Source organism: Sapajus apella, unplaced genomic scaffold (genome assembly GCF_009761245.1).
Source record: "Sapajus apella isolate SASKATOON/1434 unplaced genomic scaffold, GSC_monkey_1.0 scaffold115, whole genome shotgun sequence".
NCBI lineage: Eukaryota > Metazoa > Chordata > Mammalia > Primates > Cebidae > Sapajus > Sapajus apella.
Genome location: NW_022437055.1, coordinates 1,661,282 through 1,805,460, shown reverse-complemented (window position 1 = coordinate 1,805,460; position 144,179 = coordinate 1,661,282). Strand labels below are relative to the sequence as shown.

General features: G+C 39.8%; 1 protein-coding gene and 1 long non-coding RNA gene across 6 annotated transcripts; one reads left to right on the top strand and one right to left on the bottom strand.

Annotated features, from left to right (window-relative positions):
• Positions 1-64,517: 64,517 nt before the first annotated feature.
• On the bottom strand, positions 64,518-95,432 carry ARHGAP36 (Rho GTPase activating protein 36). Of its 5 annotated transcripts, none has more exons than XM_032260204.1 (12): positions 95,260-95,432; positions 72,028-72,186; positions 70,719-70,784; positions 69,996-70,231; positions 69,562-69,754; positions 69,290-69,345; positions 68,911-69,061; positions 68,250-68,398; positions 67,902-68,078; positions 67,564-67,661; positions 67,325-67,431; positions 64,518-65,813 (listed from the first exon to the last, which is right to left on the bottom strand). In XM_032260204.1, the coding sequence occupies exons 1-12, from the start codon at positions 95,315-95,317 to the stop codon at positions 65,656-65,658; spliced, it is 1,608 nt and encodes a 535-aa protein (XP_032116095.1). In that variant the 5' UTR covers positions 95,318-95,432; the 3' UTR covers positions 64,518-65,655. The 5 variants fall into 5 exon arrangements, with proteins under 5 accessions (XP_032116095.1, XP_032116097.1, XP_032116096.1 ...); XM_032260206.1 differs by lacking the exon at positions 95,260-95,432 and adding an exon at positions 80,843-80,972; XM_032260205.1 differs by lacking the exon at positions 95,260-95,432 and adding an exon at positions 74,853-74,983.
• Positions 95,433-95,475: 43 nt separating this feature from the next.
• Positions 95,476-137,086, top strand: LOC116537970. Its single transcript, XR_004263441.1, has 3 exons — positions 95,476-95,658; positions 113,870-114,005; positions 137,034-137,086. It is a non-coding gene; the product is annotated as an uncharacterized LOC116537970 (long non-coding RNA).
• The last annotated feature ends 7,093 nt before the right edge of the window (positions 137,087-144,179 follow it).

Genomic DNA, 144,179 nt, shown 5'->3' with positions numbered 1-144,179 from the left:
ACTGCTTTCCACAGTGGCTTGATCTTACTTTCACTGAGAATAAACTTTCATACAAAAACCTAAAATGTCCTACATGACTGGCCCATCATATATTAACTCTGTGATCTCATCTCCTCCTAACTTTCCCCTTAATCACTCTGCTTTAGCCATGCTGGCCTTCTTTGCTGCTCCTAAAACTCACCAGGCACACTCCCACCTCAGGGCCTTTGTACTTGCTGTCTCCTCTGCCTCAGACACACTTCCCCAGATAGCTCTGTGTGATGCTCCTTCATTTCCTCCAGGTTTTTTGCTCATATGTCACCTTACCTTTCTAGGCAAAACTGCAACCCTAGTCCCACTCCAGCACTCTCTATCCCTTGATCACGATATGTTAGTTTGCTAAGACTGCCATAACAAAGTGTTACAAACTATGCAGCTAAGACTATGAAAATTTATTTTCTCACAATTCCAGAGGATAAAAGTTTGGTATCAAACAGGTTGGTTTCTTCTGAGACCTCTCTCAGTGGATTGTAGATGACTGTCCTCTCCCTGTGTTTTCACATGGTCTTCTTGTATACATGTTAATGTTCAAATTCCCTTCACTTATAAAGACACCAGTCATATTAGATTAGGCCTGTCCCCAGTGACCTCCCTTTAGATTAATTTTTGAAACATTTACCTCCAAACATAGTCACAATCTGAAGTACAGGAAATCGGGACTTCGACATATGAATTTTTGAGAGACACAATTCAATTCGTAACACATGCTTTATATTTTTCCTTAGCATTTATCTTTATCGAACACACTCTATGTTTTACTTACATATGGCATTTACTGTTTATTGTCTTTCTCCTTCACTAAAATGTAAGCTCAATTAAACCTGCTACCTATGTCTATTTAGCTCATCAACATATCCCAATTGCTTAGAACAATGCCTGGAGCACGGTGGGGCCCTTAGTAGATATAACTTGGATGAATAGTTATTTCCTTCTCCAGACTCGGAGTTGCTGAAGACTGAGACTCCTTAGAGTACAAAAACTATCTCTCTTTTTTTCAACCAGGCTTTACATCATGGTTGGAAACCACATCTCCTCCAGACTAGGCTGTGATTCTTGTCTCATTAATTACCAAGAGTAGTGTGTTTTGCTAAATATGAAATTACTCATTGTAAGTCCAATGCTAAAAGAAAAAAATCAATGCCTAGTGAATAAATTCTGTTTAATGTGAGTCATGTTAACAAAACTGTAGATTTATGACCTAAGCATCTACTCTCCCTGCTTTGATACTGAGTTTCTGATGTTAATTTGATTCATTTATCTCTTACCAGTGTACAAAGACTGCTGAGCTGAGGAACATTTTGGTGCAGTGTAAAACATGTTGGACAAAAACTAAACAAGAATGAACTCTGAGTCCCAGCCCTGCCCAGCTTGTGTCAAATTTTTTGTGCAAACTTGGGCATACTGCTTCTCCTCTGAGAGACTCAGTTTTCTTATGGGCAAAATGAGAGAGTAGGAAAAAATTTCTTCTTTTTTTCCAGTTATCTCAGAGGGTAGATTTTTGCTTTTTCTGCAACATTTCAATTTTCTTTATTTTTTATTTTTTATTATTATACTTTAAGTTCCGGGGAACATGTGCAGATCGTGCAGGTTTGTTACGTAGGTACACACGTGCCATGGTGGTTTGCTGCATCCATTGCCCTGTTATCTACATTAGGTATTTCTCCTAATGCTATTTTCCCCAATCCACCCATCCCCTACTATCCATCCCCTAGCCCCCCACCCCTGACAGGCCCCAGTGTGTGATGTTCCCCTCCCTGTGTCCATGTGTTCTCATTGTTCAACTCCCACTTATGAGTGAGAACATGCGGTGTTTGGTTTTCTGTTTTGTGTCAGTTTGCTGAGAATGATGGTTTCCAGCTTTATCCATGTCCCTGCAAAGGACATGAATCCATCCTTTTTGATGGCGGCATAATATTCCATGGTGTATATGTGCCACATTTTCTTTATCCAGTCTATCATTGATGGGCATTTGGGTTGGTTTCAAGTCTTTGGTATTGTGAACAGTGCCCCAATAAACATATGTGTGCATGTGTGGTTTTTTTTTTCTTTTTTTTTCCCCCATTTATTTATTTTATTGCATTTTAGGTTTGGGGTACATGTGAAGAACATGCAATATTGTTGCATAGGTACACACGTGGCAGTGTGATTTGCTGCCTTCCTCCCCATCACCTACATCTGGCATTTCTCCCCTTGCTATCACTCCCCAGCTCCCCACCCCCCACCATCCCTCCCCTATTTCACCCCAACTGACCCCAGTGTGTAGCGCTCCCCTCCCTGTGTCCATGTGTTCTCATTGTTCAACACCCGCCTATGAGTGAGAACATGCGGTGTTTGATCTTCTGCTCTTCTGTCAGTTTGCTGAGAATGATGGTTTCCAGGTTCTTCCGTGTCCCTACAAAGGACCCAAACTCATCGTTTTTGATGGCTGCATAATATTCCATGGTGTATATGTCTTGTGCATGTGTTTTTATAGTAGAAAGATTTATAATCCTTTGGGTATATACCCAGTAATGGGATTGCTGGGTCTAGTGGTATTTCTATTTCCAGATCCTTGAGGAATTGCCACACTGTCTTCCACAATGGTTGGACTAATTTACACTCCCACCAACAGTGTAAAAGCATTTCTATTTCTTCACATCCTCTCAGCATCTGTTGTCTCCTGATTTTTTAATGATCACCAGAAAAAAATGTCTTCCATATTCCTAGTCTTACTGACTGCCACCATCATTTACCCAGTTCCTTAGGACAAAATTCTTACAGTAACCCTAAATTTTGGTTTTTGCCCTCACCCTTCATCCATCTATGATTCCTATCATATCCTGTCCATTCTGTATCCCCCAAATATATTTTATATCACATATATATCCTCCATCTCCACTACTACTACTCTGGTGTAAGCCAACTTCATCTCTAGCCTCAACTACTGCAAGTATCTCTTATCTGATGTGCCTGCCCTAGTCCTTTTAAAGCAGCACATCCAAATATATCATTGTCCGTTTAAAAATCAGTCAATTCTCCCTATTACTCTCAAGAAAAATGTCCCATAATCTGGAGTCTAAGAACTCTCGTGACCTGGTTCCTGCCAAACTCTCTAGCTTCATTCCTGTCCCTCTTGCTTCAGCCCTAAGGTACCCTGGCACTAAGATCTTACTTGCTCAGGCACTTTAGCCTGGATGTGGACTCCCACCCAAAACTCTTACTAGCCGCACATCCATGCCTCTCTCTTTCACAAGACCATTCATCTGCCAAAACTCACGTCAGGTGACATCTCATGCAGAAATTTTTCCCTTTATTCTTACTTACTTTGAACCATTCGCCTCTGATTTGTGCTTCCACAGAGTCCGACCTCCAACTATAAAAGCATTACCTCTTTGCATTGTAATTATCTATTTGGCCACCATGCTCCGCGATGTCAAAGGCAGGAATAATGTCTTGTTCATGTTGGTATTTCCAGTGCTGAGCCCCAGTTACTTACACAGAGTAGGTACTCAGAAAGTAAATTGGAAAAACTCCAACATTCCCTTCCAGGATAAGTGGATAAATCCATAAACTAATACGTTAGACCAAATCATAAAACTTTGGTTCAAGTCCCTACTCAATCTTTTATTAACTGTGTGACTGAATTGCACCTATGTGAGATAGACACTAATCAGTAATATTTAGTGGGTTTGTACTATGTGCCAGGCACTGTGTTGAGTGCTTTGTCCAAAACAGCTCATTGTATCCTTAAAAACAACCCACTGAGATAGATATTATTCTCATTACTGTTTAAGAGATGAATAAACAGGCTTCGTGCTGATAAGTAAACTGATCAAGGTCACTGAAATTGAGATATGGAGTGCTGAGGAGTCTCTACAAAGATGTAAAGAGGCACAAAGTCATCTTGCCTCCAAGTTGAGAGTATTGGTGGTAAAAGATCAATAACAAGTTGTGACATCTGGAGTGGAGTGGGCAATAGCTACAGTGGGCATGTCAAGCTTTGATATCTGGCAGCCAGTCCTGCTACTGCTAGGGCAAACCTGCTAAAAACCTGAGGAAAGCGTTAGGGTAGGTGAGGGAAAGCAAGAAGGAGTTTTACATTCCTACTATGGCTTATTTTCTGATTTACAGCTTTAGGTTATTGGGCGATAGAGCTTCAGCTTTTAGTTCTGCTTCCTTTTCCTTTTCCTTTTCTTCCTTAGGAGAGTGTGTGTGTGTGTGTGTGTGTGTGTGTGTGTGTGTGTGTGTGTACTTGGTGGTGAGAGGAAATAGGCGTTGCTAGTTGAGTCTAACTAGATATTAAATGTATTCATCATCCATGGTTGGAATTACTTTTCTTTGCATTAGCTACCAACTGCCTCTCTCCTGCCTCCCTCCTTGGCTCCCCTGAATCACTGAACTTGGGCACCATGTTCTCCAAAGCCACAAGGAGCCTCTGGAAGAGGCTATCTCCAGTTTGTCCTTCCCCAGAATGTCTCAAGGTTTCTAGCATAAAGTAAGGGTCATCAACTCTAGGACCTGGCAAAGGTTCACAAGAAAAATCTGCCACTGGTATTGGATTTGGGGCTGAGAATATCTTGAAGGGATCATTTTCCATAGTATCCTGGGATGAAACTCCAAGACAAAAGAAAAGTAGTGGAGCTCTGATAATAACAGTTTGTGGAATAAGACCCTTTCTCTAGCAAGACACATTTCCTCACCAGAATGACCTGACGTGTCAAGCAGAATGCAATGGTGATCATCTCCTACGTGACCTTTTGGCCAGGCACCCTTATACAGAGAAAAACTTGCGCAACTGTTTGTAACAGATCTGACCCCCACAAAGACTCACTCACCATATCACAGAAATCTGGTCTTTTTCTTATTTTTGTGTCTTTATTCCCTCTGCCCAGAATGACTTTCCCCCTCTCCTCAGCCTAGCAAACTTCTATTCATCAATCAAGCCCTCACTCAAGTGACTTCTCCTTTGTGAATACTTCCTTGACTTTCAGACAGCTGAACAACTTATTCTTCCCTTGGAGTCCCATGGCATTGTGTTTAGACTTCTGTATTATCACCTTTCATACTATTTTTGATCAATGTTCTGTCTGCCCTGCTAGATCTCAATCTATTCAAGGGAAGGTACCCTGGCTAATTCAGCTTTGTAACTTATCCCAGCCCCCAATGCCACTCCCTCAATCCCACCACTACTTGAACTTGGCACAGTGCCTGGAAACTGTGGACACTCAGCAAATAAGAAACTTTGAATAAGTGTAGGATAATGTGAGGGATGCTCAGTGTCAAGTGATAGGGTACAGAAACAAAATTATACCAAATAGATCCTTGGATAGGCCCTCTGATGTAACAAGCTTATCCCATCTCTGGCTGATGGAGTCAAATCCTCACAAGTCCCAGAATTTACCCTTTCAGCCAGCACTGAACAACTCCTTTGATTTAGCTTTTGAATACATGATCCAATTCCAGCTATGGCGTCATCTCCTGACATTCATATCCCTGTTGCCATATTCCCTCTTGGCCTATAGTTAATGAATACATTTTCTTCTTTTCCTGAGAGTGGAACCAATCTACAGGCCTTGTCATGATTGGGAATGCTTCATGCTGATACCTTCTGGAGATGATGTATAGGCCTGGGTCACTTTGGAAATGTCTTCCCTTTTTGCCACATTCTGAGTTCATTCCTGTGGAGATAGAATCAGTCCTGAGGTGCAATATGCCTGGGAGGCTGTACATGGCAGAAAGATGACTGACTTTCCTGTTCTCCAGCCCCTTTTCCCCAGGACCATTGTCCATTCAGTTAAAAATGTATATGGGAGAAACAACCCTATCTGCTCATTATGATAAAGGCCAATTAGCGTTGTCAATATGTTAACTCCTTTCTTTACTTGCTGCTCTAGTGGCACAAGAAACCCCAAATTACCAGGTGGCAGCCATAGCTTTAAGTTTAGCGGGAATCTTATAGTGTCCCCTAGCGGAAGCATCTACTCTCTGGAAACCAGGACATCTAGAACCAGAGAAGTTTTCAAATGAGTCACCGGGAATGATGGTGAATGGGGTCACTGCAATGTCCACTCATTTTCTTCCAGGTTTGTGTATTCTACCTATTGATGGTAGAATGTCATATGATGACTGCTGGTTTAAGACATACATTGCCTCATAAAGAACAAAGCCCTAAAATCACCAGCATGTTCCAAGATACTGCCTTATCTGTGCCTTTAAGAGACCATGTCAGTACTCTACTAGGCTGGCAGGTTCTGGGTAATGTGATATATTGTAGAACCAGTGGATCCCATGGCTATACCACTATTGTTATGCCTGCTTTGATATAAAGTGAATCAATTAATGTGAGATAATATTGTGTAGAACCTCATGTTAATAAGTCAGATTTTCTATAAGAATATAGATAGTAGAGTTGGCTGAAGCACTGCAGGTAGGAAAAGGCAAATCCACACCCAGAATACAAGTAAATCGAAGTTATGATAAATCATTGCCTTTTCTGAAGAAAGATAAAGTCAACTTTTCATCAAGCGCTTGGTTTTCCACTTTGAGAGACAGTACCCTTGTTTAATATTTTTTCTTTTGTGGGTGATTTTTCATGGACATTACTGTGAGATGTAAAGAGTCTCGCATTTGATTCCTACTCCCACAGGTTCAACCATATCCCTCTTCTTTACCTTAATCATTCAATCCTCCTTGTCCCAAGGCTTTGCCCAATCAGACAACCTATTTACCGCTGTCCAGAAGTTCATGTTTGACTATCAAGAGCCACTTATGTCTTTGCCCAATGAGGATGATTGACCAGCTTTGCTTACTTAAAGGACTTCATTTACTACTGTATTTTTAGAGTTGCCTCTGAGTGAGGATGTAATTTAGCTGCCTCTGTCAGCTGGGCATAGAGAATGCCCACATGAAGCCATAGCTGTGAGCTGAGAAAGAGATAGGCCTTATGGCAACAATGGGAACAGGGCTACTGGTTCATGTAACTCACTCATGCCCATTGGACATAGTCAGATCTAATTCCAAATATATCATGAATTGCTCCTCTGATTGATCAACTTATGACTTGGTGGGTCTGACAGAACCTAGTTTATGCAGAAGCTCTGGATGCATAGTCAATTGTCCCATGGACACTCACTCGTTCTCTACCAGGACCTAATAGCACATCTGGAGCTTCTTTTTGAAATATGTCTCTTTCTTTGCTGCAGAAAGTATGATTTCCTTCAAAACTCTAGGGATTTATGCCTCAACTTTTCTCCTGGGATTAACTCAAGACTCCATCTGGCATCTGTATCTACTGCAAATATCCTTAGCTCCATGAAATTTGCCAGGTTGTTTATCTCAATCAGTAGTGCCACTTGTACTATAACCTGGATATTCCTCAATGCCCTTTCTACTTTATAACCTCACTTAAAACTGGAAGATGTCAAAGTAATCTCAAAAATGAGTCAAGCTAGTATTCCCAATTGCAGTGTATGCAGTCTCTAAAATCCAAGCACTGTGCTATGTTCTCCTTAGTAGGAGGGTCAAGGTGTAATCAAGTGCCCTTCTTATGGAAAGGACAAACTGACATGACCCAAATATTATGTTGCTGCAAAAGCAATTGCCATTTTGGCCATTCAAAGTAATGCAAGTGAATCCTTCAAAATTTCACCAATGTGAAAAGTCTCTGCTTCCTTATAAGGTTTATTTTCTACCCTCTGGAGCTCATGAATCCAGAGTACTTGCCACTTCCTCTTTATCAGAGCCAATTTAATTGATATTATCAATACAGTGGACCATCATGACATCCTATAGAATTTTCAGAGTATCATGTCTTCTTTGTACTATATTATGACAAACAGCAGGAGAGTTAAAATAGACCTAAATCAAGAGCATGAAAGTATACTACTGCCTATTTGGTTGAATATTAACAGCTTCTCATCCTCTTTCTAGATGAAGATTTAAACAAATCTTTTAGCTACATCAAATCCATTTGCCAAATACCAGAGGTTGTATTGATAATAATCCATTACAGTAAAAATACCATATCTGGCATACAAGCTTTACTCAGGACTATTACTTGTTCAAGTTTGTGTTAGTTCATCATAATCTACCATGGTATATCTGATTTTTGCAGGGTGAATGAAAACATAATGTGGATTATTAGCCATGCTTCCTTTAAGTCTTTGTGATTGTCACTAATCTCTACTGTTCCACTTAAAATGTGATTTTTTATTTTTATTTACCACCTTGGCCTGGGGAAGGTACCACTTTCATAATGTTCACGTGTGACTTTTCAACCATAATAGTTTTTACTTCATGGGTCCTGGAACCAAAAGTCAGGCTTCTTCCACCAGCTAAGTATGTCATTCTGCTTAAGAAATCAAAAATTCCCACTGAGTTTGTCTGTGTAACCATTGGACCCACTGTAAGATGGATCAGGCAAGAACTGAATTCCACAAGGACTTAGTCTAATGTTGGGAGTGGGTATTTCTTAATATCAGCATTTGCTCAGGTTCCTTAATATCAGCATCTACTCAAACTCTGTATCCAACAGCCCGCAAAAGATATGGACAATCCCCCTTTTCTTAGTGTTCACTTATATTTATAAATGTTAATAAGTCCTTTTTGGGGAAGGGCTGATAGAACTACTACTGTATTATACCTGCTTTTGCATTGCAAGACCTTTCTTCAAGGGTACTCGATTTCTCTTTCAATTGATGACTTCTGAGGCTAACAACTGGCTCAAGTATGGAAACCAGGCAAAATATTTTGACCTTTCATGGGGGTAGTGTAGATCAACCTCTATTCATCCACTTATGATTTTAAATTATATATGTCAAGAAATAATCTCACTGGCCAACTGTGTATCTTGCTTCTAGGAATACCATGATCTATTAGTCATCACCATACATTCCTGCATGACAGGATACCTTGGTTGCCATTTGAACTTTATTGATCATAACAATAATTGTATTCACCTTACTTCTGGTGATTATGAGCTGCCAACTGACCTCTGTTCTTCTGCAATCTTATCATTTCCACTGAAACTAGAAAGCTCAATTCCAATTCCATAACCTAATCTCCTACAGTCAGCTCCAGCCTAGCAGAGCAGAGAACATTTACTTCTGAGCTTCTCAAATATTTTGGAACTGCCCCTTATTACTACACTTCTTTTCACCTTAGTCAAGGAAGTGTACTCTGAGCCTTCCCAAAAATAATCCTCTGGTGGGATCTCAGATTTTATGAAATAGATCCATTATAGCATGCCCATTCCTAAGAGCATTTTTATCCCTCCTTTTTAACACTCTGGCAAAGCAGTTCGAGCATCTCATTTCATTTAATGAGATTCACATTTTCCCCCAAATTTCCAGGAGTTATCTCAGTCATCTCAATTATTAGGCTTGGCTCCATGTACCCTTACAAGATATGTTAAATATTGAGTCACAGTAGAATGCTCACATATCTAAAACAGATTTTAAAAGCATTTTCTTTTATCCAGGTTTATATTTCACTTTTCTTTAATTAAGTTAGCTTCAATATACACATGCAGGCATGTTATTCCAGTTCCTGATAGCACATATTGTTAGTTTCTGTAGCTCCGTTGATTAATAACACATTTCCTCTCTTAGCAAAGCCAGATCTTCCCCAAATTGGTAACGCTAACTTGACTTAGTTATTGGTCCAATGACCAGAAAGAAATGTTGGGATAGATCTTGAGAAGGGTAAGTATTGGCTTGCAAGGCATTTGCTTCAGTTAAAATCTCTGCATATCCTTCAGACAGGAGAGTTCTGTTATCTACTAGCAATAAGGAATGGACGATTTTTCACAGGTCCACGATATTTTGGAGAATACAAAAGGTTCCATATTTTGTCAGTGGGTAAACTTAGATGATCCCTTCCCAAGCCTCAGATTGTGACTCATTCCCTGTCGGAGTCATAATTTTAGCATAGAGGTCTTATGCAGGCTGTGAATTTCACCTTCTCTGACACTCCCTACTCTTAAAAATCAGGTCTTCAGGGTGGCTGGCAAGATGACCAAATATGAACAGCTCCACTCTGCAGCTTCCAGGGAGATCAACGCAGAAGGCAGGTGATTTCTGCATTTCCAACTGATGTACCTGGCTCGTTTCATTGGAACTGGTTAGACAGTGGGTACAGCCCACAGAAGGCGAACCAAAGCAGGGTGGGGTGTCACCTCACCTCAGAAACACAGGAATTAGGGAACTCCCTCTCCTAGCCAAGGGAAGCCATGAGGGACTATGCCTTAAGGAATGGTGCATTATGGCCCAAATACTATGCTTTTCCCACAGTCTTCCCAACCTGCAGAAGAGGAGATTCCCTCAGGCGCCTACACCACCAGGGTTCTGGGTTTCAAGCACAAAACTGGGCTGCCATTTGGACAGACAAGGATCTAGCTGCAGGAGTTATTTTTCATACTCCAGTGGTGCCTGAAACACCAGTGAGACAGAACCATTCACTCCCCTGGAAAAGGGGCTGAAGCCAGGGAGCCAAGTGGTATACCTCAGCAGATCCCACCCCCAAGGAGCCCAGCAAGCTAAGATCCACTGGCTTGAAATTCTTGCTGCCAGCGCAACAGTCTGAAGTCCCCCTGGGGCATCCGCCATTACTGAGGCTTCAGTAGGCGGTTTTCCCCTATCAGTGTAAACATAGCCACCAGTAAGTTTGAATTGGGTAGAGCCCACCACAGCTCAGCAAAGCCACTGTAGCCAGACTGCCTCTCTAGATCCCTCCTCTCTGGGCAGGGCATCCCTGAAAGAAAGGCGGCAGCCCCAGTCAGGGGCTTATAGATAAAACTTCCATCTCCCTGGGACAGAGCACCTGGGGGAAGGGATGGCTGTGGGTGTAGCTTCAGCAGACTTAAATGTCCATGCCTGCTGGTTCTGAAGAGAGCAGCAGATCTCCCAGCACAGTGCTCAAGCTCTGCTAAGAGGCAGACTGCCTCCTCAAGTGGGTGCCTGACCCCGGTGCCTCCTGACTGGGAGACACTTCCCAACAAGGGTTGACAAACACCTCATATAGGAGAGCTCTGGCTGGCATCTGGTGGGTGCCCGTCTGGGATGAAGCTTCCAGAGGAAGGAGCAGGCAATAATCTTTGCTGTTCTGCAGCCTCTGCTGCTGATACCCAAGCAAACAGGGTCTGGAGTGGACCTCCAGCAAACTCCAGCAGACCTGCAGCAGAGGGGCTTGACTGTTAGAAGGAAAACCAACAAACAGAAAGGCATAGCATCAACATCAACAAAAGGAACGTCCACACAAAAACCCCATTCGAAGCTCACCAACATCAAAGAGTAAAGGTAGATAAATCCACAAAAATGAGGTAAAACCATCACAAAAAGCCTGAAAATTTCAAAAACCAGAATGGCTCTTCTCCAAAGGATCACAACTCCTCACCAGCAAGGAAACAAAACTGGATGGAAAATGAGTTTGATGAATTGACAGAAGTAGAATTCAGAAAGTGGGTAATAACAAACTCATCTGAGCTAAAGGATCATGTTCTATTCCAATGCAAGAAAGCTAAGAACCTTGAAAAAAGGCTAGAGGAATTGCTAACAAGAATAACCACTTAAGAGAAGAACATAAATGACCTGATGGAGCTGAAAAGCACAGCACAAGAACTTCATGAAGCATAAACAACTATCAGTAGCCATGTAGATCAAGTGAAAGAAAGGATACCAGAGATTGAAGATCAACTTAATAAAATAAAGCATAAAGACAAGATTAGAGAAAAAGGAATAAAAAGGAATGAACAAAGCCTCCAAGAAATATGGGACTATGTGAAAAATACCAAACCTATGTTTGACTGGTGTACCTGAAAAAACTATACTACATTTTTCTTTCCTGCCCCAACTCAGTGTCTGGCACAAAGTAAGGTCTGAGTAAATAATCTAGCCTTCTTTTTACCACCAAACTTTTGGAGTAAGTGATTTATAAATACTTCTTTTACTTCCTTACTACCTATCTCTCCCTTAGACACTGTCATTCAACCTGTACATTTCCATGCCAATAGAATGCTCTTTTCCAAGATCACCATTTGTGGTGAACAATGTTAGCACTTCAACCAGATCTACTCAGATCTTTCTTTGTGTCTTCTCTGATTTTGGTGAGTATCTGTTCTAGCAGTGAGCACTTGCATCTTTTTTGCAGGTGACTGTCCTTGGCTCTCAGAACCCTTTTGTCCACCTTCATGAAGAGCCATAAGTGCCAGGACATTTATGTCCCTCTTGGACTTTAAACAATGAGTAATGAATGAGGGAATATGAAAGTCCCAACTCTCTTGCCTCACACTAGAACAACTCTGGGACATAATATACTCCACAGTCCCCCTGTGGAGTCAGACTGAAGCTACATTCAAGGGACTTTGTCTATTATCATTCCCTTGCTTGGCTTCTGCTCTATCCTTTTCTTGCTTCCCCAGTCTCCTATCAGTTCTCTTTGGGGGTATAACTGTGCAGCAAACCACCATGGCACACGTTTACCTATAGAACAAACCTGCACATCCTGCACAGATACGCTGGAACTTAAAAGTTGAAGAAGAAAGAAAAATGTGGCATATGTCCACTCAGCCATATAAAGGAATGAAATAATGGCATTTGCAGCAACTCAGATGGAGATGGAGACCATTATTCTACGTGAAATAACTCAGGAATGGAAAATCAAACATTGTATGTTTCTCACTTATAAGTGGGAGCTAAGCTATGAGAATGCAAAGGCGTAAGAATAATATAATGGAGCCCGGGCACGGTGGTTCATGCCTGTAATCCCAGCACTTTGGGACGCCAAGGCAGGTGGATCATTTGAGTTCGGGAGTTCGAGACCAGCCTGGCCAACATGGTAAAACCCTGCCTCTACTAAAAATACAAAACGTAGCTGGGTGTGGTGGCACACACCTGTAGTCCCAGCTACTGGGGAGGCTGAGGCAGGAGAATCACTTGAACCCGGGAGGCAGAGGTTGCAGTGAGCCAATATCAAGCCATTGCACTCCAGCCTGGGTAACAAAGTGAGACCCTGTCTCGGAAAAAAAAACAAAAGGAATGGTATAATGGATTCTGGGGACTCCAGTAGAATGGTGGGAGTAGGAGAAAGGATAAAACACCACATATTGGGTACAGTGTACACTATTCGAGTGATGGTTGCACCAAAATCTCAGAAACACCACTAAAGAGCTTCTCCACATAACCAAACACCACTTGTTCTTCCAAAACTATTGAAATAATAGAAAAACAAAACTTTTAAAAGAAAGTCATGAAGTCCTTAGATTCCACCTTGTTGACATCTTTTGTGACAATGTTATCTTTTTCCTGGAGTGTCCTCTTGTATTTCATCTTACCCCTTTGTCCACTTGGAGAACATCTTTTCCATTTTGTAAGAATGAGTTCAAGTGTCAAGTTCTCTGTCCACCCTCCATAGAATGGAATGGCACAAATCTTTCTTACTATGTAGAATATGGCCTTCTATTACAGAGTGTTTAAAAATTTATTTTACTTACTTTTATGTGTCTGTGACACTGAACCACACCCAGATGCTGAACAATTCAACACAAAATCCTTTTGAAACAGCTAAAAAAGTTATACTGCCCTATGTTAAGGCCTATTATAAGGGTTATAATAATTAATATAGTGTGCCAGGATTGGCAAATATCCCAAGAAAGAGAATAGATTTTCTTTTCTTCTTTTTTTTAAATTTATTTTATTGCATTTCAGGTTTTGGGGTACATGTGAAGAACATGCAAGATTGTTGCATAGGCACACACGTGGCTGTGTGATTTTCTAGAAATAGACTCATACATATAAAGTCATTAGGACGATGGTGACATTGCAGTATAGTGGATAAAGGATCTTTTCAATAAATGTTTTTGTGCCAATTGTCTATCCATCTATTAAAAATGAATATTCACCCATTTCTCATATTATATAAAAGGTCAGACAATATACGTTTCAGAGGAAAACCTTAGAGGATTCTTTATGATCTTGTGGCTGGCAAAGGTATTTTTAAAACAAAACACGAGAAGTGCTAATCATAAGATATAATTGTGCTAAATTAGATTATATTAAAATTAATAACTTCTATTAGTGAGAAGATACTACTAATAAAGTGAAAAATCAATGCATATGTTTTTAAAAGGTGTACAGTGACCCCATTAAATATTTACATTACATACATTCAACAAAAGAATTACATCAAGAACATATGAAGTTCAGATCAATAAGAAAAAGGCAACCATCAAATAGAAAAATGAGCAAAAGACCGAAAGAGATATATCTTTTTTTTTGAAAGAGACATTTCACAACAGAGTATATCCAAGTGTTCAATAAACACGTGAAAAAATGGATAGCTTTATTAGTTCTCAGAAAAATAAAAGTTAAAACCACAATAAGTGAACACCCACCAAATTACCTAAAACTAAAAAGCCTGACAATACTAAGTGTTTTCAAGGATGTGAAGAAACTACTCTTTTACACTAATGGAAGTGTAAGTTCATACAACCATTCTACTCTATAATCTAACAATTCCTTCCTAGATATACACCAAATAGAAATATGTATATATGTGCACCCACAGAAATATACAAGAAAAGTAGTAGTCTTTCCAATAGCTTTAAACCACACAAATATGTAACAAAAGCAGAATTGATCAATAAATTTATATAAAGGGATGCCATATAGCAATGAGAATGAACAAACTAAAACTATATGTAATAATATGGATGAATCTTCAAACATAATATTGAGTGAAAGAAGTAAAAAGAAAGAAATATAGACTGCATAACCCATTTATAATAAGGTTTAAAACACAGAAAAAAATTTATTCCGTTAGATGTCAAGGGGAAATAAATGTGAGGATGCACAGGGGAGTTTCTGGGGTGTCAGTGATCTTTTTATTGATCTCAGATGCTTTTTACATGGGTATATTTATGATATAGAATTTCAAATAGTGTCCACTTATGATTTCTTCTGCATATGTGTGTATGTGATATTTCATTAAATCATATAGCAGGGGGAAATATACAAAAGATGTGAATAAACAACTTACCAAAGAAGATACACAGATGGCAACTAAGCATATAAGATGCTTAACAACATTTGTCATTAGAGCATGGCAAATTCAAACAACAATGAAATATCACTACACATGTGTTAGATTGGCTAGAATCCAAAAAGTTGACAATACCAACTGCTGGCAAGTAAGCAGTACAATAACTCGTTAATTGTGTATGAGAATGAAAAGTGGTACAGCCTCTTTGGAAGACAGTTTGGCAGTTTCTTGCAAAGCTAAACAAAATTTCACTCACATGAAGCAGTCATGCTTCTTGGTATTTACCCAACTAATTTGAAAAGCTATGTGCACACAAAAACATACACATAAATGTTCTTAGCCGCTTTTTTCATAACCACCAAAAATTGGAAGCAATCAAGATGCCTTTCAATGGGTGAATGAATAAACACACTGGTACATCCACACAATAAAATTGTGATTTTAAAAGTAATTTCAAAAGAGCTATAAAGTCACAAAAAGATATGAATAAGTTTTAAATAACTATTGCTAAGTGCAAGAGGTCAGTCTGAAAAGGATACATACTGCATGATTTCACTTATGTGACATTCAGGTAAAGGCAAAACTAGAAATAGTGAAAAGATCAGAGGTTACCACTGTTTTGAAGGAAGGAGGGTTGAACAGGCAAAGTACAGTGGAATTTCTAAGTCGGTAAATTTATTCTTTATGATATTGTAATGGTGAATACAAGATATTAAGCATTATCAAACCCTACAGAACTTTACAACACAAAGAATAAACTTAATGTATGCAAATTAAAAATATTTAGACAGCCAGGGAATCCCAGGATGGAATGTAGAATAACAATAAGATCTAAATGTATTATAAGTGTGTTAAACAACCTAACTGAAGTGGGTGGGGGGAATAAGGTGCTGACCTGAGTACCTTTAGAAATGTGTGGAGTCTGTGAGACTAAAGGCAAAAGTAACTGTTCAGAAGCATTCTGCTCCAGTGTTAAAGGTGGCTTCCATGCGAGTATGCATTAACAATTCTCACACTGCTATACAGTTACACTGGAATTGAAGAATTAAGTAAATGAATAGTGAATGGTAGGAGCCAGGTTTCTCACTTTGGGAATCAGAGTTTACAGATAAGCAAGGGAAGGAGGCCAGAATGATCCATGTGGTGAGGATTAGAATCAGAGACATCACTAACAACTCTCATTTAGCTTAATACTGTTGCAGATGGTTACATACAGAAATATTTACACATATGTCTATACACATAGGTTCAGTATAACACTTAGATCTTCTTGCTGTATGAGCTGAGAGAACCAAGAAGCAATGATACAATCAATGAACACACCTAGCACCCAGATCTTGGTTTCTACTACCGTTCTTCAATAAAAGAAACCGGGACTTTTTAAATAAAATATCTGGCAAGCACTGGAGCATGAAGTACACAAAATGATCTTGGAGTATCTTAAAATACCAGAAATAAGCACTCAAAAAAAAGGTGGGGGGGCTACGTAAAATAAATACCAGAGCCAGCTGAAATCGTTCTCAGTGACCAAAGCTGGAATATTTCAGTAACAAAATAAGTAAAATATTCTATAGTGCCAAATAAAAAATAAATATCCATGAGTTTGTGCTGATATAAATACATTATTGAATATATAAATGGGGAAGAATAGATTCCAGATACAGGAGAATTTCAAATAATTTTATGTAAATATTCCACCCTTAAGGAAGTGAAATATGAACCCCAGTTACTTAAGAGTGACCTTCTTCCAAAGAGTAAAGTATGGAAAGGGAGAAAAAAAAATAATAACTTTATGGTGGGGAAATCTGACAAAGATTATCTCAATCAAAGTGATGAAGACTAACATATATTGCTAGTATACCTTTGATACAAAGTGGTGAGAATGACACTTTACTTCTGAGGTCTTCCTTTTGAAAATACATTACCCCAATCTAATCATAAGAAAAACATCAAAAAAAATTAAAATATATTTTATAGAATCTCTGACCCATAATGCTAAATATGTCAAGATCATCAAAAACAAGGAAAATCTGAAAAACCAAAAGGAGCTGCAAGAGATGTGGCAACTGAATGTAATATGATATCCTGGATAGAATATTGATGAATAAAAAAAGAACATTAAGGGAAAACTGAGGAAATTTGAATATAGGCTTTAGTTAATAATAATGTAACAATATTGTTTCACTAATTGTGAAAAATATGCCATACTAGTGTAAGATGTTAATGAAAGTAAAACTAGCATATATGGGAACTCTCTGTACTATCTTTGTAATAATTCTGTAAATGTAAAATTGTTCTAAAATAGAAATGTTTACTTAAATATATATGTATAGTTGGAGATAAATATTTCTAGTAAATATCACACAATGTCATAAAGTCATAACAGTTATATCCATGGAGACTTGCGTAAGCACAGAAAGAAAAGCAACTGAATTTTCAAAAGGAGAGAAGAGTTAGAGAGGATTCCATAGAGGAAGTGGCTTTTAATTGAATTAATTTATTTCTTCCTTTTCGTATTTTCTAGAGATACAACAATGAGCAACATAGACATGACTGCTTTTCTCTTGGAGCTTATACTCTATTTCGTTTATTATAACTCTAATAAACAAGCACAAGTTAAAAATTACAAATTATTTTTAATGATGAGAGAGGAAGGAGTGGTGAAGGTAAAAAAACATTGCAAAGATACAGAAATATAAAGGCATATCATGTATTTGGGAATACAGGGCCCATTATGTGTGGCTTTAATACAAGCAGGGTCAGGAATAGGATAGCTGAGTAAAGAACTTGGGACACACAAATTTAAGGAGATACTCATTCTTAGAGTCATATCCTAGGTGCTTCACTCTAGTCCCATTCCTGAGCACAGGGTTTGTAATGGGGATTTGGGGGAAATTAGATCAAGAGACCAGACTGCTGCCATAATGTGAAAGGTCCCGTGTGCCTTACTAAGAAGTTGGGTTTGAGCTTGTAGATGGTGGGGAATCATAGGAGGTTTTTAAGCTACAATGAGTACTAATCAAATCTGTGCTTTAGAAAGATCATTTTACAAATTGTGAAAAAAGGACTCAGGCAGTGCAAGGTGAGAGACTCCTGGGCACTTTTTAAAGCTGAAGAGAAGGAGAGGCACTGAAGAGAAGAACATTCAAGATCTGAACTGAGTGAGCTCTGGGAAAGAAGGGAGAGGTATGGTTTCATTCTCAATTGTAAATCCCAGTACCTTGGACAGTGCCTGGAACATAGGAGCAGGGTAATAAAGCCGCTGGGAGAGCTCCGCTGTGAAGACAGATGTGATGCCACTGGTCTTCTAAGGGGTTATAGAGGGCAGTTGTAAGAGAGGATGCTGGAAGATAGTGTGGCAAGATATGCATGACACTGGGTCAGTGATGACTTGTAAGGATTGGTCAGAGACACGTGACCTTTAAGTGTTATCCATGGGCCAGGGATGCTCCCAACCTGAAGTAGTAGTGTGATTTTCACAGAGGCTAAAGATGCTAAATTTACAAACCAATATCTCCCCTCACCTCCCCCCTCCACAAACACACACACACACACACACACACACACACACACCACAACCCTCTGATGAGGTAAGGAATATTTTTCCCTAAGGAATGCCAAGTTGGAGAAAGGCAATTAATAAGTGCAATTCAAAAGTTTTGCATTCTATTCAGGGAAAAATAATCAAACATAACTAATAAACAGCAGTAAGACTAGCAATTTTAAAAGGATTTTATTTTTATGGGATAAAAAAGAAACGGATGGATCACCTAGAATTCCCAAAAATATATTGTGCAAAGTTACTGAGGGTGCTCAGATAACTTTGACTAAAACTTTGTTTTAGTCAGATTACTCTGGACTAAAACAACACTGGACAGATTAAGAAGTTGGTCCTTGGATGCCATAGCCATACCAAGCTATTATTAAGGGGTTGCTGAAGTCATTTGAGAGACATCTTTAACCTTCCCAGATGATGTTGGGACTAACCCAAACCCTCCCGCCCTTTACAACTATCATACATTGCATAGCTGATGTCTGAAGTTGGTCTTCTAAGTCGTTTTATGGGGCTGTGTCCAAAATACATCATTCAGCAGAACATTAACAGATATGCCATGAAAAAGGAGGTTCTCTGGTCAAATAAGTGTGTAAAATGCTGAGCTATGTAGAGTTAAACTGTATGCTTCATTGAAGTATATTTCAAAACCCTTAACATCATAAATGGGTATACAATTATCCAAAGAGATAAAATTTGCAGCTTCCCCAGTTATTTAACCTGGTCAACAAGTGTTCCACAGACCACCATTTGGGAAACATTGTCCTAAAGCACTATCTCCAGAAGGTCTCTGTTAAAATGCAAATATGATAATTGGGAGACATATATTACATTAAATTATATATTAACTATTAGTACCCATTTTTATATTTGAGGGCAACATGTTTCCAGAGGGATTGAGCATCAGAAATATCCATTGCCCTTGGGCAGCTCATAGTCTATTGGTGAGACAGGAGAGAATGAAATCTACAGCACTATGTTAAGGAATTATATAATGGTATCTTGAATGAGGATGGTGGCAGTGAACATAAAATGAAATAGAAAGATTTGGGATATATTTTAGAGTAAGATCAATAGGACTTGGTGATGGATTGGGGGATGTAGGATGACAAAAAGGAGAAAGTTTTTAAATGACCCTGAGGTGTTTGATTTTGCAACTACGCAAATCATAATGCCACTCGCTGTGACAGAGAATGGTAAAGGAGAATGGGTTTTTGGGACACAACGAGTCTAGCCTGTGAGATTTCCAGAGACAGTTATTCTCAGGATCACCCTGTGTGGCTGTTATTAGTCTCTCTGCTCTGCTACATCGTACAGTGAAGAAGCAGTTCTCATGAGGTATGTCACATTAAAGATTCTGTCTAAATCATTTATCCTCTCACTTATTCCTAGAGCAGCTTAATTGATTAACTGAAATACCAGACATAGCCTATAGCACTCAGAAATTCACAGACAGAGCACAGCTATTCACAAAACAAGGTTATTTCTGATCAAATATAGGAGATGATCAGATTAATAAATTAAGATTGTTAACACTGATAAGATTTTTAACATGAAAGAGTGAAAATATAACAAATTGCATGTAGTATTTTATTGCTATTTACTCAGTCAACCAACATTTATTATGTGTCTAGTATCTGCCAAGTTCAATACTGAATTTAAAGATGAAACAGAGTTCTTGATGTTGAATTGTTCAGCGTCTGGGTGTGGGTCAGTGTCACAGACATACAAAAGTAAGTAAAATAAATTTTTAAACACTCTGTAATAGAAGGCCATATTGTATATAGTAAGGGAACAATGGTGGAAGTATTTCATTCTATTGGAGGGTGGACAGAGAACTTGACACTTGAACTCATTCTTACAAAATGGAAAAGATGTTCTCCAAGTGGACAAAGGGATGAGACGAAATACAAGAGGACACTCCAGGAAAAAACTAACATTGTCCCAAAAGTTAGATGTTTCAAATGCATCTTGTAGGTAATAGGAAGCAATTTAAATATGTTAGGCAGAGAAATAATGAGTTAGATTTATAAATTATAGTTTATAAAGATAACCCTGGCAGTTGCATGGAAGGCAAATTAAAGAAAGCAAGATTGAAGGCAGGAAGATCAATTAGAAGTTACTGAAGGGGTTCAAACAGGTAATGACGGAGTAGTATCAGTGAGGATAGAGAACAGATGGATCAGAGAGACGTCAACAAGGTAGAATCTAAGGACTCTGATTTTCTTTTAAAAGTTTTATTTTTCTATTATTTCCATAGTTTTGGAAGAACTACTGGTGTTTGGTTACATGGAGAAGTTCTTTAGTGGTGTTTCTGAGATTTTGGTGCACCCATCACTCAAGCAGTGTACACTGTACCCAATGTGTAGTCTTTTATCTTTTCTCCCACTCCCACCATTCCACCAGAGTCCCCAGAATCCATTATGTAATTCTGTTTGTTTTATTGAGATGGAGTCTTGCTATGTCACCCAAGCTGGTGTGCAATGGCTCCAACTTGGCTTACTACAACTTCTGCCTCCTGGGTTCAAGTGATTCTCCTGCCTCAGCCTCCCCAGTAGCTGGGACTACAGGTGCGTGCCACCACACCCAGCTACATTTTATATTTTTAGTAGAGACGGAGTTTCACCATGTTGGCCAGGCTGGTCTCAAACTCCTGAACTCAAATGATCCACCCGCCTTGGCCTCCCAAAGTTCTGGGATTACAGGCATGAATCACTGTGTCCGGGTTCTATTATATCATTCTTATGCCTTTGCATCCTCATAGTTTAGCTCCCACTTATAAGTGAGAAACATAAGATGTTTGGTTTTCCATTTTTGAGTTATTTCACTTAGAATAATGGTCTCCAACTCCATCCAGTTTGCTGCAAATGCTATTATTTCCTTCCTTTAGAGGGCTGAGTAGTATCCTATGGCATATACATATGCCACATTTTCTTTTTTTCTTCTTCAACTTTTATTTTAAGCTCTGGTGTATATGTGCAGGTTTGTTACATACGTAAAGGTGTGCCATGGTGGTTTGCTGCACAGATAAACCCATCACATAGGAACATTTTCTTTATCCATTCATTGGTTCATGGGAATTTAGGCTGGCTCCATATTTTTGCAATCACAAATTATGCTGCTATAAACATGAATGAGCAAGTGTCTTTTTCACATAAGAACATTTTTTCCTCTGGATAGATGCTCAGTAGTGGGATTGCTGGATCACATGGTAGTTCTACATTCAGTTCTTTAGGGGATCTCCATACTATTTTCCATAGTGTTTGTACTAGTTTACTTTCCCACCAGCAGTGTGAAAGTGTTCCCTTTTCATCACATTCATGCCAACAACTATTATTTTTTTATTTTTAAAAATTATGGCCAGTCTTGCAGGAATAAGGTGGTATCATTGTGGGTATGATTTGCATTTCCCTCATAATTAGTGATTTGAGCATTTTTTTCATGGGTTTGTTGGCCATTTATGTATCTTCTTTTGAGAATTGTCTATTTATGTCCTTAGTCCAGTTTTTGATGAGACTATTTGTTTTATTTTTGCTCATTTGTTTGAGATCCTTTTAGATTCTGGATATTAGTCCTTTGTTGTATGCATGGTTTGCAAATATTTCCTCCCACTCTGTGGATTGCCTGTTTACTTTGCTGATTGTTTCTTTTGCTGTACAAAAGATTTTTAGTTCAATTAAGTCCCGTCTATTTACCTTTGTTTTTATTGCATTTGCTTTTGGGTTCTTTGTCATGAACTCTTTGCCTAACCAATGTCTAGAAGAGTTTTTCTGATGTTATCTTCTAGAATGTTTATGGTTTCAGGTCTTAGATTTAAGTCTTTGATCTATCATGAGTTAATTTTTGTATAAAGTGAGAGATGAGAATCTAATTTCGTTCTTCTACATGCAGCTTGCCAATTATCCCAGAACCATTTGATGAATAGGCTATCCTTTTCCCACTTTATGTTTTTGTTTGCTTTGTTAAAGATCAGTTGGCTGTATTTGGCTTTATTTCTGGGTCCTCTATTTCATTTCATTGGTCTACATGCCTGTTTTTATACCAGTACCATGCTGTTTTGGTAAATATAGCCTTGTAGTATACTTTGAAGTCAGGTAATGTGATGCCTCCAGATTTGTTCTTTTTGCTTAGTCTTACTTTGGTTATGTGGGCTCTTTTCTGGTTCCCTATCAGTTTCAGGATTGCTTTTCTAGTTCTATGAAGAATGATGATGGTATTTTGATGGAAATTACACTGAATTTATAGAGTTCTTTTGGCAGTATGATTATTTTCATAATACTGATTCCACCCATACATGAATATGGATGTGTTTCCACTTGCTTATGCCATCTATGATTTCTTTCAGTAGTGTTTTGTAGTTTTCCTTGTAGAGATCTTTCACCTTCTTAGTTAGGTATATTCCTAAGTATTTTATTTTTTGCAGTGTTTTAAAAGAGGTTGAGTTCTGAATTTGATTCTCAGCTTGGTCACTGTCAGTGTATAGCAGTGCTACTGATTTGTGTACAGTTATTTTTATCCAGAAACTTTACTGATGCAGAAAAAGCATTTGACAAATTCCAACTTCCCTTTATAATTAAAACCATCCACAAAATCAGCATAGAAGGGACAAGAAACCAACAACAAAATAATAAATAGAAAATTCTAAATTTCCTGTGAATTATACAACGTACTATTTTTTAAGGTAATAAAAGCAATCTATAACAAACCCACAGCCACCATTATACTGAACGGGGAAAAGTTGAAAGCATTCTCTCTGACAACTGCAAGACCAGGATGGCCATCTTAACCATTTCTATTCAATGTAGTACTGGAAGTCCTAGTCAGAGCAATCAGACAAGAGAAAGAAACAAAGGGCATCCAGATCGGGAAAGAGGAAGTCAAACTGTTGCTGTTTGCTGATGATGTAATCGTATACCTAGAAAACCCAAAGGACTAATCTGAAAAGCTCCTAGATCTGATAAATGTATGTGGTAAAGGACTTCTTGACTTTCTGGATGAGCTATGTGACATCAATAATGGAATCTAGTAATACTCTCATTTTGTCCTTCATGAGCAACTTAATTGATGATAATTCAATTGGTAAGATAGAAAGATAAGAATAATTTAGGGGGAAGATGATGACTTTACTTTTATCATAAACGTGAAGTGTCTGAGACATATGTAAATATTTAGTGAACGCTTAAATATATGAGTCTATATTTAAATAATATGATAATTTTACTTTTAACATAAACGTGAAGTGTCTGAGACTTATTTAAATATTTAGTGAACGCTTAAATATATGACCCTACATTCCCTCGAATCAAATATCATGTATACATTGTCAACTCCCAATGTGACACTTCAATGTGACAGATCTGGATCTGAGATCTATTTGGGAGCCGACAATGTATATATGGTATTTGATTCAAGGGAATGTAGGGACTTCTGCTTCCTAAGTGAATGGACAAGCACTCAGTCCAAAAACACTAGAGAAAGAAATGAATAAAACACTTACACACACACAAAAAAATGAGTAAGAGCAAGGAATTTTGATGAACATGATGAAACGTGAGCTGATTATAATGCACAGAGCACTACACACAGCAATGACAGGACTCATTTTCTTTTAAAGTACGTGGGGAGCATTTAATAAAATTGGTCATATGCTTGGCAGCCAAGAAAGCTTTGACAAGTTTATAAAGATTGAAATTGTTCAGAGGATTGACTTGACTCTGTGGATGTAATCTAGAAAACAAAAACAAAATAATAAATAGAGAATTCTAAATTTCCTGTGAATTATATAATGTACTTTTTTTTTTTTTTTTTTGGAATGAAGTTCCCCTCTTTTTCCAGGATGGGTTCAGTGGTACGATCTTGGCTCACTGCAACCTCCACCTCCCGGGTTCAAGCGATTCACCTTTCTCAGCTTCCTGAGTAGCTGGGACTACAGGTGTGTGCCGCCACACCCAGCTAATTTTTGTATTTTAGTAGAGATGGGGTTTCACCATGTTGGTCAGGATGGTCTCAATCTCTTGACCTCATGATCTGCTCACCTCAGTCTCCCAAAGTGCTGGAATTACAGGCATGAACCATGGTGCCTGACCACAATGTACTATTAAATAGCCCATGGATCAAGGAAGATACCACAAGTAAAAGTAGAAAATATTTTGAAGTAAAATATAATGAATGTATCTCAATTTCTGAGATGCAGCTTTAGCAGTTATTAGAAGGAATTTTATAAGTATAAAATCTCATCTACGGAACTGAAGAAAGACTAGAACTAAATCAATATAGAAATAAATCAATAATTTGGTCTTACACATTTCAAGAAGTTAGAAAATAACAGTAAAATTTAACCTTAGAATACTCTAAGGAAAGAATAATATATAGAAAATCTGAACGGTCCAATTTTTACACAAGAACAGAAAATCAAACACCGCATGTTCTCACTCATAGGCGGGTGTTGAAAAATGAGAACACATGGACACAGGGAGGAGAGCATCACACACTGAGGTCTGCTGGGGGCAACTAGGGGAAGGACAGCAGGTCAGGGGGTGGGGAGTTGGAGAGGGATAACATGGGGAGAAATACCAGATATAGGTGATGGGGAAGAAGGCAGCAAACCACATTGCCATGTATGTACCTATGCAATAATCCTGCATGTTCTTCACATGTACCTCAAAACCTAAAACGCAATAAAATCTTTAAAAAAAAGAAATTTAATTATTAAAACCTTTTTATAAGGAAAACCCCAGACCCAGCATTTAAGAAAAAAGCAATAAAATACACACAGGATTAAACTGGAAGAAATACACCTTAATTATTTTTAAGAAGTCAGCATAACTTTTATTACAAAATCTGACAAGAACACTGCAAGAAATAAAACAGACAAATCTCTCTCATGAACATGGAAATTAAAAAATTCTTACTAAAAATTTAACATTTCAAATCCAGCAAGAAGCAAAACAACAGACTATGTCACAGTTAGGTGATATTCATTCCAGGTATCCATGGTCATTTATCATTTAAAAAATCATTCAATGTATTTTACCATATTAACACAGTATAAGAGAAAAGAATCATATGTACATTTTAATAGAAGCAGAAATGACATTTGAAAAATATTCCAAATCTGCCCATAATAAAAAATTTTAGCAAACTATGACTAGAAGAGAACTTGTTCATTATAAGTAAATAAATTACCAAAACACTTCAGCAAATATCACATTTAATAATGAAAATAAAATATTTTATCATGACTGGTTAAAAACCAAAGAAAACTTCTATTACCACTTTAATCAAAATTGTACTGCATGTTCAAACCAGTGTAATAAAACAAGAAAAAGAAATTGAAAGCATGAGGATCAGAAATTTTGAAGTAAAATTCTCATTATTTGCAGAGAAGATTGAATACCTAATGAACCTAAGGAATTTATGGCCAAGCTATTGAAATTAACAAATGGATTTAGCAAGTCAAGATGCGAACATTAATTTCATTTATTTCGCCAACAAAATGACATTGTGATGGTAAGTTCTATAGGTCCACTTTACCTAGGCTATGGTCTCCAACTGTTCAATCAAACACAAATCTGGGTATTGATGTGAATGTATTTCACATATGTGATTGACATGTATAATCAGCTGACTTTAAGTAAAAGAGAATAAAGAGAATAATCTAGATACATAGATATATAGGTAGATAGATCTCCCTCTTCCCTCCCCTACCCTTATCTCTTTCTCTCTCTCTACAAACACACACACACAGAAACACACATACATACATACATATATCTATATCCACCTATATATATACACATATACACATACATATACATACAGTGTATATACACATATACACTGTATGTATATGTATGTGTATATGTGTATATACATACATACATATGTACATATATACATATATATACACATACATACATATATATATACACATATACACATACATATACACTGTATATATGTATGTGTATATGTGTATATACATATACACATAAATATATATATACACATATACACATACATATACACTGTATGTATATGTATGTGTATATGTGTATATATATATTTTTATATATATTATATATTCTTTTACTGGTTCCATTTCTCTGGTGGAACCCTGACTGATACAGATGTTATTAACAAATCAAATAAATCAAATGCTTAGAAATGTATCTGATAATAGATGTGAAAAAAATTATACTGAAACTTATCACATTTTGAGAAAAAAATAAAGACATAAATAAATGGAGGGAGAAACTATATTATGGATCAGACAACTATCGATTGCTAAGATGTGAAATCTCAAAATAAAGAGATGTAAAATCTCCCTTAAAATAGATTCAACGCAGTCACAGTGAAAATCCCAGTATGTTTTGGTATAATTTACTAGGTGATTCTACAATTTATAAGAAAATGCAAAGGGCCAAGAATAATGGGTATTTCGTAGAAAAGGAGTAAATAAGAGGAATTTTATTACCAGATAAAATTTCCTGTTATAAAGAAATAGTAATTGAGAGGGTATAATACTGGCAGAAGGATAAGCAAACTAATTAATGGAACAAAATCTAGAGTTCAGAATTAAACCCACACATATACTGTCATCTGATTTATAACAAGAAGGTGCTGCAGTACTTTGGAGAAATAATAGTTTGTTCAATATATTTCTGGGTCAAGTGAATATCTCTATGGAAAAAAAAAATTCAACCCTAGATGAACTTCCAGAATGGAAGCTTAAGAGCACAGTGGACATTCTCCCCAGCAAAACAACCATTTTACTGCTGCAAATTATTTTTTGAAAGAACATTTACAGTATTTGGAAATTGTCCTAAGAGCCTAAAGCAAATAGAGAAATATCTAATCAAGAAAATTATCTAAATCTCGATAAGAGTAATGAAAATTTGTGACATTTGAACCTTGGCATGTTTATATCCCAACCACTACCAGCTTGCTGTGATGGAAATTCTACTCCAGGCATCTGCAATTAAGAAGATGAGTTCCCTCTCTACATAGCTCCCAATCTAGGGTTACAGTTGTACCCTAGGTGAGGCAGGCCACCAGCATCAGTCATCACCCCAAGTTCCATATTGCAGAAGTTCTATTCTGGGCAGTTCCAGCAGGCCAGTCTTCCTCTCCCCACTCAATGCCTTTTATAGGGTGGAAGTTCTGCTTCAGTCAGAGCAGGCATAGTATACTCTGCCCTGAACACACCTGACCACAGGTTCTCTAGAAGCGTAGAGGTTACACACTAAAAGGGTCAAGTAGAAAAGACCAGGGGCTACCTTCAAACCCCCATCTCTGCTCCTAGAGCTGGGGTGTCACTCTAGGAAAAGCATGCTGCTAGTCTTACCCCTGACTCCCTTGCAGTAGCACAGAAATTCTGCCCAGGGGAAAGGGCAAGGCATAAAATTGCATAACTCTACAGCACTAACTAAGGGGACTGCTTTTATTTTTTAAAGTGTGTAGAGAAATTCAAACCTAAGGTATTGCTGAAAACAATTTTGGTGGTGACAAATTAAGAGAAGGCTGGTAGCTCCATGATACTTCTAGGATAGATGAGCTAGAAGTAAATATTTGTAAATTTACCACATTTAATTTGGTTATAGATTTCCAATTTTATTCTGGTTTGGTCATAGATTATATTTTGTACGGCTTCAGTAATTTTAAATTAGAGACATTTTATAGGCTAGCAAGGCTAACATATGGTCTTTGCTGGGGAATGTTTCATGTGCGCCAAAGAAAAATGGGCATTTGCCATTGCTGGGTGGAATGTTGCATAGTTGTGTCTTAGGTCTAATTGTTCTGTCCGTTATTGAAAGTGAGATATTGAAGTCTCCCACTATTATTGGTGAATTGTCTATTTGTCTCTTCATCTGTTTTTGTTTCGTCTATTTTTGGACTGTTTATTTAGATATATAAACATTTATAATTGTTACACCTTCATGATGAATTGACCGTTTTATTATTATAAAATATTTCTTCTTATCCCTGGTGACACATTTTTGTATTAAAGTCTATTTAAATTCTGATATTAGAATGGGCATGGTGGCTCATGCCTGTAATCCCAGCATGTTGGCAGGCCAAGGAAGATCACTAGAGGCCAGGAGTTCAAGACAAGCCTGGGCAACATAGTGAGACCTTATCTTTCCAAATTTTAAAAATTAGCCAGGCGTAGTGGCACATGCCTGCAGTCCCAGCTACTGGGAGGCCTGAGGCAGGAGAATCCCTTAAGCCCAGGAGTTTGAGGCTGCAGAGAGCTGCGATCACACTACTGCATTCCAGCTTGGGTGACAGAGGGAGATCTTGTCAAAAAAAAAAGCTATTTATTATTCTGATAATAGTATCACAACTCCAGCTCTTTTACAGTTGATATTTTTCGGTATATTACATTCCATTTTTTTACTTCAACCTATATGTATCATTGAATCAAAATTATATCTCCTGTAGACAGGATATGGTTGGATTTGTTGGTGACAGAGGGTGATCTTGTGATAAAAAATTTATTATTCTGATACTGGTATCACCACTCCAGCTGTTTTATGGTTGATATTTTTAGGTGTATTATTTTCTATTTTTAAATTTCAACCTATATGTGTCACTGGATCAAAATTACATCTCCTGTAGATAGGATATGGTTGGATTTGTTGGCATTTTCTTTTCTAGGTTAATGAACAGAATAGAAAACTCAGAAATGGACCTATACAAATATGCTCAGCTGATTTTTGACAAAGATGTAAAGGCAATTCAATAAAGCAAGGATAGTCCTTCTAGCAAATAGTGTTGGAGCAATTGGAATTATACACACGTGTGCATGTATGTGCCCACACACACACACACACAGAGGCAACTTCAACTGAAAACTCAAACCTCACGCCTTAAGTAAAAATTAAATCAAAATTAATTTAAACATAAAACTATAAGATCTAGAAAAATCATAGGAGAAAATTGCAAGATCTAGGGCTAGGGAATTAATTCTTAGAGTTAACACCAAAAGCATAGTTCATAAAGTAATAAATTAATAAACTGGACATTATCAAAATTAAAACTTCTCTATTGCAAAATCCCAGGTGAGGAGGATGAAAATAAAGCACAGATTTGAAGAAAGTATTTGTGAATCAGCTATCTGACAAAGAACTAATATCTGTAACATACAAAAAACTTACAAAATTCAACATTAAAAAAATCCAATGATAAAGCTGGCAGAGGACATGAGTAGACATTTCACTGAAGAGAATATACAGATGGTAAATAAGCACATTAAAAGCTATTCAACACCATTAGCCATCGGTGAAATGTAAGTTAAAATTACAATGAAATATTACTACACATCTATCAGAACGGCAAAAATAAAAATATAGTGACAACTCGATGTGGTGGCACATGCCTGTAGTCCCAGCTACTCAGGTGGCTGAGGCAGGAGGCTTGCTTGAGCCCAGGAATTCTGGGCTAAGGTGCCCTATGCTGATCCGATGTCTGCACTAAGTTCAGCATTCAGCATCAATATGGGGACCTCCCAGGAGAAGAAAAGCACCAGGTTGCCCAAGGAGGGGATAACCCACCCAGGCTGGAAACAGCAGGTCAAAACTCTCATGCTGATAACAGTGGGATCATACTTGTGAATAGCTACTGCATTCCAGCCTGGGCAACATAGCAAGACTCCAACTCTAAAAATATAAAATTATATGTATATAATTATATATAAGATGATATGTATATATAACTATACATAAGATTATATATATATAATTATACATTAAATTACATATAATACTACATATAGTGACTGATATGGTTTGGCTGTGTCCCCATCCAAATCTCATCTTGAGTTATAGCTCTCACAATTCCCACGTGTTGTGGGAGGACCCAGTGGGAAGTAGTTGAATCATGGGGGTAGATTTTTCCCTGTGCTGTTCTCATGATAGTGGATAGGTCTCAGGAGATCTGATGGTTTTAAAAAGGGGAGTTCCTCCACACATGCCCTCTTGCCTGCCACCATGTAAGATGTGACTATGCTCCTCCTCACTTTCTGCCATGATTGTGAGGCGTCTCCAGCCACATGGAGCAGTGAATCCATTAAACCTCTTTTTCTTTATGAATTAACCAGTATGAATTACCCCATACTCGTGTGTGTCTTTATTAGCAGCATGAGAACAGACTAATACAGTGACAACATTAAATTCTAGTGAGGATGTGAAGTAATTGGATCACTCACACACTGCTGGTGAAAATGTAAAATTGTATAGCCTCTATAAGTTTGCTAATGCTGCTGTAATAAAATACCACAATGGGTGACTTAAACAAAAGAAAATTTTTGGCTCACAGTTCCATATGCTAGATATCCAAAATCAAGATGTCAGTAGATTAGTCCCTTTTTGTTTGGGTTACTACTTGTGGGTGTCTGTCCTGCAGACCTTGACTTAAAGTCAGATGAATAAAGCACACTATCACACAGATACTATGTTTTGCTAGTTCAACTGAGTATGTCTGGGTGGCTTACAGGCACTTTGGAGAGTGCTGTAAACAGATAGCAGCCCTTGGCCCCTATTAGCTAATGAGATGTGCATGTATTTAGTAAAGTTTAATTGACAAAGGCTTGTGTCAACACTACTAGAATGAAGAAATTAAAGGACAGGTTCTGATGCTTAAAGCAAACACCATTGGTGGGTAATATCTTTGATCGACCTCCCCCTGAGAGGGCTATCTGGGTCAAAGGTTAGTTTTAAGATTACATGAGTAAACAAGTTAGTTAGGTAAACCAATCACATTCCTTTGTATTTGTGCCTTAATCTCTCTGACTCTTGCAAAGAGACTCCAGCTGCCTTCAGCCAAGAACTATAAAAAAAAAAAAAACCTTTTAGGCCTTCCAAGAGGGTTTGAGACTACATTCTATAACTTTTCTAATATTTTTCCCTTAATGTTTTTGACACCACCTTGAGTGAATTCCGACACCTTCTCGGGGCTGTGAGGGAAGAATCTATTCCATGCTCCTCTCATTGGCTTGTAGATGGTCATCTTCTCCCTGTGTCTCTTTACATCATCTTCCTTCAATGCATGTCTCTATATCCAAATTTCCCCTTTTGATAAGGACACTGGTCATATTGGATTAGAGTTCATCCTAACAACCTCATTTTAACTTGATTTCCTCCATAAAAACCCTATCTTCAAGTAAGATCACATTCTGAGTTGTGAGGGGTGAAGATTTTAACAATAAGTTTTGGGAGAACACAGTTCAACCCATAACAGTTACTCTGGGAAACAGTTTGGCAGGTTCTTACACACTGGGGGCAGTTGGTGGGAGGTAGGGGAGGGACAGCAGGGAGTGGGGAGGGATAACACGGGGAGAAATGCTGGATATAGTCAAAGGGGGAATAGAGTCGGCAAACCACCTGGTTATGTATGCACTTATGCAACAACCCTGCATGACCTGTACATGTACCCCAGAGCCTAAAGTAAAATTTTAAAAAAGTTAATAGGTAAAAAAAAAAAGAGCAAAAAAACTAAACATGCAACTCTACAACCCAGCAATTACACTTCCTGACGTTTAATTCAGAGAAATAAAAACATATATTCACCCCAAATCCAGTACATAATATTCATAGCAGCTTTATTCATAATAGTCAAACACTGAAAACAACCCAGGTGTTCTTCAACGAGTGAATAAACAAATTGTGGTACAATATACTTAGCAATAAAAAGACACAGACTATTGATATGTACTACTTGTTAATCCTGTAAGATTACATACCTATGATTACACTTTTATAAAACATTTTGGGGCCAGGGACAGTGGTTCACACGTGTAATCTCTGCACTTTGGGAGATCAAGGCAGGAAGACGGCTTGAGGCCAGGAGTTCAAGACCACCCTGAGCAACATAGGGAGACCCTGTCTCTACAAAAAAATTTAAGATGCCAGACATTGTGGCATGTGCCTGTGGTCCCAGCTACTAGAGAGGCTGAGGTGAGAGGATTGCTTGAGCTACTTTACTCTAGCCTGGACAACAGAGTGAGACTCTGTCTCTAAATAAATAAATAAAATATTTTAAAAATGAAGAACAGACTAGTGGTTGTTAAGGGTTAGGGACAAGAGAAATAGCAGGAGGGAGACAGCTGTAGCTATAATAGAAGGTATCTTTGTGATGAAATTGTTATTTATCTTGACTGGTAGTGGATACATAAACCTAAAATCATGATAAAATTTTACAGAACTTAGTACACACATACACAAGTAAATGCAAGTAATACTGGGGAAACCTGAGTAAGGTAAGTGAATTGTATCAATGTCAGTCTTAATTTGCCATATTGACAGAACAAAATGAGAAAAAGAATGCATAATAGGTGGAGAAAAAGTGTTTGACAAAATTCAAAATCTATTCATTTTAAAAGCTCTCAGAAGGCTGGGTGCAGTGGCTCATGCCTGTAATCCCAGCACTTTGGGAGGCCGAGGAGGGTGGATCACGAGGTCAAGAGATCAAGACCATCCTGGCCAACATGGTGAAACCCCATCTCTACTAAAACTACAAAAAGTAGCTGGGTGTGGTGGTGCGGGCCTGTAATCCTAGCTACTTGGGAGGCGGAGGCAGAAGAATTGCTTGAACCCAGGAGGTGGAGGTTGCAGCGAGCCGAGATCATGCCACTGCACTCCAGTCTGGCACCTGGCGACACAGTGAGACTCTGTCTCCAAAAAAAAAAAAAAAAAAAAAAAAAGCTCTCAGAAATCTAGTACAGTCATGTGACATGTAACAATGTTTTGGTCAAAAACAAGCCACATACATATCTATGCTAGTGACCCCATAAAATTATAATGGAGTTGAAAAATTTCCTGGCACCATACATTACTCACTTGTTCATGGTGATGGTGGTGTAAGTAAACCCACTGCACTGCTAGTCGTATAAAAGTTCAGCACATTCAATTAGGTGCAGTATATAATACTTAATAATGATAATAAATGACTATATTGCTGGCTTGCATATTTACTATACTATAATTTTAATCATTATTTTAGAGTATATTTCTTCTATTTATATATATTTTTTAAGTTAACTGTAAAGTAGCCTCAGGCAGGTCCTTCAGAGTGTATTCCAGAAGAAGGTATTGTTACCATAGGAAATGACAGCTCTATGTGCCTTATTGTCCCTGAAGACCTTCTAGTGGGACAAAATGTGGAAGGGGAAGACAGTGATATGGATGATCCTGACCCTGTGTAGGCCTAGGCTAATGTGTGTGTTTGTGTCTTAATTTTTAACAAATGTTTAAATATTTAAAAATAAATAAAATTAGTAAAAACATTATATAATAAGGATATAAAAATATTTTTGTACAGCTATACAATGTGTTTGTGTTTTAAGTTGTATTATTACAAAAGAACCAAATTTTAAAAATTATTGTGTGACAGTAAGGGAAGGTTAATTTATTATTGAAGGAAAACATCGTTTTATAAATTTACTGCAACCTAAGTGTACAATGGTCATAAAGTCTACAATTGTGTACATTAATGGCATAAGCTTTCACATTCACCCACCACTCACTGACTCACTCAGAGCAACTTCCATTCCTGCAAGCTGCATTCATGGTAAGTGCCCTATACGTGAGTACTATTTTTAAATCTTTTATATTGTATTTTTACTGTAGCTTTTCTATGCTTAGATATGTTTAGGTACACAAGTACTTACCAATGTGTTACAATTGCCTATAGTATACAGCACTGTAATATGCTGTACAGGTTTGTAGCCTCAAAGCAGTAGATAATGGAGCTGAAAAACACCACAGAGCTTAGGTGTGTAGTAGGCTATATCATTTAGGTTTATGTAAGTACACTCTATGATGTTCACACAATGACAAAAATTGCCTAATGACACTTTTCTCAGAATGTATCCCCGTCAAGAATGTACCCCTGTCATTAAGCACTGTGTGACAGTAGAAGGAACTTTCTCAATGTGATAAAGGGTGTCTATCAAAAACCTACAGTTACATGACATTAATAGTGATATCTTCATTGCCTTCTTAAACAAGTGTGAGAAAAGCAATTAAATAAATTCTCACCACTTATCTTCAACATTGTACTGGAGATTGAGACAAAAAATTAGTAGATATTTGAAAGACTGGAGAAAAAATAGTAAAACTGTCATTATTCAGAGATGAGATGATTATGTGTGCAAAAAATCCCAAGGAATCTACAAAGAAAGTCAAAACAACAACAATAACAAAAATCCTAGAACTATTAAGTGAATTTATAAGGGAATAGGGTATAAAATAAATATATGAAAATTAATCACATTTCTATATATAAGCCATAAAACAATTTTTTCCAAAAATTAGAAAAGGAAATTTAAAATGCCATGTACAACAAGATTTTTAAATCATGTAATACTTAAGAATACGTTTAATAAAAACATGCAAGATTTTTATGCTTAAAAATTATAACACATTGGTGAAAGAAATAAAAGACAATTAAAATAACTGGAAAAAAATATTGCCATTGATTATATGTCTCAATATTGTTAAGATTTTAATTCATTCCTAATTGTTCTAAAGAAATAATATAATTACGATGAAAATTCCATCAGATTTTGTTAAAGAGAGTGATAAGCTGATTTAAAATTTATGTGGAAAAGTAAAGACACTAAAATAGCCGAAACAGAGTTTTAATAAAAACAAAGTTGAAGGATTCAATCTACCAGATTTCAAGTCTTACCATAAAGTTACAGAAAATAAGACAGTACGGTATAGGCCTAAGAATGAACAAGTTCATTAACAAAACAGAATAGAAAGCACATAAATAGGCCCACACATACAAAAGCAACTGATTTTCCAAAATAGCACAAAGGGAACTCAATGCAGAAAAGAAAATTTCCAACAAATGATTCCAGATATCTGCATAGAAAAAAAAAATGAGCCATTACCCCTGTATCACACTAAAAAAAATTGATTCAAGATGGAGCTCAGACCTAAATATGGAAAACTAGGATTATAAAGTTTATGGAAGAAAGCAAAGAAAATTAACTTCATAAACACTGAGTAGGAAAAATTATATAGGGAAGAGACAAAAAGAGTACAACAAAATTTCTAAAATTATAAATTGGACTTGATCAAAATAAAAATATTTCTGCTTGTTAAAAGACACTGATGGAAAAAGGCAGTAAAATACAATGTCTGTTCTAGCTGTGAGGAGTAAATTGCAGAAGTCTAGTACCTCCACCATAAAAAACTGGAAAACTAAATAAAACATATGAAGCAACTTTTCAGATATAAAACAACAGTCAATGATAAATTGTGATATCACAGAAACAATCTAGTGAGATGATTCTTAAAGAAGGGTTAAGCAAGACTTCAATGACAGGTGAAAAAACATCAGGCAACATTTTATGTGAAATTTGTGCCTCCAAAAGGTGGCGGGTGTAGGAAAATATTTGAATGAATAATTACACAAAATATTCCAAATCTGTTGAAAATATAAACTCATTGAAGCTCAATGAACACAAAGAAAGGAAGAGGAAAAAAATAAAGAAAACTAAACCAAAATAAATAATAATTAAATTACTGATAAGTAAGACAAAGAGAAAATTTTAAATTCAGCCACAGAAAAAGATAACATATCCATGAAGCAAAAAAAGAGAAATGGCTTTTAAAATATAATTAAAAATTGTGGAAGCTAGAAATGGAAGAAAGTACTGAAAGAAAATAACACTGTCAAAGCAGAATTAATTATCCGATGAAAATATAATTGACTGATAAAGACAAAATAAAAATTTTCACACAAAATAAAGGTGAGAACATTTATTACCAGCACATCTGTACTATAGGAAACAATAAATGAAGTTCTTAAGACTAAAAGAAATTAAAACCACTGTTAAATGAAAATCTACATAAAGAAATGAAGGGCACTGGAAAAGATAAGTATGTGATATACATAAAAAACTTTTCTCCTGTTTGTTTTTCATAAAGAAATTGTTTAACTCAAAATTAATAACAGCACCTTGTAAAGTTTATTGCATATGTAGAAATTAATTATATGACAATAATTCAAAGGATGGAGAGGATAATGGTAGTACATTGTTCTACAATCTTTACATCTTATATAGAATTGTGCAAAATTATTTGAAGTAGACTATGATAAATGAAGGATGAATATTGTAAATCCACGATAACTACATAAAAATATGTTTAAAAAATTATGGCCATTAAGTCAATAGTGGTACAAATTCAATTCTAAGAGCTAGTCAATTCATCTAAAAGAGGGCTGAAAACAAGAAAGAAGAAAACGAATAAGGGAAAAGAGAAAACAAAGAGAGAGATGCTAGACTTCAAGTCAACCATATTAATAATTATATTCAGTATCAGTAGACCTAACACATAAATTAAAAGCCAGACATTATCAGGTTTAATAAAAATTACAACCCAATTTTATACTGTCTGAAAAAATTATTCTTCAAATCTGAAGACCTAAATTAAAAGAAAACATCATCACAAATAAGCATAAGAACTCTAGAGTGGCTCTATTAATGTCAGAAAATGTAGACATAATTAAAACTGTAAAACAAAGGATAAAGAGTTGTTAAATTGTGTGTACCTAGTGACACAGTTTTCAAATATATGAAGCAATAATTAAAGAACTAAAGAGAAGAATAAAGAAATACAAAGCACATTTGGAGTTTTCAACATTACTCTCAGTAAGTGATAGAAAAAGTAGACAGAAAATCAGTGATGTTATGGAAGATTTGAAAAATACTATCAATCAGCTTATTCTAATTGACATTCAGAGAATACCATACCCTAGAACTGTAGAATATACATTTCAAGTGCACATGAAACCTTTCCCAACATAGACTATAGGCTAAGCAATATTTAAAATGCCTCAATAAATTTGTAAGTACTAAAATTATACATAGTATGTTATCTAATGATGGAATTAAATTAGAAATCAATTACACAATGGTATCTAGAAAATTTCAGAATATTCAGAAAATAACACACTTCTAAGTATTTCATAAGTCAAAAAAGAAATCACAAGAAAAATTAGAAAAAGTTTTGAAGTGGATGATAAAAAGACAACATATCGAAATTTGTGGGCTATAACTTCAACAGATCTTAGAAAGAAATGTATTGCTTTAAATGCTTAAATTGAAAATAAATGTTTAGAATTGATTATTCTGGCTTCTAACTTAAAAGGATAAAATTAAAAAGAGCAATTTAAGTCCAAAGTGAATATAAAGAAGGAAGTAATAAAAATAAGATTGGAAATCAATGAAAGAGAATATAAACAACAAATAAAAATCAACAATGTCAAAAAGGAACTGCGAAAGGTGTTTCTTTGAAAATATTTATGAAACTAATAAAATCCTTACAAGACTAGTTGATTACAAAGAAAAAGAAAACACATATTGTGAGTATCAGAACTAAACAAGGAGCCGTAACTACAGATAATGCAAGTATTAAAAGGATAACAAGAAGATCTTAAGAACAATTCTATTTCAATAAATTCAAAAACTGAGATGAATTGGACAAATAGTTGGAAGGCACAAATTTTTAAAATAATACAAAATAAAAATATCAATAGATCTATATTTACTTAAGAAATTGAATTTTTAATTAAAACTCCTTCCCAAAGAAAACTCCAGACCCTCATGTCTTTAACTTTTTATTCTCTCAAAGCCTAAAATGATAAATAATACCAGTTTATTCAAATTATTTCAGGAAAAAAGGAAGAGAGGAGTATTTCCTAATTCTCTCAGCAAGACAAATTATCCGAAAAAAATACCAGCAAACAGAAGAAAAATATGCACCAATATTTCTCATGTACATATTCAAAAGAAATTTTGAACAACGTTAGCAAGTTCAATTCAAAAATATGTAAAAAAGATAACATCATGAACAAGTGGGGTTTACTCTGGGTATACAAAGATGGTTTAAAACTTGGAAACCAATCAATGCAATTGATCATATTTACATAATAAAGGAAATAACTAAGTTGTCATCTCAATAACTACAGGAAAATATCATGTGAAAAATACAGCTACATTTGTGATTTTTAAAAATTTCAGTAAACTAGGAATAGAAGAGATCTTCCTCAATCTAATAAAGGGAATCTAAGTAAAACTGATTGCTAACATAATTTTAATGGCAAAATGCTGAAATCTTTTTTCTAAAATTGAGACCAAGCCAATGATGTCTGCTTTTACTACTACTATGCATAATTTTCTTAGAGTTTCTATTCAGTGCAATAAGACAATAAAATGCACTAAATAAAAGGCATACATATTATAAATAAAGAAAACACTCTTCCCTTAGAGAAGACATACTTTTGTTTACAGGTAATCATATGAAATCTATTCAAAGCATTAAAACAACCAATAAATAAAATTCAGAAAAGTCACAGGACACAATGTCAATATTCAAAGATGAAGTGAGTTTGTATACATGAGCAAAATACACCTGGAAATTGAAATTTTAAAAAATAATTCCAGTAGTATCAAAAACCATGAAATGTATAGGGATAAATTTACCCAAATATTTAAAAAAAATAAAAAATATTGCTGAAAAATATAAAATATTGCTGACTGAAAATAAAGAAGAGTGAAATTATTGGAGTGATATAGCATGCTTATAAACTGAATCACTTGATTTTATTAGGGTGTCAATTTAATTATGTCAGCAAGTTAATCTCTGTGTGTGTGTGTGTGTGTGAGTCTGTCTCTCTCTCTCTCTCTCTATATATATATATATATATATATATATAAAACCCCAATCTATCTTTCTCTCTACATATATATAAAACCCCAATCTAAATGCTAGCATAGTTGATATAGCAGTTGACATTTTCATTCCTAAATTTATGTAGATAAGCTAAGAATTTAGAATAGCCAAGACAGTCTTTTAGAAGAAGACCAAGGTTGGAGAATATGCACAGCACAAAGCTATGATCAGCAAAATATTATAACATTGGTTTGATCATAGAGACATAGATGAATAGAAGAAAATTACAAAAATAGAACCACGTATGTATGGCCAACAAACTTTAGACAAAGTCACCGAAGGAATTCAATGGAGGAAAAGTAGTCTTTTCATGAAATAGTGATGGAACAATCATATCCTTAAGAAACCAATGAACATTAAGTCTTAACACCATACACAAAGTTAATTCAAAATGCATTATAGATCTAAAGATGAGTGTTAAAACTGTGAAACATATGGAATAAAACATAGGAACATACATATTCAATTTCAGGGTAGGAAAAGCATTCTTACACAAGAAAGAAACACCACAAATTTTAAAAACAAAACATTAGATGTTTATTAAAATTAAAAACTTTTACTATGTTTGCTACTTGGGAGACAGGATTATTAGAAACCCAAACCTCAACATCACACAGTATGCCCATGTAACAAACCTGCACATGTACTCCTGAAAATAAAATTGTTTTTTAAAAATTAAGAACTTTGTTTTCTGAAAAACACCATTAATGAAATGAAAGACAAGAAATAGGAAGGAAATGTTTGCAATAAATATATCTGACAAAAGACTTTCACTAATAATACATTTAAAATCTTAGAGATCAATAAAAACACTTCACAAAGAAATGTATGCAAATGACTCATAAGCAGAAATGGTCAAAATCATTACTGCTCACTCAATGAAATGCAAGTTAAAACTGTAATGACATACCACTTTAGACCTGCCAGTATGACTTTAATTTAAAAACAAGACAAAACGAACAAAAATTTTCAATGCCTTGTGTTTTTCAGGATATAGAGTAACTGGAACTCTCATACATTCTTTATGAAAATGCAAAATGGTGCCAATGCTTTAGAAGAGCTGTGCATGCCAGGAGCCATGGTTTACACTTATAATCCTAACACTTTGGGAGGCCCAGGCAAGAGGATCACTTGAGCTCAGAAGTTCAAGACCAGCCTGGGCAACATAGAGTGAACCCATATCTATAAAATAGCAAAAATAAAAATTAGCCAGACACAATGAGGTACACCTGTGGTCCCAGCCACCTGGGAAGCTGAGGTGGGAGAATCACTTGAACCCAGGAGTTTGAGGCTGCAGTGAACTGGAATCACACCTCTGCACTCCAGGCTGGGTGACAGAATAAGGCTGTCTCAAAAGAAAAAAGGAAAAAAAGGAGAGTTGAGCAGTTTTTTCTCAAGTTAGAATATTTCTGTCACCAACTATCTCAGTTTTTTAGGACTGAAAAGTTTGCTGAGATATGAAACTTCTAGTGCTCAATCTGAAACTACCCCAGGCAAACCAGGATGGCTGGCCGCACTACTTATCATATAAGCCAAAAATTTTTTTACTAAGTATTTTCATTAAACAAATGAAAGCTAATGACCACAAAAAGACCTGTACATGAATATGCATGGAGGCTTTATTCATAATAGCCAAAGACTGAAAGCAACTCAAAAGTTAACCAATTGGTAAATTAATACACAAATTGTGATATCTTTATATAACAAAATATTACTTAGCAATAAGGAGGAATAAACTATTGATAACATTAATCAAAAGGACAAATTTCAAAATGTATGTTGAACTTTTTACCATACTCACACAAAAAAAAGTATATAATGTCTGATTCCATTTAATGAAATTCCAGAACAGAAAAAATAAAACTATAGTGATAGAAAGCAGAACAGTGCCTGCTTATAACTGGATGTAGGAGAAGATTTACCGCAAAGCAACATAAGGAAACCTTTTGGGGTGATAGAAATTCCTGTGTAATAGTGGTTAAATGAATGGATTAATTTGTATCATCAAACTGAACAAATAAAGCGGGTTCATTTGATTCTATATAACTCAAATGTCAATAAAGTAGATTTCAAGGAATACATATATATGTGTGTGTGTGTGTGTGTGTGTGTGTGTGTGTGTGTGTGTGTGTGTGTGTGTATTCATAGTCAACTGAATAGCAATATGGATGAAAAAAGATCCTTGCCTTATATCATACACAAAAATTAACTCAGAATAGAGCAAAACCCAAAACATAAAAGCTAATAGTATGGAATAGAGAGAATAGTAAAGTTAGGACTTTCAAACATCCAATCCTCCATAAAAGCAACAAGAAGTTAGATAAAAATAATCGGAATCAAAGTTTTCTGAATTCAGAATCAATAATGGAATTCAGAATCAACACTGAATTCAGAATTTATAGTTTGGAAATTATCCAAAGGCTTACAACAATTCAAAAAACGTTTATTTGAGAAAACCGAATGACTCACTAAGAACAGCAAATTTTGTGGGGTTTTAACTTAACCTAATCCCAACCCCTATGCAGTAATTCTACAAATAAACATCACTGCCAACAATGTGAAAACTAGCATGCTATCCACCACTTGGGAGGTGGCAGAACAGATTTGATCCACCCTAAAAACACCATTCCCAGAGAATTGTCATTATTTGACCAGTCTGGTAGTTCCCTGGAACCTTTACTCTAGCATTTGTTTTCATGTGACCTGCATAACTCAGGGCTCACTCAAAGCAAACAGGTTTACCTCTAGGGCAATTTCTCAAAAACTATCAGTGGTAATTGTTTAATACAACAGATGCCTGAGATAGCCATAATAGAAATGGAGAACAAGAAGCAAACCAAATGTAGTCATCCCTTGGAATCCACGGGGGATTGGTTCTTGGAACTCCCACGGATACCAAAATCTGCAGATGTTCGAGTCTCTTATGTAAAATAGTGGAATATTTACATATAGTTTATAATTTAAATCACCACTAGATTCCTTATAATAGTTAATATAATACCTACATATTTCTTAATTCATGTGGATTCAATGTAATACTTGATGCATGGCAAAGTCAAGCTTTACTTTTTGGAACTTTGTGGATTTTTTTTCCAAATATTTTTGATCCAAACAGGTTGAATCCATGTATGTGGAACCTGTGTGGAATGAGATATCCATTAGAGGTTTTGAAAAACATAGCATTGTGGTCAGAAAAGATACATGATATGATTTCAATATTCTTACCCAAGGTTAGCAGAAGGAAGGAAATAATAAAGATTGGAGCAGAAATAAATGAAACAGAGGCCAACAAAACCATAGAAAAGATTGAAAAAAAAATTAAGATTTTGCTGGCAGAGCAAGATGACAAAATAGAAGGCTCCACTGATCGTTTCCCCACCAAGGACACCAACTTAACAACCATCTAAACGGAAAAGAAGACACTTTCATAAGAGTCAAAAAACAGGTCACTACCCACAGTACCTGGTTTTAACTTCATATCCCTGAAAGGCACTGAAGAGGTTGGAAAAACAGTCTTAAGTTGCCAATGCCACACCTCCCTTATCTCCCAACAGCTGTGGTGTGGGGCAGACAGGGCTTCTGTACGTTGGGGAGAGGGAGAGCTAGCAAATGTGAGGCATTGAACTCAATACTGCCTTTTTATAGAAGAAAGCAAAACTAGACCAAACTTAGCTAACTCCTGCCCACAGAGGAGTAATTTAACCAGCCCTAGCCAGGGAATTGTCGATCCTACTGTCAGAACCTGAGTCCTGGCATGTCTTGCCACCTCAAGCTAAAGTACTCTGGGGCCCTAAATAAAGTTGAAAGGCCGCCTAAGCCACAGGACTACAAGTCCTGGGTGAGTCCTAGTGCTGAACTGGTCCCAGAGCCAGTGGACTTGGTTTCTAGACACACCCTGGGTCAGAAGGGAACCCACTGCCTTGAAGGGAAAGACCCAGTCCTGGCAAGTTTCATCATCTGCAAACTGAAGAGATGAGACCTTGGGCACTGAATAACCAGCAGCAAGACCCAGGTACTATGTCAAGGACTCTGGGTGTGACTCAGGTGTGCTGAGTCAGGTGTGAGACTTGCTGGCTTCAGGTGAGACTCAGCACATTCCCAGCTGTGGTGGCTATGGGGCAAAACTCCTTCTGCTTGAGAAAAGCAGGGGGAAAAGTAAAGCAGATTTTGTCCTGCACCTTGGGTACCAGCTTGGAAACAGAGGGTAGAGCATCAAGCAAGTTCTTTGGGTCCCTGATTCTAGGAGTTGGCTCTTGAATGGCATTTTGGATCTGCCCTGGGCCAGAAGGGAGTCCACTGTCCTAAAAGTTGAGTTTCAGGCAAGGCAACATTCACCACAAGCTGACTGAAAAGGACTTGGACCTTAAGAGAGTATCAACATTCGTCTGGCAGTATTCCTCATGGACCTGAGGTGAGGGTGGCCATAGAATAAGGCTCTTCTGCCTTTGGTACGGGGAGGGAAAAGTGGGAAGGACTGTGTCTTGCGATTTGAGTGCCAGCACAGCCACAGTACAATAGAACACCAGGTAGACTTCTAGGGTTTTTGACTCTAGTCCCTGGCTCCTGGATGGCACCCCTGGGCTCGGCTGAGGAAACTCACTGCCCTGAAAGGACACAGGCTTGGCTAGCTTTGGTGCCTGCTGATTGTAGAGCCCTCAGGCCTTGAGAAAACATAGGCAGTAGCCAGTGAGTGGTTACAGCAGGCCTTGGGTGAGACTCAGTGCTGTGCTGGCTTCAAATCTGACCCAGTACAGTCCTAGTGCTGGTGACCATAGGGGTGCTTGTGTCACACTACCCTCAGCTCCAGGTGGCTCAGAGCAAAGAGAGAGAGAGAGAGAGAGAGAGAGAGAGAGAGAGAGAGAGAGAGACTCTGTTTGTTTGAAAGAAAGTAAAGAAAGAGAGCAAGAGTCTCTGTCTGGTAATCCAGAGAATTCTTCTAGATCTTGTCCAAGACCATCAAGGTGGTACCTCCATGAGTCTAAAAGAACCACAGTGTTACTGGGCTTATGGTGCCCTCTAAAGCAGATACAGCTTAGATCACGACACCCAAATCCTTTCAAATATCCAGAAAACTTTCCCAAGAAGGTTGGGTACAAACAAGCTGAGACTGTGAAAGCTATAATAAGTACTTAACCCTTCAATGGCCAAACACAGATGAACGTCTACAAGTATCAAGATGATACTTGATAGTCATCACCACTAGGACTGTACTGGGTCAGATCTGAAGCCAAGACGGCATTGAGTTTCATCCTAGGCACCAAGGACCAACCCTGGAGAAACAGAGATATGTGACCTTTCAGGCAGAGAATTCAAAGTAGTTATTTTGAGGAAACTCAAAGAAATTGAAGGTAACACAGAGAAGAAATTCAGAACTCTATAAAATAAATTTAATGAAGAGATTGAAATAATTAAAAAGAATCAAGCAGAAACCCTGGAGCAGAAAAATGCAATTGGCATACTGGGGATGCATCAGAGTCTTTTAATCTCAGAATTGATCGAGCAGAATAAAGAATTAGTGATCATGAAGACAGGCTATTTGAAAATACACAGTTAGAGGAGACAAAAGAAAAAAAAAATTTTTTTTAAATGAAGCATGCCTACAGGATCTAGGCAATAGCCTCAAAGGGGTAAATCTAAGAGTTATTTGCCTTAAAGAGGAGGTATAGAAAGAGATAGGGTTAGAAAATTATTCAAAAGGATAAGAACACAGAACTTCCCAGAACTAGAGAAAGATAATAACACTCAAGTACAGGAAGGTTACAGAACACCAAGCAGATTTAATCCAAAGAAGACTACCTCAAGCCATTTAATAATCAGACTCCCCATGGGGAGAAATGCCAGATATAGTATGCACCTAAAGTAAAATAAATAAATTTTTAAAAAATTAATCAGACTCCCAAATGACAAGGACAAAGAAATGATTCATTCTTAATAATAATATAATATAATCTATATTAATATATACTAATATATGATATATAACATAATAATAATAAAAGCATCAAGAGAAAAGAAACAAATAACATATGATTGAGCTCCAGTACATCTAACAGGAGACTTTTCAGTGGAAGTCTTACAGGCCAGGAGGGAGTGGCATGACATATTTAAAGTGGTGAAGAGAAAAGAAACTTTTACCCTAGAATAGCGTATTTGGTGAAAACATACTTCAAACCTAAAAGAGAAATAAAGACTTTCCCAGACAAACAAAAGTTAAGAATTTCATCAACACCAAACCTGTCCTATAAGCAATGTTAAAGATAGTACTTCAATCAGAAAGAAAAGGGCATTAATGAGCAATAAGAAATTACATGAAGATAACTGGCAATAATAAGTACACAAAAAATACAAAATATTATTACATGGCAACTATGGTGTGCAAACTACCCTTAAGTAGAAAGATTGAAAAATGAACCAATCAAAAATAATAACTACAAGTTTTCAAGGCATAGCACAATGAGATATAAATAGTAACAACAAAAAGTTAAAAAGCAGAGGGCTGAGTTAAGATCTAGAGTCTTTATCAGGTTTTTCTTTTTTTTACTTGTTTGTATATGCAGAGTGTTAAGTTTTTATCAGCTTAAAATGATGGGTTGTGAGATAGTATTTGCAAGCCTTATGGTAACCTCAAACCAAAAAACCTACAACAGATATTTCTTGAAAGCAAAAATGTAAATCACATTACCAGAAAAAATAAAATCACTTTCACTAAAAGAAGACAGAAAGGAAAGAAAGGAGGAAGAGAAAACTACAAAACAATCATAAAACAAATAAAATGGCAGGATTAAGTCCTTACTTACCAAAATCACGTTGACTGTAAATGTACTAAACTTTTCAATCAAAAGACAGAGTGGTTGAATGGATAAAAACCAAGACTCAATGGTCTGTTGCCTACAAGAAACATTTCACCTATAAAGAAACACAAAGACTGAAAATAAAGGGACGGAAAAAGATATTACATGCCAATGGAAACCCAAAAATAGTAGGAGTAGCTATATTTATATCAGACAAAATAGATTTTAACACAGAAATTATAAAAAGAGACAAAAAATGGTCACTATATAGTGATAAAGAGGTCAATTCAGCAAGAAGGTATGACAATTTTAAATATTTGTGCAGCCAACACTGGAGCACTCTACTAGACTGAATCATGAAGATATAGAAAATATAAACAAACCAACAACGAATAAGTGGATATAATCAATAATAAAAAATTTTTCAAAAAAAATCCAGGACCTCATGACTTCAATGGTGAATTTCATCAAACATTTAAAGAGAAACTAATGCCAATCCTTCTCAAATTTCCCCCCAAAATTGAAGAAAGTGGAACACTTCCAAACTCATTCTGTGAGGCTAGTATTACCCTGGTACCAACAGCAGACAAGGACACTACAAAAAAGAAAATTACAGGCTAATGTTCCTGATGAACATACATGCAAATATCTTCAACAAAATGCAAGGAAACTAAATTCAACAGCACATTAAAAGTATTATACAATATATCAGTGGGATGTATCCCTGGGATACAAGGATAGTTTAGCATATACAAACCAATAAACATGATACACCACATTAGGAAAATGTAGGATGAAAATCATATGATCACCTTAACAGATGCAGAAACAAGCATTTGACAAAATTCAGTATCCTTTAATGGTAAAAACTCTCAACAAATTAAGTATATAAAAAATGTACCTCAGTATAATAAAACCTTATATGACATGCCCACAGGTAACATTGTACTGGAAAGCACAAAGGTGAAAGCTTTTCCTCTAAGATCAGGAACAAAACAAGGATGCCCAGTCTCACCACTTCTGTGTAACATAGTAGTGGATGTTCTAACTGGAATAATTAGGCAAGAAAAAAGAAATAAAAAAAAAATTCAGCTTGGAAAGGAATAAGTAAAATTGTCTCTGTTTGCAGATGACATGATCCCATATGTGTGGTGTGTGTGTGTATGTTTGCACATGTGGCTCTAAAAACTGCACCAAAGTGTTCTTAGAACTAGTAAACAAACTCAAAGTTACAAGGTAAAAATCAACATATAAAAATCAATTGTGTTTCTCCACACTAACAGTGAACTATCCAAATAAGAACTTAAGAAAAAAATTCATTTACAATAGCATTAAAAATAATAAAATATTTAGGCATCAATTTAAGCAAGGAGATTAAAGATTTGTACACTGATCACTGTAAAATATTGATGAAAGAAATTAAAGTAGACACGAATGAATGAAAAGATATCTCATGTTCATGGAAGAGTTAATATTGTTAAAATGTACATTCTCTGCAAAGCCATCAACAGATTCAATGCAATTCCTACCAAAACTCCAGTAGCACTTAAAATAAAACAAAGAAGAAAAAATCCTATAACTCATTTGGAACCACAAAAGACTCTGATAGACAAAGCAATCTTGAGCAAGAATAAAAAAGCTAGAGGCATCATACTCCCTGATTGTAAATTATATTACAAAGCTATAGTAATCAAAACAGTGGTACAGTATTAAAAACAGCCATATAGACCAGTGGAAAAAAATAGAGAACCCAAAAATATACCCACACAAATGTGGTCAACTAATTTTTCATGAGGGTACCAAGAATACAAAATGAAGAAAGCATAGTTTATTTAATAAATGATGCTGGAAAAACTGGATATTGGCATACAAAAGAATTAATTGGACCTTTATACCATACACAAAATTGATCTCAAAATGGATAAAAGACTTAAATATAAGACCAATAATTATAAGGAAGAAAAACATAAGGAAAAATTCCTTAACATTAGCCTTGGCAATTATTTTTAAAACATGATACTGAAAGCACAGGCAACAAAAGCAGAAACAAACAAATAGGATTATATCAAGCTAAAAATCTCTGCACAGTAAAGGAAACAATAAACAAAATGAAAAGGCAATCTACACAATGGTAGAAAATATTTGCAAATTGTATATTTGTTAATGGGTTAATATTTAAATATATATATACAAGAAACTCACACAACTGAATGGCAAAAAATAATAATAACCTGATTTTTAAGTTGGCAAAGGAACTGAATCAATATGTCTCAAAAGAGGACATACAAATGGCCTACAGGCATATGAAAAAGTGCTCCTCACAAATTATTAGAGAAATGCAAACCAAAACCACAATGAGAAATCACCTTACACCTGTTAGAATGGCTATTAATTAAAACACAAATGTTAACAAGTGTTGGCAAGGATGTGAAGAAAAGTGAAACTGTATACACTATTAGTGGGAATGAAAATTGGTACAGCCATTATGCACAGCAGTATGGAGGTTCCTCAAAAAATAAAAAAATTGAATCACCATGGAATTCAGTAATCCCACTTCTGGTATATAAAGGCATTGAAATAATAATCTTGAAGAGATATTTGCACTCCCATGCTTATTGTAGCATTATTTACAGTAGCCAAGATTTAGAAATAATCTAATTATTCAACAATGAATGAATAAAGAAATTACATTATAGACACACAAGAGAATACCATGCAGCCTTAAAAATGAAGGAAATCCTGCCACTTGTAACAACATGGATGGATTTACAGAACAGTATGCTAAGTAAAATAACTCAAACACAGAAAGACACATACTACATGATCTCGCTTATATGTGGAATCTCAAGCAGTCAAACTCATAGAATCACAGAGTAGAATGGTAGTTGCCAAGGACTAGGGTGGGGGCACGATGGAAAGATGTTGATCAAGGGTACAACGTTTCAGTTACGCAAGATAAAAAAAAAAGTTCTGGAGATCTACCATACAGCATAGTGCCTATAGCTAACCATGCTATATTGCAAAGAGGGTAAATTTTACGTTAAGTGTCTCTTTTTCTTCGTTCTTTGTTTTTTTTGTGTGTTTTTTGTTTTTTTGAGATGGAGTATCACTCTGTCACCAAGGCTAGAGTGTAGTGGCATCATCGTGACTCACTGCAGCCTTGACCTTCTGGGCTCAAGCGATCTTCCAACCTCAGCCTCTTAAATATTTGAGATCACAGGCACATGCCACCATGCCTAGATAATTTGTATTATTTTTGTAATAGAGATGGGGTCTCCCTCTGTTGCCCAGGGTGATCTCAAACTTCTGGGCTCAAGGGATCCTCTGGTCTCGGCTTCCCAAAGTGCTGGCATTACAGGCATGAGCCATCACACCCTGCTTGTTAAGTGTCTTACCTCCCTCAACAAAATAATAGTAACAATGGCAGGAGGAAACTTTGGGAGGTGATGGATGTGTTTATGGCCTTGAGTTTGACCCTTGTGTAAGGATATACACATAAATAAACAAAATAGAATTGACAGTCCAAAAACAAACCTTACACTTATTGTCAGTTGATTTGAACAAGAGTGCCAAGACAAGGCCATGGGCAAAGAAAGTGATGAAACTGGGACCCTCCCTCACAGCATATGCAAAAACTAACTCAAAATGGATCATATACATAAATATAATAAGACTTAAGACTATAAAATTCTTAGAAGAAAATTTAAGAGTAAATTTTCATGAGTTTGCTGTTAACTAGTGGTTCTTTTAATATGAAACCAAAGTACAAGTGACAAAAGAACGCATAAATTGAACTTCATTAAAATTAAAAACTTTTCACTGTGAATGATGTAATCAAAGAAGTAAACAGACAACTCATAAGATGTGAGAAAATATTTGATAATTATATCTTTGATAAAAGACTTGTATTCAATAGCTATGATGACCACATATCTCAATAACAAAGAGACAAAAAAACATAACGAAAAGAGAACAAATACTCTAAATAGACATTCTTGTAAAAAAGATATACAAATGGCCATTAAACACATGAAAAGATACTCAATGTCATGAGTCATTAAGGAAATAGAAGTCAAAAACACAATAAGATACCACTTCACACTCACCAGAATGGCTATAATACAAAGAAAACAGAAAGTAATGAACAATGGCAAGAATATAAAGAAACAATTCCTCGTACATTGCTGGTGGGATGGGAAAATGGTGCAGCTACTTTGGAAAGCAGAGTGACATTTCTCCAAAATATTAATCATAGAGTTTCTATTTGACTCAGAAATCCCTCTCCTAGGTATTTTCTCAAAAGAAATCAAACATATATCTGCACAAAACCTTGGACAAAAATGTTCATAGTAGCACTGATCATAACAGCCAAAAGTGGAAACAGTCCAAATGCCAATCAGCTAATGAAGAGATTAGTAAAATGGTGGTATAAAATAGAATATGTAATGCCAATAAACAATGAATGTAGTGCTTACACATACTATAACATGGATGAACCTTGAAAATATGTTCAGTAAAACAAACCGGTCACAAAAGGTCACATATTTTAAGATTCCCTTTATAGAAAATGTCCACAATAGGCAAATTTATAGAGACAAAACTTAGATTAATGTTACCTAGGGCTGAGGGTAAGAAGGAATAGGGAATGACTGCTAAGGTGTATGACTCTTCTCTTAAGAGGGAGGTAAATGTTCTAAAAATTAGGTAGTGATGATGGTTATACAATTCTATCATTTTACTAATCCATCAGGTTGTATACTTCAAATGGATAAATTTTGTGGTATATAAACCATACCTCAGTAAAGCTGTTTTTAAAAATGAAAAAAGGAAAGTTAAATGGCTATATTAATATCAGATAATGTTAAGACTAACAATATTACCAGGGATAAAAAGGCCATTGTATACTTATGAAGGGGTCAATTCACCAAAGAAACTACAATTCTAAATGTGTATGTACCTAACATCAGAGCTTCAAAATAGATGAAGCAAATGCAAATCTTAAAACGAAATAAACAAATTCACATTTATAGTTAGAGATTTCAATACTCTTTCTACAAGTACAGAAAAATAAATATGTACAGTATATAGATTACTTGAGTTATACTATTAACCACTTGTCTTAATATATATATATATAGAAAATACGCCACCCAACAAGAGCAAAATAAACAGTTTAAAGTACATATGCAACACTTACCAAGATATACTTCCATATTTCTGACTTGTAAAACAAACTTCAACAAATTTAAAGGATTTAAATCAAAGTATGTTCTGTAACCACACAGAATTAAATTAGAAACAAACAACAGAAAGAAGAGAAATTTTCTAAACAATTTAAATAAATACCTCTGGTTTTCCTTTTAAACAGGAAGGAGTAACAAGGAGCAAATTTACCATCCCACTTAACATGACTAAAAACAATCAATGTAATGAGATAATGGTTCTCAAGACATTGAATGTTATGCAACAAAGGATAGTGATCCCTGAAAGATGAAAAATGAATGAGATGAGCCAACAATTGTTCCCACTTGCTGCCTGAAATAGGTACAAAGGTGCAGTGCAGAGGATAGAAACCCAGGTTTTGCCCAGAATCCAGGCATTCTCCCTGAGTTGAGGAGATAGACCTAGAAGTCCTAAATAGCTAATGTTCATGGGGCAGAGTAATTGAGGAGAGAGTCATACAGATAAAGAAATGAGGAGATCTGCAGTGTCCTTTTTCATTGCTTGGATTAGAGCTGATGGATTTGTGCATGTAAGAACCCAAAAGGATTATAGAAATAGTACCTCACATTCACACAAGGCAGGAAATAATTTCTTTACCTACCAGCCAGAGTGAAAAACCTCATAATTCATGGGACATAGAGAGGAATACTCAGAAAGGTCTTGTCTGAGTAGTGAAGAAAATGAACCATAGACTAAATGTTTCTCTGGTCTACCTTGAAGTTTAAAAGCAAGACATGTAAGTACCAGCCTTTTTTCAATAACTTAGCTGCATCCTAGAAAAAAGCTCAAGAATACTTATAGAAATACAAAATATTCAACACCTACAAATCAAAATTCACATCTGGCACTTAACCAAAAAATTACAAAATGAACATTGCAGCAGGAAAACACTACCCATAATAAAGAGAAAACTCAGCCAATCAAAAGACACAAAACTGGCACAGATGGTAAAAGTAGTAGGTAAGAAAATTAAAATAGTCAATTTGCCTGTATCTCATATGTTCAAGAAGATAGAGGAAACACTGAATGAGCACGTTAGCTAGAGAAATGGAAGATACAAAAAAGCCACAAGTTTAACTTGTAGAGATGTAAACCACAATGTCTGAGCTTAAAAATACAGTCAATGGGAACAACAACATATTGGACATTCAAAATAAAAGTTAAACAAAGATAGAAATAAAACATTTCCAAAATGAAATACAGGAAGAAAAGAGATGGAAGTAAAATGAGGAACATCTTTAAGTTGTGGGATAATTTAAAGTAGCCTAAAATACATGTGATTGGAGCCTCTGAAGAGGAGAGAGAACTAAATATTTGAAGAAATAATAGTATAAAACTTTCTGGAATTGATGAAAACTATAAAACCACAGATCCAGTAATTTTCCAAGCACAACAAAGATGAAAAAAATACACTAAAACGCATCATAATAAAATTAACCACAGTAATTCATGAAAATAAACTCTTAAAATAAGCCTAGAAAAAAGATACATCATGTAGAGGAAGACAGATAAAGATGGTAGATAATTTCTTTTCAGAAACTATAACAGTAAAGCAATATGTGTAAAGTACTGTAAGAAGGACAAAGTAAATTCACAATTCCATACCCAGCCAAAATGTGTTTTTTAAAAAGGGATAAAATAAGATTTTAGGATACAAAAAAGCTGAAAGAATTAATCACTAATTACATTTTGCACTAAGCAAATTGTAAAGGAACCCCTTCAGGTGTGTATCTATAAGTGTGGATATGCACAAAAGAAGGAAAACCACTGGGATTTTAGCATATTAAAATTAAAATACGTGACATTTGCAAAAAATCAGGAGAGAGGGAATGGCATATTTTCGGATTCTTATGTGGCAGAGAAAATATGAATATGTCCCCTCCCTCCCCCTCCATATGTGGAAGTTCTCTCTCTTCTTCTCCTTTTTTTATCTCTTTCTCTACCTAAAATAAAATCACTTTTCTGCAACACTGAAAGAAAAAAAAGAAAGAAAATATGAATATGGTTCCCAGGATCTCTACTTCCAATTTTTAATGTCCTGTGTAATCCACTTCCCTTGAATTTAGGTGGGACATGTGATTTGCTTCTAGCTGATTGAATATGAGAAGAGTAATGGGATAGTACTCCTTTAGTGAGGTCATGTTACATGGCAAAGATGATGAGCTGTCACTCCTATCATTGCACTGAGTTCTAAAACTGGTAAGAGATTTTCTTCTAGCTTTAAAGCAACAGACAACAGACAAACATGTTATGAACTGTCTGTAGAGATAGTAACAGGGTAAAAAAAAACTGAAGTTAGCCTCTAGGACCTTGGGGACACCTCCAGCTGACAACTAGTAAGAAACAAAGGCCCTTAGTCATACAATTGCATTGAAATTAATGAGGCCAACAAATTTAATTATTTTGTAAGCAGATTCTTTTCTAGTTGATTCTCTAGATGAAAATACAATCAATCAAAATCTTGATTGCAGCCTATGAGACCCAGAGCAGAGTATCTCATTAAGTTATGCCTAGATTCCTGACCCACAGAAACTGTGAGATAACAAATGTGTGCTGTTGTGTGTTGCAGCACTGAAGGTTGCAGCTAGTGCACCAAGACAAGAATAATAAGAGGTGAGTCTTTATTCCATACTCCAAAAGAATAAAAAAAGACTTTATTCACAGATACCATAATCATTAATGTAGAAAAGTCAACTAATTTTACAAAACAAAACTATTATTACTAATAATATACAAATTCAACTTACAAAATTTAATTTTGTTTCTATATACTAACAATGAGTAATCAGAAGTTTAAAATTTTTTTTAATACCATTTACAAAGGCATCAAAAATGTGAAATACAAATAATTCTGATAGCAGAGCTGTGATATTACTGAAAATTACAATATGTTGCTGATAGAAAATAAAAAAGACTTAAATAAATGGAGGTTTATCTTGTTAGTGAGTCAAAAAAAAATCTGAGAATTGATCTACAGATTCAATGTAATACCAATTGATAAACTGATTCCAAACTTCGTATTTAAATACAGAGGACCAAGAATATTCTAAATAACTTGGATAAAGGAGAGTAAAGTTGGTGGCTAAGACTACTCAATTTAAAGATTTATTTATAGTCATCAAGACAGTATAGACAAATAGATCATTCAAACAGTCAGAATGTAGAAATATAGAAAAAATGAATTATTAACTGATTTTTGACAAAGTTGTAATGGCAATTCAGTGAAGTAGTGGTAGTTTTTTCAATAAATGGTGCTAGAAAATGTGAATATCTGTATGGAAGAAAAATATAAACTTCAATCCATACCTTATACTATGTACATAATCAACCTCAAGGCTAGCGGTGGCTCATGTCTGTGATCCTGGCACTTTGGGATGTTGAGGTGGGTGCATTACTTGAGCTCAAGAATTCAAGACCAGGCTGGGCAACATAGCTAAACCCCATCTCTACAAGAAATATAAAAATTAGCTGGGCATGTTGGCAAACCTGTAGTCTCAGCTACTTGGGAGACTGAGGTGGGAGGATCACTTGAGCCTAGGAGATTGATGCTGTAGTGAGCCATGATCGTGCCACTGCACTCCAGCTTGGGCAACAGAGTGAGACCTTGTCTCCAAAATATAAAAATAAAAATGAAATATAAAAATTCAACTCAAAATAAATGATAGACAGAAATAGATAAACTTAAAAGATAGTTTTTAAGTTTTGTTTCTTAATATGATATATTAGTTACATTGATTGACATTACTAGTCATTAGAGAAATGCAAATAAATAATAAGATACCATTCAGACTCACTGGGATGGCCATAATAAAAAAAGTCAGCTAACAAATATTATTGGCAAGGATATGAAGAAATTGAAAATATCAGACATTTCTGGTAGAAATGCAAAATGATGTAGACATTTTTTTTACAAAGTGTTTGGCAGTTTCTCTATTATTTATGACGAGCAATTTCACTCCTAGATGTATACTTAAGAGAAATGAAAATATACCTCCACACCAAAATTTGTATATGAATATTTGTAACAGGAATATTTAAAACAGGAAAAACTGGAAACAACCCAGCTGGTCCTCAACTAATGACTGAATAAATAAAATGATAAAAATGTCTAGGAAATAAAAAAGAAGAATACGGGACCAGGAGTAGGGTGATGCAAGTATGGAGCTGAGGGTGCAAAATATAAAGACACTCTCATTCTCAGGGACTTGCACAGCCCTCAGAGTGAGTTCCTCCTTAAATTTTGTGCCTCATCTCCTCCCTCTAATGTTGACCTGAGAGAGACGTCTTGTTATCTTGGATTAGGCAAAGATTTCTTTGAAATGACACCAAAAGCAAGATTCATAAAATTTTTAAATATGATAAACCAGACTTCATTGAAATTTTAAAAGTTCTGCTCTCTAAAGGGCACAATTGAGAGAATAAAAGTCGTCACAAACTAAAAACAATATTATTCAGCTTATACAAAGAGCTGTCAACACTCAATCAAAAATCTTAGTTAAAATGGACAAAATATTTGAACAGATACATGTCCAAAGAAAGAGGGAAAATACAAAAAAAAAAATAATCTCTACATCATTGTTTACTAGGTGTATGTAAATTAAACATGATATAGCTATACAATTAATTGTCATTCAGCATTAAAAAGGAATGAATTTCCGATTTATATTATTAATATATGCAACATAGATGAAACTTTAAAACATTATGCTAGGCGAAAGAAGCTAGTCACAAAAGATCACATATTGCGTGATTCCACTTACATAAAATATCCAGAAGAGGCAAATCTATTGAGATAGAAACTACTTTGGTTGCCTAGGATTTGGGTGATGGGGAAGATAGAGAGTGACGGCTAACTGCTACATGGTTTCTTTTTTAGGTGATGAAAATATTTTTTATTTAAATTCTGGCAATGGTTGCATGCCTCTGAAAGTGTACTAAAAGCATTAAATTGTACACTCTTGATGATAAAATGTATATGAAAATTATATCTAAACAATTATTTTAAATAATCATGAGATTTCTGCTTAGGACAAGCACATAAATGTTTCTTTCCAAATTCCTGCACACTAAGTACAACTATAAACTCTGGAAGTAACTCAAAAGACAACCAAATTAAAACTCTGAAAGTGGAAGAGGAAGGTGTCTTGGTTTGGGACCATAAGACTAGGAAAACAAAACAGTGGCCAGTTATAATCACCTCTTATCCAACAGAAAAAGGCGACGCAGGCCTGCCATTTCCTCATCACCAGCTTAGCAACGGAAAGTGGCCATATAGGTTCATTTTTCCTCGGGATCAAATAGAAGTGCTACCTATAATACATGATCCAGATAACACTGCAAATCAATAACAGAAAAATATCAAAACACTTGGAAACTTAACCAAAGTAAAGCAAACATGGGTCAATGAGAATGTCTCAAAAGAAATTAAAAATGTATCGAACCGAATGAAAATAAATATTCACTATATAAATACTCATGGTATACTGTTAAGGCAATGCTAAAATGAAAATATATAGCATTAAATGCTTACATTACAAAAAAGTAAATCAACAATCTAAGTTCCTAACTCAAGGAAGTAGAGAGGAGAATAAACCAGATGCAAGCAGAAAGGAGGAAATAATAAAGATATTAGTATAAATACAATTGAAAACAGAAACACAATAGAAAAAAAATCAATGAAACAAACAACTGGTTCTTTTAAAAGAGCAATAAGATTGAAATGTCTACCACAAGACTGACTACCAAAAAAAGAGAAAAGACATATATTATTATGAGGAATGAAACAGACTATCACTATAGACCCTCAAACATTCAAAGGATAGTAAGATAATACTAAGAACAAATTTAAGCCCGTAAATTTTGCAGCCTAAAAGAAATGTACCTAATCTTTGAAAACCCAAAATAAAATAATCTGAAAAGTTTTATAATAATTTAAGAAATCAAATTCTTTATTTCATAATTTTTCATAATTTCTAAAGTTTCCAAAAAAAGAAATCTCTAGTCCCAGATGGTTTCATTGGAGAATTCTACCCAATAATTAAAGAAGAACTACCACCAACTCTATACAATCTTTTCCAGAAAACAGAGGAGGAATTACCAATTTCTAACATATTTTATGACGCCAGTATTATCTTGATACCAAATCTATATAAAAATAGTACAAAAACAGAATGTTACAGATCATTAATCTAGCACAAGAATTCTAAAAAAAATTGGCATAGTGAATTCATCAGTTTAAAAATAAACAACTTAAATACCATGACCAAGTAGAATTTATTCTAGATATATAAGCTGGTTTCATACTCATAAATCAATCATTGTAATCCATAATATCAACAGGCTAAATGAAAAATCATACGATCATGTCAACAGGTACAGAAAAAATATTTGACAAAATCCAACATTAATTTAAGATAAAAAGCAAAAACCTCTTAGCAAGTTAGGAAGAGAAAGGCACAATCTCAACTAAATAAAAAGCATCTATTATTTGAAAGACCTACACCTAACATCACAATCAGTGGTGAAACACTGAACACTTTTTCCTCAAAGATGAAGAAAAATGCAAGGATGTCTTCTCTCATCGCCATTATTCAACATAATATTGGAAGGTCTAGTCATTGCATTTAGACAAAATGAATAAAGAAAAAGAATAAAATGCATGTAGATTGGAAAGAAAGATATAAAACTGTCATTATTTGCAATTGACATGATTGTCTGCATAGAAACATTCCAAGTAACCTACTAAAAAATACTGCCTTAAAACTAGTAAGTAAGCTCATCAAGGTCACATAAGACAAGATCAACACACAAAAATCAATCCCTTTTCTATATACGAACAATGAACATGTAGAACCTGACATTAAAAATACAATATTAGGTATGTCTGGTTTCAGCACCAACATATAAACAGGTTGGAAGTTGTCACTTCTGTCCTACAACAAGAAAAAGCTGGACATACTAAAAATTGACAACTTTTCTTGACCTATCAGAGAACTGAGGTCACAGGACAAACTACCATCCCTAAATCTGGAGAGAAAGACACTTTCAAAAATCTACAGCAACTGAAATCTGCTTAACTAAAGCAGAAGCTACTGGAACCATAAGATGGTAAAAACATTTATACAATAGTTCTGAAAAATTGCTAAAGACTAAGTGTAGACTAGTATGACAGTCAGAAATTCATAGGATCCACAGTCTCAGGAGCATCTTCACATTTTTTAATGTACTTTCACTTCTAGGAACCCTATCAGGTTCTTACAGTGAAGATACAGAATCCAAGAAAAGTCTCCTTATGGTGCTGGAGAGAGAGTAGAAGAGTAACCATTCTGAAATACATCTAGAACCCTCTCCATAGCAAACGCTAACTCTCCAGTATAATTCTGAAACTTTACTCTAGCTGAGAGAAGAGAATTCCTCTGCACTCCAGAATCTTCCAACCTTCCTGTCTCACATGAGGGAAAAATAGTAAACAAGGGTCAGACTTCCAAAGAAGTAGACTGGAAACACTTAGGCAAAATATGGAACAGGAGACAGGAAGGGAAAAGCTCTATCATTAAAGAAACACTTGTAAAGGTCACATACCAAAGACACAGACCCATTAAAAGACAGATGTAATCAGACGATTATAAAATATCTCCCTGATCCACACCTTAACACCACACCAACAGGGATCCAGTATAATAATAGTGAGTTATAATTTAAAGAGCTGAAGACACAGACTCTCTCTCAGAGGAGTACTTAGGAAAGTACAATGTCAATTGGGGAGACAAAAACAAGAACACTAGAAAACTTTAAGCCTGAGGCACCTATAGTTACAGAAAAGATTAAACAAAGCCCAATTCTTTTCAGATTAACATGAATCCTCAGACTAGAGGCTTGCTTACCTTAATTCCTGACATCAGATACAATATGTTCAGCTTTCAACAAAAATTACAAGGCACACCAAAAGACGTGAAAAATCATAGGCTGAAGAGAGGATGCAAGCATCAGAACAAGACTGATATAAACGTTGGGATTATCATACAGGAATTTAAAATAACTATGGTTAATATGTTAAGGGCTTTAATCAAAAAAAGTAGACAACACGCAAGAACAGATTTATCATGTAAGGAGAGAGATGAGAGTTCTAAGTAGGAATTTTAAAATGCCAAAAATGAAAAAACACTAGCAGAAATGAAGGATGCTTTTAATTGGCTCATTAGAACATAGGGCACAGCCAAGGAAAGAATGAGTAATCTTGAAGATATGTCAATAGAAACTTCTTAAACTAAAATGCAAAGGAAAAAAAGAATGAAAAAAGAAAAGAATATCCAAGAACTATGAGACATTTTCACATGATGTAATGTGTAAATAGATTACCAGAAAGAGGAGAGAAAATGAAACAGAAGAAATATTTCAAATAATAATGGTAGACCGATTTCCAAAATCAATGATAGACATCAAGCCACACATCCTGGAAATTCAGGTGACACCACGCAATATAAATACCTAAATGTCATACTTAAGCATATCATATTCAAGCTGCAGAAAACCAAAGGTAATGAGAAAATCATGAAAGAAGCCAGAGGGGAAAATACTTTGCCTATAAAGAAACAAGAATAAGAATTACAGTCGACTTCTCACCAGAAAACATGCAAGGAGTGGCACAAAAGCGATTCAATGGAGAACAAATAATCTTTTCAACAATTGATGCCAGAGCAATTCGATGTCCACATGAACAGACATTTCACTGAAGACTATACAGATGGCAAATAAACACATAAAAAGATGTTCAATGTCATTAAGCATCAGAGAAATACTAATTTTAACCACAATGAGATATCACTACACAATTATCACGATGGGCAAGACAAAACAAGATAAAAGGAAATAGTGACAAGATCAAATGATAGCAAGCACGCAGAGTAACTGGATCACTCATACACTGCTGCTGTGAATACAAAGTTGTATATCTACTCTGGAAAGTGGTTTGTCAGTTTCTTGTATAACCCAGTAATTGCACAACTGGGCACTCATCCAGAAAACTGAAAACGTATGTCCTCTCAAATTTTTTACTCAAATGTTCATGGTGGTCTTACTTATATTAATAGTCTCAAACTGGAGAAACAGCCAAAATGTCCTTCAGTAGGTGAGTGGTTAAACAAACTATGATACATGTATACCATGAATATTCAGCTATAAAATGAGATGAAGTACTGCTACACACAACTTGGATGAATCTCAGAGTAGTTATGTTGAATGAACAAAAGCCAATCCCAAAAGCTCACATATGTATGTTTCTATTTATATAATATTCCTGACATGATAAAATTATAGAAATGGATAACAGATTAGTTGCCAGGGGTTAGGAAGAGGGGGTGGTGGGGATGAAAGGTAGATTTGTCTATTTTGCTATAAAAGGGAAACAGGAGGAATTTTCATGGTGATGAAACTTTGCTTATCTGGACTGTGTCAATGTCAATATCTTAGTTGTGATATTATACTGTAGCTTTACAAGGCAGTACAGCTGGAGAAACTGGGTAGAGGATACATAGGACCTCTGTATTGTTTCTTAAAACTGCATGTGAATCTACAATTACCTCAAATAAAAATGTTTAATTTTTAAAATATCAGGAGATGGTGGTGTCACTGAGACCGAGGAAAATAAGTGCACCACCAATGTATAATTAATGTAATAATAGGTTGTTGGTGGTGAGTTTTATTAGAGTAGTGGGAATAGAAACCTGATTGGTGTGGACTGAAGAATAAGAGGGGAGTGAGAAGGAAGATACTGACCAGACACAGTGGCTCACGCCTGTAATACCAGCACTTTGGGAGACCAAGGTGGGCTTGAGCTCAGGAATTCAAGACCAGCCTGGTCAACATAGCAAAATCTCATCTTTGCAAAAAGTAAAAATAAAAAAAAAATTAGCCAGGCGTGGAGACATACGCCTGTAGTCCAAGCTACTTCGGAGGCTGAGGCAGGAGGATCACATGAGCCCAGGAGGCGGAGGTTGCATTGAGTCACAATTGTGCCACTGCACTCCAGCCTGGGCGACTGAGATGAGACCCTGTCTCAAAAAAAAAAAAAAAAAAAAAAGGAAGACACAGAATAGAATAGATTCTTCTGTCAATGAGCTTACCAAAAAAGTGATATAGCAATTGTTACAGGGTGATGACGGATCAAGGAATGATTTCTAAGGATGGGAGACACTTGATCATGAGAATATCCTGAAGTAAGGGAACTAGTAAAGAAGGAGAGATCTAAAAATCGGGCAAGAGAACTGAGATAATAGTGTAAGCAAGGTTGTAGGGGTGGGGGAAATGGAGATGGAAAGCAGAGGATAGAGCAAGGAAAAAGAAACTAGAGTAGGAACCTGTAAGCTGAAGGAGTGCTATATAATAAGAAGCAGTGCTGTGCAATATGGAGAGCTCATGAAGCCAAAAAGACCTTTGTAGGTGTGGGAGTAAAAAGCCGAAGTTAGCCTCAGTCTCCTTTATGAAGCAGGAGTCTGAGCCATTGTATGAAGTGTGGTAGTGGTAGAATATAAGGGGCTGTTGTTTGAGAGGACTAATGAAAAAACTTGGAGTACAGATGAGAGGAAAATAGGAGAAAGAGATGACCTGGGGCGTGTGAAAGGATTGCAGAATGGCCAGATGGGCCAACTGAGGGTGGAAATTCTGACTGTTAGAGGCACCAATATTTGGGATGCTGCTCCTTTCTCCCACAGTGGTTACTATGGAATCGGAGAAAGCATTTGTTCGGAGAGACCCAAATCTGGGGCTAAATAGTGCAGACGTGGCATTTGGAGGGCAAGGGGATGAAGAGGTAGTTAATACTAAATTAATATGCCCCAAGATTTTGGCTGGAAAGGCAAAAAAGTGAAGAGAAAAGGAAGATCTTGGGCACTGGACCCTTCAGTGAAGACAAAGAGCAAATGACATGGATCCAACCTTTATTAGAAGATTTGCTTCTCAGTGGGATATTGGAGTTGAAGCCATGCCCAGTGATGGCAAGTGACTGGGAGTGGTTGAGGTACTAAGAAGTTAAAGGTCAGAGAGGTGTGAGGCCAGGGTGTACGCGGTGAGACTTCCATGTGTAGATTGTTGGTGGCATCCAGAATAAGGACAGGACTTGAAGTGTCAGGAAGCCTATGAGCTGGTGCTTACAGTGTGAAGGACAGCAAGGATAATGCCCACATCTACGAACACTCTCAGGCCCAGTCCCTGGGCTAGTTAGAAGTTGGGCCTGGGAAAACATGTAAGATTAAGAGAAAACTTGGTTTCAGGGAAGGCCACAAAGTGAAGGGAATGTTTTCAAATAATTTATTTTCCTCTTTGTTATCTGGTTTATTTGTTTGTTTTGAAGTTGAATTGTGAAAGCACACATAAAGTTTTCACGGGACACATTTTACTTTTTTGACCCCATAAAGTCCTGGAATGCAGTCAGAAGGTCTGTCTGAATCCTACTCCCAGATCTCTGACCTTTCCCAAGTCTGAGCCCTTGTATGACCATTCATATAATAACAAGAAGGTTGGAATGGATGAGCTCCTACATTTTCTTCTGCCTCTGATAACTGTAAGCCCAGGGTATAACTGCTAGAATCTCCCTGAAATATTTTAGTTATTGTCTAATAGCCTGTCCTTTCTGGAGAGAAAGGATCTATAAGGAAGAAACCTGAACTTGCTTGTTGAAAGTCCAAACCCCAATTTTTAAAAATTGCCACACACATCACAATGCATCTTTTTGTCTGAGGCAAAATCCCAAGATGAATGGGCCAGTATAATCAAGTGTTTAAACAAGTCAGCTTTAGAGACTGGCTATTTTTCCACTAACCAACTGTGTAATTTGGGCAGGTTATTTAACCTCTGTATATCTCATTTTCTTCAAGAATAAATTGAAGATGATAGTAGCACATATCCCAGTGTTGTGAATGTTAAATTAAATGATAAACATAAAGTTTTTAACAGTGTCATACTTTGAAGACCTCGATATGTGTTATCTATCATGATTATTATTATTCAAAAAATATATTAGTATAGGAGGGGACAACACTACATGTTCACAATCTGTAAAGCTCTATGCAGGGAAATATCCTAAAGCAAAGTGTGTAGAAATAAATAACACAACCGATTCCACTTTCTAAGGCCCTGTATCTAACATGGAAAATTTCCAAGTATGTCATAAAGCCATACATTTTCAAGAAAAGTTGGAAGTCCCATCAGTCAGACAGCAGTATGTTCTTCCTCTAACCCTTGGAAGTCATATGTCTGCCCATGTTTCTCAGATTTTATTTTTCACTGATTCAGGGGGAATTTCTCAGTTGAAAATATCAGGTGGTCTCCTCATTTATTCCCCTCCCTTCCCCCTTATAGAATCTCCTCTTAAGCTTCCTTCACTGCCCTTGCTTCTCCTTCATCTCCCCTTAACCTTTTCTACTTTAATATTAATACTTATACCCCTTTATTCCATTATAGCCCTTCCCTTTTATTCTATTTTACGTCCCTTTATTCCACCTCAACCCCCATTTATTCCACATCACCCCTCCCCTTTATTCCACATCACCCCTCCCCTTTATTCCACATCACCCCTCCCCTTTATTCCACATCACCCCTCCCCTTTATTTCATATCACCCCTCCCCTTTAGTCCACTTCACTCCATTCGTTTATTCCATGTCACCCCCTTCCCTTTATCCCAGGTCATTCCCTCTCTATTCCATGTCTCCCCCTCCCATTTATTCCACTCTATTTACTCCCCCTTTATCCCACATCACTGTATCCCCTTTTTTTCACCTCACTCCCTCCCCTTTGTTCCACCTCATTCCATCCTCATTCCTTATCACCCCTTTCCCTTTATCCCAAGTAACTCCCTCTTTATTCCCTGTCTTCTCTCCCATTTATTAAACTCTATTCCCTCCCCTTTACCCCATATCACTCTACCCCGTTTTTCCATTTCATTTCCTCCCCTTTGTTCCACCTCCCTCCACCCCTTCATTCCAAGTCACTCCCTTCCCTTTATCCCATACCATCCTCTTCTCTTTATTCTATATCCCCCTGTCCTGTTTATCCTCTCCTTTTTCCCTTCAGCTCTCTAGTCAGAGCTTCCCAGCTCATTCCCCAAGTAAAAAAAAAAAAAAAAAAAAAAAAAAAAAAAAAACACAGTAAGCCATGAATATGCTGCTGTCACAATACAGATGTTTATTAATGATTAAATGCCAGAGAAGTTTTATGCCAGAGAAGTTTTAAGCCAGAGAAGTTTTATGCCAGGGAAATTTTGACAATCACAAATCTTCGAGTTCAGTGGATGTTACCCATTATATGATCAATTTCTATCCCTCAATACAATACATTCTTCCTTCTATGAACCTTAGCAGTTGTTACCCATAATATCAGTTGTAATTTTGGATGTCATACATAACCCATATATGTGTGTTACCAGAGCATGTCCCAAAATTTTGTACCGCCCTGTGTAAAGGAATTACAGAGATGATCGTTAAGAACATTTGTAATCAGATGACTTTAGCTACTTGGAACTACGTGACCTTACCTAACTAGCTGTTTTGCTGAAAACAGGGTGTGAACACCAATTGTCTCTAAAACAGATCCAGGTAATAAAACCTAATTTTTTCTCTAACTTTGGATATCAGAAACACTAATTAGATCTACACTTGAGGTTTCCCCATTGGTGTGACCTGAGCAAAACTGCACAGAAATTTGGGAGAGGCCATTTGACGAGCCATTGATCTGAATAATTTGGGGGACAAAATCCCAAGGGTGGAATTGCTGCGGTGACACAGCTATAAGTTGGTGTCACATTATTTCTCATTAATTGTGAGCTGTCAGTAGGCTGACCTAACGTTCTAGCATGCCTCTTGAGGGCCTTCCCAATTGAGCTCTCAGGAGGAGGGTAGGAAAGTCAGGAAAATCATGCAATCCCATTTGGGGGAGGGAAAGCACCTCGAGATTTGTGAGCTTCCCTGGGAGAGATGTTTACCACAAGTGTCACATCAATTAAAGGATAGTCTGTAGAGAGAGAAAGCCAAGATCAGGGGTAAAAGAGAAAGGCAAGTAGCACTGGAAGCTTGGGCATGACACAGAAACATCTCTGCTTTTACCAGCTGAAAAGACCACACATCCCCAGTGAAGGGGCTGGCAATGTGTTTGGAATTCTCATCCTGACCCGAGCATCAGGTGGAACTCCTTCTTACCTTCAGATCTTTACCCTCCACTCTCTCCTTAACATTAACTGTGACATTCCAGGTCTACCCCCACCCTTTTCCCCTGTCCGGCACCTTGTAGAAGGAAAACCATCTAAGGAAAGAAGTAGCCAATGCCAGTTTTGCCCTCCTTCTCCCGGGGCACACGGAGCAATGGGCGGTCTTGTTCTGGAATGGGGAGGTTACCCGCTCCTTCCTCATCGTCATGGGAACGGGCAGTGCCGGAAGGCAGAGCTAGCTCCTCAGAGGAACCTGGAAAATAGTAACAATGTTAACTCCTTATATTTCTAGACCTTGTACTTTGCACAGCACTCAAGGCAGTAAGACCTAATTTTGAGTTTTAAATACAGTATGGGGCAAGAAGGTAGGACAGGAATGATTATCTCCATCTGACATGTAAGAATATTACAGCCTGACAGTAGAATACAGATATCCAAATCTAGGACCACTGTGGAAACTGGAAGAAGAGCTGAGTTAGGAATGAGAAAGAGTAAGTCAGATACCCTGTGTTCAGAGGGAATGGACAATACCACCAGAGAGACTGGTAAAAGGACGACCTCCTAATAACCACCACCACCCTATGAGTAACCTGACTAATTTTACCAAGCAAATGAGTAACAAAGCTGGAGCCGAAAGCTTACAGCACTGCATGGAAGAGAGAAAGCAGGTGTTGCTCTTCAACACCTCTGGGGAGGACTTATCGTACATGACTTGGCCAGGCTGAGATTTGTTTTTAAGGAGAGTGGTATCTACAGGGAACGCAACATCTGCATCGTTATGAAACTGAATTGCCTTTGGATTCTGAACTTCGTTAGAGTCAGAATCTTTAGGCCTTGGGACTTCTTCCACATTCATGACTTCTTCAATATTGACAGCCAGGTCTCGTGGAGGCTCTGGAATTGTATTGAGAATGGAGACATCTTCAGTTTCTGGAGCCATAGTGGTAACTTCTTCTTCTTCCAATGCATTGGCTTGGTCTTTCTGATAATCTTGAATTTTGTTGTGCATTTGGGCATCCTTGGGCTCATGGCTTGGGACCACATGAAGAGCTGGGACTTCTTCAAAATCAAGATCTTCTTCAGAGTCTGAAATTCCATTTACCTCTGGGGCTTTGTAGTCTGGGATTTCTTCAGCGTTTGAGGGACTTCGTCAATAGCTGGGACCTCTTCAAGACTGGGATCTTCTTCAGAATCTTGGGTTTCATCATTATCTGAAACATCTGCATGGTCTGGGATTTCATTGTTTGGGATTACATCAAGATAGGGAACTTGTGCAAGGTTAAGATTTTGGTGGTCTTCAAAATCTGACCCTTCTTCTAGGTCATGGTTTGAGTTTTCTCCAGGGTTTGGGGTTTCTTGCACATCTGGGGCTCCTTCAGGGTCTGGGACCATATCTACATATGTATTTCTTCAAAGTCTGGGATGTCAATGAGTTCTGGAATTTCATAATCTTGTTCTAGAGTATCCCCAAGGGGAGGAAGATAATCAAAATTTAAAGTATCATCATCATCATCTTCCTCATCAAGCTCTGGTATTCCTTCAAGATGTGGGCCCTGAATCTCAAGGTTATTTGGGATTTCTAGACCTAGAGCTTCCCCAAAGACTACTCCTTAAGATATTCAAATACTAGCTGTTTGTCTTCCTCAGAGGGCTCATCTTCCTCAAGAGGCTCATCTTGAGCAAGGACCTGGCCTTCAAGAAGGGCCTGACCTTCAGCAAGGGACTAACCTTCAGCAAGGGTCTGACCCGCAGCAGGGAACTGACCTTCATCAAAAGGCGTGCTTTGAGCAAGGACAGCAGCCTGGGCCTCAGCAGAGGTTTCCACTGGATCAGAAAGTAGTGCATCCTCTTCCATCTTTATGCGTGCACTCCTGAATGGGAAGGGTTTTGAAAAAGTCATTTTCTGTATTTGCATTACTTAATATAAAGTTGTTCTGGAGTTGGAAAACCCCATAGGAGAAGGTGCTTCAGGCTAAGCACAAACCAACCCAAAAAACACTCACTGGATCCTCCTCAGGTTCCTGCGTCTGATAAAATCAAGCGCTTCTGGGCTGGACTTCCACACACGCTTTGCAACCTGCCTCTGAATATTGGGAGGCACCTGAGGGTAGAATTAGCAACATTAGCCATTATTACACAGCAACTTTTCACTTATACTCATCTCTTTCAGGTTCCCAGGACTGAAGGTACCAAGGCCAGCTAATGTGGGAGAAATTTCTGGATTGGAAGGTTTTGTGGCTGCCTGTTTTGGCTACCCTCAAAGATGCAAAGTACAACTGTGCCTTGCCTTGTGAACAGACGAGGGATGTGTAAAATAAGTCCATCCAAAACTTGCACCTACCTGGAAGAGGACATCCCAGTTATCAATCATGGCACGGACCACATTGACAGAAGCAACATACTGATCAATCCTCAGCTTTGTTTTCCTGGCCTCTCTCTTGCCAAACTTTCCCTTTTTCAGGAGAGCAGATCCAAATACCAAGGCCAAATTGGTAGAAGTCATACGGTTGCCTGGGACCTAGGTAATGGAAGACACAAAGTGATTGACGTAGTACTGGGAGTTGTACAAATGGATATGTCTCTTTTTATTCCTGTTTCTCTCTCCCCTCTCCATCCACCCTCTTGCTGGTATACTCCCACATATGTCCCCTACTACAGTTCTCACCACTCTTGCCCAGATTTTTTTTACCAGCTGTCCATCAATGCCAATTGAGTCCTCGCAGTACTCAGTGATTTTATGCAGGGCCTTCAGCAGACGTTCCAGGGTATCACTGTGGCAGGGTGGCATCAGGTAGACCAGCAACTGCAGGGCAGAAAGCTGATCCTGGGGCTTTAAAGCTAGAGGAAGGAAAACAGGGGTTGTCTCAGGGGGATAGTGTTGGCAGCAGACTGATACCAGTGGGGGTGGGATTCTGCTTGAAATTTGCTGGCAGTTATGGAAAAAGCACCCAGGCATCCTGCCTTTGCTCATTTCCAAAGCATTTGAGCTCAGGAACCCTGAAAGCAAGAAGTGCCCCCATCAAAATCAGACCTCCTCTACAGAACGTGGGTTCTTTTTTGACCTGAGAGGGAACACACAACTTCAAGAAGCTCTAGAGAAATTTCCAAACAACAAACTTATAATGGAACATTAAGAGATACAAAGAAAGTAACCCAGAGTTTTTATTAATATTTTATTTTTAATTGACAAATATAACTGTATGTATTCTGGAGAGGTTTTTTTTTCATCTTCTTATGTTCATTCTGCCTTAGTTCTGCGAAGTCCTCCAGCCCGGCCTCTGTCCCTAGAACTCCTAGACCCCAGTAATACTTCCTTTCCTTGCCCTACTAAGGGAGGTCAGAAGACTCACTTGCTGTCAGGAGGAATGACAGATACAGATCATCTGGCAGCAGAGAGTCCTTCATGTCACGGAAAAACTCCTTGAGGAGTGCAGCCACATCATGCACATTCTGATTGTCATCCAGCACTACATCCAGGCCTTGATCAAATGCTTCACGGAGCTAGGAAAAGAAGACATAGATTGTCTACCCCATCCACCACAGGCTCCATCTTGATTATTCCTTCAATAAGTTTCAGACTTCAGTTGAGGTAGCTGGCAACATGGTGGGCCTGGGGGCTACAAAGAAGACCTTGCTCCTCCCCCCACCAGGTAGTCAAGTCTACGGGGTTGCCCCACCTCCTCCTGCTCTTTCTCTGGAGGAACAAACATGTAAACATAGCCAATTTACCTTACGCACTCTATGCGCCGAGTATTCAAGAGTAAAAATCCCCACTGTGCTTAAGCCTGAAAGAAAAGACCAGAGGATGCTCAGCATCTCTGAACCCCTTTTCTATGGCATTTCCCTTCTCCTCCCCCACTGCATCCTGACATCCACTGGTGTCAGGGGAATGTTATCCAAGCCCTTCATTCCCTACCTCCTTTCTCCCCCCATTTCTAGAACATCCCTCCTTTCCCATTAATTGCCTCCTTCCTTGATTTACCCATTTGGAGCTCACTTACCATGTTTTTCAATGAATTGGCAGCAAGCCTCAACAACCTGCGGGACTTGTTTCGCAATCGGATTGAGGCTCATCTTCCTTTTGGATCCCAGAAGTCGCTGGCCAATTGGAAAGGAAACTTTTGAAAGCTGCAGGGTCTGCAGCAGCAGGGCCCCATCTTCCAGCTCAGCCAGACTATCCACGCACACTGCACCCTGTGGAGAAATCCAGATTCTCTTAAAATGGGAAATAAAGACAGTCTATTAGGACTTTCCTGAGTACTGTATGACATTCAGACTAAGATACATTCTCTTTGTGGCAAGCCAAGGACATCATTTCAACATATTGTGTTCAGCTCCCCCCTCCCTCTGAGGACGCAGGCCTTAACCCTCCGACCTTACATTCCTGCATGCCTCCGGAAAGACCCTTGCCTAAAACCTGGAGGGTTTAACTCACTCGACGCCCACGGCGAGTGAACTCCCGGGGCAAGGTGGGCTCATTCCTCCTGCGACTGAAAAAGCGCCTGATGCGGCCAAACATCCTTTGCACCACGTTTCCCCGACGACGGCCCGAACCCTGACCGTTGGCTTCTTCAACCTGCATCGCGGCTGTCAGTTCAAGTTGCTTGCGGCGGGTAAGCTCGTTCACTAGGACCTCTTCCAGGCGAACGCCAAATGTCTTGAGTGATACAACTGGAGAGCCACGGAGAGAAAGAATGACAGACGTCAAAGCCTCGCGGCACTCAAGTCAGGAGGAACTGCAGGGGCTGTAGCACTTCTCCCAGCAACCACCCACAGCAAACCCCACCTCTCCAGGCCCGCAGCGCCCCTCCCTGGGGAGCTAGCCAAAAAGACCCCGCGGTGGTTTCAGCTCTACTCAACCGTCCCAAAGAGGCTCGAAGTCCCTGCCTTAAATTTTCCCTGGGGGTGACTACCTTGAAGCAATGAGGGCGATTTCTTTGGGTTGATCTGTGTGGAGTGAGTCCACCAGGAAGGTCTGAGAGGACCGCCTCAAGCGCCTACAACTACTGCGCCATTTCCTGATATCACCCCCTGTGGGGTTTGGGGGCGGAGGAGAGTGTCTCCCGGGACAGTGGACGCCACCCAGTCTCCAGGGCCACACTACGCAGGGGGTTAGCATTCTATTTCTTTTCTAAAGAAAATACAAGAGCCCCCTCACCCCTCTCTGGTCCTCTCAAATTCACAAACAACTTCTCCAAGGTGTTCGGACGGTCAATAGGCAGAGCTACGGGAAGAGAAAAAGAAAAGATACACTCACAAATAGGACTTGAAAAGTGACTAAAACACCCCAATACACTGATCTGCAGCAGCGGGAGGGGATGGCAGAGAGGCGAGCTCTGTCCAGCCGGCGAAAAGTGATTTACTTTCTCTAAGCCTCAGTTTCCCCACATGACAACAAGACCAAGCCTCTCATATCAGACTCCAAGAATTTAACCAAGCCAAACAATCTAATGCGCCGCGTGCGCACCGCGCATCTTGCAACGCACGGGTAGTCGCTCAATACAACACTTAAAACATAAATTCCGGGGCTCCGAAGCGCGGATCGCGCAACAGGAGAGGGGAGGGAGGGGCTCTCCTGCAGCGCCACCTCGGGTGAGGGTCGCCAAGTTACTGCAGGAGTACTCGCACCGGGTTGCAGTCGGCCCTCTGCGCTGCCGTAGGAGAGGCGGCGACACCTGGCTGTCCCCGCGCTCGGAATCGGGCGTCAGTGGCTGCCAGCGGGGGCTCCTCGCCCAATTCTAGCTGCGCTCGCCACGCGCGCTTAGCGAACCTGCCACCCCCAGCACTCTCCAATCCCTATGGGGTGCCCCCCGGTCCGCGCTACCCACTCCTTCCTCTCCTGGACTCCCCTGCCAAATCCGCTCACGTACCTCCGAGATTCCCCGGTGCGCTCGAACCCCGTCCAGCGCCGCGTCCTGCTAGCTCCCCAGCAGCAAGCAGAGGTGGGCAGCGCTCGCCGCGCACCTCCCGCCGCCTCCCCAGCGCCTGCACAGCCCTCCCCCTTACCGCCCGGCTTGGAGCGTCTCTCTCTCTCTCTCTCTCAATATCTCGCTATCTCCCTCTACTCTCTGTCTCTCGACCGCGCTGTCTCTGTCTGTCCCAGGTCTCTCCCAGAGCGTCCCTCTGCGCCTCCGTCTCGCTCTGCCTTACTCTCGCACCGCACTTGGTGCGTCTGTCTCTTCACTGGCTCTCTGTCCACCTGTCTGTCCCTGACATCTGCCCGTCTGTCTTGTTGCCCCTTAACCCCCAGGCTTCGTCCAAACTCAACTAATTTTTACCTCTTCCGCAGTTCAACAAACAGCCTTCAACTCCGGCTTCTTCAGTTCCCCAGACGCCAGGAGAACTAACCTGGTCTGAGACCAGGAGTGAGACCCTCCCACCCTCCTAGACCCCCTAATCCGCCCCGTACTGACCGGAGGGTCCACTCTCCCGAAGGCGAGGATGCCACACTCCGGGGTACAGCTTACCTCTTTCAGGTTTGAATTCGGAGAGGAAATGTCTGGCCACGAGTTCGCGGTAAGCAGTCTCCTGCAGCTTCAGACGCTCCAGCTCGGAGAGGCTGTGTATAGATACCATCTTCGTCCGGCGCTCCTGGTTGTGTACTGGGGCTCCTCCCAAGACACTCACTAAAAAAATGAAGGCGGACAACAGCAACAAAAGGGGCATGATTCTGGGGCACAATGCCCTTGCTGCCTTCGGAAAAGGAATGCAGCCACCCATTCTGGAATGGAATGATTATCAAGGCTGCATCATCCAATTGTCACTGGACCTGGTGGACAGAACTATGGGGGTGGGGGCAGAAGGGGAGGGAAAACTGGGAGGCGGCTTCAACCTCAAGCAGAACAGCCTCTGATTGCTTTTGTTAAAAAAAAAGAAAAAAAAAATCCAACTTCAAAAAAATCAGCCCTTAACAGACATCAGCCCTGAACAGACAGTCCAGAAAAGAGAAAACCTAATTAGAAAAAAAGTACAAAGAGAGAAAACAAAAATAAAAGACAAAAACATTTTTTAACAAAATCACTTTGAAACAAAAATAAGACAATATTTTCCATTAATTAATTAGAACATTTTTAAGGTTTTTTTTTTTTTTTTTTTCATGATGATACTCAGTGCTGCCTAGGTTGAATAAAAGGGGGACTTTCATCTAAGCTAGGAGAGCTGCAAATTCATACAAGTCTTCCAGAAAGCACACTGAACACATGGGTCTGGAGTCAAAAATCGTCCCCAGGCCCTTTGACCTAGTAACTCCCCCTTCTAGGAATCTATCCTAATAAAATCATCTTACAGACAGGAAAAAGTATATGCACATAAACCAAAGTAGTAACAAAAAAGGGGGGAAAAAGCTAGCCCAGCAATAATATTAGTCATATAAACTTTGTAATGGCCACAGTATGGAAAAATTATGCAATCATTAAAGTGATATTTACAAAGAGTTTTTTGACAACAAACACAAAACACAGAATTGTATTAATTTTGATTGCAACTACATGAAGAAAAGCATGCATAAAAATAAAAGACTGAAGGAAATGCACTCAAATGCTAACAGCATTTGCATTAACTGGTCAGATTTTGTTTGCCTGTTGCCTTTTCTCTATATACCAAACATTGTACAACTTGATTATATTACTTTAAAAAATAATAATAATTTGTACCAAAACCAACAAACATCATTTCCAGACCACTTCTAGTAAGACTTCTTAAACAGAATTGGTGATCAAAGTGAAGTTTATCTTAGTGCAATGGTAAAATCTATTTTATATGTGCCTTCTCCATGGTGCCCACCATCTTATACTACTTCCAGACTACACAGCATCCCCCACTGGGTATGCCCCTGTGCCTCACACAGCATCCTTTCCAGCACATTCTCTATTATTACTCATTTGTTCATTAAAGAGAAAAAACCTGTATTAATTGCCCACTTTGTGCCAGGCACTAAAGATTCAAAAGATGAACAAGATAATACTATTTCTTTCTTAAAAATTTAACAGTGCAATGAGGGAGATACACAGATTAGCAACAATTAACAAAATTGTGATGTCAGACATCCAAGATAAAAACAAAGTACTGTGAAAGCAGAAAGGAGAAAACATCTAAGTCTGCGGGGTCGAGGGTGGGGGGTGGGAGGGGTGGGGAGCAGCATCCAGAGAGAGAGAGAGAGAACAGCCTGTGTAAAGACAAAGAGATGGGAGAGAGGTTGTCATATTCTTGAAACTGTATAAAGGGATTTGAAGGAGATAAAACTGGATGGGCAGGGATGAGATCATGGATGGCCCTATAAGCCAGATTAAAAAGTTAAAAAGTTGAACTTCTTCCTGAAGGCAATAGGGAAGTACTGCAGGGTTTTAGTCAGGGAGTGAAAGAGTTAGAGCTGCACCTTTGAAAAACCAAAGAAAGCCAGGAAAAAACCCTGTTTTGGGTAGAGAACTGGAAGTAGGTAAATCAGCCAAGAGGCAAAGGATATTGACACAAGTCAGTGTCACTAGGGCTGGAGTAGGGGATGAATCTCATGGATAAAACTGACGGGATTTAGGGAAAATTTTTAATTGCAATGAAAAGAAAACAATTTATGATAGCTCCCAAGTTTACGGTTTGGGTAAATATGGCAGGTTCCTGACAGAGAAGATAATTCAGGACATACAAAACTAAACCTTTTATCAAGAAAGGAAGTAGTTATATACCACTTTTCTGAACTTCTCTTTCCCATGGAGTCTACAATAACATTCTATATATGATTTGGGGGGTGGGGAGCTTAAATTTTAAAGATCAGGCAATGCAGCTTTGGCAGAGAAAAGTTAAGTAAGGGTTTATCATGCAATAATCTAAATAGATGAGCTATCCTCTGCCCAGAAAAAAAAAAAACAAACAAATAAACCATACCTTGAATTTTTTCTCCAAAACTCTTTTGCCCACCTTCCTTAATAGCCAGGATCACAGATGTCAGAAATAAGTGCAGTATGAGAAAAGATAAGGAGTCTTCCTATGGCTTTTGAACTAAGCCAAGAGGAAAACTTCTAGCATAGATATTAAAGATCCAACTGCAAAGCTCCATGCCCTGGACCCAAAGTGAACACCTAAGTCCAACCACCAAACCACAACTTGCAAAGTAATCATTTTAACCAAAGGCACATGCATTTAACCTCAGTCCCAGACTAAGCATCCAGCAATCCCCCATTCAAAATAGCAGTTCCAGAGCCTATTAGTCTAGGGTCTCATCCTGAGATACACAGCCTAGCTCTGGCTTAATTTCTCTAACATCAGTCCCCTCTCCCCTTTTCCCAGACATATTTTGTACCTGTTTTGGAGTTTCAGTTATTTCTTCTTATTGAAGATTACCAGATCTGATCATCCAAAGAACAGAGCTGATTCTTTCACCCAAAAATAAGATGAAAATCAATGCCTTCTCTCCCCCAAATACAAGGTAAGAACAAACAGTAAAATCCCCAATCAACAACAGCCCCAAAAGGAGAGAGAGAGAGAGAGAGAAAAGCCTTTGAGAGATGAGTCAGCCTAGATGCTTACAATTCCGAAGGAAATCAAAGGCCTTAGAATAAACCGTTTGTCATTGCCTCCCTGCTCCAGCACACAGGGCTAAACTTAAGAGCAGTTATATGCTGCAGTTCTACCAGAAAAATTGGCATTGCCTTACTTGCCTTCAACCTTCTCGAGGTGCCAGTAGCCTACAATACAGAAGCAGAGTTAGGAAGACCAATGTCCCCCGACAAGAAGCAGACGGGTGGGGTGGGGAAGGGAAATGAGTAGGCAGGCTTTAACACTGTGAGAGAGGCACATAACAGGTTCTTGAGATTTGAATACTCATTCTCAGGCCTGACATTCCAAGCTAAACAGAAAAGGAGGCCCCCTACAGGAAAGAGGTGCCAAGAGACCTCTCTTGCTCCAGAGTCTTTCCCCTTACCCCTTCAGTATACTATGGCACTAGCCTGAAATGACCATGAGATTCGAAAGAAACTCAAGTAGGAAGATGAAGGCAAACCAATTCAGTTTCAGTCTAGAATTCAAAACATTTGCAGAAACACTATGTTTAGACAAATACCTGTACTGGTGTTACAGCCAAATAGAACTGAGTTCAAATTCAAGCTCTATGATTTCTTAGCTGTGTGATCTTAAGAAAGTCAGTTGAATTATCTGAGCCTCAGTGGCCTTCTCTATAAAATGGTGGAATGACACAGTATCCATTTCAGTGGTTGTCTCAAAGTTCAATGAATAATATTATGTGTGATATTTAGCATTGGTTTTTAATAAACATATTATTAAAGGTTCTTTGCAGGGGGCCGAAGTTTACCAAAAAAATCAGGTTTCAAAAGTAATTACAACAAATTAGAATTTGTATCAATGCATTGAACAGTCTACTCTGTTCAGTCTCCAGTAAATCTGAATTAAGTGAAGAGATCTTAGACTTTGGGAAATAGATCTTTCTTCTTCATTCTCCAATTTCACAGGCTCAAGTATTTAAAAAAATCATATCATAAAATTTAGAAAAACTAACTGCATAGGTTAATATTTTAAATGTTATTATTCAGATTAATAAAGTGCCTTTATATCCCAAAATTTGTTCTCTTTCAAACCATCCAATTCTACATTGTCACTAGCAAAAAAAAATGAATAAATAAAAAAACAAACCAAAAAAACCATATGATTTTATTTGGATCAGCGAAGAGGCTAGAATATTAGCAGATACCAAGAGGAAGAATTTGAACAAAGAGTAGAAAGGCACAAATCAAGTCCCCATCAATACAAAAAGGGTAAACACACTTGCATGGCAAGAAGCCTGTTCCTCACGTCCTCCCAAAACGCATGGCACAGATGGAGAAACAAATTAACATCAGAAAGGTCAACCACTTAAACATTGTGAGGACTGAAATGATTTCAGCTAAGCATAAATCCACAGCCTTCATGATTTGGAGGAGTAATTTGCTCCATTGGCCCCATCAAATAGGAATGGTGTAGTGCTTACTAGTAAACACCTATGGAAAAAAATGGGACTGCACTGATGCCATGGTTTAAATCCTTATAAATTAGGTACTTTATGGCATCACCAGAATTTTGTTCCAAGCCTCTGAGAATGCCTCAGAGTTTGGGAAATTGACAGTGCATGGGGCTGGGTGCCCAGAAGGTATTGCATCTACATTATTCAAATGTCTACAGGCAGTGGCAATGGATAAAGACATCCCCATTAATATATTACAACATGGGAAAGAGATATGGGTTTCTATATGAAAACATTTGGGCACAAATTTGGTCTGCTGACACATTCGCTTATTCATTCCAGAGCATTAATGAGTTAGCCTTAAAGTTGTTATCCCATAACCTCCATTTCAGCAAAGGCTGCTGATGCAATGAACAAAATGGCTCATTTTATACAATGCGGTCATGATGCTCCAAGATAATTAAATCCGGGGATAGTGTTCATCAATACATTGAGTCAGCCCATCATGTTATAACAGAAGCTCATAAACTAGGGGTAGTATTACTTTTAAAATATGTGGAGAAAAACCCTGGCTTCAAAAAAATAAGAAAGTTTCAGGAACATTAGAATGTAAGAATGTTTCAGAAATAGGACCTTAGCCATCCCCTGGTCTCAAATCTCCATTCTACAGGTCAGAAAACGGAGGTTTAGAGAGGGACAGGGGTTTTCCCAAGACCACACAGCTATTTCACAGCAGAGCTTGGACAAGAATCCACTTCTCTTCAGTTTCAGAGCTCTTGGCATTGACACACCAATGTTTGCTCTCACTAGCTGCAAGATTCTGCATTGCTATATAAAGAAATTGAAAGAATACACACATAATCAAAGCCTGATTCCATAAGCCAGGGGCGGTCATAGCTGAAGGCAGGCAGCTACCACATATTACAGTATCTTTGTAAAATAAGTACAGTTGTCATTCATGGAATCCTGTTTTGAAATTTTATTGACTAAAGAAACAACTCAAGCTCAGGATGCTGAAAGGCCATTTTTATGCTATAGACACCCCAAACGATAGTGTAAACAAGGCAACATGACATCTAATACACCAAGATATACATATTCTCACTATTATCTGCAATGTGTATCAGGGTACATAATAGTGTTACCATCACAAGCTGTGTCATGTATATCATTTTTTCCCCTTTTGGTTGCTGCTTCTATTAAACTGTGGTGGAAGAAGTAAAAAATAAGATGTGCTATCAATAGGAGGTAAAAGTTTTTAACGCCTAATTTGTCTTCTGCTTTTCATTTTCTTAAAAGCTTTCCATACGTCCATTATCTCCAGACCGTAGCCCACAGTAGGTGTTCAATAAGTGTTTGTCAGGTGAATCATCATAGGATTATAAACTCTTGAGAGTCTTGTGATTAAAACAGCTATTCATGATTCATGAATAAATGAATCATGCCACTTTATTTTTACAACAGCCCCTGGGATATAGGTAGGTTGGATATTTCCTCCCATTTTACAATAACAACAAACTAGGGCTTTGGAAAAGTTGTGACTTACCTAAAGTTGCACAAAAATGCCATGGAGGAATATGATCTGGGAACCAGCTGTTCCTTCCTATCCTCAGCCCAAGTCTTACCCTTCCCAACAAGCCATAGCAGCTCTTGGTATTCATCACCAACATCTGCTGCCTGGAACTGGGAAAGTCTAAACAAAGACTACCTTCTTTCCTAAGGATGTGGCTAGATTTTTGAGGTATTATTTTTATACATTGTTCTTTGCCATTCCTTGGGAAGATAGATACATGGATATATATATATATATATGTATATATATATATGAAGAATGTGTGTGTGTGTGTGTGTGTGTGTGTGTGTGTGTGTGTGAAAAAGGCTATTATGAAAGGTAGAGGAGAGGCATGCACAGAGGAGAAAGGTACCAAAAGCCCTACGTATTCTTCTCACTATACTTCTCACCCCAGCCCACCCCCAACCTCACAGCAAGGTATCCTGGCAAGGTCCTGAGCTGTAGACGGGAACTTAGCTACAAATCCCAGCCTCACTCCATGTAAGTTTACACACTCACTAACTATGTGACAGAGAGCAAATTATGTTGCTTTTCTGCACCTCAGATCTATGACCTTACAAAATAAGAATCATGGTATCTATTAAGTGTGGCTGTTAAGATAAAATAAAAGATAGGGCAGAATGAAAGTATTCTCCAAAGGGTACCTTGCTATGCCAAGCAAGCAAGCAACGTGAGGAATTGCCCTTCAAAATACCTGGGAGCCAAACTTGAGAGGAAGACTTAGCAGAAGTGCTACTATCTGGAATGAGGCAGATAGTGGCCCCTGCTGAAGAATTGCCTCTGCATCATCCTTTGAAGATGAAAATGGGTGCTCACCCACTGTCAGCAGGAAGCACACTTCTAGATGGAATAAGATGAATTGTATCTTCACTGGGTCTTTCGTGATCAGAGATGCAAGGCAGCTAACTGTGTGATGTGTGGGGATTAGTCTGCCCTATGAAATGTAGAAAAAAGGTAACTGGCCTACAAAAGGGATTTTAGTCCTGAACTTTGGCTTCCTTGGCACAGTGTGGAAGCCACCCATGCTAGGGATGCTGGAGGGAAGGGGAAAGCCATCTGCAGTAGAAAGCCCTCGTTCCTGGCCTGGGATCTTACAAGCTAGTCGAAGGTCATATTCAGTGTCTGAGGACTGTCCAGAAAGGCCCATGGGTCTAACATCATCCTTCTCTGCTCTAATTTAAATATGTTTCCTTCCCTTTGTTCTTTTAAGGACTATTAAGAATTGACTTTTTTTCTAGGCCCACCAGCACTGAACAGATCTCTACTCAGCTATGTTTTTAGTTTGCACTCAGTAAATTATGATTTATTTTTTTCATTTTCTCATCTCCCTGCCTCTCAAACCTTCCCTCTTTGAGACACACCCCCTTTCAGACACACAAATACACATTCCCACTCAGACATCCATGTACACACACACACACACACACACACACACACACACACACACAAACACACACACTTCCCTTCTCCAATGTAATCACTACAAGAGAGGGAAAAAGGGAAATGAGACTTAATTAAAAGAAGGATCATCAACATTTGCCTCTCCAGACCACATCTGTGGCTTCTACAGAGTGGGCATAAGAAATAAAGGACTGATTGGGACACTCCCGGAAACCATCTGAACAGAGGCCAAGCCAAAGAAACCTTCAGAATAAGGAAGTTCTCAGAATCAGTACTGAGAGCTTCTCCTCCATCTTTGTTCCCCTACTCCCACCCCCCTCTATTCTCCTTTGATTGTATCTTTCCCAACAAACATCCAATTTTCTGTCAGTTTTCTTTTTCAAAATCCTGTCTGAGTGGCTGTCACAGGGAGCTGGGGCTGTGGGAGATGTTTTTCCCTGTAGTTTTCATCTCAAGGATGATATTTTAAAACTACATTCAAACAAGCATGTATTTTAAAAAATCAATATCTATCTGTCTATCCATCCATCCATCCATCTATCTATCCCCATTCAAAATTGAACCACTCTCATGACTATGACGCAATCAGAAAAAGCTCTAGACCAGGAGTCAGGAGGCCTCCTCAGTTACTAAGCAGCTGGTGGCCTTGGGCAAGTCAGAGAGCGTTTCCAAGCCTGAAACATAACTGGCATAATTTATTATCATTCTGTTTATCTAAGGACACTGTAGAGATACAACTCTCACGTCTGCAAAGTCCTTGATTGTTCCACTGGACTTAGCTAACTCCGGGACACAGGGCCACACGGCTGCTATTGGCAGTTGAAGAGACAGCCCCCCCTCCCAGCCCCTCGGAGGGCCTTGGGCGCCAGAGTGCAGGGGACTGAGCTTGTCTCCACCCCGACCCTCCACCCTAGTACCGGCTACGTGCCCTTGGCTCTGAGCTAGGAACAGAGGTGAGGGTGGGAGGCTACAGGATTGTGCGCCCTCTGCTTCTCGGGTTGCCCTGGGTCTCTGGCTACCACTGCGTTGCAGAGAATGGCCTTTAGGCTGGGTTGGGGACCGCTGCACGCGTCCTGTCCCTGGGTAGCTCCAGACAGCGCAGAACCTGTAAAGTTAAACAAAGCCCCGCGGCACACAGAAACCACTCTGCTGCCTGCTCCGCTGAGAATTCGAAAAATTAAATATTTCTTGCGCGCTCTTAGGTTGGAGACTATGAACGCAAAAGCCTGGGCAACTTGGTCCGCACTCTCAGGTCTCCTCTCCCTCCCTCAAGTCGGGCCTTCCAAGTTTGAGTGCCCTCACCTCCCTCTCTCACCCCGCAGTGGGCTGCGCTCAGGCCACTGGTGCCCTGCCCCTGCACTACCTCTTGGCGAGCCTCTTGGTCCTGCCAGGGAATAAAAGGCTGCGTGACCTGCTCGGCAGTCCGGCGGGTGGCCGCGGTTAGTGCTGAGAGGAGCGGCAAGCACTGCCAGCGCTAGGCTCTGCCACTCAGATTCCCCCACTCTGGAAATCTTGGCGCGGTGGGGAGGGGGCTGATTCATAGCAATTTCCTACCCAGCAGCCAGCTCAGTGCCTTACGCATACCTGTTTGCTGAATTCCCTGGGCTACTCCCACTGGTTCTCACTGTACCCTACAATCTTCTCTCCCCTATTCACAGCAGAGCTCTCCTTAAAGATTCAACCCAAGGGTCCCTTCCCTGTGAGAGCTCTGAATCTTCCTTCCCCTGGCCATGCCACACAACCTCAAAGTACCAGTGAAGGAAGTGTAGAAATGGAGGTTCAGATGGTTAAGAAAGTTACCCAAGGACACAGCTAATTGGCGACAGAGCCAACATGAATCCAGAACTCCTGGATCCCAGCTCAGCACACAATTTGCCACAGTACATTGCTTCCCTGCTGCCCTGAGGGGCAGGGGACATTCTTTCTTGGCCCTTTGCACACAAGGACTGTGCAAGGAAGAGCTCTTCGCCCTCTTTGCCTCACTCTTTCTGCTCCTTGTTTCCCCTTCTTATCTAGGGCCTCTGGTCTTTCAAACTCAGAGATAGAAAGGTCATTTTGTTCCAAGTTCAGTGGTCACCAAGAGCAAAACAGAAGCTGACTTCACAAAGTCCTCCACCGACCTGGATGGCAATGGTCTACCACCCCCCTCTCCACTACTATGGTATGGGGGGTGGGACACCATCGTCCTCCAGGTCGGTGGATGTAAAATGTACTGTCTTCTTTGCATATCTAGGCACTAGGAGAAGTCAGAAGGCCATTCACACCTGCCCAAATCATCTTACCTTTTAATACCTCTTCCAAAAATACTGTCTTCTAAACTGCAGCCCACCAATCATAGATACAAATCACCATTCAACCAAGCAAAAATATGTAATTTACAAGAGCTAAATATTCTTGTCTGATGCAACAAGGGCAATATGGGATTATAAACACAAGCTCTTAAGAGGGAGAATTTCAAATACACAATTACACCCCCACCCCAATTGAATCATCTCCTGTCTTGGGGTCTTGAGCCAAGTAAATGCACAAGGGGAGTGTTGTCAACAAAGAGGGACAGAAATGGGGAAGAAAGGGAAGTGTCAAGAATATAAGAGACTATGGGTGAGCCCAGCAAGAGGGAAAAAGGGGGAAGCAGAGCCTGGGCAAAGGAGAGAAGGAAGAAAAAGGAGGGGAAAGGATAGAGCAGAGCTGCTGTAGAAACCCAGGCACACATGGACGTATTCTCCAAAGGCTCAGAGATATGGCTGTTAGATGCCAGGACTGGAAATGGCATCCAGAAGCCCAGTGTCAAGTTTCACTTATCCTCTAGTAAAGAGAGAGAGCGTCTGGCTTTAGCAGCAGCACTGGTGGCGCTCTTTTCAATGTAAGTGCCACCTCACCATCATTGCTACCACGATGAGGCCCCCATCCTCCCCCAGAATTAAATAAATCTTACCCAACACAGGAGTACCATTTGAATACTCAGGACAATTTGCCCTTTCATTGAAGGAGAGGAGAGGATCTCTCCCTCTCCTTCTGTTGTCAATGGACTGGGTGCTGTTCCTTTATACATTCTAGAGCACCAGATCAATAGAGGGCGAGAAAGAGAGGGAGCAGCAGTTTGAGACTGGTCCAATTTGTCCCTGGCATACCCCCCTCTCTGTCGCTGTCCTTCCCTCTGTCTCTCTGTCTCCTCTCTCTCCTTGGATTTTTCTGCAGCCCCTCCTTCTGGCCCTAGCAGCTGTGCTCCCTTCCTCACTGCAGCATCCTACAACCAGGACTCCCTGATAAAACACAAAACATTGGGGTACTTCTTTCTGGTGACACTCGCTTTTTAATGTGATTTTTTAGACCTATATGCCAGGAAAAAAACTTGAGTTGAGGTGGGAGAGGGTGTCGCAGGAGAGGAAAGGAAAATCTACCCAGGTAGTTAGCAAGATGGGTTGGCATTGGGGGCAAATGGGAGACATTATTTGAACCTGAGTGCATAGGGATCCAATTTAAGCAGAGGGCTGGCATACTAGAAGAGGCTTGAACTACAGCCATTGCCTGGTAACATATATACACAGAGACCACATGATATAGAGAGAAGGTAGATAACTGAATATCACTCAGCCTCAGTTTTCTCAACTGCGAAATAGGGAAATCAGTGCTCCATAATACCATAGAGAAGAATGTATGAAATGATGTATGTAAAGTACTTAGAACTTACCTTGCCACTGAAGCCCAGAGAGGGGAAAATAACTTGCCCGAGATCACATAGTAACTAGCAGAGTCAGGATTGGAACCCAGGTCTCTCATACATTCCCCTCCCCAGGAGAGTGCCAGTGCTAACCTTGGAGACTTGGTTGTGGAAGTGGGGAGGCAGAATAGGAGCTGACTTTGTGCATCTGAATATAGATGCTCTATCACTAAGTTCCAGCCTCAAGGGTTCAGGCTCCTGCCTCATTCCACCTTCTCATCATCACTCAGGTAATCTCATGCCATCTTGGACTGATTTATTGCCACTTTAGTGCCACCTCTGCAACCTAACTGAGGTGGTGACTCACCCTGTCGCTGGCCAGGGCCTCTGCCCTCCAGGAAAGAGGCTTTCTTCTTAATTGACTGCAGAAGCCTCAGCCGCAGTGAAGCAATGCTCTTCCAGGCAGGCTTAGAGGTGGAGGGCTTTGAGGAGGAATGGAATAACTCTTTATCCAAAGCCACTGCCCTCCATCCCTGCAGTGCCTGGGGTCCTCTCTTTAGGTTCCTTTTGATAACTCCTCGAGTACCCTCAAGTCCCAATGTTTCCTAGGGATTTCACCCAGGACATCTCTTGCTGCCTGTATAGAGCTTGCACTGTGTGTCTGGCACAGTGCTAGATGCTGGAGGGATATAACGTAACAGGAGACACTCCTGGCACCCAAAGAGTGCTCACAAGAAGTTTAAAAATATTAATATGGCATCTTGGTAAGAAGAAAAAGAATACAAGTGGGGGTGAGTTAGGAAGTCCTTTTAAGGAGGGGAGGTGATAGGCAGAAGGGCCTCATCACAACCCCAGGGATTGCAGTTGTGACCTGGACTCTTCTGCGGCCAGTGAATGGCATCACTGGCTCATTGGTGCAGGGATTTCTCTTAAACACAGCGTATTGCAAGTTAACTGAACTTCTGCCCATCCTCTGCATTTCTGGCCTCGTTTGGGGGCATCCGCTGGTGGCCATGTCCCCCCTCCCAGACTCGAATCCCCTTTCTTTTAAACTCCCATATCTTTATATTTTTGAAGAGGGTGGGGGAAAGAGGGAGAGAATGGGCATTCTCTGTATGTTAACTGAAAGAAGTACTTCCCATATGTTACTTCCTCTAAGCCTCACAACTACCTCGCGACCTAAGTCAGCGACTTGCCACGTGAGTCAGCTAAGAACTGGCAGAGCTGGGATTCGAACCTATAAAGAACTCTCAAGCCTGGGCATTTTTGCATGACACTTTAAATAATGAGCCACGGGAAAGTGGGAGGGTGAAGTCCATCTCCCTTTCCCCTGCAGTCCCTCTCCACGGAAAAGAAGCAAGCGGAGGACAGGAGCCAGAAAGTCATCTGGCTGCGGAGCATTCCGGAGTGACCCCCGCCGTCACCACTCCCGTAGTCGGCTTATGGCGGGAGGGCACCCCAGAGATTCTCACGGGGATTGTGCAACCAGAACCAGAAGGGCAAAGCACCTTTAGCGACTCTATCGCCCCCTGCCGCCGGTGGCGCCCAGTCCGAGGCTGGTGTTCTCAGGAGGGCTAGTGGGCTAAGAAAAAAGCTCCCCGACTGACTGCCCAACAGCTGTTGCTCGCCAGTGCTAGGCTGCGGACAGCTTTGCCAAATGTGTTGACATAAGCGGGAGGGAGGAACATTTAGAGCGCCCTACTATGTGTCCAGCCCTGAGTCAGCGACGTCTAATAGCCCTTGTCCTTTATGTAACAAACGTGATTCCTTGCGAAAGAGTGAGCTCTCCATTAAGAAAAGTCTTCAAGCTGAATTAGAACAGGTTTCGCAAAAAGCTTGTCTGCCAGTCTTAACTCCTTACTTCTTGAAACCAATAAAGCTCTCCGCCCGTAACAGTCGCCAGTTCTCTTCAGTGGGGGGTGGGGGGGAAGGGGGGAGGAGGGTCGGGGGAGAGAGAAGCACGTGGCGTGGCTGGGGGATGGTTGCGGAGGGGGGCAGAGGTCAAGGCAGTGACAGGGCCAGGGAGAGGGTGCGGGGAGGAGGAGCCTCCGGCGGGGTCGACATGCGCTGAGTCAGGGTCTCCACGGAGCCCTCGCGCCCGCTCGCTGATTCCCCAGACCTTCTCCTTTTCCTGGGTTCAGACTGGATTTTCCTTGGACCCAACTCACTCACTCCCCTTGCTTGGTAATGGGGAACATGGGGGCAACACCCCAGGTTAAAAGGAAAAGAGCTTCTGTGCCCCTCCCAGCCTGGCTTGCTCATCCCCCCTCCTTTTTTCCCTCCTCTCCCCCTTCTCTTCCGCCCAAAGGGAAGGCGGGGGCGGGCTGTGTGTGTATGTATGTATGCATGTAAGCGTGTGTGCGCGCGCGCCGGTGCAGTAGATCCGTGTGTGCATTCGTTGTGTGGCCGGGTGTGGGGGGTGTGTACGCGGAGCATGTTTTAGCTGGAGTGCTTGGTGTGGTGTGTATTTGGTTTGCGCTTTGACATAAAGCATGTGTTTGTGTGTGCAGGCTTATAGGATGTATGTTTCTGCACGATTATAGTGGGATTATGTGGGTGCGGTTTGAAGGTGGGTGTGTGCTGTTCCTGCCGGGGTTTGTGGTCGTGCTGTGGTGAGTGTATATGTGTGTGCAGTGTGTGGATGTCTGTGCCCATTGAAGCTTGCATGCATATGTGTGGTGTGTGTTTATGCATAGATGCGGTGTGTCAATGTGGGTTTACAGGTGGTGTTTGTTGAAGTGTATAGTGTGTGAATGTGTTCGTGAGCAAGACTCCTCTATAAGTCAGTCTACTTGAGGTGTGTGTTCAAAGGTTAATGCATGTGAGGGTGCAGTGTGTGTCTTTTGGTGTGATGTTCTCGTGTGTGTGCTGTGGACGCATGTGGTCAGCTTATGTGCTTGGATGAAGGGGTTGTGTGTGTTTTGAAGGGAGATTGCCGCGTTAGTGTATGGGTGCGGTGTGTGAGAGTACAGCGTTACTAAAAGAACCCCAGGGACCGTGTGTGTGGTTGGGGGCGGGGGTGGGAGGGACCTTGGGCTGGGACTGAGAGGAGAAAGGAAGCAGGGGCCGCGACCCCATCAGGGGTGCCCGCTGGTCTGATTTTCACCGTGGGGGTTCGCCTGCCCGCCCACCTTTGTGTCTGCAAGGCCCGCTGGGGCAGGGTGTGAATTTACCTGGCTGCTTAGAGGAAAGAAGAGGAGGGCGCCGCACGTGACTGGCCAGGTAGGGCGCCTAGGGCGCGATACAGGGGCTGGTGGGGGTAAGCTGGAAAGATTATTGGTCTCTGACCTGACACCTCTCCCCCGCCCAGGAGATCCCAGTTGGTGCCCAGCTGAGCCCAACTATTTGCTCAGGGCCTGGCTGTTTCACACCTTTTTGGCTTTGTGTGGGCAGATTCAGTTGCCTGGAAGCCCTTTCCCCTTGGGCCTTGTGACAAACTCCTACTTATTTTTTAAAAAAACCTAACTCCAGAATCACAAAACTTTTTCTGCTCTTCTGTACTTTTCCCTCCCAATTTAGCCACCACATTTACACCCTTCATACTTCTCATGACATGATCATACATAACTGCAATAATTTCTCTCTCTTTTTAAACTCTGAGCTGCCATAGAGAATACCTGGTGTGTAGTAAGGATAGTTGTAATCATAATAATGTTGCCATTTGTTAGGTACCTACTGTGTGCTGGGCATTGTGCTAAGTGCTCTGGCATGCATTATCTCCTTGGGTCCTCACAATGATCCTGTGAGGTAGATGGAGCTATGATTATTGCTATTTTTATACTTCACACATCAGGCTCAGAGTAGTTAAGTAATTTCCCCAAGACCCCACAGACCCTAGGAGGCAGAGCTGGTATTTGAACTCAAGTCTGCCATATTTCCTAAACCTTTCTTACATACCAGGTGGCTTTACTAAGAGTCCCCTGATTCCTGCTAGACATCGAAGTTTCTATCAAATATTATCATTTCTTTACGAATCTTCCTTTTGAGTTTACTGATAGCACCAAGAGTACTCAGCATAATTACTTTCTTTGTCTCTCAGACATCTGATACTTTCTCCACCTAATTACCTGCTTTGTTGATACCTCAAAATCTGTAATTACTCTAGGCACATGTGCACCTACTAGCTCCAGTTCTGGGCGCTCTCTTTAGGCTGCTGCTGAAAGAAAGAGTTGAAAATCAACATTTTCTAGCCATAGGGTCAGGGGAATTGGGTATGGAGGGAAATGGAGGTGAAGAATCAGGACGGAGTCAGAGAATGATTTCACAGCTCCCCTGGACCCATTTTTACAACATCACTGCCAGAAGCTGGTATATGGTGAATTTCAAATAGAGCAAGCATCTCCATACCAAACTGCATGTAGAAAAACAAGCAAATCCTTCTCCTCAGAAAAGATTATTGAATGGACCCCATTTTATATTATTCATGAGTTGGGGGGCACTGCACTTGCCTAATGGGGCTCATGCTGCTCTAATGCCTTCCAAGCAGCCTCATCTAAGAAATCCAAATTAAAACAATACATCGCATTTTGGGGAACACATTTATGGGGGGGGTGTGGTGTCATCCCAGTCACAGCAAAAGAGCCTCTGGAAGCACTGGCTCCCAGCTCAGCCCCCACGGAACAAGCCTAGACTGCTGCAAAGAGGTCAGGAGGTGGATAGAGAGGGACAATTCAACAGTGGTGAGTCACTTCGCCACTTTTCAGGGGGGAAAGTGAGAAGCACGATTTAAATTGCCACTGTTATTATTGTGCCCTTTCATCTGGCACAAATGAGCCTGGTTCGTGGATGAAAAGCAGTTGGAACATCCATAAAGCTTCCCCCCAGCTGGGCCAGGGTCAGCACCTCATCCTGGGTGGGCAGGAAAAGCATTGCCAAAAGCGTTATGTAGCCAGAAAGTCTCCGTTTAGCGGGGAAAAGGGAGCCTAGATACGTCAGTCTGTCAGGCAAGTCACAGACCACCCGAAGCCCCTTGGTTTCGTCAAGCTTAAATCCAAACAAGCTGTTCAGGCAAACTTTGGTATCTCCCAGCATCTGGTCGCAGATGCTCAGCTTTCCTGCTGCTGTGGGGCCAATCTGACACCTCCTCACTCTTCTCTCAATATACTGGCTTCACTTCCACCTCCTCACAGCTGTTCATGTGATGCCTCTCTTCCTCAGAGGTTCTGTCCCTGCTTCTCATCCCCAGCACACACACACATACGCAGACATGCATAAACACATCACTAGACTACCCATCTAAATCCTGCTGTGTAAGTTCCACTTGGGTTCATGAAGGCCGTCTGGTTCACTCCAGCTCAGCGTTGCTGCCTGTGAAATGGACAAACTGCAAATCTGAAGAAGCCAAAAGCTCAAGGCTATGGCTTCAAAGATGCAGTCCTCAGCCAGGGCCTATTAGCATAACGGAAAGCTATCCATCTCTGCTGCCCCCTACCCATATAAATGGGGCAACAAGAGGGGCTATCAGAACCCCAACATGCCACCACCATGGGATGGGCACACAGACACACACACGCACACACGCACACACACACACACACAGACACACACAGACACACTTTCATTGGAGCTTAAAATCACCACCGTAAGTCTTTCTCTCTCTCTTTGAGTTCAGGAAATGTATTTCCATAACATGAAGATTATATGGGGAATTGTATAGGTAGAAAAATGCTTTAATAACTCCCATTACTGTCCAGTATAAACAGAGATTTGTTTGATTTCACTCTAAAAATAAGAATCTGAAGGAGCAGGGCACCAAAATGTGGATTTTTGTGGGGAGAGGCAGATCATGGTTTCCCCATTAGAACGAAGCCCTTGAAGATCAAGGCTTTTGTTTTTTCCATGTGGGAAGGGCAGGGAAAGACCATAGGCTTTGGAATGAGACAGCTTTGTGTTGGTAGTCCAGCTCGAGTGCTTACTTGCTATGTGATCTTGGGAAGGTTACTTCATGTCTCTGAGCCTCAGTTTCCACAGCTGTAAAATGGAGATGTTAACATCTGCCTAGAATTATTTAGATGACTAAAGGAGGTAAGCCACAGAAAACACCAGCCGAGTGCTTAACAGATACAGTAAATGTTTAAGAAAAGGTTAGTTAATTCCCTTCTGCATTTTTTTTCCTTCTCATGTAGGCCAGAGTGTCTCAACCATCGTGTTCAGGGAGTGGAGCCAACTGACTAAACTGCCAATTTCCTCATTACTGGCTTGTCTAACACTCTTGAAATAGTCCCTCTTCTTTTAGGATGATTTTTGATCAGCCTAATGCAGCCCCGGAAGAATTGGACCTTAAGTCCAATTCTCACTCTGCAGTTTCTCCTCACAGTGTTAATGAGACCAACGTTTCAGATGTAATACTCCACACGGGAAAGTTTCGAACTTTCTGCTCACTGTCCGGACTTCCCTCTGCCCCAATTGCTGACCCAGCCCCAACCTGTCTCCTAAATATGTGCCATTATGCCCCAGAAAATAAGAGCATGACTATTTCCCGACTCAGATTGCCCTATGACTCCTAATTTATTTTTCCCTCACTTTCACTCTAGAAATAATAGTGCCTAAGGCCATCCAGTTTCTAGCAGCCACCTATGCTGACGAGTAGATGGGATGATGGAGAAAGATATGATGGTTCTCTGAGATATGCTATACAGCACCTGAAATACATCTCTGATTAGTTTTTATTTATTTGTTCCCAATTAAAGGAAAATAAATTCTACCCTTTGCCAAAATTAGTGAAGTGGAAGAAGACCCGAATGTGAACCCCTTCCTCCCTGGTGCTTTTGCCTCCCTCTAGAGACAAAAGCAAGTCACTGCAAGCTAAAGCTACATTTGAGCAGGGAGTGGTGGAGGAAGATCAAGAAATTGGGGGCGGGGGCGGGGTGGTGGTGGTGGATATAATCCTAGGGAGGGATAAAGAGACTACAGAGTAGAGTACTATTGAGATTTGTGGAAGGAAAAACTCTGAAAGGTCCTCCCTTAAATGTTCCCAGACTCTGGAAGGTGCCTTCAACTCCTCCCTCTCCTTCACCCCTTCTCTTTATCCTACATACTACCCTCACTGACGTCAGATTCCGTCTTGAAAGTGAGTCCCCCTGAGGATTTAAGAATTTTGAAAAATTTCTCCAGCTCCTACCCCTGTCTGCTTCTACGGAAGTCCTGGAGCCTCAGCTTTGAGAAGGGAAATAGGAGGGGTAACAATTAGGTGTCAGCCATATCAGACAGATAATAGTTAGAGCAGGGGTTCCAGATATGCCCACACCACTTAGTGAGTTTCCTTAATAAGCAGGAACCTACTGGCTGCTGAGTATTGGGTGCCCATCCCGAGGAAGGCTTGTGGTGTCTTGAGAAGTGTATCTGAGACGTGACAGTAGCTGCCAAGGCTCATCAAACATGCCATCTACCTACTTCTGCTGATACATGTGAGAACAAATGACACTGCCAGAAGGAAACAGAAATCGTTTCCTAGTGACTCAGAGCCCCATCAATGAGGACACAGGTGGTGTGTGTGTATTGCATCTTGCAGTTGAAATTCTTTTTCACAGAAAAAGATTTATAGATAATTAAATAAGTCAAAGACCAGCATCTGGGTCCTGGGGAAAAGATCACCAACATCGTGTTGACCACCTAGTAAATGCCTGCCATATGTCAGCATGAAGCTTTGCAAATGTTTCTCTCTTTTAATTTCACTCAAGCTTTGAAGTCAGATCAAAAAGGATTGTAGTCCTTGCTCAGCCACCGTGTGACAGTGAGCAAGTTACTAAACTTCTCTGGGCTTTTGTCCTCAAAATCGAGACAATAATACTAACCTCAGAGAGTTGTTATGGTTAGAGATAGTTTATGTAGAGTGACTGGTATTTACAAATAGTAAATATTTGTAAAAAATAAAACTTCTTTGATAACTGAGCATTTAATATAATGACATCTACAACTGCAGTAATAATAACTATTATTATTACTTACATCCTCAAAATATAGACATTATTATGTCATTTTAAGAGAGGTTAAGTAACTGTCTCACAGCAACGTTATAAGAGCTTGCCTGGGATTCAAACCAGTTGTGCCTCTTCCCACTCAGATTTGGTGGAAATGTCATGATCATTGGCAAGATCACGTTTGGCTGGCCTGATCTAGTCATTACGTTTAAACTAAAATTTAAAGAAAAAATTTTCCTTAAACTATGTATAGTGGATTCTAGATCACTGTATAGGTTATTTGCATATCACAGGTCCTAAATTTGCCTTTTTATGCCTTTTTAAATTATAACAGTAATTTAAGAAAAAACTTAATAGACTGTAGAAAACAGAGGGAAAAATAACTATTATTCCACCACCTTAATAGACTCTATCTTATTGTCCAATTTTTTTCTACTCTTTCAAAAATGCATATTTGACAGTTACAATCATACCATTTTCCATGTTATTACATATTCTTCACAAAAACAATTTTTATGATTCTATGCAATCTAATAAGTGGATATGTCATATGATTTATTTAACCATTCCACTATTGTTGGACATTTAGGTTGTCATAGTAGGTAAGTGTGAAAACAAAAAGGAATGACGTTACTTTCACCATTGCCATAGTCACCCTCAGGGACCTGGTGTCTTGCTCTATCAATGCTCAATGCTTTCCGCCATTTGATATTTAAGCTTGATAAATGTCAACTCTACTGCTGAAGCCTGAGATACATTTGCAAAAAATTATTTTCTGCTGGTTTTCATCACACAGATTCTGTATTTCACCCTCATGATGGGTAAAGTGTGGGCTAAGCTCTAGAGCATCACTTTTTTTTCCTAGGGAGAAATGTCTTCTGAGGTACAAACAAGTAATAAAGAAATTTGGGGAAGTCCTGTCATTGGTGAATGGGGGTGCTTATCTGACGACCGACCTAGGGAATGGGGTGTCTCATTGGCCGTCACACCCCAGCTCTGGAAACTGATCCTGCTGCAGCACAACCAGGCCTGGCCTCAGCAAATCAATTCGGTCCCATCTCCAAGAAAAGATCAAATTTGTATGTAAAGTGGGCCCCAGGGTCCCTTCAGCTTTAGAGCTTTGGCTGCTTTACAGAAGTCCAATTGTTTGAAGCCAAATCCAATGCCAAGAGTGAACTGGGAAGAGAATTTCAAGTGGGTCAATTGTGCTGTCTCTTTTCCTGGGAAAGAAGGCCTTTCTGGGCCCCCATTCTTCCCAGACCTCAGTGATGCCTCTCCCAAGTACCTTCATATGGTTGCCCATTGCCCATTGTCCATTGTCACCCTCAAAAAACTGCAGTGATGCAAACCACCATGGCACATGTATGCCTATGTAATAAGCGTGCACATTCTGCACATGCATCCCAGAACTTAAAGTAAAATTTTAAAAAAGAGTTGAGCCAAAAAAATAGCAAACATGAACAAAAGAGTGATGATATTCTAATGAAGACAAAATAAACCTGCTCCTCAAAAAAAAAAAAAATTGCTGTGACATACCATCTCTTTGGCAAGGAGAACAGGGGTGAAGGAACATTTAGATACTGCCCCAATTCTGCCCAGTCAGCAGACAGCTTCCTCCCCCAACCCCATCTCTGACTCCTGAAGAGTTCTGAAAGACATTAGAAGGGAGGCATCAAGGCAATTGTAGCCCCATAGAATATCAATAGTTACCCACAAAGTTACCCTTCACGTTGTTCAACATTTCTCAGGGAGAGTGCAATGAAGTGAGCTCTTGCCCAGTCAAAAAACTACCCAAAGATTATTTATTTCAAAATGATGCCCTGTGACTTAAGTGAGATCATACATGTAATGAATCATACATGTAAGGGCCCGGCATTTGAGAATTACTTCATATATATCAGTTGCTGTTGTCTGAGTGACAGAGCTGATGTAGGCAGTGGTGTGCTGCAGGAGTGTGTTGGAAGACAGGTCCCACCAGACTAGAAATGCAGCAGCAAATATAAGGTCTTACACTTGAGTTCAAACACCAGGTACAGAATGGAGACTCCACAAAGAACTTGGGTTTACTTAAGGAAAAAGAGTAGCTTTAGTTGAAAGTAATTCAATATAAATAAAGTCTTTGTGTAAACTGTGTGGCTGTGCATGGGATTTGTGAATGGTGCATATATGAGTGATGTGAGTATATTGTGTCGTTTGTGGAAAGTATGTGATGCATGTGAAGCGTGTGTGTGTGTTCATGGCTTTGTAAGTGGGCATGCATAGGTGTGGTAATGTGTATGTTATGGGTATGTTTATGACTACTAATGTATGTACCTTGGGTGTGGCATAGGCTTCCAAAATAGGGAAAGTCAGCCATCCAGGACTATATTTATAGGGGCACAGCTGGAAAGCCTCTTTTGGCCTGGCCATTGGACATTTATAACTTGGAGTATGTTCAAAGAAAAGCAGCTAGACGTGGGTAGGGGCCTTGAAACTATGTCACATGTTAAACAGATGAAGACACTGGGAAAGTTTGACCTAGGTAAGAGCAGGTTGAGTAGGGGGTGGGATAATGGGGAGAGCTGGCACTATTTCTTAGGAAGGAGGACTATGAAAGTCAATGCCAGGGCCAGAAGGCAGAAGTGCCTAGGACAGAGATTTGGGTTCAGTTTAAGGAAAAGCTTTCTAATTCTAATGAACATTGCTGTTTTTAGATAGGAGTGGGCTTCTGGTGTAATATGGACTCCCTCCCCTGTGTTTATTCATAAAGGAGCCTTCATGTCCTTGATCTCATTGGAGTCACATGACAACCTTCTAGTCCAAGCAAGGGTGAAATGGTTCACCCCACCCCCTTTTTCAGGGTAGAGTATTAGAGCAGTAAGGCCTCAAAAGACATCTTATAAAACTCCCTTATGTTTTTGATTCACCAGGATCATATAAACCTTAAAAATATGCAAAAGAAAAAACTAAACTCTGTGTGTATGCAGATCTCTTTCCTCCTCAGAGATCTTGCTGCTGGCCAGAGGCTGTACTTGAACTGGCTAAGTATGCTGTGGTCTGTTAGCAGGAGGTCAAACTCCTGGGATGGTTCTCAGCAGGGCGTTCGGGCTGGCAAGAACTAAAAACAGGTCTCTGCTGAATTAAGTTTCTGAGGCTCCTCCTCTCCCTGCCTCCCCTCCCTGGACTGTGAGGGGGCAGAGGAAAGAGGAGACAACCCCTGGTTTGGTCTATGGCTGGTGCCCAATGACGCACTCTCACCAATATAGATATTGGAGGTGGAGACTATGGAAAAACAGGTGGCCATGGGGGCAGGTGGCAGCCTGAAGGGGGTAGGGCTTATCAAGGGGGAGTGAAGGACAGTGTGGGTGGGGGTCCTGGGGTATGTCAAAAAGAAAATACCGGTCTCCTGAAACTTGAAAGACGAAAATATAATCCATTGTCAAAATGTACTTTGTAGAAGCAGTTCTAGGAAAGGGGTGAAATGTGACCCACATAGGCCGGTGCTGTGATCTTTGCACACTTATGTCCTAAATTCCATAGAAATAGGGGAACCAAGCACTGATCTCAAGTACCCAAAGAAAGAATACGGCTAAAGAACCCAGGTGTCCACCACCGGGCAGTCTGGGGCAGTGGGCAGCTGGCAGAGCCTAAACTGACCCAGATAAGCTGCCAACCTGTTGGGTGACCTTGGGCAGGCTTTTCCCATCTTCAGTGTCATCATCTCTTAAATGAAAGGGTTAAATTCGACGACTCTAAGGGGCCCATTGCTGATATTCTGTGTTTGAGATTGAGACAAAGGGACAAACTTCAAGGCAAAATGAACCCCCACCTCCTTCAGGGTCCCTGGGGCCTGGCTTGCCCCGTCAGGGACATTCATCTTGGGCCTTTAGGGTCCTTGACTTGCGGGACGCCGCTCCTGCGCGTCTGGCCCCAAGGACCTGGCAGTCCCTGCAGGCGGCTGAGCCAGCGACTCCGCCCCCGCGTTCGTCCCGAGTCCCGCCGAGCCATTAGCGCGATTGCTCGCGGTTCCCGGCAAAGCTGGTGATTTATGCGGGGCCTCGACGGGGCAGTCCCTTGAGCCAGGAACAATTAGCTAAAAAGCCAGCAGGAAGAGAGGCAAGGGGGCGACCAGCCAAGCCCCAGGGCGCCCGGCCGAGGTTGCAGCCGCCGGCGGCCCCGGGCCGAGCACCCCAGCCCCCCGACTCGGTGGGCCCCACTCACCACGACGGGGGCGGGGCTCAAAGGCCGAGGCGAAAAGGCAGTCCAGTATCCACGCCATGACCCGCGCTGAGTGCCCGGCAGCTCGCGTTAACCTTCGCGTCGTGTCCGGCACCGGCCGCCCTAAGTAGCCCCCGGGTGACCACGCCCTGAGCCGCACCCTGCACCCAGCTAAGAGTGTCTTGGTCACCGGATACCTCGAGCATGTCACAAAGGGGGCAGGGCCTCAGGGGAACCCCCCCTCCCCGCCAGAAGAGAGGCCGCTGGTCCGCAGCCCCTTGCCCCACGCGAAGGGAGGTCAAGACTCACAGCTCCTGTCCCGGAAGCTCTGACTCTGAGGGCGGGACCCTGCCCCTACCCTAGGGAGCCCAGAGTCTGAGAGGAGACGCCATCTCAGCCCTGGTGAGCCCCAAATCTGAGAGGGAAGGAAGGTCCCCGTCCCCCACCCCCACCCCAGGCGCCCTTGATCCGGCACACAAAAGCACGCCTGTCCCCAAAGGCTGGAATTTGAAGGCGAGGTTGCGCACCTGTCCCAGGGAGCCTCAGATCTGAGGGCGAGACTGTATCCCAGGCTCTAGAAAACTCCACGGTTTAGCGGAGAGTTATCTCAGCCCTCAAGAGGCCTAGTCTAAACGGGAAGCAGTGTGTGTCCCAGGATAACTGAATCTAAAAGGGAGGTCCTGTCTCAGCCCTTGGGGACCCTCCCACGCCCATCCTTAAACCCTCCCTTAGGGCAGGCATCGCCTTAGCCCCGAGTAGCTCCAAATCTGATTTAAATCACTGCTCCATTCTAAAGGACCAGGAATGTGAGTAGGAAAAATGATTTTTGCCCGCTCAAGAAGACCGGTATCTGAGAGTAATCTTATTTCCCTTGTCCTAGAAATTCTGCAGGGAAGAGGGAGATGCTCTCCTGCCTGGGAACCTTTGTATGGAGGGGGTTGATCATCAACTGAGATAAAAGAACCCAGTGTCAAGTATGCATAAATGTGGGGTGTCCCCAGTTGCTGCCGTCTTACAGATTCCACTGCCAATGCTTTTGCTTGGGGCACTGATATGGGAGGGGGACCAACATTTATTTTTAGAAAGAATTTGATATTTGATATTTCAATGGGGGGTGGTACTGTTTTGGATTTTCTTACACTTCTTTTATGGCTTTGTATTTTTACATTTTAAATACATATGAGGGCACAAGCCACAGTGGGTTCAGTGTTTGGGACCTCGGGTGGTGTTAAAACAGCCCTGCCCCCCAAATCCTGGGGTAGAATCACCCACCAGAGATGGACCACATTGGGCAAGAAGGGTTTCTAAACGAAATTCCTTTTTACTTCAAGCTCAGGGGCCCAAATTAATTTCTCTCCCAATTCGCCATTGGTAGCTGTTCTGACGTGACTCTGTGCCTTGTTTTTCTCCACTGGGAAAATGGGGCTGTGTCGATCAAAACACTACTGAAGAGGTAGAAAGAAATATGGAAAATCTTCCAGGAGCTCAATTGCAGGCAAGAGGAGTCGAAGCCTCAATCACGGGGTCCGTTGGGGAGAGCAGTTATTATATTTGCTTTGCTAACCACTGATATTAGCATTAATGCTGCAAAAGGGGTGCATAAAATGGAAAAATTGCCTGTACTTTGCCGTACAATTCTTAGCGAAGCAGAGCTATCCTCAGAGTTTAAAGGCCTTCCACTCATTTTCCTTTCTTTCTGGGAAACATGGTACCTCTCTGCCTTTGTACCAATTTCTAAATCATTTCCAATTTTATCTGTTTTCTAAAAGCAATCACAGACAATAAACACTTACCAGCTCCTTTACCAATTTCTGCTTTACGAATACTTAGTCAACCAAGCCAAACAAGCCTGACAATCTAGAAATGTCCGGTTTCAGGCCCTGGATATTGAAATCTCAGCCTAACCTCTTCCCATGAGCTTATCCAGCACCAGCTTTTGAAATGGTCTCAATGGGTTCCTTTTTTTCTAACTGAATGATCTGTTTTTGGGCTCCCTCATGGCACAAAATCTGCCTGCCTGGTCCAATCCAAGGGTCCTCGGAAACAGAAAGTGCTCTGCTTCCAGGGCAGCTCTACATGAGGAACAAACCCAAGACAGGTATCCTTCTTTGTTGCCTTTTTTCTCAAGAGGTGTAATGTAATAAAGGAACAAAGCTACAGAAACTCACAAACATAGATTGGAAGTGCAATTATGTTATGTTCTAGCCATGTAATCTTGGGAGGGTTATTTAATCCCTCTGAAGCTTGGTTTCCTCACCTGTAAAATGGGGATATTAATAGCTATGAAAAAGCTCCAGGTAGACCAAAGCATCTACTCTTTTGGGAAAAAAGAGAAGAGGAAATATAGAGATCAGAATTCTTTAAAAAATTGATTTAGTAACTAAGTTAGCAGCTCTGCCCTGTTCCTTTTTTTTTGACCTGCCTATTCTGCCACTTAATTACTTAGTGTTACATTTCTTTTGCAAATCTTTATCCTTAACTAAATGTCCTGGGGTAGAAGGAGATAATAGACATAACAGAGAAATGCATTTGTCCATCAATCCATTAATTCATACAACAAATATTTACCAAATGTCCTCTAGGTGCCAAATATTAAGCTATGCAAATAATGTTGATTCACTCAATGAATTATTATGCAATTATTTTTAAGTGTATAATTTAGAAGCTTATATGATAATCTGAAAATATGCTTATGATACTTTTAAATGAAAAAAAGGCAGGATGCAAAATGTTTAAACACTGTAATATAAACAGCGCAAATAAATAATAAGCTTATATACAGAAAAAAAGGCTAAAAGGAAACACACCAGAATCTTAGTCATGATTGTATTTAGGTAATACAATTATGGGCAATTTTTAACTGTTTTATTATTATCATATCTTAGTATTCTCCAATTTTTCTTTATTAAACGTATATTATCTTCTGGAGTTAGAAAATCCTACCTATAGAAAAAAACCCCACAACTTTGTCTCTGCTGAATAAAGGACTAGGCTAGATAGGGGAATGACTGAGGCCTTTAGGTTGGGATTGTGCTAGTGGCACAGGGCACTTGGGCTGGCTTTGGTGACCCAGAAAAGGCTGAGAAAGTTGGCCTGTGAGTAAAATGCAAAATTCCCTTCCTGTGCAGGGGCACGTAACAAGTGCCCCCATCGAGCAGCCAGGAACCTCCTAGCCTGTACCTGTAATCCCTCATCCCACAGTATGTGCTCATGAGGGACACATAGGACCTCTTTGTCCTGACAGTGCAAGACCTAGAGCTCTGCAGCTTGCTGCTTCTTAATCATCTCCTATTGTAATTCCAATGAAGAGCCAAACATCCTGTTCCTAGCTTGGGTCACTGTCTTCCCAGAGATCTTTAGCCACAATGATAAAGTGATTCTAAGGGCTTGTTGACTTTCAGAAGATGGGCTTCAGACCTGCTTAACCTTTTTCCTGAAGCCCAAAAGTCCTTGATACCCAGGCATATAATTGCGAAATAAATGGGACTCTAAGAATTAAAGGCCCTTAAACCTTGTCGTGGATCAATGTTTCCCAAAGTATGGTCCATTAGACCAGATGCATCAGAATCGCTTGAAATACTGTATAACAATGCAGGTCCCTGCTCCCAGCCCAGTCCTACTAAACAAGAATTTCTTGGCATGGGGACTAGAAAATTGTATTTCTAACAGGCATTCCATGGGGATTTTTATGCCTACTAAGGTTAGAGAAACTCTAATGTAGATGAAAGAAGTCTTTCTCTGCAAACCTTCCCATTGCACCCTAGCTGCAGGGAATTCTGTGGCACCCTAGCCACAAGAAACACTGGGGCAACCAAATGGGGAAACTGATCACTTTAACACCACTCTACTTCTTTTGGGTATATGGGGAAATATGTAGCATGGAAAATTGACAAAACCTTGAAACTTGACTCCTCATAGGGTTTCTAGGTGTATTTAAAATGAGCATACTCCATACACGTCATTCATTTGGATTTTCTAAGAAATCTTGTGTATATGTCTACATAGCACTTCCCAGTCTGGTTATTTCGTTTGAACTTTCTACTTGTTAGGTTTCTTGCATCAGGCCAGAAAGCGCAGTGGAAAGGGTAGTTAAAATACCAAGAGTGAGGTTGGACTTACTGGCTGACTGGCTGAGTGAATGTATGTCTGCTTCCCAACATAAGCCTCAGGCTCCTCCTCTATGGAATGGGAATCTCAGTCCTGCCGCCCACCTCCCTCTACAACAGACTTGTCCAACCCACGGCCCCATGGGCCACATGAGACCCAGGACAGCTTTGAATGCAGCCCAACACAAATTTGTAAACTTTCTTAAAACATTAGAAGATTCTTTTGTCATTTGTTTTACCTTATCAGCTATCATTAGTCAGTGTATTTTATGTATGGCTCAACAATACTTCCAGTGTGGCCCAGGGAAGCCAAAAACTTGGACTCCCCTGCTCTACAGATTGTTAGGAAGGTCTATGCATTTTCAGGAGTGAGATAACAAAGTACTTATCTCTGGGCCCATGAAGGAATTGGCAGATTAGCACCTTCCCTTCCAGCATCTCCTTTTAAGAAGTCCTATCAGAAGGTCCACACAGAGCGCACAGGGACAATAATTGCTCTCTAAAGGGGACTCTGAGCCCCAGGACCTCAAGACTCTGCCTCCCTGATTTTCTATTTGTGAAAGACTTAGCTGGGCAAATGGTGAACATGTCAGTGAAATCATGGGGGACTTTGGGGGACTGCTTTGAACCTCAGAAGGGCCTCAGTTTCCTCATTTCTCAAATGGGATTATACAGAGAAATCTTGATGTTCCTTTCCAGCTACTTAACAGCATTTCTAGGGGTACGCTGCTTCCATAGCACTTTTTTCCCATAGCTCTGTTAATTCTAAACATTTTCATATCACAGAAACCTGACAAAGTCCGGGCACCATCTTTGTGAGGTAGAAATGGGAGAGAATTATTTCCATTTTTTAAGATTTAGAAAAGTGAGGCAAAGTAAGTGACTAGCCCAAAGTCACCTAGGGGAGGAGAGACGAGCCGATTCCAGCCTCCACATCTCTCACCCCCTGCCCATTCTTTTCCAGAACTCCTTGCTAGATCCCAGGAGCTGTCTGTCAGTGTGCTGACACCACTCAGGAAAATGTAAGTTTCATCCTGACACCAGAAAGACAGAGCAACGATTACACTTCAGTCCCCAAGGAGGCAGAGAAATTGCTTTTAGTTGACAAGTGCATCTCCCACACACATACCCCTTTGGTTGAATGAAAAGATAAAATCAAGTTAAAAATCCCAAATGCTCACTTAATTTTGTAAAGCATTTTGCTCTTTGAGCTAGGGGGAGGCAGGATGAGAGAATTTTCCAATTCCAGAAGTCTCGACAGGGTGGGGCAGGGAGAACAGTGCGAAATAAGGGGGGCACAGAAGAAAAAGTCACAAAGAACAAAAAGCATGGGGAGGTTTTCTTTTAGTTTTGTGCCACAATCAATAAGAACATGGAGTTATCTGAAAAAAAGAACTAGAAAAAAATCTCAGTTGTGTGTTTATGCCTTTCAAAAAGTACAAGAGAGGCAAGCCACTGATATTTCCATTCTAGATGAAAATTCCGTGGCTTCCAGTAACAAGAGTTTAGGGGTTCAACAGGGGGATCATCCACTTCTATGTGTTACCATGGACTCCTAGGCTTTACTACCTCTGGAGTTCATCTCTGCAAAGCACTTGCCCTTATATGTTTAAGTGTAGCTGCTCCTGACTCACTCTTATATATATTTTTAACCTGAATTGCATACAGCCTTGGGAGGTTGGCAGGACAGAGATTAGCACAACCTTCATTTTATAGAGGTAGAAATGAAGTTTGAGGAAGGAGAGTGACTTGCCCAAAGTCACCACCTTTTTTGTTTGTTTGAAACCTGTTCTTGAACCACTTTCTGGGCTTCCTTCTTTTGTGCATGGCTTCCTCGCACACTACCCATATCCAGCCTAAAATCTGCTCTTTAGATCATTGTATGTCTCTTGACCCCTCCCTTGGACTCTAAAACCTGGAGACTTTCACCTTGCTGAGAATTCCAAAGCCCTTAGAAAGCCTAAGAATCTCCCCAGCTAAGAACATTTCATTCTTAGGAGATGCGTTCTGAAGTATTTAGGAGCGAAATGTCATGATATCTGCAACGTATTTTCAATCTCTCTCTCTCTCTCTCTCTCTCTCTCTCTCTCTCTCTCTTTATATATATATATATATATATATACACACACACACACACACACACACACATATATATGTTGCAGATATCATGACATGATCTCTCTCTTGTTCTATATACAGAGAGAACAAGAGAGAGATCATGTCATGATATCTGCAACATACTTTCAAGTATATATAAAAAATACATATATATATATATAGAGAGAGAGACAGAGAGAGAGAGAGAAAGAGATTGCATAAATGTGGCAAATTGTCAGTGAGAGTATTTACAAGTATTTATTGTGCTATTCTTTCAAATTTACAATATGCTTAAAAGTTTGAAAATATAAAGTTAAGGGGAATCTCCTCCCAGGCAGCCACCCCACCGGTCTACTCTAAACTCTGTCTGAGAGTCAGTTGTGCATCCCTCCCACGGGGCTCTGCCTCAGGACTCTATCAGGATGACCTAGCCCCAAACACAGAACTAGCTCAGCAGGAGGGGAAGGCTACACCCACCTGTGAGTGGTCGTGATGTCTTAGATGGCGCTTGGATGCTGATAAGTTGCTACCTGTACTGCATGGGAGTTTAGGGTGAAGAATTTAATGGCAAAGCAGCTAAAATAGAGCCCGAGAGAAGGAGTCCTTAAACAAATTCTAATTAGAGCTGGCAATTTTCCAAAAACCATTTTTGCTTTAATTTCAAAACTTGCTTTTCAGGGTTGAAAGTGCCATTAGAGATAATGTAGTCCAACCTTCTCACATCACAGGGGCCGGTGGGAAGGGGGCACTGAGATCCAGAAAGGGAAAGTGACTTACCCAACATCGCCTAGCAAGTTAGTGGCTGAAAAGGGGCTAAAAGCCAGGTGTCCAGCATCCTAGTCCAGGGCTCGGTCCATTACATCACACTGCTATCCCACTTGGGTTTCCTGGGTTCTTGAAAGGTCATCTGCCCACCTCAAGGCTTGCTTTCTTCAAAGCAGTGTGGCACCTGGTGGATTTGCAGTCAGCGACAGTCCTTGCTGCTGGGAGCAAAGCCAGGCACCTGAAGATGGTACCTGTCATGTCCCATTGGAATGAATTACCTCCCTCTGAAACTGAGAGGGCCAGGCAGAATCTGGGAGTGGCATCTTGAGAACAGAGTCAGTCCTGGCCTGCACGGCTAGTGTGCCACAGACATTCAAGGCAGAGAAGGTCATGGAAAATGTCCTGAGCACTGTTTGCTGGGGAGTTTTCCACCTCTCTTGGACCCCAAGTGATTTATTGATTATTTTAGGGGCAGCCACTCTGGTTTATTGGTTTATGTGCCATTATCCGTGAAGGGGCGGGGTGGGAGAGCTGCCTGCCTCCTGCTTCCCTTGATCTGTCTACTCACAGGATTGGTTCATGGGACAGCTTAGCTGGACCCTCGTGAGCCTGTTGGGATTAATGGCATTTGACTGTAGATCATGAAAAATCACATCAGTCTCTGTGGGCGGAGGTGGATGGAGCAAGCAGGAGGGGGGGCAGAGGAGAAGGAAGATGAGCATAAGGGGAGGGAAGAAAAATGCAATAAAGGAATTCTCTTGTACAACATCCGCTGACATTTCTGAGCCTGTAGTTTCCCTCACTTTTAATCATTTCCTTCATTAAGTGTCATTTGTCAATGTAAATAGGTCTTTCTCCACTATAACTCAATCCTGAGACAACCCACGCCTTAAACAGAGATGAAAGTCTAGCTCGAGAGCCCTAGGTTCCCCTAACTAAGGGGTTGTTTGCCCTTCCCTCCCTGTATTCCTCCATCTTGGGCACCATAGGATTGGTATGGAACACCAAAATTGGACCTGGGATAAAAGATACCAGGGCTGACTTTATCTTCTGAGCTACTCTGGGTCTGGCCCCCACCCAAGGACCCCTTCTCCTGACTTCTGTGGTTCAGCACCTTCTCCTGCTTTCAAGCACCCAGGGCTCATAACTATCCTGCTGTTCCATCCTCCAGATCCCAGGAGAGTTATGAAATTGAAAATGAAGGGGTAAGGCAGGAAGGTGCCATCAGAGATGCGTCTGTCGAGGACCAGAGAGCAGCCATGCTGGAGAAGAAAGTCTGTAGCTGAGGCTGGGTCAAGTGGCAGGATGGCCACTTGACACATTCGGCAGGCTGTGCGCACATGTTGAAGAGCTGAAGACCAGGATATATTCAGAAAGCCCTTTCTTTCACTCCTAATAAGGAAACTTCTGGCCAGATCACAGGACTCTGGGCCCCTAGTGCCTTAGCAAATAACAGGAACACTTAAGTCTCTGAGTGACTGTGGATCCTGACTTCATTTTTAAGAGTGAAATTGGTGGCAATTTCAGTGACAGGGAAGGAAGAGGCTGTGTAACATGGGTATAGGTCATGGACTGTAGGCCCTCCTCGCAGGGCCAGGCTCTGGAGCCTGGTGTCCTGGGACTAGGGCTACAGCTCTCTGCCATCTCCCTAAGGAAAGAGCCCCCAGTATATTCTTCAAATCACACACCTTGCTGTCCTCAGAGATGGTCCCTCAAATCTCCTCAGTGATCATGACATGCACTGAAAATTATAGGGTCAACAGTGGTGATATTAGTGCCCAAGGCCAGGTTCAAGGACCAAGTGCAGAACGTTGGCTCCTCTGGCTTTTTATCCTTTCCTACCACCTCAAAGGAGAAAAGGATCCCCTCTGGGGTTCTCTTCACTAGTGTTCTGAAGCTCAGCTCCTTCTGCTGCTGTCGCCTCAGCCACCAAGAAACCTCTGACCCTCTTGTACTTTCAGCTTCTTCTCTTCCACTGACTCCTCCCTTCCTACACACATCTCAAACCTCCTCATAAAGCATAATCTCTCCCTTAGCCTTGTTCTCCTTGCTTCTGGATCTGCAAAACTTCTCAAATGTGTAGTGTCTATCATCAACTCACTATTTTACCTCTTCCTAATCCACTTCCACGCTTGAGGCCTTCCTAATTCTAGATGCAGTGGCTCCTTGTCAGCTCTCAGCCCTCTTAGTCACTTGACAGCTATTTGTTACCCCATGATCTCTTTCTACTTATTAATTGAAAACTCCTCTTGTCTCAGCCAAACCTCCCAGGTCTCATCTCAGAATTCTTCTGCCTGTTTAGTAATCCTCTCTCTCATCTACTTATTCATCTTTTCTTTCCCCGTGGACTTCCTCTTCCCCATAGCCCACAAAAACATTGAAATGCTCCTATATGGAAACAATCTTCCCCCAACCCTGCATCCCCTTCTAGCTTCATCCTTACTTTCTCAGCCTTAGTCCTTAACACCTTGAAAGAGTATTCTAGACACACTTACCTTTCTTTTCCCCAAACACTCCTGCCATCCACAGTAAGATGGCTCCTACCCCCTCCATACATGTGCACGTGCATGTGTGTGCACACACACATGCACACAGCCCCTCCCAATTTTGCTTTTCATACTCTGCAGAATCCTACATTGTAAATCTCTATTTATTGAAACTCACTCTTCACTTGGCTGTGAGGACACTGTACTATACCAGTGTTCTTACCTCTGATTTCTCCTTCTAGCTCTGCAACGTCCTTTGGTACCCTAAATGGGAGCATTGCTCAGGTCCTTTCCTTAATGCTCTATTCTTATGTGGAGGAGCTCATCTACTCTGATGGCCTTTATCTCTCTGGATCACTCACAATACCTAAAATAGTGTCCTCCATATAGTAGACACTTAAGTAATGTTTACCTAACTGATTAACATGTGTTATTTGCACAGTGCCTGGTAGACTTCAAATGCTCTGTAAAGACTATCATGGCGGTTTTACCGTTTACAAGCATTTCTTCTGTATTTGTCAGTCTTCATCCTCATCATAACCCATGTGTGAGGATGATTCTTTCTTATTCCCATTTTTATAGATGAGGGTAGAAGAAGGAGCTAAGGTTTGTTTTCTGCCTATTCTGTGCCAAGTGCTTTATACACATTTTAATTTAATTTTCGCAACAGCACTGTGAAGTAGGTGTCCTTAGCCACATTCTACAGATGGGAAAACTGAAGCTCAGAAAGGAATCCAAGATCACAAGGAGCATATAATTTACCTCCTCTGCTATTTCATTGTTCTGTAAATTTGATCATACCAAATTTAGTGAGCAATACTGGGGAGGCATATAAAAGGTATCATAGAGTGATATTATAATTATTGTTTACATGTAAGTATTTTCTGGTTTGCATTCACATGAAATTTAATGTCACACATATCAAGAGCTGAAGAAGAAAATAAAACCCTCATGTTTCCAAACATTCTCTACCTTTTCCCCTGCATATTATAAAAATAAGAACTGATTATTAAGTGTTTACCATGTGCCAGGCATTATGTTTAGCATTTTACATGTGTGTTTTCATTTAATTCTCACCACAAAACTATGAGGTTCGGGCTATTGTTATGTCTCAATTTATACATAAGGTAATTGTGCGTCATAGGAGTTAAGTAACTGGTTCAAGGACCCTGAGTTAGTCTGTGAGGCAATTGAAATTTTGAGTCAGGTTAGTCTGACTCCAAAGTGAATATTCTTTCAATGATACCAGGCTGCCTTTCTAAGAGGTTAGGGAAACCAAGGCTCAGAGAGATTGTGATGTCAAGTCTCCTGACTACATATTTTTTTCCACTTTTCTCCAACTGCTAGCATCTCTTTGTTGACGGGGCTGCTTTTATTGTCAATAATTTTTATGTCTGTGGTCTGTCTCCTCAACCACATTGTCAGCTCTGCCAAACCTCTTTAGATCCCCCACTGAGGGTTCTCACTAAATACTTGTCAATTGATAAGCATGGGGCTCTCTTCAGTTGAGAGAATTATGAATAAACCATCAGGCTTTGACAAAGCCCTTCTCATCTCCAAAGGAGTTGAGCCCTTGGTGCTTAGGAGATGTATCAATTCCTCGCCTTCCTGCAGCTTGAAGTCAGGAGCTCACACTGCCCGCCTCTGCACAGCATACATTCTCCAGGGAGCCTCTATAGCGTCAGAATCATTTCACCAAAGGCTAAATTATGTGTGTGACTCTGGGAGGGTGAGGTCTCCGTAAAGGCGAAGAAGGATGTGGGCTGTGATTCTGCATGCAGATGGACCCTGGCGATGTTTTGCACCATCCGAGGTGATGTGTCAACCTCTAGCAGTGGCACTCTATAGAACAAGCTTTAAAGATTGATTGCTGCTGTTATTCTTGGGAATATTAATAATCTTTCTTACATTTGTACAGTGAACTCCCATTTACGGCAAAAGGCTCCTGCACAAGAGTTCATTATTTTTCGTTTGTGCTGGCCTTCCACAAAACCTTTTGGGCTTCAATATTCCCCCAAAGAAATATTCCTCTGTCCAGTTTTTGGCAAAGAGAACCACCCCAGGGAAACAGAAACAGCTGAGACCCGGAGAAGGGGAACCTTAGCAGGCTGAAACTGAAGGCCAACAATTGACCCTGCTGAGCAATGAAATAATGTTTGGAGCCTAAACACAAATCCCCAACCTCCTTCCTTCTCTTTGCCTGTTCCCAGAGCCGGCAGGACCTCCCAGCCCAAACAGAATCCTTAGTTCCTCCCCCAGTCAGAATTCACTCTCCCTTATCCCTTCCCCCATCAGTGGCCTCAGGGACACTTATGTTGAAGCCATCAATTATCTCTTCCCCTCCTACAGACCAATTCTCTCATGCATTTGTATGAGTTCACTTAGCATCCTGCAAAGAGACAGGCAGTAGTAATAATCATAGCTAACATTCATGGAGCTTTTACTATAAGGAAGGCACTATAATAAGCACTTTGCATGCATAATTTCTCTTCATCCTCATAATAGTCCTACAAGGAAGGTTTATTTGGATCCCCACTTTAAAGAGGAAGATGTAGAGTTTCTGAGTGAGTAAGCAACCTGCCCAAAGCCACGCAGCTAGCTAATGCAGAGCCAGGATTCAAAGCCAGATCTATGAACTCCTCCAGTATACTGTCTCTTAGTATCAGCTTCCATTTCTTGGATACAAATAGTGGGACCCAGAGATTGTAAGGCCATGTAGCACTCAGAAGAAAGAGTCTCAGGAAGTCAGGAAATAGTTTTCCTCCCATTTCTGCCAGTAACAGGCTAGGTGACTCTGGGTGAGTCACTAAAAGTCCCCTGCTTCTGAATCTGCAATCAGGGTCCACAGTGTGTGAGATGCAAAAGAGATGAGCCAAGGAAGGTTAATCTCCTCCAAATCTATAGAGTTTAAAAGCGCCATGCAAATGCAAAGTGTTCCTTATCATAATCCTTAACATTATTATTCCAGCCTATTCATCTACCAATGAACCTGGGATAGAATCCTAGCTCTGCCCCTGGATTCTGGTGCCATTTAAGTGCCAAGACAAATGGTCTCAGGGAGTCAGGGGTGATCCATTATCCAGATATGGATTATTTCTCAGGAGTAAATTGTTAGCCCTGTCAGGTGGCTGATGAATTCTCCCGCTGCACCTGGGGGCTCATCACTCTACATGGGACGTGCAGGGAATGCAAGCAGCGCAGCAGCTGGAGTCGCAGTGTGACTCGGCAGATGGGGTCCTGGGGGCGGGGAACGAGGATGTGTTGGTTAGGTTCCAGGGAGCAGCAAACGACCCCACCCATCTTTGAGTGAAAAGACAGATAATGAACCCCACCCACCCACAGCCCAGCCCAGGGCAGAAAAGGGTAACTCCTTCCCCCTCCTAATGCTTGAAGCCTCTTTGGGGAGAACAAAGCACAAAAAGAGGCTGACAGATTCATACACAAGGAGCTACTGACAGAGAGATGAGAAAAATGGGCAAGAAAAAGAGAAATGAAAAGACATGGAGAAAGACAGGGATACAAAGGACAGGGACAGAAAATGAATAAAATCAAGGATCACAGAAAAGAGACACATGAAGGAAGAGGAACAGAGTTAAAAGAGAAACCCAGAAATAGGAGCTAAGAGGAAAAGAAGAGAAAGAAATAACTGGGTGCGGTGGCTCACACCTATAATCCCAGCACTTTGGAAGGCAGAGGTGGGTGGATCATTTGAGCCCGAGAGTTCAAACCAGCCTGGGCAACATAGCAAGACCCTATTAATATATAATTTTTTTTTTAATTAGCAGGGCATGATGGCATGCACCTATAGTTCCAGCTACTCAGGAGGCTAAGGCAAGAGGATTGCTTGAGCCCAGGAGGTCAAGGCTGCAGTGAGCTATGATCATGCCACTGTGCTCCAGCCTGGGTGACAAAGTGAAACCCTGTCTCAAGAAAAAAGAAAGAAAAATAAATAAAAACATAGAAAGAATCCCCCAAAATGAGAAAAGGTAAATAGAGGGAAAAAATAAGAAAAAAGGAAAATATATGGGGAAAGATAAATCTAGAGAGAAAACAAATAGAAGAGAAAGAGGAAAAAATAAATAAAATAGAAAAGAAAAGGATGCAGAGAAATAGAAAAATAGGACAACCAGAGATAAAGAAACACAGTGAAAGAAAAAAGGATGAGAGAGATAGGATTACTAGGGAATAAATAGGTGAAAAAAGTTAGGAAACATAGAAGAGGAGACTGAAGTCTTTAGGAAGACCAGAAATGTTTTGTTTTCTCTCTCCTTCCCACTTTCACTCTTAGCCATTCTTGTGGGGTAAAACACTGAAGGCAGAAACAGAAAGGTTAAAACAATCACTTACTGAAATAACGATAGATGAGTTCTGAGCACATAGAACACATGCACACCCATGCACACGTACTCGGGAGCAAAATCATTCAGACACAGACACACATTATGAGGCAAATAAGCACATGAAAAGTTCATCTGGACACACAGGAGCTGAAAGACTTGAGATGTAGGCACTGATAGACCCACAGCAGAAAGAAGAGGCAACCTGAACACAAGGATGGGCCTCAGGCAGAAACTGACAAGGAACTAGATATACCGCTGCAGAAGAAACAAAGACACCTCAAAAGTTGGACACATGAGTAGACGGATACAGAAGGAGACATCCGCCAGGGTGGGAGGAGGAGGTTTGTCTCCGCTCCTAGGAACAGATGTCTCTCACCAGTTCGAATGATCATATCCAGAAGACCCCTATGGGCATAAGTGTAAATGGCTGAATATCAGGCCCTTGGCTAAGACAGATTTGGAGTCTGTCTTGATGCTTACTCCAAGACTAGAAGTTTTTGCCTCCATTATGCCATGATCCTCTTTAACTTCACTGGACTTCCCTTTTCACTTCTGCAGTTTGAAGCAGATGAGAGAGGGAGGCTATGCCTCAGGATCTTCACCCCTACTTGAATAAGAGGAGCGTCGTAAGATTTCCTTGGTTACAAAGTGTTTCTTGCAAAAGCGAAGTTTGAAAACCTCGAGGTTATACAGGGCCAGATGAATTCTAAGGGTCCTTCCAGCTCTGACATTCTGAAATTCTATGACTAAGAGCTAATTCGTTCAAATCTAAACCCAAAGTAATTGGACAGAACTTGATTGAATTTTCTGAGCAAACATGGCGTCACTGTCTGCCCCAATAAATATTTAGCTGTGGCCCCAGTTTATTGATTTTGTGCAGTATCAATATTTCTTGGTGCCATTTCCAGCACTGGCTCATAGGCCCATGATGATGTGAAACATGTGGGCTCAAGATGCCCACCCAGGAAAGCCACAGATGGTTGTTGGTGTGTCCATCTGGCTTGGGCTGACACACAGATGGCACCAACCCCTCTGGCTAGTGCTGGGCACATGGAGAGGTAGGACAACTGACTTTGAAATGGCATGCTGGTTGGGTGGGTGGATCAGGTTGGCCTAAAAGCTCAGGGATGCAGTAGCCAATGGGTCACAAAGAGAATATCAGTGAATGGGGCTTGTTTTGTACAACTTTACTTTGCTACAAATCATCTCTGAGGGCTACTTCCTCACTTAGTATTTCTTTCATTCATTCATTCATTCATTCTACAGAGAGTGCATGCTCTGTGCCAAGTTCTGTGCTAGAACTAAGGATATAGGCATGAACAAGATACAGTCCAATATCTCCCAAGAATCTCATTTGTAAATCAGAATTGTGGTACAGTCAAGGGGGCAGTATGTGAACCAAAGTCAAGAAATATTGATGCTGTTCAGCATCGACAAATTTAGGCTATGGATAAATATTTATGAGAAGAAATAATTTCATAGGAATATTACTGTATATGCACACTTTTAATTATTCCCACAGGCAAAACTGATGAATCAGAGGTCTTTTTTTTGTATGCAATATTCAAGATGCAAAGAAGTCTTGTAATTAGTTCAGGTAAAATAACTTGTTTCCTAAGTACAACTCTGAAAAAGTACAAGTTAATTTAATACGTTTTGTGTATCTTTTAGTTATACATTCTCCATGATAGGGTTTTATTTGTTGGTGATGGTTTGAGAACCTTGTGTTTTGGAGAGAATTAAAGCATTTACTGGAAAAGAAAGGAAGATTGGTTCCTCTCTTTGATGCTGCCATGACACTAAGCCTGTCATTCCCAAACAGAGATACATTTGTGTATGTTTGTGAGTTTGTTCTCTTGATAATTTGTCTTTTATATATTTAATCTTTCATACATGCACCAACCATAAACAAAGCACCTTCTCTGACTCATGCACCTGGCCACGTGTGGAAACACTGGAAAGATTAGGGCATAGCCCCTGCCCTTGAAGGGCTTACGCTCCAGAAGGGGAGTCAACAAATAAATTGAGCACTTTATGATGAGTGCCATAACAGAGGTGTGGACAAAGGGAAGATGAGAAAAACAAGCACTAAGAGATGAGGTCATGTGGAGAAACTTTAAGAGATGAGGTGACCTACGATGGGGCATGGTGGAGAAGATCTGAAGGTTGACCCTATTCATCACTGTGGGGCTAGACGGAGCCATCCTCTTTCTTCAAACTCTGTTTTGTTTTGTTTTGTTTTGATCAGTAGAATGTATCTGTGAGAACCACAGAAATACACAGCAAGCAGATCAGCCTGTAGCTGGGATTAGCCCAGTAGCCTACATCAGTTTAACTACTTCAATTTAGGATGAAATATAGCCACTCCTTTTGAAAAACACAATGCGGAGAGGGGGTTGCTCAGAGACTGGTTCCTATCCGCTAGCCTTAGCTTTTTGAAAATGAGACTTTCCTTGCCCACCCAGCACTCCTGTCTAGCAGAGTTGTTCTTTCATGGGGGCAAAGTGGTTTGAGTAGCACTGGGTGTCATGGTGGCTTTCAAATTACTCACATTCCAAAGGAGGTTTAATGATTTCCAAGATAATTGGTTGTATAAGTCCTTCTAAAAACCCAGCAATAGAATGTTCATGATGCCACAGGATGATTCAGAACATTTGGCCTTAATTACTTTGATTGTCCGCCAGGATTTAATATATGAATATTACATTGCGATCTTCAATTTAATTTCTTGTGTAAATGGATTGTGGCAGAATCCTGTAGTCCTGAACTGGCACATAATTCAGCGTGGGAGACACTATCTTAACTCATCTCATTACTCAAGCCATTTGTTGTCCTTCAGGCTTTGACAGCCAGGAGATGGGAAAGAAGCAGAGGTGATGTGATCTCTCAACCTGGGTCCAGACAGACATGAGCCATAGTCTCTACCGATTACGTTGTTACACAGACACAGACAGCACTTATTTTCAGAAGAAAAAAAAATGCCCCAGTCAATGTGCAACTGTGTGCTTTGGTCTTTCTTAGCATAATGGAGTGGAAAAAGCTTGGGCGTGCATGCAAGAGACCTGAGTTCTAGTCCTAAGTTGGCCACTAACTTGTAGTATAATCTTGGACAAGCCACTTAATTTCTCTGAGATTTCAATTCCTCATCATTAGAACTATATGACCTCCAAGTGCTTTCCAGAGTGAAGGTTTTCTGACTTATTAATGGCACGTGGCAAATCTGACAGTTTTGGCACCATGGCTAAAAGAAGGTTGTTTCTATCCATCCTGTGAATAATAAGCAGCCTCCCAAGAATGGGCAAGGTTTGAAGGAATGGAGAGAGAGGTGGGAGGGCACGGCAAATAAGTAGGAGGGACAAAGGAAGGGAAGGTGGAGAGAGCAGCCCTGCAGCCTTAGTGAGCTATCCCTCAGGCCCCAGGTGAACTTGTTAAAACCTTAGCAAAATGGGGGACATTTGGGCCTGGGAAGCTTGATGGAAATTAGAGAAAGAAAATGAGACTCAAAAAGCATTAAATGGGAAGCCACAGTGTTGGAGAATTTATTTGTACCACACATAACAGAAAGCTTACATCTAGAATGTTTAAAGAACTTCTAGAAATGAATATGAAAAGGACAATCTACCAGGATAAAATGGACGAAAGACTTTAATGGGAATTGTGCAAAAGAGTATATCCAAAAGGCCATGATGCTCAACCTCATTAGTCACCAGAGAATTGCAAATCAAACAATGAGATACCACTGCACACCCACCAGAGTGATTAAATTGTAAAAGTCTGACAATACTTAGTGTGAATAATGATTTGATGGAATGGAAGAATGCAAATTGGTACAAGTGGTACACACTTTGGAAAACTGGCAGCAGCCAGCAAAGTGTAACGTGTGTTTATGACTTAATGATTCCACCACTAACAGAAATGCAGGCACATGTGCACCAAAAGTCAAGCGAAAATAACCATAGTAATGCTATTCGAACAGCCCCAAACTGGAAGTGCCCATCTGCAGTAGAATGGTTAACTCAATCGTAGCATATTCACAAAAGGGAATATTATACAGCAATGAGACGGAACAGTATCAGTTTTATGCAACAACATGGATGAATCTCACAAACATAATATTGAATGAAAGAAACCAGAAACAAAAGCATACATACTAAATTATTACATAAAAGTCAGTAACTGGCAAAACTATAATATTTAGGGATGCATGCTAAGGTGTACAAGTATAAATAAAAGAAAGGAAGTGATTTTTTGAAAAGTCAGAAAAGTTGTTACCTTTTAGTAGGGGAGAAAGGAGTTATGATTAGGGAAGGGACACCAGTTGGGCACCAGGGGTGCTGATAATATTCTATTTATAACTGGGTAACAATTAACATGGGTGTTTCATTGAATAAGTTGTGCGTTTATGATTTATGCACTTTTCTTTATGTGTTGTATATTTTACAATCTAAAAAATAAAGCTTTAAAAATACGGAGATTGAAAAAATTCAAAGCCAAACCTTTGCCTCAGACTAATGTGACTCCAATTTCTAACCATTCTCTCAGGACCGTGGCTTCTGGCTAATGATATTCTAGACTCTCAGAAAATAGAGGACAGAGGTTGTGTCTCATTTCTCTCAGTATCTGCCTGCTACAATCTTCCAGCTTTAAAGCTAACCTGACCCCAATTCGTACCTAACAGCCATCAGCCAATTGACTGGAAGCAAAGACACCTTGTTCCTGCTGCTTTCTAGTTCCTTCTCATTTCCCCATTCTCAAACTATTCTTGTTCCATTTCAGTTCCGTCTTTCTCCTGAGTCTTTATTCTGTCTTTTGTTTGCAGCCCTGTTCATTCCCTTTGTACTAATGGCTGAGTGACCCAACTCAGTTTGGCTTGACTTAAGCAAGCCCTCTCTCTCTGAAGACTTGAATGCCTACTCCCTTCACTGAGTGGTTTTCTCTGTTCCTGGACAACTCAGGTAGGGTATTTACCACCTCACCATCCCTAGATCTTACAGGTTAAAGTGCCTTATCTCAAACATTGGGATATTTGGGGCCAGATGTTTCAAAATTCAGAATTTGCAGAATTTGATCAAGGTAATCATGCCCATTTGCCAATATCACATAACACCTCTAGCAGGATGCAGCATAGCTCCCCATAATCAAAAACATTAATATTTTTGTCATGAAATGTATGAATACTCACACTAAGTGGAATAAAGAATGACTATCATAATGTAAGTTAAAATGGGTTTTAGCGCCAAACTTATGAGAAAGTTTTTGGTTTTCAGAGCTTTGTGGTTTGGAAAGTGAAAATAAGAAATAGGAGCCCAATGCTTTTTTGGTGGATGGATGGAAGGATGAAAGCATAGATGAACACAACAAGTTAAATGTGTTTATCATCCTAAGTGACAAATGTGCATTTAACAAGAGTCTTCATCACTTTAACCAATTGTGGGCACATCAGATTTCACTGCTAGCAAGAGACAAACTAGTAGAAAAATCCACCACATAGGTCTTCTACCAGATCATTGATGGCCTGACTGGGGTCCAGTGGCCATCCCTAGGCCACTCTTGTGCCCTTTGTCCTGGGTATGAGTGAGGTAGACCTAACTAGAAGGAAAGTTACAGGCAAGGCAGGTACCTGGCACTAGTCTGTTGGGTCCAGTGGGAAAGGAATGGATGGGTTTCAAGCACCAATTTCATGTGGCCCTCCTTAAATAGTATTGCTCTCAGCAAGCCTTTGCAAAGGTATTGAGTGGAATTAGTTCAAGATCACCCTTCCCAGCAAGTACTCAGAATGCAGTAAGTATATATGGCTAGGAAAGGGTAGAGCTAGGTGTTTTTTACTTCTAGCCATCTGGGAGGGTGGATATTATAGCCTACTGTCCTGGGATGCTTCAGAGACAAAGCAGGGAATTCCAGGAGAGGCTAGCAAGGGACTAGAGCATGAGTCAAAGCCAACCCTTCAGGATCCCCTACCCAGGAGACACCAAGGAATCATGGGAAACCTCATCAGGAGAAAACCACACTGCCACTTCCAGGACCGATGCCTAGAGGAGAAGCCCAGGGAAAGGTGGATTTGAGGAGAGGTTAGGAGGCTCAGGTTTAGAGCTACAGAAAACTGACCTGTTTGCTCCTAGAGGATGGAAACTGAGTTACCAGCTAGGCACCTCCCATAGCTCTGCCCCAGGCTTTTCAATCTTAAAACAATAAGACAGGACCTACATGAGCTCTTCAGTCTTTTCCTGTTCTGCCTTCCAGAGCTCATGAATCTATGATTCTCTTTTAAATAATCTTTTTTTCCTCATAAGCGTAATACATGCTCCTTGTTGAACTTTGAAATGTCAGGTAAATATGTAAATGTTTAGACTCACCTATCATCCCACTCACCTCTCACACATTTCAGTGTATTACCTTTCTGCTTGCTTGCTTTTATTTTCCATGTCTTTATAAAATTGTAATCATACACTTTTGTATTTGAGCTAGACACTTCAGTATATTGTGAGCATTTCCCATGTCACCACAAAAGCTATCATTCTAGTCTAATTTGGACATCTACCAGACATTGTGGGGCACACTTAGCAAGGATAAAATGTGTACCCTGCCCTTATGAAACTTATACTCTTGTTGAGAAGATGAGGCTGATATACATCAAACCAATAGTGATAAATACAAATGGAATATAATGAAATGTCACTTTGAGGGATAGGCTGGAAGGACAGTAAGAATCCAAAAGAGGGAAAGATTGATGTGGGCAGCACTATTAAGGGGAGGCACCTGGAGAAGGCAGGACTTAAACTGGCCTTTAAAGGATAAGAAAAAGGGGAATGAGAAAGGTAGAAGCGTGAAGGAAACAGACATAACGGGGAAAAGCTGGACTGAGCAATCCCAATCCCTTTATCCTTATCATTGTTGTTGATGATTCAGAGCTACTCATGACCAGGATTTCAGGACTGTTCAGAGTCCCACCTAATATATGAACAAATAAACCCAGGTCTTTAACCTAAAGGGGATTTGGAGGCTAAATGCATGAAAATGAAGCACTGGTATTAATATGGCAGTAGGTTAGGCTCAGGCCTTTTTCCATTTAGTAATTGACTTGCTTCTTTGTTGTGTCTTCAACAGCGATGGCTCAAACATCATGGTTTTAGTGGCCAGAGTTACCAGTTGGACAACTTCCTAGCTAGATAGCTGATTACATGACTCCAGAGCCCTGGTCACAGTCAATTCACTACTGTGGGTTAGTAATCACAAAAGAGGGTAAACAGAGAGAAAGCCCATGTCACAAGCCTCCTTCTTCATCCACTGAAGGCACAGCTAAAAACTTGTTGTAAATGTTAATTAAGCCACTAATTTGTAATCTGAAGATATCCCCAGTGGGACTATGAGTTTCCTAAGGACAGAAAACCCGTGGTGTGAAGAACAGGAGAAATGTACATGAAATACCACAGTTTAAGATTCATTTGTGATGCGTCCAAACTGCCCTTGCTTATGTTCAGGAGACTTGCCACTAACTAGCTAAATGATTATGACCAAATTCCATTATCTCTTGGAGTTCACCTCAGTTTTCTTCCCATCTGTAAAATGGGAACTATTTCAAAGTTCCCTTTTGGCACCAAAATTCTATGAATTTAAGATTTCTTTGGACCACCACCACTTTTCAGATTTCAGGATCCCCTACAACAATGCAAATAACCGTGAGAAAAGTCTACATCTTACCCTGTGTTGCCAGTCACCACCATACCTGGGAATCGAAGTCCTTTGGGGAATGGGACCAGGAGAGTGAGCAGGCCCAGCCCGAGGGGAGAGGCACAAAAAGGAGAAGTGGGTGGACCCCAAGATATCACCAGTTAAGCAGAGAGAGGATCTTGATACCTCCTCCTCTATCTGCCTGTCCCCTGAGTGCCCAGCAGCAGGCTGTGCCTTACTGCGTGCCTACGTAGGTGCCTGCTCACCACAGGGTGCCCTAGCTGCCAGCATGCTATTCCAGGCCAATAGGAGAACCCTGAGGTGAAGTACCCTGGGGCCAATCATAGGTGGAAATATCTCTTTAATGGCAGGAGAGACTGTATCTTTGGCTCCCTTTCATTGGTTCAGACCAACTGAAGGTTCTCTCATCTCTCAGCCAATGCTGAGCCATCAGCCAGCAGAAATGGGCTTTGCTGCTGGATCTTGTTTTCCTCTAGTGCTGATGAGTAGCCCTGCCCCAAAGGGCTACTCACTGTCATCCCTGACTGAAAACTTTTGCCATGAACACAGAAGGCATGAGCAGTGGGACCTAATGGAGGCAGCTCAAAGAGAGGTAGGCATGCTGGGGACCAGGGGCCATGCCTGGTCCCAACCCTGCAGGTGAGTGCAGGTGAACCAGCAAAGGGAGAGAATAAGCAAGTAGAATTGGTATGCATGGCTACTGCAGGATTAAAGCTAAGGGCAGATCCTGACAGATCAAATTCTTCCTTTCTTCCCACAAGCCATGAGTATCTGAGTAGCTTGTCCACAACCCTATGGTGCCATCTTTATTCTTTCCCTGTAGCCCCAACCACAACCAGGGAGGGGTTCCTCCCAATAAAGTAAGAGAAGCTTATTGGGGAAGGTGTGTCAGCCCCCAGTTGCAAGCTGCATTCCCTGACTTAGGATGCCCACAACGACCAGAGATATAGATTTGGTGACTCTGGCCTTCAGAGATACATGGATTCCATAATATTCACTCTAACATCTCAGACTATAGCCTGACTATCTCCTCATATGCTTTAAGGAAGGCTAGGATTGTGGGTTCACTCCTGGTTAAACCGGATAGCCTTCTTCACTTTGGTCTCTGACCATTGACACCACAATTATTAGTCCCACCCAAAGGAAAAATCCTAACCTGGACAGCTATTTAAGAAATCTGTAGAGAGGAGGCAGAATGAGAGAGTATGGAGGGTTCAGTGAAAAGCCTTCCCTGTTTCTGGAAACATTCAGTCTTATATCAAACACTCACTGAATGCCTTTTATGAGGCAGACACTCTGCTAGACGCTAAGAGAACAAAAAGGAATAAGACACATGAACTTCTGGTGAATCTCACCAGGGCAGAGCCAAGGGGAAGGGTGTGTTTTAAGCACCGGTGACAGACTACCTTTAATTCCTTTACAAATTGACCTGAGGTTATACTTGGAATGCCGCAGAACTAGCCCTTGGTAAAAACTGGTCACAAATGTCTGTTTACAATCTCCTTAAGATGCTCCCCTATTAAAACTTTCTTTCAGAAAAAAAAATGTGCTTCAAAATTTATGTAAGACCTTGGCCAAGTCAATTCTTAGTCCTCTCCTCCTTAAAATAAGTTTAGGCTTGGGGCTGTGAAGCCCTTTCCAAATCTAATAGACCATCTAGGAGTCTGTAGTAGCAGTCATTTGCTCATCAGTATAAATTTAAGTAGCTATGTTCCTTCTCCCTGGATTAGCTATATTTTAAGCTTTGTCTCCAATTGTGGAATGAAAGACTTTGTCACTTAAAGATATTGGAGGGATCTGACCACAAGAGGGAAAAGTATTTGTGGAAGGGAAATGAAGATTAAAGAGGTTATAATATACCTCCCCAATATGCTAGCATACTCTTCCCTTGGGCTCTAGGGCCCGGCACTCTGTTGAGGTTAATCCCGACAGATTACTTAGTTACCAATAAAAAGAATCATTAAAAATTAAAAATTAAGCCCTCTTGGGGACTTACAATGCTCTAACACCAAGAAACTGTTGCAACAATGAACCTGAAAAGCCAGTGAAAAGTTCTGAGCACATATCATACAGGCTCAGGATGCAGGGATTGCAACAACACTTTGCCCCTTGCTCTTCCTTTATGCCTGTTTTGGCTTCCTTTGGAGCCTGGATCTTAGTCCTACTGGCCACAGATATTTTGAATGAGTCAAGGTCAGGAAACGGGACAATGATTCAGAAATGCACATCATTCCTTAAGTACATTTAATTGTAAAAGACATATAATCAATCTGATCCCCTGACTGAATACAGCAGCTAGGAGAAGCAAAGCAAAGCTTTTGCATTTCACTCCAAGCCAAAATAAGAAGCCAAAGGCAGAAGGGGAGGGGATGGGATCAATGAATTCAATCAATGGTCTATATTAATGTTTCTTATATGATAGTGCTGATTTGCAGCTTTCCAGGTGCCAAATGGCATCTGGGAAACATTACTCCATCCCCCAATTGACGTAATAATTAGATTGCATAAATGGTTCCTCTGCGCTCACTGCCAGCCCAAGAGACAAATGTTATTGGTGAGCCAATCAATCTTTCCCCCTGTTAAAGTTTCAACCTGCGTCAGCAATTATGCTGTAGAGGTCGAAAGCCACCCATAGGAGTGAAAACTGGCAAAGATGAATTTCAGGACTGGATTATACTGCACTATTTCCAGCAGAGTGTGTATGGTCAGAACCTGGACAAGTACATGAACAGATCTGCAACTGGATATATCACCAGGGGCCAGAAGAGGAAAGAAAATCTACTGGCATCTTCTGCAAAATTTTGCTTTTCTCTATTCCAGTTGTCTTCTTCACACTTAGATAAACCAAGGGTCTGAGGAGAGCATGGCAAAGGAAGGCATTAGTAATTTGGTATTAGTCTCTGTGATATGCTGAATAATGCTACCCCTTCTGTAAAATTCATGTTTTATTCTCCAGAACGTGTGAATATTATCTTCTATGAGACTTTGCAGATGTGATTAAATTAAGGATCTTGATACAGAGAGATTATCTTGGACTAGCCAGATGGGCCCTAAATGCAATCACAAGTGCCCGTTTAAGTGTGTCAGAGGGAGATTGCAGACAGACAAAGAAGAGAAGGCAATGTGACCGTGGAGGCAGAGATTGGAGTGGCACGGTCACCAGCCGAAGAATGCCAGCAACCACCAGAAGCGGGAAGGGGCAAAGGACACATTGTCCTCTAGAGCCTCCAAAGGGAGCTCAGCCCTGCCAGCACCTTGATCTTGGCTCAGGAAACTGATATTGGACTTCCGGCCTCCAGACATGGAGATAATAAATTTATATTGTGTTAAGCCACAAAATTTGTGGTCCTCTGTTACAGCAGCCTTAGGAAACTATTATAGACCTCCATTACTAAGCCCAGGTCACAGGTAGAATGGTAAACAACCTTCCTGTCATATTGTAAACAGCATCGAAATCCTCCTCTAGCCAAAACAACCCCCTCAATCTATCATGATGCAATGTCAAGGACTAGGAATCCAAAATTGACACATATATGTCAACATTTCTACTTTTTGAGCAATTCTTTCTTGCTACTACATTGCAAGCAGTACACATAAGCCCTTGTTTTCCATTAGTCGTTTCGCATGAATTTATGCATCCAATTAACTCCAGCCACCAGGCAGGCCTTGGGGGGACAGGTAGGGACACAGAGCAGGTAGGAAAATACAGTAAATATGTCTAAATTGAAACCACAATTGGGCTCAAATCAAATCTTTTTTAGTAATAACACTAAGTAGGGCCTTTAGGAAAACAAGTCATGGCAGAACTAACTTAATTTACTCTTCTGATAAGGTTACAAGGCTTGTAGATCAGGAGAATGTTGTAGACAGGATGCATCTGGATTTTAACAAGGCTTTTGACTTGGGCTCTCATGAGCCCTTTATAGATAAAGTGAAGAAATACAGACTGCAGGGGAGACTCCAGAGGTAGCAGGTGGCTGCTGATATGTGGATAAAGGTCTCTAGTGACAGGTCACAGATCTTTACATCAGTGCCAGTCAAGGCACCATTCTTATCCAACAGCTCATATGTAACTCAAGACAGATGGTGTGCTCTCTGAGAGTGAGGATGTTGGGAAGCTATAGGATCTAGCTAGCAGATTGTATGGGACACTCAAGATCCAAAACAATCTCAGTAGGTTGGAGCATGGGCTGACCTCTGTGAAATTCAATGTCTAGCATTAGGAATTCAAAATCCACATGTACAAAAACAGGCTTGTATACAGACCAGCCATCAGCATACAGAGAGCAGAGGAGATCAGTAGGCAGACAGCTGGATGAGTCAGAAGAATGGTGAAGCAAAAAAAAAAAAAAAAAAAAAAAAAAAAAAAAAAATTAAACAATAAAAGCTAAATGTAGCTGAATGTGCCTCTCCGGAAACAAGAGAGAACTGCGCTAACACTTGATTATTTCCCATTATCCAGGCCATACTGGGGTTCAGCTCCGGGCAAGATTCTTTTTATCTCCCAGATGTGTGTTATCTTTAAAAAATAAATTAAAACAAGAGGTGGAGGGGAAATGGAGGAATGTTTGTCAAAGGACATAAAGTTTCAGTTAGGAAGAAGAAATTCTGGAGATCTGTTGTACAGCATAGTGACTACAGTTAATAATAACGTATACTTTAAATTTGCTAAGTGAGTATATCTTAAATATTCTCACCACACACACTAACTATATGGTGATGGATATGTTAAATAGCTTAATTCAATCATTTCAAAATGTATACATATATCAAAATGTCACATTGTACATTGTAAATGTATACAATTTTTGTCAATTATATCTTAATAAAGCTGGGGAGAAAAATACAAAAAAACTTACCAAAATACACAAAGTGAAAATGACAGGGTTCCTCCCTCCCAGTCCTTAACCCCAAAGGTAATCACTGTTAACAGAATACTGAGTATCCTTCCACACTTACCTATGAAATTATTTATGATGTATAATTTATTAACACAAATGAGAGCACACTATATATATTGTTCTTGGCCTTACTTTTTATTTAACAATATCTCATGGGCCAATAATTACTGTACATTTTCCATGTACCAAATACAATTCTATAAATATTTCGTATTTTCATTCATTTAAAACTCACAATCACTTCCATGAGATGAAGACTATTATTATTGTCCCCACTGTAGAGAAAAGAAAACAGTTCAGAGGACTTTCCTAAGATTACACATTTATTTAATGGCAGAGGTTGGATTTGAATTCAGGTCTGTCTGGTTCCAGAACCTATGCTCTTAATATCTACACCAAGCTGCCTCTTAGTTCTTTGAGGGCTACCTCATTTTAAAAAAATACAGCGTAGGAGTTTATTGTATCTGTATCATAATTTAATTAATCTTATGTTAGTGGACACAAGATTATTTCCTTATTGAAAGATTTTTTTGGAGCTAATGTGCATTATGAACCTCTTAAGAGGTGGATATAGTATGCAACATGTTCAAAACTTCCTTAACCATGGCATCCTTTTTTTCTCACAGAGTACCTGAGAGACTTAAGCATTGGGATCAGATTTTGGTGTGCATCTGCATCATCTGGGATGCTTTTCAAATGCAGATCCCCAGGCCTCAACTAAAGTGCTTCTGATATGGATAATTTATAGACCACACATTGAGAAATACTGCTGTGCTTGATAGGATTAATATTTGATGTGTAAAGTGAATATGAGTGGCTACATAATGACAGTTTTAGATAGATCAAACACATGAATATGGGGGAGAGAGAAACACTCTTTCCCTTTCCTTCCTCAGGTCACCTAATCATCAGAACTTTATTCACTCCAATGCCAGAAACCCACATCAAGGATGCATTGATCTGGAGTTCCCAGTGAGCTAGCCAGGAAACTAAGCCACCAGTGACCATCACACCACTCCACCTCCCTCAATGAAGAACTCTGCCACTACTGAAAGTATAAGATAATAATAAATTAAAATCTATTAATCAATAGATTAATATTCCATGCATATTCTAACTCTTACTATTGGGACCTCTTCTTTTCAGTTTCTATCGTCTACAGACAGATTAAGAATAGTCAGTTTCTAACACAAATGTCTGCAGAGCAAGAATTAACCCAATAGAGAGAAAAACAAATACAAAAGAATAAATGTTATAATTATGTGATTTTTTTCAGAATTTTACAATTTTTTTAATTGCATTTTAGGTTTTGGAGTACATGTGAAGAACATGCAAGATTGTTGCATAGGTACACACATGGCAGTGTGATTTGCTGCCTTCCTCCCCTTCACCTATAATTATGTGTTTTTTAAGTGTAAGTTTGGACAAGTACAAAATGTCCTGCTCATGCTCTCAAGTTATACTTAATATCATCAAATCCCATTCACCATTGCAGGTTATTGCTTAAGGGTCACCTGAGATTGAAGTGGAGACAGGAGAGAAAGGACAGAGTGGGAAAGGATGAGAGAGTGAAGACATAGCCAGACTGCTCAAAGGAGTGCTTAGCAGGGAGGCTTCTGGAAACATTCATCTCCAGTGAGTGGACAGAGGGGCTTACTTGAGAAGGAGCCAGAGTAGCCTATTGCTGTCCAGCCCCACATCCTGCACTTGAGACCCTCTCCACAAATCACATGCTGAGATTTCCAAAATACCCTTACCCTTAGAATCTCAAAGCATTCCCACTTCAGCTGCAAGAGGCCAAGGGGGCATTACTACACACCCTATTTGACAAGCGGGGCTTCGAAGGCTACAGAGGTTTGGAAGAGGCAATGCCTAGTGTAGAAAAGGAAACTACACAGATCGTGATGCAGTGGACAGTATGCTGGAATTTATAAATTTACATTTAGCAGAAACTCAAGCATGTCAAATTTCATAGAAAAAAAGCTAGAAGGAAATATGGATCCAATATTGACCATTATGGATGAATGACGTTTTCTTCTTCACACTTGTCTGGGTTTTCCTCTCCCCTCAAACGTTTTACAATGGGCGTTGTTGTTTTTATACATAAATACTAAAGAAAAATAGGGCATCAGCCTAAAATTCAAGTTCCATCTCTGCTCCTCTCACTCTCTGAGACTCAGTTTCTACAACCGTCCTCAGGGAACTAAGGTTCGATGGAGATATTAACTGAGAGAAAGGAAAGGAATAGAGAAAGAAAAGAAAGAGAAGGTAAAGAGAGAGAAAGAAAAGAAAGGGAAGAGAAGAGAAAGGAAGGGAAGGAAAGGTTAAGACTAAGATGGTGGTCTAGTTGAGATTATCTTCGAAAATGGAGATACTGTTTGTTCTCTGACCTTAGAGATGGTGGCTATGATAATGCTTTGCAAATTGTCAAGAGCTATTATGCAAATGACAAGACTCATTGCTCTTAAAGACCCCTGCTCCCCATCAGACATGTGTGTGCGTGCACACGTGCACGTGCGCGCACACGCGCGCGCACTCACACACACACACACACACACACACCCCATTCCTTAAACTACTTGAACATTTACACTTTGGCTCAATTTTCTCTTCATTTTTTTTGCAATATTGCCCTGGTGACCTCTTTACCAATTCCACACAGAGTCTGTTCTCTGCTTGTCACTAGCCAATCTAGCTATCTTGGATCCCCCAGCATATCTGAACTTTTTCTCCCTATAGATTGTTCTGTCATTAACAAGTGTCATCTACATAACCCAAAGCCATGTCCCAGATCTCTGCAACAGCCAGCATAGTGATTAAAAAAGTAGCCTGGTTCAACCAGGACAGGATCTAGGTTTCCTTATTTCAAGTCAGATTGATTATCTCATTAATGATAGTTCCTCACCTACGCCCAGAGTCTATTATTTGCAAAGAACCTGTATATTCTGTGTCTTTCTGGGGCCTCACAGCAGTACTGGAAGCGAGGCAGGAAAGAGACGGACACTTCTGTTTACAGAACACAGCAAGAGCAAGTGGCCTGTTCTAGAATCACAGAGCGTGAGTAAAAGACAGTACAGTATCAGGATTCAACTCCAACTTTATGCCATACCCAAGCCAGGCTCTTCTATACCATAGCACTAGCTTACAGTTGGATGTGGAGAAAGGGAAACACAGAAAATGAGTTAACTATGCACATGACCATTGAGAGATTTAACATGACATGGTTGCAAAACCTTTTTCTTACTGTAATAAGAAAACATCCATGATTTATAATAAGACTCCATTTGGAATCTGGAAGCCAGAAAAGAGAAAGTTCTCTCCCTGAGATTAGCACTGGGCTCTTCCACAGTCATTTCTTCCTTCATTTGTTCATTCACTTATTCTATTCATTATCTAAGCCTGTATTAAATATTTCATATGTGCCAGGCACTGTGCTTAGTGCTGGTGGATAAGATATAAAGAAAGGCAGGATATGATCCAGGGCCTCAAGGAATTCATTATGGTCTAGAGGGAGAAATTTAAAATAGACATGACTAATTCCAAATACATAGCAAAGTGGGATTCGTGCCATGAAAGAGTAAAATGCTCTGGTAGCCTAGAAAAATGATTCAGATCTGTTTGTTGTTTGGGGGATGTGGGATGACTTCATGGTATATGAAACTGACCAATGAAGAATGAATAGAATTTGAAGAAATAGGAAATGGGTGGGTGTAGGGACTGCCAGGAAGAGAACAGCATGAGGTAGGCACCGCGGTAAGAAACCAGATGGATTAGATAGGAATCAGTGAATAATTCTGTTTTGATGGAGCTGGAATTGGATACAAGAAACAAAAAGATAAGACGGGAATATATGCTTGGGCCAGATCATGATAAGTTTTGAATACTGTGGGCCCAGCATCAGTTTCCATCCTTCTCAGAGGCCAGCAGCAGTGGCTGTGCAGGAAGGATTTGAGGAAGGCACAAAGGATGGACGCTGCTCCCTGGATCCAGAGGCCAAGGGAAAAAATGGTGATGCCTATATTGGCTCCAAAAGAGGGAAAACCACACTAAGTCTTTTTGGCAGGGTAGCAAATAATGGCAAGTCGCTTTCAGAGAAAACATGCTCAATTTTGTTGTTTTTTTTTTTAATTACGTTTATATATTTATGGGGTACAAGTCCAGGTTTCTTACATGTATATATTTCCTAGTGGTGAAGTCTGAGCTTTTAGTGTACTTGTCCCCCGAACAGTGAACATTGTAGCCAATATGTGATTTTTCAATCCTCGTCTGTCCCCCACTCTCTCACTTTTTGGAATCTCCAATGTCTGTTATTTTCCTTTATATGTTCATATGTATCCATTATTTGGCTCCCATTTTTTTTTCTTTTTTTTTGTGATGGAGTCTCACTCTGTCGCCCAGGCTGGAGTGCAGTGGCGTGATCTCTGCACACTGCAACCTCTGTCTCCCAGAATCAAGCAATTCTCCTGCTTCAGCCTCCTGAGTAGTGGGGATTACAGGTATGCACCTCCTTGCCCAGCTAATTTTTGTATTTTTAGTAGAGATGGAGTTTCACCATGTTGGCCAGGCTGGTCTTGAACTATTGACCTCAGGTGATCCCCCCTACCTTGGCCTCCTAAAGTGCTGGGATTATAGGCGTGAGCCACCACGCCTGGCCAGCTCCCACTTCTAAGTGAGATCATGTGGTATTTGTCTTTCTGATACTGAGCTATTTCACTTAAGATAATAGCCCCCAGTTCCATCCAACTTCCTGCAAAAGCATGACTTCTTTCTTTTTATGGTTGAGTAGTATACGATGGTGTATATATACTCCATATTTTCTTTATCCAGTCATCCGTTGATGGACATGTAGGTTGATTCTGTGACTTTGCTATTGTAACTAGTGCTGTGATAAACACATGAGTGCAGGCATTTAAAAAAAAAAGTATTATGATTTATTTTCCTTTCAGGAGAAACCCAGCAGCAGGACTGCTGAATCAAATGGTAGCTCTATTTTTAGTTCTTTGAGAAATCTCCGTACTGAAAAATGCTCAATTCTGTTCACTGAAATTTTTGCCTTGGCACCTTCCCCAGTTCAACTTCTATGCCTTTACTTGTGCTAAACGTTAAACCTGTAGTGTCACCCTCAGCCTATCTCCCATGAATTCCACTTGTTGAGGATACAGATTCTTTTTTTGTTGTTGTTTTCAAGATATTTTTCCTGCCCTTTGCTTCAGTGGTCCTCAGATCCCAATAGTTAAAGCAACTGATACCTGTTTCTGCTCAGCCTCCTTCCTGCATCCTCCTTGGCTTACTCCTTTGGAGTTAGTGTTTTTTAGTTTAGTTCCTTGTCCTCTTTTCATAGTCTAATTTGAAGATGCCATTCCTGAGCAACATGGTCCACAATCATGGTTGCAACCACTTCACCAATAACCTCTAAATCTGTATCTTCTCTTTTCTGAGTCCAAGTCTCACAAATGCAGTTGCCCATTATACATCTCTACTTCGATGTACCACAGTTAACCCCAACTTGAAATCTCTTCCATCATTCCAGAAAAAATAAACACAAACATGATTTTCCACCGAATCTGTTGTCACACAGTTCATCGTGCAAACTAGGCACCTAGCCTTTTTCTTAAGACTCTCCACTCACTGTCCCCTAAATATCCTATCAACCAGCAAGTCTTGAAATTTCTATTACTTTCATATTGGCTGAATTTGTCTGCTTCTCTTTATCTCCCTGATGATATCTCAATTGGATTCCTAAAATAACCTTCTAACTGATGTCCTTGACTGCAAATAATGCACCCCAATTCTCACACAAGCCATGAATCAGTGCTTTTTTCAAATATCACTTCTATGAAGTATCTCCAAATCCCTCCCAACCAGTCCTCTCTTCACATAGGTATTGCTCAGGGAATAATGGAATTAAATAGCATCCCATAGCCAAAGAACCTCAGAAATGTTGATGTTATGTATTGTTTCTATAAGAAGAAATTTGGACAAGGGAGATTTATGCTTCCAAAAATTGTCTTGAGGTATATTCTGCTGTGGAGAATCCTGAGGTACATGTGTGCCCAAGAGAACAGGAGCTCAGGAATTCTTGCTAATCTGCCTCCAAACACTCCAAATTGTCTAATTTTACCCTTTTTCTTTGGCTTTCTCGCCGAAGATGTGACCTACTGCTGCAGGGATTTGGGAAATAAAATGCATCATTAATCAAAAATTACTCTTCCCTAAAATAAAATATTAGCTCTGTTGGGTAGTTAATTGCATTATCAGAATGAACAGCTCATCCTCTTTTACAAGGGCTTTAAACACTGATCGCCTAATAAGTGCAGGAATTATAGTTAATCTAGCTCAAAATTTAATTATGATGAGTCATACATCAAAAAGCAAGCACACGGGGGCAAAACTCTGATGAAGTCATGTCCAACTGACCTTGACCCCAGGCCTGCTGGTTCTTTCTACGTGGGAAATGGGAAATCCTTCCTGTTTGTGAGATAGCAGGGAAATCCAAACAAGACCTACCCCAGTCTACTTTAGAAGTCTTAAGGGAAAGCCTGCCTTAAAGCCCAGAAGTAATTCTCCCTCTGGGCTCTGCCTTTCCAGATCCTGTTAGAGTATTATGCAGTTAGATTTGAGGAACACCATCACAGTGGATCCAGGCTGGGACTAGGTATTAAGGAATTGCATGAGAGGTTCAGAATTTCAAGAATGCATCTAAATATAAAGTTTCGAAGACTTTCCGGTTGACACAGACCTAAAAAGTCAAGAGTTCCTTCAGGTGGTGTGGCTTTGTGTCCTCGAATTCTCCCAATTGCTCACATAACTGAGGACAATCTTCCAGGTTTTTTTCTGAGTAAAAAAAGCTGATCAGCCTTCTTCATTTGGAATTTTCCACTTCTAATAATGTGGTTTAAGAAGTTATTATCTCTGAGCAGTTACTGGCACCTAAATTATTTTCTCACTGGTCATTCTAATTATTTGTATACATATGCAGGTTGAACTCAATTGCATCACTTTTCATTAATGACTACTAAATTCTTCTATGTTTAACCCATTGTTCAAGCTAGTCATGACTTTGGGGAATACTTTATCTGCCCTCCAAAATAGCTGCAGCTTCTTCTTGCTCTTTGCCATCTGTGCTATTGAAAAACAATCCTTTTGTTTTCCCCCTGTTTGGAAGTAATTTATATTTTTTCTTCACCATTTCAAGGGTGTATCAAGCTCTTTGTATTTATTTCCTGATGAGGGTATTAAGAAAGCCTCTTATATGTCCTTATTCAACCTTCCTAGCCTCTAGGTTGACTTCCTTCTCTTGGTACTTTGAGGGTTAGGAGAAAAAGATTTTTCTCTAAACCTTCCATCATGACAGACATGTTAGTCATATTTCTGTCTCTTCCATTTTGCTTATCTGCTGTTGTATAACAAACCATCTGAAATTTAGTGGCCTTAAGCAACAATTTTGTGTTATTCATTATTTCATGGATCAGGAATTTGAGATGGCATTGCCTAGTGGTTTGTTTCTCATTTATGTGGAGTTGGCTGGATAGCTGGGACTGGACACTCCACTTTCAAGATAGCTTCTGCACCTACATGTCTGTCACCTTAAGGTCTGGCACCTTGTGCCCCACCTCAATATGACATCTCATCCTCCAGGACCACTCCTTGTGGCTTGAGCTTTTCATAGCATTGATGGTCTTAAAGTAGTCACATGTTGGCTGGCTTTCAGGAAATCAGTGAAAATATTCAGAGCAGTTAAGAGCTATTCCAAGTACTGTAACAACACTACTTCTATTGTATTTTATTGGCCAAAGCAGTCACAGGTCCCACCCAGACTCGAAAAAATAGAAAAATAGACTCTACTTATTGATGGGGTAGTGACATTGCTAAAAACCATATGGAATATGATATATTGTTGTAGCTATTTTTGGAAAATACAAACGTCCATACTTTTTATACATTTCCAAACTTAATAATCTCATACTTTAAAATATACATGGAAAGACTGGACAAGAATAGGGAAATTTTAAGAAATAAAAATTTAAGGAATTGGACAATTTACCTTGAAGATGGTATCATGTAGTGGATGAAACAAGGATTTAAATTTATAAAAATCTAGATTTCAAATCTTACCATGCCTCTTACCAATGTTAAACCAATGGAAGAATAACTGTATACATCAATAAACATTAACTAGGCATTTTAATATGTTAAGCATTGTGCTAGAAACCTAGGTATACATAAATGCCTAAAACAATATTTAAGGCTTCAAAAAGGGGTTTGAATGAGACCTATGTTTCATGTTTTGTGATGCTATTTACTGTGATAAAACATAGATGAGGAGATAATAGTTTCCGTATAAGTTAAAGTGCAGGGTTAAGCAGGGAAAGATGTCAAATAGGCAGTCAAATATTAGAATACTGAATGGTCTGGTCTAAAGATACAGTTTTGGCAGTGATCAAAATAAAAATGGTAACTGAAGCACTAGAAGTGTATGAACGAAGAAAAGGTAGCATAAAAGTGATCCCTGAGAAAACATCAGTGTGTAAGGGTTAAATGGTGAAAAAGAAACTTGCAGAATAAAGATTACTTAATTTGAAGACATAGCATTAGAAACTTGAAAATTAAATGAAGAAAAGAAAAATAAAAAATATCAACATAGTGTTAGTGAGCTGTGAGACCATTGAAATCAACCTCATAGACATATCAGAGTCATCAAAGGAGGAGGGAGGACAGAGAAAAATATTTTAAGAAATAATGGCTGAATATTTTTCAATTTTATTAAAAATTATGAACCACAAATCTAAGAATCCACAAATCTAAGAACCCACAAATGTAAGAATCTCAATAAATCCCAAGTATAAAAATTGTGAAAAACTACACCAAGGGACAGCATAATCCAATTGCTTGAAATCAGTGATAAAGATAAAATGTTATCTTTAAGATAAATCTTAAAAGAAGCCAGTGCAAGGGGACTGGGAGTGGGGTGGGTTAGGTGGGTAGTGGGAGACACATTACCTAAAGAGGAACAATTATAAGAAAGACAACAGGTTTCTCATTGGAAATGATGTGAGTTATAAGACATCAGAAAAAATATCTTTAAAAGCACTGAAAGAAAAGTTGTTAACCATGCTAACAATGGACATGGGAAAGCTAAAGTAGCTCTACCAATACATGCAAAGTAGATTTCAGAACAGAGATGGTCTTTTCATAATGATAAATGGATTAATTCATTAAAAATACATAATAATCTTACATAATGAAGTTCAAAAATACATGATGCAAACACTGATAGAGCTTAGACAAATCCACAATTATAGTAGGAGATTTCCTATCTTTCTGTCTTAGTCTATCTTGTCTTGCTATAAAGGAACACCTGAGGATGGGTAATTTATAAAGAAAATAGTTTTATTTGACTTACAGTTCTTCAGGCTGTACAAGAAGCATGGAGCTAGCATTTGCTTCTGATGAGGGCTTCAGGGAGTTTCCACTCATGGCTGAAAGCAAAAGGGAGCCAGCACGTACAAAGATCACATGGCAAGAGAGAAAGCAAGATGTAGGGAGGTTCCAGGCTCTTTTTTTTTTTTTTTTTTTTGGCAACCAGCTTCTGTAGGAACTAAGAGAGCAAGAACTCACTTACCCTCATCCTAAGGAGGACATTAATTTATTCATGAGTTATCAGCCCCCATGACCCAAACACTTCTCATTAGGCTCCACTTCCAACACTGGGGATTAAATTTCAACATGAGGTTTGGAGGTATATCCAAACTATAGTAGCAGTAAATGATAGAAAAGTAGAAGGTTAGTGAGACTAGAAAAGACTAAAAAAGCAATTTCAAAGAAATTGACCTAAGTGACATTTATAGAACACTTCATCCAAAGTATTGGAATAAATATTTTTCCAAGTACAGATAGAACATGTATCATGATAGGCCATATTCTGGCCCATAAAACAAACCAGAATACTTTTTAAAATATTAAAATTATACAAATATATTCTGTTCAACATAGAATTGAATTAGAAACCAGTAAAAGAAAAACATCTGAAAAGTTCCCAAGTATTCAAAATAAACTGAGCAATACACTTAAATTACCCATGGGTCAAATAGGAACTCATAAGAAATGGAAAATATTTTGAAGTGAATAAAAATAATAATGCAAAATACCAATTTTGCAGATTGCAGCTGAAGCAGTGCTAAGAGGATAATTTATACTATGAAAGGCTATATTAGAAAAGAAGAAAGGGTTCATGTCAATAATCTAAACTTCTACTTTTAGAAACTGTAAAGTAAAGGCAAATTAAGCTCAAAGTAAGGAGAAAGAGGGACACAATAAAGATAAGGGTAGAAATCAATAAAATAGCATGTAAAACAGAAAAACAATAGAGAAAATCAACTAAACAAAAGCTAATTTTTGAGTAGATCAATAAAATTGATAAACCTCTAGCCAGAGTGTTCAGGAAAAAGAAAAGCAAGACACAATTTGCTAATATCATGTATGAGACGGGCGATACCACTGCAGATTTTACAGCTAATGAAAGAATACTATAGACAATTTTAGGCTAATATTTTCAACAACTTAAGTGAAATGAGCAAATTTCTTAAAAGTTGTAAGCTATCAAAGTTCACTCAAGAAGAAAGAATTTGTAGTTGAAAACGTTTCTACATAAAAAATTCTAGGACCAGATGGCTTTTCTGGTTATTTTTACCAAACATTGAAGAAAGAAATAATACCAATTCTACACAAACATTTCAGAAATATAAAAATGAGGGCATACTTTACAACTCAGTCTATGAACCAGCATTACCCTGAGAACAAAACCAGTCATAATCAACAAAAGTAAAGAAAACTATATATCAATATCTCTTACAAGCATATACATTAAAATGTTTAATTTTATGAAATCAAACACAATAATACATTTAAAAGATACTACATCATAGTTAAGTGCCATTTATTCAAGGATTACAAAGTTAGATTAATATTTGAAAATGTCGATATATAATAATTCACCATATTAACAAAGAAAATCCATATAATTATCTTAGCAATGTAGCAAAAACACATTCTACAATATTCAATGTCCATTCCTGGTGTTAAAAATAAAAACCTCTATGCAGACCTGCTATAGAAGAGAGCATCTTCAAACTGATAGATGGCATCTATGAAAAACCTACTGCTAATATTATACTGAATGTTAAAAGACTGAATGGTTTTGCCCTAAGATCAGGAGTAAGATAAGGGTGTCTACTTTCACCAATTCTGTTCAACATTTAACTGGAGACCGTACTCAATACAATAAAGTGTGAAAATACACGAAAGACATATGTATTGGGAACAAACATATTTTATTCCCAGACGACAGGATCATGTCTGTAGAAAATCATAAGGGATCTACAAAAAAGCTACTAAAAGTAATATGAGAGTTTAGCAAGGTTGTAGGATACAAGGTCAATATACAAAAATCAATTTTTGTACCCTAGCAACAAACAGAAGGAAATTGAACATTTTTTAAAATTATTTTCAATAGCAACAAACAATATAAAATTCTTAGCAATAAATCTAACAAACAACATGGAAAACAGGTACATAATATTCCTGGAAGAAATTTTAAAGGACCCAAATAAATGGAAAGATACGTTTATGGATCAGAAAGCTCAATAACATTAAGATATCAGTTCTCTCCAAATTGATCTAGAGATTCATCATAATCCCATTCAAAATCCCAGCAGGATTCTTTATAGATATTAAAATATTGATTCTAAAATTTACATAGGAATTCAAAGGACCTAGATGTGCCAAAAACAACTTTAATAAAAAACAAATAACTGCCTGGTTTTCAGATTTATTATAAAAGTATAATAATAGAGAGTATAGTATTGGTGTAAAAACAGACATATATCAATAAAACAGAATAGAGAGTCCAAAATAGACCCACACATACAAGGTCATTTGATTTTTCACAAAGGTGGCAAGGCAGTTTAATGGGAAATCTTTTCCAAGAAATAGTGCTGAAACAATGGAATGACCATGTACAAAAAAATAGGACCTCAGCCCTTATCTCATGCTATATACAAAAATTAACTTAAAATGGATCAAAGACTTAAAAGTAACAGCTAAAACTATAACGCTTCTTACACAACACATAGGAGAAACTCTAAGTGGCTTTACATTTGGCAAAGATTTTCTAAATAGAATACAGTAAGCATGGGGATTTAAGCAAAACTGGTAATTGGACTTCATCAAAATTAAAAACTATTGTTCCCTACAAAACACTATTAGTAAAATAAAAAGGCAAGTCACAGATGGGAGAAAACATTTACAAATCACATATCCAATAAAGGACTTGTATCTGGAATATATGAAGAATTTTTATAACTCAATAATAAGAAGATAAACAATACACTAAAAATGGGCAATAGATTAGAATAGACATTTCACAAAAGAAGAAATACAAATGGCAAATATGCACATGAAAAGGTGTTCAACATCATTAGTTATTAAAGAAATGTAAATCAAAACCATAGTGAGATAACATTACACACCCATTAGAACGTCTAAAATAAAAAGACTGACCATACCAATGTTGGTGAGGTTGTGGAACAACTGGAATTTTCATTCATTTCTCGTGGGACTATAAAATGGTATATCCACTTTGGAAAACAATCTGGCAGTTTCTTAAAAAGTTAAACAAATACCTACCTTACAACCCACTCATTCTTCTCCTAGCTATTTACCCAAGAGAAATGAAAGAGTATATCCATACACTAGTCCACAAATACTCCTCGCAGCTTTATTAAAAACAGCCCAAACTGTAAACAACCCAAATGTTCATCAACAGGATAATGCAAAAGTAAATTGTGGCGTATTTGTACAGTGGGATGCTACTCATCTATGTAAAAGAACAAACTGTTGATACTTACACAAAATGGATGAGTCTCAAAATAATTATTTTGAGTGAAATAAGCCAGACAAAAAAGTACATCCTGTCTGAATCCATTTATATAAAATTCTGGAAAATGCAAATTAATCTGTGTTGATAAAAGCAAATCAATGGTTGCTTAGGGACAGTGTGTGGGCTGTTTGGTTTACCAAAGGGTATTTCTAAACTTTTGTTGGTGATAGATATGTTCATTATCTTGATTGAGGTGATGGTTTCATGGGTGTACACATGTGTCAAAACTCATCAAAATGTATATTTAAAATATGTGCAATTTATTACATGCTTCAATAAAACTGTAATAAAAAGTAAGAGCAGGACTAAAGAGTAATCATGGTAAATGTAGCACAATGGAGTGGTATGATTGATCACACTGAGTTGAAAAAAGAACAGGAAGTGAGAAAGCTGTGACTGGGTATAGACCACTGATTTTTTTAAACTTAAAAAATGAGAGGAGCTTTAATAGTAGATGAAGGAGGCAGTGGTGCCAAGAAAAAATTTCTAAACAAGAGGAACAATTGAGCATATTAATAACTTCAGGTTAGGAAACTAATAGGGAGAGAGGGAATAAAGATTCAGGAAAGAGAATGGATAATAGTATAAGCAAGGTTCTAGGGAAGGTGAGAGGAGGAAAATTAGAGGAGGTTGTACAGAACAAAGGTGGACTAACTAGAGGATAAGGGCCAGTTCTTCTGAAACTAAAAGAGAAATGTGAAGTGAGAGCTCATTAAGCCAAAGAGACCTTTGTAGGTGTGGGAGCAAGGAGCTGAAGTTAGCCTCGATCTCCTTTATGAAGTAGGAGTCTGAGCCATTGTGTGGGGTGTGGTGAGGGTAGAGTGTAAGGGGCTATCGTTGAGAGGAGTGATGAAAAACCTTGGAGTACAGATGGGAGAAAAACTGGAGAAAGAGATGACCTGGGGTGTTTGAAAGTATTGCAGGTTGGAAATTCTGATTGTTAGAGGCACCAATACTTGGGGTGCTGCTCCTTTCTCACACAGTGGTTATTATGACATCAGTGAAATCATCGGTAAGACTCAAAAGTGAGGCTAAATAGTGCAGATGTGGTCGTAGGAGGCAAGGGGACAAAGAGGCAGTCACTAAATCAATATGCTCCAAGATTCGGGTTGGACAAGGAAAAAGTGAAGAGAAAAGGAAGGTTTTGAGCACTGGACCTCTCAGTGGCCAAATAGCAGATGGCGTGGGACCCAGCCTTCACTAGAAGATTTGGATCTCAGCGGGATATTGGAGTTGAAGCCACGCCCAGTGATGTCAAATGAATGAGAGTGGTTGAGGTGCTCAGAAGTTAAAGGTCAGAGAGGTGTGAGGCCAGGGTGTTTGGAGTGGGACTTCCATGTATATGTCGTTGAGGGCACCCAGGATGAGGACAGAACTTGGAGTGTCAAGGAAGCCTGTGAGCTGGTCCTTAGAGTTCAGGAAATGGTCAATCACCACAAGGATGGTAGAATGCTGGTATAGTATGATGCTGTATGTCTTAATGGAGTTTCATGCCCTCAAATCTAGTGAAAAAAACAATTTTACTACTGAAAAGATTCATTTTAATTTGATTAAATTCTAGGGACAAAGTTTCAACGTAGCCAATTTTGTTTTTTTTTCAATGCCAGTTTTTTGAAGAGTTGGTTTGAACACTTATTTCATTGCATCTCTGAGAGGACAAATTAAGATAATGAATTTAAAATGCTCAACCCAGAGCCTGGCATCTAGTGAGTGGTCAGTAAATGGAAGCAGCAACTATTAATATTACTGTGCTTTTGATTTATTTTACCCGTTAAGTAATGTTATCTCTTTGAAGACTTCCTTCTATGGCCTCGAGATTTTCTCTGGAACTACAAGGCACAGTTCTCTCTCTGCAAATGACAAATCCTCACACAGCTAAAGACAGCCAAGTCATCTCTTGACCCTAGGCAAAATATCCTGTTTCTCCCCTGTTCCTCCAAGGATCTTCTTTCCAGAATTCCAGTGAAAAAACACATAACAAGTTCAGTCATAACTTGTCTGGTTTCACAGGCTCACAGCTAGAGAGAAATTTAGCCTCAGGACAAATTGTACCTTGAGTCTCACTCATACATGATTTAGATGATACTTTGCACTTAAGATTTTAGAGTTGTTGCTGGAGTGAGTTAAGATTTGTGGGTCTGTTGAGATGGACTGCATATATTTTGCATGTGAGAAAGACATGAATTTTGGGGGGTCAGGGGCAAAATGTTATGGAATGAAAGTTTGTGTCCCTCCAGAACTCATATGTTGAAGCCATAACTCCCAATGTGTTGGGAGTTAGAAAGGGGTCTTCAGAGGGTTAGATGAGGTAGTGTTGGGAGTTAGAAAGGGGTCTTCAGAGGGTTAGATGAGGTAATGATTATAAAGTCCTCATGAAGGGATTAGTGCCCTTATAAGAAGCAATATCAGAGAACTAACTCTCTCTCTCTCTCTCTCTGCGCCATGTGGGGACACAGTGAGAAAGCAATCATCTGCACACCAAGAAGCGAGCCCTTATCAGAGCTCAACCATGCTAGCACCTTGATCTTGGACTTCTAGCCCCCAGAACTGTGAGAAAATTAATTTCTGTTGTTTAAGCCACCCAGTTTATGACATTTTATTATGGCAGCCAGAGCTAAGATGTGTATCTAGACTAGAGTTCTGACATTGCTTTCAGTGCTATCACAAACAATAATTTTATAAACCTCCTTGCACATGTCCCTTAATGGTTCTGTTACAGAATTATAAACTCATTCATAGAGTTTATGAATATTTAATTACATTAAGCACCTTCAGATTGCTCTCCTGAGTGGCTCTACCAGTTCACACTCCAACCAACAGAACTTAACATATGATTTCTCATATCATCATCAGCTCATAATGTTATCTGGCTTTCTAACTTTGCCATTCAAATGTGTGTTAAGCAATAGTTCGTGGATTTTTAAATTTGCATTTATGTGAGTACTACTGCAACTGGGCGTCTTTCCATAGATTTATCCATAGATGTAGTTCCATCTACATCCAAAATGGATTTGAAACAGATCAACATAAAAATTCAGAGAAATAGGGCAGATAAATAAAGATGAAAAGAATTATAGGTAAATCATGTAGAGAAAGGGAGAACCAAGGGTGAAATAGTTTCCTCTACCTAATATAATTCTGAGTTTCCTGGCGGCCAAGACAAAAAAAAATGATTCATTTATTCAATAAATGCTTTATGTTGAAGCTTTAAAGTTTGAATTTCTTTGGTCTCTTAGCTGAGTTTCAGGATAGATAGAAAATAAATAGAGTTTTGAGAAAATAATCTGACTAAATCAAGTCCCCAAAATGAAAGCATCAGAAGATCACTAGAGAAAATATTCCTCAGGGCTGAATCATCCCACTAATAATCATATCTGCAAATAGCTTTTGAGACATTTGTTTTGGTTTGAAAAATATTTTTAAGGCATGTTGATTTTTAAGTTTTTTCTAAAAAAAACTTTTGAGCAGTGGGAAGCAGACTGCATAAAATGATTCTGAAAATGTTTTCTCAAAACACTGATGCTGAACAGTGTTTAAAGAATTTTGATTTTCAAATGTTGGTTTCAAAATGGCTATGAAAATTGCATTCCTCAGGCAAAACTATGGAAATAGTAAAAGAATCAATGGTTGCCAGGGACTTGGGGGAATGTGGGATGAATAGGTTGAGTGCAGAAGATTTTTAGGGCAGTGAAACTACTCTGTATGACACTGTAACAGTGACTACATGTCATACGTGTGCCCAAAGCCACAGAATGTATGACACCATGAGTGAACCCTAGCATAAACTGTGGACTTTGGGTGATGATGTGTCAATGTAGTGGTTGATCAATTGTAAGAAATGTACCACTCTGGTGAGGAATGTTGATAACAGGGGAGGCTATGCATGTGTGGGAGCAGAGGGTATATGGAAGATCTCTGTACTTTTCCGTCAATTTTGCTGTGAACTTCAAACTGCCCTAAAAAAATTGTCTTTATTTTTAAAAGTTTATTTACTCCTCCATCACAAATGAGTGCCCCTATTGCTGCACTGGGTCCAACCTGCCGTGGCTCCTGCCTGAGGGCTGCAAAGGGTCCCAGCTAGAGTCCTGGATCATTAGATATTTAGCCTTCTGAACAAGAAAGGATCAAGTTGGCGGCTCCCCAAGGCAGAAGCAGAGCCCTTAGCTCAATGGCTCCGGGCACTGTCACAAATGTCTACTGGAGAAGTGTAGGGTGGTGAATGAGGAAGTGGCCCCTTGAGCTTCAACAGTCACCTTGGGATCTGTGCTACCTATTCAACTGCTGTAGATGATGCCTTGCAAGCCACTTAGCTAACCCTGGTAGGGTGAAAGCTCTGGATCTTTATGGATACTGGTATCCAAAGCAGAAATAAAAACCCTCAGCAAATACCATTGTTTAAATGCATACTATGTTTCAGGTCCTGTACCAGGCACTTAACATACGTTGCACTCAATATCGTTAGCAATCCCATAAGGTAGATAATAGTGTTATTCCCATTTGCCTATAAAGAAACTAAAGCTTAGCGACATGTGTGACATCCCAAAAGTCACACAGCTGGTAACTGGGGAAACTGGTGCTAGAACCCAAGTGCAAAGATTTCAAAACCTGAGATCTTTTAATCATTTCACTGTATCACCTGCCTCCTTTTCAGTCAGCAGTGGGATTAGTAATTGACATTATTATATTTATTATATTAAGAATATATTACTATTGTCCTTTATGCTTACCAAGCACTTTACATCCTTGTCTCTAACTAGATTATAAGTTCCTTAAGGGTATTAACTGCCTTTTATACTTCCCTTATACCCCAATAGAGTTTATCATAGCTGTAGGAACTTACAAGGAAAGGAAGCAAGGAAAGGACGAATGTTTATTCAGCACACACTATCCTAAGCATTCTATATGTTTTATCTCATAAAATCTACACACCTCTTTGATATAACTGCTACTACTAGTATTTCTGTTATAAAGACTCAGGAAACTGAGGCCTAAAGAGTTTAAATGATTTGCTCAGAAAGAAGCCAGACACTAGAGCACATTCTGTATAATTTCATTTACATTAAGATTAAAAGCAGACAAAATGATTACATGGTAGGAGAAGTTATCGTGGCTAGCTCTGCAGGGGATACTAAGTGGAAGGAGCATGAGGGAGCCTGCTGAGGTGCTGGAAATGTGCTACATTTTTATCGGAGATGGGGACATGGGTGCATACATCTCTAAAAATTGGTTAGGTTGTACATTTAAGATTTATGTATTTTTGTACATAAGTTGTATCTCAATTAAACGCAAATGAAACAACTAAAAAAAACCCCACTTTCTCAGAGAGCCGTAAGTAGTAAATGGGAGAGCTAACATTTGAATCCAGGTGCATGTGCTTCAACTTTTATGCTTCAAAAGCCCCCACCTCCTCTCCCTTCTTCCATTTTTATAAATATCAGCTTGATCCTCGTCTAGATAGTTTTCACTTCCCCTGACAGCTTCACTAGCTGAACATAAGCTGAGAGAAAAGGATTCATTAAATATCCCACCCTCTGGCGCTCTCCACGCCCCTCACTCAACACATGAGCTTCTTTTTAATCAAGGACCACATTTTAATCCTCATGATGTCAATAATTCAAACAGAGGCATCCATCAAATAGACTTTAGTAATTAAAAGCTGGTGATGTTGAAATAATTCTTCTGCTTACATTCTAATGATTAGAGAGTTTTGCAACCATACACTCGAAGCAATTATAAACAGCTTCAATTTAGTTAATCTACTCAATCTCACCGCTATTTATTTGTTAACTATTCTGCATAAGTCATTGTACAGAGTCTGGTAAAGACTACAAAGATGACCATGACAGGGTCCCTGAGGAGATCTAAATTGAGTGGGAGTGGTAGATGTGAACAGGTATCTCAGCTTTGCCGGAAGATGGAATGCTGTTAGTACATTATAGAGCTGCAAAGTGAAATGAGTATCTGGGATGGGGGAGGGGCATTGATTTCCATGGCAGGAAGGTAGAGAATGTCAGTAAATGCTTCCCAGAGGAGGTGGTTTTGAACTGAGCCATGAAGAATGGGACTTGAACTGGATTAAATCCTCAGGATCATCCCTGAATCCTCTGGTTCTCTCCTACCATACCTCGAAACTATCCACAGATATGTTGTCTCTGTATTCAAAATATATCCCAATCCAATCACTTCCTCCTCACTCCCATTACTAACACTGGACCAAGCTATCATCATTTGTCACCTGGTCTATTGCAGTAGCTTTCTAACTGGGTTATCTCCTCTTGCCTCCAGGATTTTCCTTACTAGGGTCCACAGACCTACTATTTAATAACAAATAAATAAATTGTTGACTGCCTCATTAAAGTCTTTTGTTGGCTTTTATTTTTACTTAGAGCAGTCTCTCAACTGTGTTATAGCTTCCGCAGCCCTACACGATCTGACCCCTGCCTAGCTCTCTGATCTCGCCTGCCCATCTCATTGTTCACTATGCTTTAGGCACACTGGCCCCCTTACTATTCCTGAAACTTGCCAAGCACATTTCTGTATCAGGGCATTGGCACTCAGTTCTCTCTGCTTGGAATGCCTCCTCACTCATCTCATTCAGGTCTTCTATATGTCCCCTCCTCAGAAAGAGCCTCCCTGAAGTCCCAAGCTAAAATAGGAATCCTCTGAACCATTCTCTACCCCTTTGCTCTGCATCATTTTTCTTCATAGCAGTTATCACTGCTTGACATTTTCTTACATAAATATGTGTCCATTGATTTATTGACTGTCTTCCTCACTAAAATATAAGCTCCATCAAAGCAGAGGCTTTTATCTGTCTTGTTCACTGAAAAATTTCCAATGCCTAGACCACTGCCGTGCACTTAGTAGGTGCCCAGTCAGTAACTGCTGAATGTACAGTTAGGGATGGAGGTAAAATATATTTCCAGTGGAACACTAATTCATGAATTCATTCAACACCATGCAGGGTGCTGAGAGTAATGTTTGTCTGGGAAGGTAAACTTGACAGATGTGGTCCCTGTCTTCACAGAATTTCCAGTCTAATAAACAAGCAATTACAAACTATAGCATAAGTTGTTTGATGGGGCAAACATTGTTGACTGTGGGAGCACATGAGAGGACTATCCTACAATAATGAGCATAGTGACTAGCCCATGGTATTTGTCCATTCATTGATTCATCTGTCAAACATTTATTAAGCATCTCCTCTATGAAAAACATGATGCTTGGCAAAGGGAATTAGGCAATTAACAAGATGACTCAATCTCTTCTCTCACATAGCTCATAGTCAAGTAGATGGGATACATGATCAATGTCGGGATATAAAAAGATAAAGGTGAAGAGTGACGAATGGAATAGAGCCAAGAAGCTAGAAGCAAAGAGGCCTGGGAAGAGGCTGGTGCAATAATCCAGTCAGAAAGTAAAATGAGCTGGTCTGGGACAGAGGGGTTGGGGGTACAGAGAAGGAAATTAAATTTGACCATAATCAATAAAGTAAGATATGGCCACTTTCCCCCATAGCACCCTTAACTGGCCTTAAGAACCCTATATCAGGATTTCACTCTGTCTCTCCTCTCACCATCATGCATGCTGGGTTTTCAGTTGGGAATCCCCATTAGTCCTTCTTGACACTGGCATATTCCATTGAACGCAACTGAAATTTCCCACTGGAAATAAAAATAGAGTGTGTAGGCATTTCCCCTACTGCAAATCAGACTGTATTAGCCCTACTAAGCATCAAGTGGAAGACAAGCAGGAAGCAAATAGGAGCCAAGAGGGGTGTGAGAGGTGGGAGGCCCCTCTGCTGAGCCAGCCAACTGGGCCAACAGAGCCAGACCAAGGGCCAAGTTTCCAGGGGCTCATTCCATTTCAGTCAAGTAGTTTAGGCATGACTTTATTTATACCCCTGCTTCATTCCACACTGCCTTCTGATCTGATCTGTTGATCCCCTATTCTCCCCTCACCCTTTCAAACTAAAGGTCATCAGGAAAAATTTCTTTGGGGGCCCAGGCTACACCTGTTTGTTGCACGTGCTCAAGTGGAAAAGTGACCAAGGACTAAATACAACTACCTCGTTGTCGGGGAGAAAATTGAGACCTAGAGAGGTTGACTACATGGCTCAAGATCACAGAGCTAATAAGTGGCTAAATCCTAATTTTGTGTAGATGTGTGTCCAGCTCTTTTTATATCCCTGGTTTGGGGATGACATTTTCTTATGGTTCAAATGAAAAGAACTCACTTTCCCGTGTGGACCTTTCCTAAATAGAGTGAAAATGTCATTTAGTAGAAAAACAGGATTCCCTTTACAACTTGGGTTGCGTTCAACTTTGCAAGAAGCTATGCTTCTAAGGGTAAGAGTGTGAGGAAGAAGTATACACATGCCTATGTGGTGGTTTCTGTCAGCTCCACACACACAAGCACACACTTATATGCACATTCACTCCCTTTAGTTGCCCAGAAGATTAGACCCATCTCTGATGGAAAAACAACAACGACAACAACTATTTGTTATCATGCAGCAACCATTTGAAGCCTGATTCCACAGTGGTCGGTAGGGCCTCAAAGTGGGTGAGGGGTGACCTCATCGTTTGCATTTCCTCCTGTACAACTGCAGGCCCCAGCCTTTCTCTTTTTCTCTCACTCCCTCTACTGTCTCAGTTTTTCTGCCAGTCTCTCTGTTGCTTTGGTGTCTATCACACTTTGTCTCTGTCTCATTCCTCTGTCTCTTGCTGTCTCCTATTTTCTCTCTCCCTCTCCATCTCCACCACACTTTTCTGCTTACTCACCTCCACACTCTCTGTGTGTCATGGTGCTTCTCTTCCTCTCTCTCTTCCAAGAAGCCCTCAAAGAATCCCAGGCTTCTGAGCTAGCGAGTCAGAACTGCCCTATTAAGCTCTTAACTGGCTATCTTCCATAATCTTTCCACAAAAATAAGTCCCACTTCCAACCTAGATTAAAAGCCTCCCTGGAAAAAAACAGTCTTTGACTGCTCCCAGCCACCTCCTCACAGGACTTCACACAGGGTTCGGCACACCAGGTGCTCAAAGAATACCCATTCCCCTGCTGTGGCTCACTCCATTGACTACTCGGCAATCACAGAGTTTTCCCTCACCCCAATAGCTCCTCTTTGGAGCTGAAATCATTTTTGGCAACTGGGAAAGCAAAGAATCTTTGAACACATGTGTCTAATGTGCACATGTGTCTAGAGAGTTTTCTCCCATTCATTGCCACAGAGCCCAATGAGCACATATGTCTAGAGAGGTCTCTCCCACTTGCCCAAGCAGCAATACATTATTTGCCCCAGGGCCTGGCCTCCTGGAGCCAAACTAGGCCAGTCATGAGCAAGGGTATACTGGTCTGATTGCTACAGCACCTGTCACCTCAGCCCCCTCACCATCCTTCCTACAGCTTTACCCTACAATAGATTCCTGTCAAGTTTTGCTGCTTTCTAGTTGTGGAGCTCATATTTAATGTTTCTCTTCCCCGTTAGACAGTAGGTACCCCACAAGGGCAAAATATGTGTCTTTTTACCATTATATCCCTAGGACCTAGCACAATCCCTGGCAGAGAGTGGTCATGAATACTTATTTGCCGAATAGGTCAGC

Coding starts and splice junctions, on each gene's coding strand:
- ARHGAP36 (XM_032260203.1), bottom strand. CDS start 72,280: ATGGGTGGCTGCATTCCTTTTCCGAAGGCAGCAAGGGCATTGTGCCCC. Junction 68,079..68,249: donor TTGGCATTGATGGACAGCTG/GTAAAAAAAATC, acceptor TCCATTACCTAG/GTCCCAGGCAACCGTATGAC. Junction 67,432..67,563: donor AGGAACCTGAGGAGGATCCA/GTGAGTGTTTTT, acceptor CTTCCCATTCAG/GAGTGCACGCATAAAGATGG.